Genomic DNA, 127,260 nt, shown 5'->3' with positions numbered 1-127,260 from the left:
TTTTAAAAAAAAAATTACTAATCATTTTGTTTTGGAAAAAAGTTTGCTCAATGACTCTTGGGATTGTTTGTGCCACAAAAGACACAACTGTTGTATCCCTTGTTTCGGCAGAAAGAAGGCTGCATTCGTAGGCCGCATTTCAAGGAGCTTTCAAAGTAAGACAGCCTAGACACGCTCGTATGACTCGTGGTCGACGAATGCAACCTTCAAAGGATGCAGCCCCTGAATTGAGACATAGCCATAGACTCTCACCTCTCATCTGCTTCATGCTACAGAATCAGGACACTTTTTGAAGCATCATAGTAACTTCTTTATCCATCTTTGTCAATCTTCAGCAAACTTGGTATACATAGTAGTTACCACCATCATCAGCACCAGATTTTAAATCAATATTTCAACTGTTCAAACATTTCATCCTGATTCTCAAAATCTTTGATAGTACGTCGTAACTTCTGGGTATTCGTAGTCTTAATAGCTTCACTAATGTTCAAAGTTCTTTAAACGATATTTGTAGTGACTACAGCTTGAAACTTGTTTGATCGGAGTCCATTTGATTAGAATCTGAACCCGAAGCAGCGTTTGTTGTGATTTTTATTCAAAGTTGAACAGTTCGATCATGTCTAGACAAGGATGCGGCTCCTTTCTTTCATTTCCGGGCTGGTTGCCAAGTCTGCACTTCATAAGCCATCCTGTTAGGAGACAAGCCGCATGAAACCGTTTCATTCCATTTTTGCACTTTTTTGGATTGTAGCCGATTGAAGCAGAACGGCACCGTTTGGAATACTAGGGGAGCTATGACCACTACCTTTGCACCCCCCCCCCCCCCCCAAGGACTAAACCAAACCAACTTTTTTAAGTTCCTTAGATGACCCCAAAACACAATCAGGATGTTCCCAAAAATAAAAATTGGCCTCAAGCCAGTTATCCAAGATGGCTGCCAAAATAGGGTTTTTCATTAAAACACCTTTAAACAACATATAAACAACTTAAATATCACAGAGATTCAATGATAAGGGTCTATTGGCAGCCATTTTGGGCGCTATTTTGAATCTTAAACCCATGAATGAATTTAGTTTAGGCACAAATGAGTTTGCTGTGACCTGCAATGGTCTTCCCTTTGAATCGCTGTGATATTTAAGTTGTTTATATGTTGTTTAAAGGTGTTTTAGTGGAAAAACCCTATTTTGGTGGCCATCTTGGACGCCATCTTGGATAATTGGCTTGAGGCCAGTTTTTATTTTTGGGAACATCCTGTTTGTGTTTTGGGGTCATCTAAGGAACCTAAAAAAGTTGGTTTGGTTTAGTCCTGGGGGGGGGGGGGGTGCAAAGGTAGTGAGTGTAGCTACCCTAGTAGAACAGCCTTTTACCACTTTAGGTGGTAGCAATGAGGTCAAAATTGGCTATGGACCCACAAACTAGTCTAGGTGAGGGGTTCCAGAGGTTAAAGTTTTGGTCTCGTGACCAGAAGATCCCTGTCAGACAAGAAAATCAGGAAGACATCCCTTGGGCTTCCAGTGTGCAGCATAACACTTTGTGTGCATGTGTGTGTGGATGTGAGGCATCATTGTAAAGCCCTTCATGCATCTACATCAGGTGGAAAAAGCACTTTATAAATGCAGTTTTAACACTGCTCCTTCTTTTAAGTTTTCTTGTTCACACACGACGTCTGGTTTCTTTCCAGAAATCTGGCAATGCCGGTTGCTGACTTATTTTCTTGCAGCGGTGATCTATCTCGCCTGACACCTGGGATAAGCCCATGTCGAATCAGAGGGCTCTGCTCCGTTGAATTTGGCACCAGTTTGTACTTGCTCAACTTGTTTACACTGAACATTTGCACTGAATTGGTGTCAGCTGGATTTATCCCTGATGGTGTGCCTAATCCCGGAAAAAAGAAAAAGGAACAAAAAAAAAAGAAAAGAAAGAAGTGGGGTTGCACACACATTAAAAGTGGCCAGATTGAGAAGTCAATCTGGATTTTCGGAGGTTTGGCGAAGCATTTTTGTGAACGAGGGACGTGATGACGTCGCGAGGGAATTGTTTTTGCCTTATTTGTGTACGCGTCATCCTTACGCAGATGTCAAAGGTGGATGGTTGTGGCTTTGTTTTGTCACAAAGTGAGCCGTGTGGGTTAGTCGATGTCAAACTCTTCGGTGCTCTATGTTCGCTCTGGCATCTGAAACAGCAGGACCAGCTGAATCTGACTCACCGGCATGTGCCAACCACGGGTGTGAGTCAGATTCATGCCGCTTCCATGTTGTCCACTGTGTGAAAAACGTCTCCTCTGGCCAGGCCTGTGTCACCGCACAGCCGCAAACACTCAAAACACACACCTCATCCCGACGACAGCGTCAGTTTTTCCGCCGTGAAGGCCGCAAAGGTCAAAGAAACACTGGCTGCGCTTCAAGCACCCCCACCGCCCCCATCACCACCACCACCGCCGCTGTACTCTTCAGCAGGCCGAACATTTACTATCAACAGGAAACATCTTTCGCAGCGAAAGGAAGTGTTACTCTCTAATTGGCCTGATGCGATTCAATGACCGGGCTGCTTACAGCCAATGGGACAGGGCTTATTTTAAGAGGAGGTATATAAGGGGAACTCAGGGCCTTTCTAGAAAGCTTAGACGGCACAACTTTCTCACAGTAAACACGCGCTGTTTTCTCAGCTCAACTTCTGCAAACTTGTCCCGACTGTGCACACTGCAAAGCACATCTGGCGCCATTGTTGTTGTTCCGTGGATCCCGTAACACATTCTGAAACCACAGTCTAAGCAAAAAAAAAAAAAAAAAAAGAAAAGAAAGATGATGGGAAACCCCAGACTGCAAAACTCTCCAGCGTTGGCACTCTTTGCACATTTTATGCACCGTGTCTTCGGTAGCTTGTAATATATCAGCCCGTAAATCACAAAAATGCAAAACAAGAACCTGGATTGGGAGTGAGGTATTCACATTTGTACCACTTCCTCGTGACAGAGAACTCACCCTACCTACCCCCCACCCGCACCCCCACTCCTCACCCCCTCCTCCCCAATCCCCACCGCTGCTGCTGATGCCACAACTTCATTTTTAGCCTGTGCATTCCACGGGCGATTGTTCCTGCCAACGTTGTCATTTTTGTGTGTGTGTGTTTCAGTCAACCGAGAGAAAGAGAGAGAAAGAGAGAGACACATGAACCAAAAATATCATTAAAACAGAAGCTGACAGGAGCGACGGGGGAGCGGTGACGGAGTTCCCTGATTAGTGAGTTACCACGCTGAGACAAAGGGGCTCTGAAATCACAGGAAACAGAACAATCAAAGAGCTCGCGCACATTCCAAGAAAAGCAGAAACACAACATGATCCAGGATGTTGCAGCGCCTGAACATCTGATGAAAGGTTCAGCTGAGCAAGTGCAATGAATAATTGGACAGAATGGCACATATGTGAAAACATAAATTACCAGAACACATACATTAGGAGTTATCTTTAATCCTTGATCTTCACGTTTTCCTGCGAGGAGAAGAGGGGCGGGAAAAAAAAATTCCAAAGAATACAGGGATCAGGGCTTTATTTGGATAAGAGCTGACCCTAATTATAAGCTCTACAATGTTTGAATCCGTCATTGAATCGTGCTGGGCAGGTATTTTCAGACTTATGCCGTTATGAAAACCCACTAAACGATTGCCGCCTTGACACCGCCGGACCCACACGGCTTCCCTGCGATCCTTTCGATCTCGGCTTGGAATCAGGAAATAACTGGCTCCTTCCCTTTCTCCAAAATGGCACCTCTGTTTCCGTAGCGTGGGTTTGCTGGATTAGAACAATCCCCCACCAGCCCATAATTTGTGGGATTCTTTAACACGCCACACCCTGCCAAACGGTTCCATTATAACCCCATGTCGTCCTCTGATGAGGATATTTCAGGATGACCTTTTCCACGGTGGCCGAAGGCCCCCCTCTGATATTTTTGGTGTTGCCTTCACAGATGAACGGCCTTTCAGTTTCCCCTCAGTTCTTCAACAGCAGGTAACTACAGGGTTTGGTGGAAAACCCTCAGTGTGGTCACACGACTTCGAGGTCAGGTACAGATGAGGGGAATCTATTTTTAGCAGAGGTGCTGTTTATCTTTGTGTTTAACCTCTTCCTCCACATGTCGGGCCAACTTCTCCAACTTGTGGTATATGTGGCTACCTGTGAGATGCAGCCACTAGATTATAATCTGTTGGAGATAACCAGCTAAGAAACTGGCAGTCATTGTCAAGTTAAATCCAGAATTAAAAGGGATTAAAAAGGACTCATGAGTTCTTCTATAAGATAAAAATGTTGACATCCTGCAAACAGTGATCTGTGGTTCTCAAAGTTTTTCAACTGTGTCGCCCTTTAGAAGTTAAGAAACAGCCAAGTCCCCTTTTCAAAGTCAAGTCAAGTCTGGGAGCATGCACTAGCATTCGCCACATCCATGACATGGAATCGCCTTAAATAGTCCGTCCCTGACCCCTCAAAAGTAACCATCTATCTGCTGCAGCCAGGTGGAGCTTCAGCATCTCCTTCTCCTTCTTCTGGTTTCCTCAACAAAGTGTGAGAAATCCGCCACATGACCAAAACATCGAGGCTGCCGCGTCCTTCCAATGCAAATAACACCCCTCACTGTTGACTTTGTGTTGAAATCTAGTTATTATTAATGAGCTGTCTATGTAAAAACCAGGCAGCAGCCTATGTACTAGGTGTCCACATGGCCCGACTCAGATTTTGATCAAATTTTCACCAATTACCCTTCAAATAGATTGATTAGACATGGTAAAGTTTGTTTTTCCATCAGGCAAAATTGCACTTGAGTTTTAGTCAATTCAAAATGTGATGTCAAAACAGCCTGAAGTGGTATTGTTCTAAAGCTAATGATAGTATCTCTTCAAACATTAATGATAGGATGATATTTAGACACTTCCTTGACTGTGAGATGTGGCGAAATGTTTGAAATAGATGAAAATATAGGAAAATGAGACAATGACCGTGCCATTTCTCAATGACCTTCACCTTGGATCACACAAACGACCCAATAAATGAACTCCCCAAACCCAAAAACAGACAAAATGAGTACCTCATTTGCTGAGATATGTCAAATACTGCTCATTTCATGAGCATTTTTCAATTTCCCCACTCCTCCAGAATTTGACCCTGGGAGGGCAACATATGATAATAACTGAATAAGTTCCTCCAGATGGACAATGAATCTTTGATATCTGGATGATGGTTGATGATTCCCCATAGCCAGTTTTACAAACCACAAGTTTCTAGATGGGCATCGTTGCCTCAAAGTTGAGCTTTTTATATATTTTAATGTAACAGGATTTCAGGCTGTTTCGACATCACATTTTGAAATGACCAAAACTCTAGTACAATTTTGCCTGATGGAAAAACAAACTTGACCATGCCTAATCCATCTATTTGAAGGGAAATTGGTGAAAAGTTGTTCAAAATCCAGGTCGGGTCATGTGGACCCCCCTACCTGATTTTTGCAAAGACAGCTCATTAAGTACCTTTTGTTTTTGTGATATATTGCAAAATTACAGCTAATTTATGGCGGGTAAACTTTACTCAAAAATATAAATGCAACACTTCCATTTTTGCTTCCATTTTTCATGAGTTGAGGTCAAAGATCGAAGGTTTTTTTTTTTTTTTACCACACAAAAGGATTATTTCTTCAAATTTTGCTCACAGATGTGTTAACTATGTTAATGAGTCGGGGTGGGAACTGATAAGATTTTATCTATTGATGACATAATTAGTTCTGCCTATTGGTCAGATTAGTCCCTTGTTGATTCCTAATTCTGGCAAACCTAGTAAAGTTGTGAGTGTTGTCTTATCTATGCAGCAGGTATCCAACAAAACGTTCATGTGAGATATGTCCACACAGGATGTCACCTGTGTTTATGAGCTGTGTTTGTTGCTGTCTTTCTACTTCATTTTTTGAAATTTGGCAACTTCAAACTCCCCTCACCCAACCCCGACTTGATCTATGATGTTGCGGCAGAAAGTCTGTCATGTCTTCTTGTTGATTAACCCCGTGTCTGAATCCAAAGCATTTCCTGTCCTTTGAACTTTTATGACAATTTGAAGATGCAGTAGTAGATTTATAACAATTTCACCCAACCAATTAATCACATTAAAATCTGGCCAGCGACAGGTCCGAGGGCACAGGTCTCTCTTGCAAATGAGGCGCTGAGTCATAAGGGACTGCCTGTATAAATAAAGGATAAATAAATTACGGGTCACCTGGGCGTCTGCGTATCGATGTTGTTATATCTTTTAGTTTCAAACCAATTTCTCATTCATATCAGTGAATTTTTACATCCCTCGTATCAAATTGTATGAATGTTCTGATCCAGGGTGATTTCTGCACCCTTTGCATTGGTTCTGTCACCCCTCATGGGTTTGCACCCCCCCCTACCCAGTTTGAGAGCTACTGACTTACAGAAAGTTATGAATCTTGTTTGCAATTTGTGTGGCTGCTGCAACACAATGGCACAATGGCAATATGAAAACAGATGAACAGAAATTTCAACAGTAACAAATTACGCTCGTCAGTCCCCTTGACTCTGTCTCACACACACACACACGCGTGCGATATATTCACAACTGGTGCGCATGTGTTTCTGTTAATCTCTGATTTGAAAGACAACATGAGCCAAGAATGTGGTATCTCTACAATGAGGCTGTGTGAGGTCCACGTTTGTCGACAAAGCACAACGGAGAGAAGCAGTGAGATCGAGGAGCTGTTTGAGCGAAGGTAGGAGAGTGTGTTAATGGGACTTAACCCAAAACCCATAGAAACCTGAGAGTCGTGCAGCAGAGCGCACACTGTTGTGGTCAGGATTTACACACATGTGAAGATGGACATAAATGTGTTACCAGGATTCAGTGATTTATTTGACCTGGACTTTTTCCGGAGCAGAACGATTAACGATTTACGTTTTTTAATAGAAATGGCTGAGAGGTTAGAGTGGTGGGCTTGTAACCAGACGATCCTCAGTTCAGTTCACTGTCTGGAAAGCAACTAAGTGGCATTGAGCAACATCCTTAAACCCCAAGTTGCTCTTAGCATGCAGTTGAGTGACATCTGTGTGCGTGAGTGAATACGTGAATGTGAGGCATCATTGTAGAACACCTTTCAGCATTGTTCTGTGTGCTTGCCAGTGTTCTCTCAATTTCATTTCATGTATCATCCATCCGTTCCTGCATTTCAGGCCTCCAACACACTCCAAAAAAGCTTGGAGCAGGCCCCTTTAATAAATTGAACTGTTAACTGGTGCCCCACCCCCACCCCACCCAGGCTTACTAAACTTTGCTCGGCCAGTTTCAGGTCATAATAACGAAGGCCAACACCTCAAACAAACTACAGGCGTTTGCATCACGTTCCGGGCAGCGACTCAACTCCTGTTTGAAAGTTTAACTGAAAATTCAGCTGCAGCGAACTCTAAAAGAGCCTGAGCGGCGGCTCTGCCGGCTGAGTGCAGAGAGGAACTGTGATTGTTCATTGCAAACGTGCCACTTCAGGAAACTATGGCCAAACTGTGAGAAGATTCACTGCTCGAAAAAACAGGAAGTGGTTACCAGTTGCGTTAAACCAGAACACACCTCTGCTGCAAAACGACAGCTGATACTGAGAGCGTGCAGCATACAAATTGTCAAGCAGATCTTGGAAGACTGTTCTGCCACCTCTTCATTTAAGCGTTTTTCTACGCTTCATTTGCATAAGTGTAAACGTGCACTGAAGCAGGTTCAGTGGAACGTAGTTCCTCATAGAAATGAGGCCTCATGGATATCAAAGAACACCCTCTAACAAAAGAATGCCAGACTATGCCAGCAAGGTTGTTTGTTACGCCTGGGGTTAAACACACCGCGTGTGTTTAAGCAGCTCGCGCGGAGCTTCGGGGCTTTCCTTCCAAATGAATGCGCTTACGGATGGCGTTTATTCCCCTGACCCACCGCAGGTTGAAATGTCTGAACCTGCTGCCAAATGCGACAGCTTAGATTAGCACAAAACACAAGAATCCACTCAGCCAAGAGTCATTATGCGAACAGTTCTAATGTCAGTCGCTGCGAGGACAACACGGGCAACAGGTCCCGTGACTGGAACAGGTTCTGACAGTTGAGCTGAGCCAGAAACAAGATGGGCCTGATAGGTGACCTGGGAGAGCTCCGGTGAGTCTTTAAGCGGTCAGTCAAGGTTGAGAGGGTCAGAGGGGGGAGGTCCTCCAGAAGCAGCCGTTTTGACCTTTGACCTGCAGGCTGCATTCTGAGATGTGGTGACAGGCTCAGATGTGTAGTGTGGTCATGCGGTATGTTTCGCTCCGCTCTGCTCGCTGTGACAGGAAAAAACCATCACAAATCTACTCAACAGCTGGAACCGGGTTCAAGGCTCTATCGTTCAGGGAAAAGAAAGAAAGAAAAAAGAAGCTGCTTCTTTTGTGGCTCCAGATGCAGTGACTCTTGTTCTGTTTTTGTGTACTTTGTGCAGATCTCCCACACAAAACATTATCTGCGGGATTTTATACTTTATGCTCCATGCCAGGTTTATGGTTGTGTTACTCTTAAGGAGCCGACGCCGCGGTCAGAGTTTCTCTTGGCTCGATCGTGACCAGAGAAGGATGAAGATGTCTATGTCTTGCATCATTCCGGTCCACCCAGCTATAAATGGGTGCCCACATTTGCTGAGAAGGTAACCTGTGTTGGACTGGCGTCCCATCACGGGGAGTCATAGACTTTCATCTGCTACATTCTACAGGATCTGGGAAAAAGCACCGGCACCAATGAGCCTGAGGGATTACTTCTTGTATGTTCTTGATTTTTGTGTCAAGTTATTGCCAACATACCAACATTCCCTGTTTTGCGTGACTACAACATGATTATTTAGTTTCTTTAAGGTCTACTAGTTCTACCATTAAGGCTCAGGAGACGAGAAACAGTTCAACAATTTTTCTGCAGCGATATTGCACATATTTCAACAATCTTTTGAGGTCTTGGTCTTGACTGTGAAGAGGTACGCTGATCTCAGATCCCACCAGAAGAAGGCGGGGGCAGAGCCTACAACTAGTGTCAGACAGAGACCAACTGATGGCAGGGGTGGAGGAGGTCAAATTGTGGCAGGCAACTGTAAACAGCAGAAAGCTGAGTTTGACCTGACATTTTTAAATAATGTTCATATTTCCTATTGGTTGAGAGCTGATGACTAAGATGAGGATTGGCTGCTTCCTATTAAAGATACAGCTGCTGCTGCTGCTGCTGCTGCTGATGATGATTAGGTGAATCTGAATGAAATCTTGAAAACTGAGTTTTCCTGGTAGAACTTACGCAACGCTACATTTCTGTGCTTGCATGGACTGAGTGTTGTGTAGGATTATAGAAACCAGTGGTTTCCACCAGCATTTGTCAACAAGGAAAGGTTTACTCACCTTGAGTTTGCAAATGATACCATGATTTTTGCTGAATAAATGGATGCCCTGATTGTAACGTTTGAGAAGCACCTTGAAGAGCTACAGTGTCTGGGTTTGTGATTGTCCTGTATCAATTCCTAGGACCCAATTCCTGGAGTGTCCTAAGATCCAGGTTTTCAATGGCTTTCTGGATTCAACCATCAGGTCTGTGTCAATCTGCTATCCCTACAGGACCTGTACACCTCCAGGGCCCTGATGCGAGCAAGGAAGATAGTGGCCAATCCCTCTCACCCAGGACACAAACATTTTGTTACCGTCTGTTCTGGCAGATGCCTGAGGTCCATCAGGACTAAAACCTCAAGACACAAAAACAGCTTCTTTCCAGCTGCAGCTAGAGTTATAAATAATGCCAGAAACCCCCACTCCCACAAAGTACATCCCAACTGTTCATCTGCACGCCTGCACCAGCTGCACCATTCCACTATATCTATTTGACAGTAAACTTAGCTTTGCCCATTTGTCTATTTGACTCCTTTACGTCTTACAGAAGTATTTTTCTTTTATTGTCGTTTATGCACCATTGACACCAGATCAAATTCCTTCTATGTAAGAACTTACTTGGCAATAAATTTGATTCTGATTCTGATGTGGTGAACTTGTAGAGAAGAAATAAGTCCCATATAGGCCCGGATGTCCACTGATGCCTGTGCTTATCTCCAGACTCCATCGTGTGAGGTGGATGAGAATCTACAGCTCCCCCTGGACAGGACACCAGGTTACTTCACCAGGCAAACCCTGTACCCATTTACAGCGGGTTGGATTGAGACAATGCAGATTGAGGCAATGCCTACACATTGGCAGGCCAGCTCCTTAACCACTCAGCTACCTGCTTGGGTCATCAGCTTTTGAGATGGAGTAATGCCTGAGAAGACCTTATGGAGTCGTGCGCGATGCTGATACCACAGCTGTAGAATGAAGGTTTGAGTCTTCTAGGTGAGTCTGGTCTGAGTTGTGAGACTTTAATGCTCACCAATGACATCAGGACACTAACCAATGATATAAGGAGATGACTTACACACACAGAGAGAGTGATGGATTAAAAATTCAGCCTGGGTTTGGGGTAGGTTAAGCCCCGCACCCAGTTCACACCTGGGGCCCAGTTTGCATCAGGCCAATGTCTCCTGTATCTCTTTGGTGCCAGTTTGCTTCAGAAGATGCTTGAGTACAGGTGGAATGACTTTGCGCCAAACAAAGGGTTACTTAAGGAGAATAAATGAAGAGCACCGCTTACAACATTTTGGCCAGATGGCACACGTTCCCTGGGCATGATCCAGCACACAGGTGCCTCTGTGCTGAAGATCCCACAAAGAGAAACAACCAGGGGATGCTGATGTTTCCTCTGGCTGCGGCAAATAGATAGTTACATTTGGGAGGTGTAAATGGATCGTGTGGTTCCCATCTCACACCCAAAGCATTGCACAGCACCATCGTCTGGTCTTAGACCTGACCAGCTCTGACCGGAGCGATCTCTTCAATCAAACTATTCTGCTGACATGTTACTGTAATACAGCAAAACGTCATTAAGGTTAAAAGGTCCAAACAGGAATTTCCAGTCATTTTCAAGAAACATGATGAATTGGAGCAAACGGTAACTTGGATTCTCTGAGTAATTCTCTGAGTAATCAGTAACCTGCTCACCAGCTTCTAGAAGAGTTACTGAGATGTTTGAGGAGTGATTTCCTTAGGGTTAGAGGTCAAAACAAGTATTTGTGATCATTTTCAGGGAAAATGTTCAAACTGATCAAATAGAAACTTGGATCGCCGAGTTGTTTAATGCCAAAATTTACTCTGTAACCTCGGTGACATGGGAGTAGTTGGTGAATTCTGTGTTTTTGGCTGCTACTATGGTAACACTTTAGTTTCTGACAGTGTTCTACTGGGATCTTTTGAAACATGTATCTTGTAAATAATCTGACGCCAAATGAAGCTGTATAGTTCTGTTTACATTATCATGGGAAAACATAAAAAACGTATTAGCAGTGAAATTTATTAGCATTACAACAAAATTTTCTTTACCCAAAACATCAAATCCAGGTTTGCATCTCAGATGTATTTTCAAATTGCAGCTGAACTTTTAGGTCTTCTTTTTAAGAAAATCCTCCTCTATACCACTCCATCATGAAGCTGTATAACTAGCGATATAAAATGCAAAATATGCCCTCTGCACAATTTCTACAATCACAGCCACAGAAGCCTATAACTTCTTCTGGGTGTCTTGGTGGCTTTCTTCACTCTTCTCCTTCTGCATCACTCTTTCACTCTTTTTGAGAACTGTCTTCTCCACACAGATTTACCATAAAGTGCCATACTGTTTGTGTTTCTTTATAATTGATGTAAATAAAGTCCAAAACATATTCAGTGACTTGGAAATGTTTATGTATCCATCCCCTGACTTGTCTGAAGAAAACTGGCAATAAAACTGATTACTTACAGCTGTTATACCAAAGGGGCTGATTGCTTATGCAACCCATCATCTTGGCTTTTATATTTTTAATTAATTTATATCAAGCTGTAGAGATTTGCTTTCACTTTAAGGAAGATAATTTTAGAAATTTTTATTTTTTATATTTTTGTATTTGTTGTATTTGAAATGGCAGAAATAAATTAAAATGTGTGAAATACCAAGTGTTCCAATATTTTGGAGGGCACAGTATCCTAACCTTATGATGAATGAAAAATGAGTGTAGAATTATTACTGTTTTAAGAATGATTAATTTTCACTGTTGCTGCACTTTGTGTGAAATCATAATCAGATCATATAGCATATCGATAGAGATATAATATTTGGATTCAATATTGAGATATAATAATTTGGCCATATTGTGTGGCCCTACTGTCAACTAGCGGAAATGTTTTATGGGTGAACACATTAAGTCCAACTTGCTCAGTGAACATAATAAAATTATGGAAAGTATTTCCACCCAAGTAAAATGTGTTAATGTAGCCAGAAACAATTTTGCTGAGTGACCTAAATGTAAATTTGTTGGGTCAACATGATGAATTTGTGTTACTGTTACTTAATTACCATGGCTCAGGCCAACTAGATTTGTAAAAGTAAATGTAACAAAAAAGTAAGTCCCTTTGGCTGCTCACTTGTTTGCACTTGGGGTCGCCACAGCAAATCCAAGGTGGATCTGCATAAATTGTGGTGATCCAACACAGCAAATTTAAGTTGACACGTAACTGTACTATTTTAAAAGTAGTTGTAACTACCCTAATAAATTAAGTAACTCATATCACATCATAGTAAACATGTTTGAATGGCCCAAGGAAATTAAATCAATGTGTTACATTTACCCTTACAGGGTAAACAGGTGGTGGCCAAGTGGTTAGTGCACTTGGTTTCAATGCAGAAGGTTCCCAGTTCAATCCCCACCCCTGCTACATGTAATGTGGAGTTGCATCAGGAAGGGCACCTGGCGATTGCACAAGTACTGAAATGGAACCTAATGCACAATGTACTATATGTTAGTGTAAAGCATACGCTGTCATTGTCTCTCGCTGATGAAGCAGGTAGCAACGGCTGCAGGAATGGATACACAGAAACATGGAGCATCCCTTTGTGGCAATCCCATGGTGCCAAGGGAAGATGGACTCTAAATCAACTTCTGTACAGGGATCGTGGACTTGGAGATGACTGAACGGACCCAGTCTTGATGCGCATTGTTTCTGACAGATGCTGCACGTGGTTGCTGCTGGAAGCTTCTGCCGGTCAGGATCTTGCTCTCTCTCCTTGCTTTTGCTTGTACAGTGTTTTTGGAAGCTCGGTCCCTCGCTTGTTTTTCTCAGGTCTTTCAGTCAGTGGAGCAGCTGTTGAGGTTGTGGTTCAGGAGGTCCTTGTAGCATTTCTTCGACACATATGCTGCTGAAGCATGCTGGAACGGATGCATGAATGCATAGAACATAGTGCACTATGTGCAAAGTATTGTGTGCTAGCGTAAAGCATACGCTGTGTTTGTCTCTTGCTAACTGTTAGCGCCTGTTCTTTTCGTCTTACTTGGATTAAATCATTTCAAGTATACTGCTAACACATGCTGCACACTCAATCACAACACACGGCACATCAGTCCTCACTTATTGCAGTCATAAAGAAACAGACTTGGCCTTTAAAAAACAAGTATGCAATTGACAACGCAACCAGCATCACTCTGATGTCACTGTGTGTCTCCTTCTGGCATTACAGCTACAAGTTTAATGCTCCTCAGAATGAACTATGATTACTAGGAGCACCCAGGCAGCCGCCATCTATTTTTGCCAAATAAATTACATCCTGATCATTGGCGGGCTCCATTCAGGAAGTGAGTGATAGCACACGAGATACAGGTTATTAAAGAGCAGCGGGAACAGAAGGGGGCAGTTTGAAGATAACGAGGCGGGTGAGGCCCCACAGCCATTACTGTAGGCTAATTATACGTTAGCTGAAGTGTTAAATAGACCAGCAACCAGCACTTTGGGGCTCTTTATTGGAGCCAGGTGTAGTAAATAAATCAATTAGCTACGCTGCTTTAGAAGATGTTTGAATCAGTTCACTGTTTAGGGGGATTTTCAGGTCTGTCCCGGGCGTTATATTGTGTGCGATGTGGGTATTTTCAGTTCTGCTATGGTAGTAAAAAAAAACAAAAAAAAACCCACCACATTTAAAGTACATGAAAATTCTCCAACTGTCAATGAGTTTGTGTCGATTTTAAACCAGGTTACATCAGTGGATTGCACACAGCCACAAAAGAAACTGCTGAAAGTCGGAGAGGAAACCCATGTGCGGCTCAGCAAACCACTCTCTCCGTTGAGGTAGCACACTTCACACATGATGAACTGAATATTTTGCATTGGAATGGAGTCATCCGTGCATCTCGGTACCACCTGATGAGTTGAGTAAACCACACCAGAAACATCAATTCCTGTCAGCGTGCTAAGAGTGAAAGAGGGACACATCAAATTCTGAACCGTTCGTGTGCCAAACGCTCGGTGCGCACCGGATCTCGTTTGTTTGTCAACCACAGGTTATTATCTACTGTTCATTTTTGCAACCGAACCCAAAAATCTAAATTACTCAGTTGCAGATACACCCACAGCACCTGAACACTCCCTGTAACTGCCCTAACTGCCCAAGCAGGGAAGAAATGCTTCTGTGCATGCTTCAGCCAGAAATCACTTAAACATCTCAGTTTCTCTGGAGGTGAAATTCACACTGGATCTCTGATTAAATCATATTATAAATGAAAGAAAAAACAGTTTTCATAAGGCACCACATCAGCCCCAAAAGCCATATTGTGCATCTGCATTTTAACCAGCCCTCCCCCACCTCAAACAACAGGAATGTTTTATGGCCGTTTTGACTCGGGGTTAATGTCTTGCGCTCCTGTGAGATAACATCTGCAATGTGCAGAGGAACCTGTCTGACCTCCAGTGATGACGGCTGATGCTCGGCAAGCTGCAGTGAAGCCTCACGATGCCTCCCGGCCTTGAGAAACAGGCCATGTAAATTGATCCTGCACGGACTGGTCTTACTATCATCTAGGAGTGCAACAAAAAACTGCCAAACTGAAGGAAAGAAAATGCTATATTTTATGTGTACCACTAAAAACCATGAGGTCTGCAACACTGACTATTAATTATATTGTCACATATTCAGATGTTTGCTACACAGTGTGTTGACATTCACACAGGGTGTTATAACTGCTCCCATCTGTGTATCTGTGTGTGACCAAAATAACTCAAAAGTGGCTGGATGGATTTTCACCAAACTTCGTGGAGATATTAGGTAAGTTACTGTCTCCAGAAGGTTAAAATTTGGAATAGATTGGTCAAAGGTCAAGGTCATGCAAACTAAAAAAACACATTTAGGCCCTGCGTCCATTTATTTATGGTGGAAAAACAATGAGAGAGCACCCATACACACTTCATCAGTTTTAGTATTTTAAGTGAGGAAAACAAAAAGCACTCCTCATGGGATTTGTTTCTATTACAATAATAAACAGCTAAGTAGCATCTAATGTATGGCAATAAAAAGTACTCACCCTCAGCAAAGAACCAAGCATCTGTCCATTCAGCAAAAAAAAAAAAAAAAAAAATCTCTCCTGTTGCTTGTGAAGCAGCAGGACCTTCGTGGCCGGAACGTCTTTTCAATTGGGACCCGGGACTTTCATCCTGCTACACATCTCCCCACCATTTTTGACTTTGTCCCGAAGTCACAGGTGCATGTTAGCATACTCTGTGACCCACATCCTGTTCATGATGCCAGATTGAAGCAGCAGGACCTTCGTGGCCAGGACGATGGTGGGGGATCGAACCCATGCGGCTCGCACCAAAAGACCGTTCCTCTACTAGGTCAGCCAAAGGGGAACTCCCCGTTAGCCAAGCTAGCGGGAACGTCTTTTCAATTGGGACCCGGGACTTTCATCCCGCTACACTTGTGAAGGTGCTGTAGTGACATCACAGAGTTTTCTGAAAAGTTCAACGATTTTCAACTTAAAAGTGCATGGGCTGGCCACAAAAAAAAGTGGTCTGCTCTGAAAAAAAAAAAAAAGAAATGCTGGGTATGCACTGTGATCTCATATGGAACAAATGAACAAAAGATGGCAAAAGAAAAAGAAGTCATATATGTTAAAAATAAAAATATTTACTCGGCTATGTGTGGTGCCTTGAACCTCACTGCATATATTGCTGACAATAAGAATTATGCTACACCTGAATGTACCGTTACTCATGTCCTCGAAACTGTGATTTGTAACTTTATACACCTTTACACACCTATTGCAATAATTGTCAATGACATCTTGAACGTTTGATTTTTTCAAAAGATCAAAAGTCGGCTTTAAATGTTGTGAAAAGCCGCCGTATGAGGGTGATTCTTTAACTACGGGCACTACTGGCCTTGTAAATGTAATTTCCACCACACCATTGCCAACCAGTCCCAGCAGAAGACTGCCCCTCCCTGAGCCTGGTTCTGCTGGAGGTTTCTTCCTGTTAAAAGGGAGTTTTTCCTTCCCACTGTTGCCAAGTGCTTGCTCACAGGGGGTCATTTTGACCGTTGGGGTTTTTCCGTAATTATTGTATGGCCTTGCCTTACAATATAAGGTGCCTTGGGGCAACTGTTTGTTGTGATTTGGCGCTATATAAATAAAATTGATTTGATCTGATTTGATTTACAATATAAAGCACCTTGGGGCAACTGTTTGTTGTGATTTGGCGCTATATACATGTGCTCTGATGTCACTGTTTATCTCCATAGAAACTACCAAAACAATCTTTCATACAAACTGTTTAAAGGGACATTACAGTGTTGTGGTGGAAATTACGGCAATAGTGTGGGACAACTACATTTTGTTTAAAAAAATCACAACAGTTGTATGACATTGAATACCCCAATTATGTTTTGATTACTTTACTGATATTTTATTCAGAGATATTTTAAAACATTAGAAAAAATGTTTTTTTACCATTCATTTTTATCATTGAAGATCAAAAGTCTGGGTGTGGGACAAGCACAAAACGGCAATATTTGCATATAATGATGCTGAAAAAAGGTGAAAAAGTCATCATAGACTACTGGAACAAATTTCTTAAAACACTTTCATTGTAAAGATAACTATAAAAGTGTGAAATTTCCCCTTTTTTTCTGTTTTTCATACAATATGATCAAAGGACATAATAAGTGCCCATAGTCTAAGAATCACCCATGAGTTTGTGACTGATGCCGGTCCATGATTCTGTCACGATGAGGGTTTTCTTTGCTTTTGACGTCGTATCATGATGCCAGTGACGGCTGCCTTCATCCTTTGGAGCTTTGATGGATGTGAAAGTGAAGCAAATCACATGCTGTCAAAATTCCAACAGTTATTCCCACCACTAAGAATGTGGGCGTGGAGGTGGGTGTGGGCGTGGTTCAACCCCGCACCCAAACACTTTGAATCAAATTCATTCATAGCTTCAGAAAACAGCTCACTTGATGTGCTGTGGCTGAGCGGTGGTGGTTTGTCCCCAGGTTCAAGTCTCAGGCGGGATATGTGAGTCCAGTTCTCCCTGTTTCCTCTCAGGATTCCTCTAAATCAGTTAAATACAGCACCCCCCCCCCCCCCCCCCCCCAAAAAAATGAAAAGATTCCTCAAAAAAACTGATTGAATGAACTGATTAAAAATGGTTCACAGTTTAGAAATAAACAAGAAAATCAACCACCTGATGACATCAGAAAATGAAATAATGTTTGGAGAGGGCTGAACAGTTAAATGAGCTCATTTCTTATTTCTTCAGAATATGATTCACTGCATCAAAACAAAGTACTCAATAAAGCAGTTGCTCGAGAAAATGACTCAATATTTCAAAATGCTTAAACACAATAACTGCGTATAAATCGCACCCTTTGTCTGCATTATTGACTCTGTAATTTGGGATTTTCTGCATTGTTGTAGGGTAATTTTTATTACTGGCATTTACGAGGGTAGGCTGAAAAGTTCTAAGGCTCCCCATGAAGGAGTAATGCATTAACTGCATTATAGTGAGCCTTAGAACTTTTCAGCCTACCCTCGTACACTCCCCGGCCACTTTATTAGGTACACCTGTTCAATTGTTAACACAAATAGGTAATCAGCCAATCACATGGCAGCAACTCAATGCATTTAGGCATCTAGATGTGGTGAAGACAGCTTACTGAAGTTCAAACTGAATGGAGAAGAAAGGGGATTGAAGTGACTTTGAGCATGGCATGGTTGTTGGTGCCACACAGGCTGGTCTGAGTATATCAGAAACTGCTGATATAGTGGGATTTTCATGCACAACCATCTCTAGAGTTTACAGAGAATGGTCTGAAAAAGAAAAGATATCCAGTGAGCAGCAGTTGTGTGGACGAAAATGCCTTGTTGATGTCAGAGTTGGTGGACGGTCTGGTTGAATGGCTGACTGCGTGATGCCGGACCAACATCTCTGAGGAATGTTTCCAACACCATGTTGAATCCATGCCATGAACGCTTAAGGTAGTTCTGAAGGCAAAAGGGGGTTCAACCTGATACAGCATGATATGAGGTGGCTGGTGAATGTATTCTTTTATTATTATTAGATTATATTTTGTTCCTGGAAAACCCCCATATAAATAGTAATTATAATAATTATTAATAACAAAAGTGTGACTTTTCAGTATATAAGGCCCACCAGAGTGTATGTCACAGGACCTCCCAAACTACTTAACCTCTTAAATCCTAGAGTACCCAAATTTGGGGACTTGCCCTGTTTTGGAACATTTGAACACTCATAACTAACCAATGCTGACACCAACATACACTTATTATACATCAAAATGACAAGCGAAGTCTCCTCTACAAAAGTATCCACTTCAATCACATATCAACTAACCACAGCTGAAATGTCAAGCAAATAAAGACATAAATCGGGATCCATTTTTTGGGAAAAAAAACTCATTTACTCTTACCAAGTATTATTTACTTTAATTTTTTTTTTTTGCATCCACAACATCCCCTAGGACCTGTCTTTTAGCTGATCCAAGCTTTTGCATTTTTGACCTTGTACAAGCTGAGAAATAAATCATAACGTATGGGTATGTGATTTTGGTGAAATAGGCTCTAGAGCTTAAGGGGTTCAAAAAGAATGCAACTTATACTAAGGAAAATACAGTAATAGAAACATTTCACTCAATGGAAATACTGGAGCGTTGACTTCTTAGATGATCCATGAGTACCTTTATCACACAGAAAGCCATATTACCTTATATATTTGAAATAAAAGGCTCTAAAAATACAAGAACAATGGAGCTCAAAAGTCTCTGCTAGTGGGTGTACCTGGCACACACTAGCTGTCACTCAGTGTGACCACTCTCCTAACTATTCATAACTTTATAACTGAAAACAACTTAAAGGTCTGAGTTATATAAAAAATACACTCCCTGTACAGTTGTTGTGACTGGGGAACCTAGCTATAGAGAACAAAGCTATTTTTTTAAAACCAGGCTGTAAACATTTTTATTTCTACTGCACAGTTGTACATTTTAACATGGGCATCTATGGGGAGTGGCTTAATTTTGGTGCCAGTGTCAAGTGGCCATTCAAGGAACCGCAGGTTTTCTTATTACTATTTTTCTTATATTATTACTACATCCCAGCTCAGCACAGTGCAACTCACCAGTAGGACGTCTCGGAGTTCACATGAAAAGTGCAAAACATGTCAGAGGGACAGCCTTCTGAGACTGAAGCCCTGATTTTGGTTGCAAAATATCTGTTGAGAGATACGTGATGCAGTTTGTAATTTGACAATAGCTGCATCATTCTTCTGTACTGATTCATCAACATGTGCAGTCGCTTCAGGAGAATTTGTGCCGGCTCTTGAAAACAAATCTTACGGCTTTTCTTCCCGCTGTCTGATGAAAAACGGCCTTTCAAGTTAAGGCGAGATTTTAGACCATCATCACTGAAGCTCCACAGGAGGGAATTTCTTTTGGAAGGAAGATGTACTTTCTTCCAGTAGAGTTCCAGACACTTGCAGAATTTATGCCAAGGAGCATTTAAAATTTTATCATTTTGTTCAGCATTGCCCAACCCTTATTAACACACGTAATGTTGGCCTTTTTTTCCATTTATTCATCACAATTTTTCCTTTGCATTTACAACTGTTACATTCTCATAATCACATGCTTTCTTCATACACAATGACCCTCACATTTCTCCTTCACCTCACAACTCCTACATCCTCATTTCCTAAATGCTTTGCTCATAAACACCTCAAAATCTGATCACGTAGCCCTCCGCTTTTTGGTTTTGTTTTCAGTGTCATTCGTTTAGCAAACATGATGCCAGTCACAACTGCAAGATCAATGTGCACGCTCTGAAAGAGTGCGGTTCTGTGAAAACAGACGAGCGCACTCAAGGTGTAGAGAAGGAAATACCTGGAACATTCCTTACTGCAGGAATGTTTTTATTAGCTTTTCACAAATGTCATCATTTTGAGGTGCACACACTATAAAGTGCGCTTGGCGGCAGGATCACTCAATCAAGCGGAGTGCGGCTTCAATGGGGAACCTGTGTCGAGGTCGGGGTTATACTATTTGAACAGCTGGCACAGTTTAGATCGGCATGTTCAAATGTGCAAGCGTCCCAAAAACAGCCATCGTTTGGCATTGAGCAAGAAGGACTCCGCGTTGTACAGTATCATCTTATGAGACATGCACAAAACAGTGCGCACGCATTACAATGAGAAAGCACGCAGTGCCGTTTCAATTATATGTAGATTCATAAGGAGTAGTGCTTTTCATCACCAGGTGTCTGAAAAACAGTTCTTAATATTAATTCATATATTTTTCATTCCATTTCATTTTTATAGTGCCAAATCACAGCAAAGCTGCCTCAAGGTGCTTCACACAGGTCTAACTTTACCAACACCTAGAGCAAGCACACATGCGACAGTGGTAAGGAAAAACTCCCTCTGATGATCTGAGGAAGAAACCTCAAGCAGACCAGACTCAGAGAGGTGACCCACTGCTTAGGCAATTCTAACAGTTATAAGGTTTTTACAAAGTTTGACAAAGGTGAAGAAAAAGAAAACAAGAAATCAAAACAGCATTGTCTCAAGGCAAAAATCTGGGGAAGGGTACAGAAACATTTCTGCTGCTTTGGAAGTCCCAATGAGCACAGTGACCTTCATCATCCATAAATGGAAGACGTTCAGATCCACCAGGACTCTTCCTAGAGCTGGCTGCATGTCTAAACTGAGCGATAGTGGGAAGTGACCAAGAACCCAATGGTCACTCTGTCAGAGCTCCAGCATTCCTCTGTGGAGAGAGGAGACCCTTCTAGAAGGACAACCAACTCTGCAGCAATACACCAATCAGGTCTGTATGGTAGAGTGACCAGACGGAAGCCACTCCTTAGTAAAAGGCACATGGCAGCCTGCCTGGAGTTTGCCAAAAGGCACCTGAAGGACTCTCAGACCATGAGAAACAAAATTCTCTGGTCTGATGAGACAAAGATGGAACTCTTTGGTGTGAATGCCAGGCGTCATGTTTGGAGGAAACTAGGCACCATCTCTACAGTGAAGCATGGTGGTGGCAGCATCATGCTGTGGGGATGTTTATCAGTGGCAGGAACTGGGAGACTAGTAAGGATTGAGGGAAAGATGAATGCAGCAATGTACAGATCGACCTCCTGGATGAAAACCTGCTCCAGAGCGCTCTTGAACTCAGACTGGGGCGACAGTTCATCTTTAGTACTTAGGGACAATAACCCTAAGTACACAACCAAGATATCAAAGGATTGTCTTCAGGACAACTCTGTGAATGTCCTTGTGTGGCCCAGCCAGAGCCCAGACCTGAATCTGATTGAACATCTCTGGAGAGATCTGAAAATGTCTTTGCACAAATGCTCCTCATCCAATCTGATGGAGAGGAATGGGGAAAAACTTCCCAAAGATAGGTGCACCAAGCTTGTAGCATCATATTCAAGAAGATTTCAGGTTGTAATTGAAAGATACATCAACAAAGTATTGAGAAATGGGTGTGAATACTTATGTACCTGCGATTTCTTAGTTTTTTACTTTTAATAAATCTGCAAAATAAAAAAAAAGCCTTTTTCATGGTGTCATTATTGTGTATTGTGAGTAGAATTTTCAGAGAAAAAAATTATTTCCTCCATTTTGAAATAAGGCTGTAACATATCTAGATGTGGAAAAACTGAAGCGGTGTGAATATTTTCCGGATGCACTGTACCTCCATAATGGTTGGTAAAAGATGTTTGTTGCACATTATAGCCTATTTAAAATAAAGGAATAAATAGGTTTTCCAATCAAACTTTAAAGAGGCAGTCAGCCTGGGCAGCGCTTTCCAAGGACCAGCCCAAAAATATGTTGCAGTGCTTCCAGAGTGGCCCACTTGAAGCCCCTGAGAGGCTGCCCATTCTCATTTATCAAATTAAAAGCACCTTTCTTCACACTTTGGGGAGAAAAAAAAACAACATTTTCACAGCCAGTGAAGTCATGTGTGTGCGGTGTGACGCGCAAGTCCAGTATGATTCCTGGTGTTAACAGCTAATAAATTGGGGCCCATCCCCCTGGTACTCTGCAGGCTCAATTATATCCACATGTAGCCATTAGTCTGCCATGGTAGCCAAAGTGAGCTGCATATTTTTAAAAGGTGGGTTTCCATAACACTTGCTCAACGCCATGTTGGTTGCTAAGGACGGTGAAAGCCAGACGCGGCTGTTTAAACACAGAACTCCTGTGGAGCACAACATCGGACGGTGTATGCCCAATTTGGGCAAAAGGTCACATCTTGTATAGAAATGATATGCAGGAATCTGCGTTGGATGGTATCGAAAGCAAAATTAAAACTTAATTTTTATGCCTTAAATACACTATATCTACACATTTTACAATGACGCTTCAAAGTGGAATCAATAGATAATTATTTTTTTTATTGTAATGACATTAAGCAGGCGTCAAAGTGAACACACTCTTTTCCCACCCTAATGTGCATGTAACCTCAAACCTAACCCTGTGTGTGTGTAAATTCTTTTTTCATCCCTCATGTGAAATAGCCTGGCTTAGAGTAACCAAGATCAAATTACCAGAAACCAGGCTTGCAAATCTCCCAAGGTAGATCCAGCGCACGATGAGTATCGCTCTCTAGAGGGGAGCTTGTTAATAGGTCATTTGCCTACTCGGTTGAATAAATCCCAGTCAGCTTGCGCTGCGAGAAGGGTTCTCTTTCAAGTTCAAGTATCTCAGTAAGAGGAGCGGATTGGCTCTTCAGTGAAGGGCCGGTGGGTTTGATCCCCAATTACTGCCGAGCATTCTTGGGTAACGCACTGATCCCCAAAATCAGTCACCTTTGAGGTAACGCAACCCCACACATACATGGGTTAAAGATGTTGAGAAACAAGAAGGACGTGAATGGCCACACAGTGGTTCAGTATGAAGTTTGGAACCACACAGAACAGAAAAGACAAAAGATGCGGGTTCAACAAAAAAAAAAAAAAAAAAAGAAAAAGAAAGTTAATAATCAAGACAATAGCACATACCAGTTCCTTCTAGCTCAGTGGCACATGCAGACCAAGCACTTCCAGTTGTGCTTTGCTGCATCCCAATGATGACGCCGTCTTATACCACACCATCCACACTCATATGGTTTCAAACTGGATGAATATTTTTACAGCATCTGGATTACCAAACAGTGATTGGGAGATGAACCTATAGCCTCTGTGTTTTTGCGGTGGAAAGAAATTTAAGCACCCAGACATGACATGCAAATTTCACAAAAAGAACTTATAGGGAGAGCCCAACCTACAGCCTTACCGAATCTAAAACTGACTCCATAATGCTAACACAGTATGACGCTAACAGCTAACTGAGTTGACAACTGGTACAAAAAAATAGGGAATGTTAAACAAATTGAATTAAAGCTAACTGAATAAAGCTAATGGAATATAAAGCTAAGTACATAAAAAAGCTCACCGAATTTAAAAGTGGCACAGTGGTTTCTAGTCAACTTGTATCACCCACCAACTCGTAGCATGCGGTGCTAAGAGTTAGCGGCTGTTGAAAAGTGGTACGATTTGACCGAGGTGTTACGAGTTGGTGTGCGATGAGCTGGTAGGTGATACGAGTTGACCTGATACCGGCAGAATATGGCTAACACAATATATAATATCCAGACCAACTCCCCCCCCCCAAAAAAAACCAAAAACATATACGAGGTCTATCAGAAAAGTATCCTACCTTTTTATTTTTTAAAAAAAACTATATGGATTTGAATGACGTGCGATTACACCAATCATGCTTGAACCCTCGTGCGCATGCGTGAGTTTTTTCACGCGTGTCGGTGACGTTATTTCCCTGTGGGCAGGCCTTGAGTGAGATGTGGTTCCAGGCGCCGTCGTCGGCCTGTTTCGAGCTGAAAACATCCTAATTTAAGGCTTAATTCACCCAGGACGTCGTGAGAGAACAGAGAAGATTCAGAAGAGGCCGGCATGAGGACTTTATGCGGACATTCCACTGTTTAAGGACATTTTGTAATGAAAGACGTGCGCGCAAATTCAAAATCTGTGTGCGCCGCGACAGGAAAAACACCTCCGTGTTGAAAACCATTTGTAAAATTCAGGCGGCTTTTTATGGCTTTCAACAAGTGAGTAACTGAGAAATTGTTTAACAGCTTGGGCATGTTCCAACTTGCCCATTAAGGTTTCCAACGGAGGTGTTTTTCCTGTCGCGACCCCCCGCGGTCGGGTCCGGCCCGACATGCGACTCTGCCCACACATTCTTTCATTACAAAATGTCCGTTAACAATGGAATGTCCGAAATAAACTCCTCATGCCGACTTGTTCTGAAAGTTCTCTGTTCTCTGACGACTTACTGGGTCAACAGAGCCTGAAATGTGGAAGTTTTCAACTTGAAACGGCGAGACGCTGCCGCCTTGAAACGCAGATCACCGTCAGGCACCGTGGGCCGTCCTTACGGCGACACTACCAGACCAAAATCTCTCATCAGCCGTTAAAATTTTTACCGAAAACCAGCTGAATTTATCGAATGGTGTCCACTCAGTTGTGCCTTACAGTTTTAAAAAAAATTTTATCAAACAAAGCAGCAGTCTCTGAGCCATTCCTAAACAATGAAAAAATCGACGAGAGGGTGGGCCACTCCTCACTCAAAGACTGCCCACAGGTGAATGACGTAACCGACAGGCATGAAAAAAACTCTCGCATGCCCACGAGGGTTCAAGTATGTCTGATGTAATCACACGTGATTCAAATCCATATGGTTTTTGAAAAAAATAATAAGGTCGGATACTTTTCTAATAGACCTCGTATTTAAAGTTTATTTGATGAAATAATCTAAAGTAAATATCAAATTAACTTCCTACATACACTTTGTAGTATCCATGTAAGTGTACTATTTCAGTTCTTCTTGAGACTAAACTGGCCCACTTTTTAGTTCATAAAAGTATACCTGTAAGTACATTTTAAATGTAAGAGTTAGCAAAGTATGACTACACTAGTTTTACTTTTACTTCAGTGAAAGTGACCTTACACATATTACTGTAGTTATATACTTATTGCCCACTTTTTAGTTTATAAGTATACTTACCCAATGGAATTTAATGACTTCCCAGTCTGATTGTAACCTTCTGGTCATAAGTCCATTTTTCCTAACTTATAGACCATAAAGTCCAGGATTACAGTATGTGATTTATGTGTTGCCTGGACACACTTGCATCTTGTACCTACCAGTATACTTGGCAGTATATGCCAAGGATACTTAAATTATTCTGTATTCTTGTTAGTATATGCCAAGTATGGAGATTGTTTGTATACTTGTGAGTATAAACAAAGTATACTTCAAGATATCTTGTAAGTATAAATCTGTAACAAGTAAACTGAAAGTATACTTTCTTATTTTTAGTTTTAAAAAGTTCTAAAACCATCTTTACATGTACTGAATATAAAGTAAACTAAAAAACTAAATAAAGTTACACACAGTATAGGTAACTGAATTTAAAGCTAACAGATCATAAATCTACTGAATATAAAGCTATCACAACACAAACTGAACATAAAGTTACCTGCACAAATAAACAGCATTAAATGGATACAAAGCCTTACATAATATAAAGCAAACTGAAGCATTAATTGGATATAAAGCTATGTAATCAGAAAACCATCTCAGTAAATGTTAACTGAACGTTTAAGTGAATTTAAGACCAGCTGAAAATAAAGCAAACTATCCCAACTATCATGATGGACACTGAATATAAAGTCAATTAAAAAGTTAAATAATTATAAAACTAACTTGGTACAATGATAAATGAACACAAAATTAACAAAATAGAAAGCTAACTGACCATAAAACTTCACTAGACATAAAGTTATCTGATTGTAAGACTATACTGACATGCTTTGAATATAGCTAGCCAAATAACTTAGTCACAAATGAATTAAAGTATTCAAACTGAGTTTTCGTCTCCAGTATCAACTGGTTCGGTTTTACTGCAGCTTGAATGTAATCGGGTAATGTCATGCAAAACAGTTTTCAGCAGGGCCTTTACGGTGTGGGGACTGTTACCCAACAGCGAAACTTCTTTAGCATTGCTAATTCACAGGAGAAACCATGTTTAATGCGTGTCCAGGGTTCCTCTTTTTTGTCAACAAATGTTTGAGAGTTCCTGAAACTGGAGCAGGACCGGAGCCAGTTCTTTGAACGTTGTGTCTTTGGCAAATGCCAACGTCTCACTCCCCCCCACCGGCTCCCCCTTTCCAGCAGGGGGATGGAGAGCCTCAATGCTATCATTCTTTGATTCTGTTTGAATGAGGCCGCGTGTGAGCAGGAAAAGGAGCCAAATGTGCTTCCTGAGTGGTCCGAGGGGGGAAACGCTGTAATAAGTGAGGGGTGGGCGGTTAAAAATAACTGGGCTATATAAGCTCAGAGCAGAGTCCCGCTCACTCTCAATCTCTCGCTGACTCCTGCTTCGTCAGGATGTTCGTTATGCTACCTCTGACACATTTTTCCATGGACTTTAGAGCACTATCATATGAGACAGAGGTGATGTGTGTGAATTCTCACTGCCGTGCCGGAAAGCTTACAGACGTGACGCATAACTGCATGAAATGTAAATGACATAAACCACGCGCTCATGGCGCAAGGTTTCATCACTTCCAGATGGATGATATGAGGCGTTCATCCCCATAATGACCATCCCCATCATTTTATTGCATTTGGTTACTGAAGAAGAAAAATAAATATATAATAAAGACATCTCAAAATGACTGCAGTTGAAATCTAGAAATGCTGGTCTGTAATGGCAACCTCAATACTGCAAAAACCTGCAGTTCTTTGACTGGCTACTTGAACGTGGCTCCAAGAGCAAGTCACTCCCCATAGAACCCCATGTTAAACAGCCAATTTTACAGCAGAAGTAAACATGTTTACAGCCTGGTACAAACCCCATTTTGGTATCTATAGCTTGTTTTCTCATTCATAACAAATGTAATTTCATATAACTCAGTTTAACTTATTTTACGTCTTAAAGTTATGAAGAATTAGAGGTGTGGTCATTTTGAGTGACAGCTAGAGTCAGATTGATGGCAGCACTAGCACAGGCTGCTAGCTGCTGTTTTAATGACTTTTTTGTCCTATATAAGCATTTTGTTATACATTTCTGAGATAATATGACTTGCTGTGTACTTAATTGTGCTAATGGATCATCTAAGAGGTCTGTGCTCTCTTATTTCCACTGAGTTAAATTTTATTATAATTTTATTTGTTTGTTAGCGTGATGGAGGTCCAGCAGGAGTTGCTGTGCTTATGATAGGCAATAGGCCTCACTCCCTCGACAGCCAAAGGCTACTCTGTCCACTCAAGCCAGAACACAGGTTTTTTGGCCAGAACGTCCACCTCCCATGCTGGAGATCGTATATTCACATCCCAAGAAGAGCAAGTGGAAGGAGTCAAAACACAAACGCAATGCAGAGAAAGCTGCACCATTGGTGCTGTTAGCAATAATTAACACGTAACGATAGTTTTGTGACTTTTGTTCCACTGATGGTGCCGTGCCTACTGTGGAAATATCTCAGTCATTGTTTTCAATACCCGTGCCCAAGCCACCCGTTACGAAAACCACTGCCGGTCCGCAAAAATATGGTGTACTCAATCACCTGAACTGAAGTTAGCCTGCTAGATTTACCGTTATGAAAACCACCGCCCAGTCTGCAAAAATATGCGGTAATCAATCACCTGAACTGAAGTTAGCCAGTTAGCTTTATCGCTATGAAACCACCGCACGGTCTGCCAAAATATTCGGTAATCAATCACCTGAATGGAAGTTACCCTGTTAGCTGTACCGTTACAAAAACCACTGCCCGGTCTGCAAAAATATGGTGTAATCAATCACCCGAACTAAAGTTACCCTGTTAGCTTTACCGTAATGAAAACCACCGCCCGGTCCGCAAAAATATTCTGTAATCAATCACCTGAACTGAAGTTAGCCTGTTTACTTTACCGTTACGAAAACCCCCGCCCGGTCTGCAAAACTATGTGGTAATCAATCACCTGAACTGAAGTTAGCCTGTTAGCTTTAACGCTATGAAACCACCGCACGGTCTGCCAAAATATGCGGTAATCAATCACCTGAACTGAAGTTAGCCTGTTAGCTTTACCGTTACGAAAACCCCCGCCCGGTCTGCAAAACTATGCGGTAATCAATCACCTGAACTGAAGTTAGCCTGTTAGCTTTAACGCTATGAAACCACCGCACGGTCTGCCAAAATATGCGGTAATCAATCACCTGAACTGAAGTTAGCCTGTTAGCTTTACCGTTACGAAAACCCCCGCCCGGTCTGCAAAAATATGCGGTAATCAATCAAGTGATCTGAAGTTAGCCTGTTAGCTTTATCGCTATGAAACCACCGCACGGTCTGTCAAAATATTCGGTAATCAATCACCTGAATGGAAGTTAGCCTGTTAGCTGTACCATTACAAAAACCACTGCCCGGTCTGCAAAAATATGGTGTAATCAATCACCCGAACTAAAGTTACCCTGTTAGCTTTACCGTAATGAAAACCACCGCCCGGTCCGCAAAAATATTCTGTAATCAATCACCTGAACTCAAGTTAGCCTGTTTACTTTACCGTTACGAAAACCCCCGCCCGGTCTGCAAAACTATGCGGTAATCAATCACCTGAACTGAAGTTAGCCTGTTAGCTTTAACGCTATGAAACCACCGCACGGTCTGCCAAAATATGCGGTAATCAATCACCTGAACTGAAGTTAGCCTGTTAGCTTTACCGTTACGAAAACCCCCGCCCGGTCTGCAAAAATATGCGGTAATCAATCAAGTGATCTGAAGTTAGCCTGTTAGCTTTATCGCTATGAAACCACCGCACGGTCTGTCAAAATATTCGGTAATCAATCACCTGAATGGAAGTTAGCCTGTTAGCTGTACCATTACAAAAACCACTGCCCGGTCTGCAAAAATATGGTGTAATCAATCACCCGAACTAAAGTTACCTTGTTAGCTTTACCGTAATGAAAACCACCGCCCGGTCTGCAAAAATATTCTGTAATCAATCACCTGAACTGAAGTTAGCCTGTTAGCTTTACCGTTACGAAACCACTGCACATTCTGCCAAAATATGCGGTAATCAATCACCTGAATGGAAGTTAGCTTGTTAGCTGTACCGTTATGAAAACCACTGCCCGGTCCAGAAAAATATGGTGTAATCAATCACCCGAACTAAAGTTACCTTGTTAGCTGTACCGTTATGAAAACCACTGCCCGGTCCGCAAAAATATGCGGTAATGAATCACCTGAATGGAAGTTAGCCTGTTAGCCTTAGCTTGTTGGTAACTATGAGATGAAGATGTGCTCAAGTTTGATTCGTTGTGCCCAGACTACGTTGGTCATGACCCATGGGCTCCACCTCTTTCTCTTTATGGGTTGGCTGAAAGTTAGGTGGAGTCCAGCACTGCCAATACGGCGACATCTAGAGCCGCCACGTTTGAGCATAAAACCCGCTGGTGATGTCACAGAGGGTTTGTCCCATATATATACAATCTATGTCAATGATTCCCAAAGTGTGGGTAGTGCAGGTGGGCCCTGAGGTGTCATTAAAATCAAACAAATAAAAACATGTTTGATTAACCTGTTGTGTTCACAGCTTTATGATGCATAAATCTGCAGCTGCAAGAATATAAGCTTTGCAATTCTGAAAAGACATTCACGTTGCACAGCAGTAAAATTATTGCACAAATCTGACTTCAGGGGTAACTATTTTGACAAACGTCTGTGGAAATATTACTCATACAAACAACGGCTGAATATTGGCACAGTAAGAAGGGTGCAGGTTCGAGCCCTTGCGCTAGACACGCATGCACTCTAGTGAAGCTGCCTGAGAAAAATAGCAAAGTCCAACCACTTCTGAAAGGCATATTTGACCTATGACCTCTGGGAATGTGAGAAGCCCTGCAGGGATCACTTAAATTCTCAAACTCCATTAAAGTTTTTATGAACGCTGACGTCAGAGCAATGTCACACCCATCCATCCTACTTACACTCTGCCGGGTTGCCCAAATGAAATTCTCTTGTTGGGTACGTACACTTCTCCTCAGGAAGTGACGGAACTCAGTGAAATACAAACCTGCCTCTTAAACGTCATGTGGATTAGTGAATTCTCCCTCCAGACAAACGCTAAACTGCCAAAAGCTTTTTTCTCAGCTTTTTTAACCCTTTGCACTGCATTCATTTCCTGTTTTCAGTTTCACCTAATTTCATGCTGCTTGCGACCAAATGTGTCATTTGAACCCACGAGGTCCTTCATATAAAGCTACACACATTCTGTCAGAAATCTGGAGTGGTTACAGCAGTAATTGATAAAGACTTACAAGCCTGTGTGGACTCTCAGTTATAGCAGATGGAAATACTATCCTACGTGATAATAGCTGTAGAGCCTTTGCATTTATTTGTAACACTTAGGTTTTCAGAGCTAATGTCAGTCATCCTTTGGTGGATCTGGTTCAAATTTGGAACGATGTTCCACTATATGCTGGGCCACTACATACTTTAATTTCCTCAAGATCAGATAATAAGCCTAAAAGTTATTGGGGTTCAGACTTTTCCCCAACTGGACTCAGCTTTTAGGAGTCTCATTTCCCTCTTGTTGATAGGTTCTCAAAATTTGGCCCACACTTTTATCTCCCTGACGGCTATTGCACACTTGTGTTTTATTAAAATCCAACCATAATCATAAACATTATTGGGATTTTTTTTTTTTTTTTTTTTTTTGATGTGCAATTTCTGGGTTTCCACAGATGATGGACAGCTGTGGCACAGTGGAAACTCCTCATGCACCATGACCTTTAAGATATACTTTAAGATAAACAGAGCATCCAGTACTCACAGCGCTTCACTTTTTCCACATTTTATGTTGCAGCTTTATTCAAAAATGGATGAATTTTTTTCCCTCAAAATTCCATACACAATACCCCATAATGACAATGTGACAAAAGTGTTTTTGAGATTTTTACAAATTTATTAAAAATCTAAATTTAAGAAATCGCATGTACATAAGTATTCACACCCTCTTCCATGAAGCTCAAATTGACCTCAGGTGCATCCTGTTCCCATTGATCATCCTTGAGATGTTTTGACAATTTAAGTGCACCTGGGGTGAATTCAGTTGATTGAACATGATTTAGAAAGGCACACACCTATCTACATATAAGGTCTCACAGTGCATGTCAGAGCACAAACCAAGCATGAAGTCAAAGGAACTGACTTTAGACCTCCAAGACAGGATTATCTTGAGGCACAAATCTGAAGAAGGGTACAGAAACATTTCTGCTGCTTTGAAGATCCCAGTGAACACATTGGTCTCCATCAGCTGCAAATGGAAGAAGTTCAGATCCACCAGGACTCTTCCTAGAACTGGATGCCCAGCTAAACTGAGTGATCGGAGGAGAAGGGCCTTAATCAGGGAGGTGACCAAGAACTTGATGGTCACTCTGTCAGAGAGATGAGAACCTTCCAGAAGGACAACCATCTCTGCAGCAATCCACCAATCAGGCCTGTATGGTAAAGTGGCCAGATTGAAGCCACTCCTTAGTAAAAGGCACATGGCAGCCTGCCTGGAGTTTGTCAAAAGGCACCTGAAGGACTCTCAGACCATGAAAAACAAAATTCTCTGGTCTGATGAGACAAAGATTGAACACTTTGGTGTGAATCCCAGGCGTCATGTTTGGAGAAAACCAGGCACTATCCCTACAGTGAAGCACGGTGGTGGCAGCATCATGCTGTAGGTATGTTTTTCAGAGGCAGGAACTGGGAGACTAGTCAAGATTGAGGGACAGATGAATGCAGCAATGTACAGAGACATCCTGGATGAAAACCTGCTCCAGAGCGCTCGTGACCTCAGACTGGGGAGACGGTTCATCTTTTACCAGGACAGTGACTCTAAACACACAGCCAAGATATCAAAGGAGTGGCTTCAGGACAACTCTGTGAATGTCTTTGAGTGGCCCAGCCAGAGTCCAGACCTGAATCTGATTGAACATCTCTGGAGAGATCCGAAAATGGCTGTGCACCGGCACTCCCCATCCAACCCGATGGAACTTGAGAAGTGCTGCAGAGAGGAATTGACGAAACTGCCCAAAGATAGGTGCACCAAGCTTGTGGCATTATATTCAAGAAGACTTGCAAATGTAATTGCTGCCAAAGGTGCATCAACAAAGTTTTAGTTATTATACTAAACTGGTATATAGAATTTACTGCAGAATTTTTCTCTAGTTGTAATTTAGTTTTCAGTTGTAGTGTTTTTGACCATTTTAGTGTAACACACACGTTGGGTCCCTCAGTTTTTCAGGGAATGACTCTGAGGAAATAATAATAATAATAATAATAAAAATCACCCCTGACATCGGGGTGATTGTGAGGCATTATTGTAAAGTGGTTTGATGCAGATGGAAAAGCACTATATAAATGCAGTAATTTATTGAGTAAAAGGTGTGAATACTTACGTACATGTGATTTCTTAGTTTTTTTTAATGTAGTCATTATGGGGTGTTGTGAGTAGAATTTTGAGGAAAAAAATGAATTTAATCCATTTTGGAATAAGGCTTTAATATACCAAAAAAGTGAAGCGACGTGAATACTTTCTGGATGCACCATATATATATATATCTTTGTGATGTCATAAGGTGGGTTATCCATTCATTTTCTACACTCACTTACTTCAATCAAGGGTCATGGGAGGCTGGAGCCTATCCCAGCACTCATAGGGTGACAGTACAGAACTCGTGTCTTATCACATGGCCACATATACACATTCATGCTCTCCCACACCAATTAATCTATGATAATTAATGGAAATTAATGGTAATTAATCTACGGGTCATGATACCATCATGAAAATGCACTTTACATGACGGGAGTACGAAATGTACGGTGATGCGGGTGTTATGGTTATGGTTAGGAAAAGGGCTCGGGTTAGAAGTAGTGAAATTAACAAAACATGTCACGAAAATATGACTCATTTCGTGATGGAAGCACGAAAGTAAAGTAGGCCTCTGGGCTGCACACACACGTATGGTCAATTTAAAATTTTCCAATCCACCTAACCTGCATGTCTTTGGAAGTGGGAGGAATCGGGCCACCCGAAGGGAACCCGGGTAAACACTGGGAGATACCAACTCCACACAGAAAGGACCAGATTGGAAGCGATTCAGTGACTTTCTTGTTGTGAGGTAACAGTGCTAACCACTAATCCACGGTGCCACCCTCATTCATATCAATCAATGACAAATATTGTGCTGATCAAAATATGTGTTTGATCATCCATCTAGGCTTCTTGATTGTTGAGTAGTAAGTCCCTTCGGCTGCTCCCTTGTTTGCACTCGGAGTCGCAACAGCAAATCCAAGGTCTGCATGTTGAATTGGCACAAGTTTTACGCCGGATGCCCTTCCTGACGCAACTCCACATTACATGGATAAATGTGGCAGGGGTGGGATTTGAACCCAGAGCCTTCTGAACTGAAACCAAGCGCATTAACCACTTGGCCACCAATCAAGGCTTCTTGATTGTTGAGATTAAAAAAAAAAAAAAATGCTTTTCGGACCAAGTTTTCCTTGATCTTGATCTTTGACCAAACTACTCCAAAATCTAATCACCTCAAGATATTTTCCAAGTAATATTGACACCAAGTTTGAAGTAAATCTGTCCAGCAATTTTTGAGTGATCTTGTCCACAGACACACACACACACAAACACCCTGCTTCACCAGCGTGCAGGCTAAAAAGCAATAAAGGCTGAGTAACAGAGGAAGTGAGAGCGTTCTTGCTTTCACTGGTAGTACAGAAGGGCCAAAGCGTGGGGCCAAGGTCACGGTCAGAAATCAGGAGTTCACACATCAGGACTTCCCTCACGGTCTTACTGGATCCTCGCCGAGTGACGCACTTTCCACTGAACAGTCAGATGAAAAGTCAGCTCAGTGCAGCGCTGGCACACTCACTGCTCATGGCAGACGTGTCAGCAGTGCAACAAGAGCTCAGGTTGTTACTGCAGTATTAAAGAAGAAAGACACCCGCATGAATAAAGAGATGTTTTACGAGCACACGACCAGTGTTGTCTCAAACGCTTCAGCTAATCCTCGTATTGAATATGACATGCAAGAAGATACATCTGGCTGACGCATTTCAGACGATTATCGAGAGTGTGTACTTTAGCTAAAGACTGCAGACCTGTTGTAGTGGAGCAGATAAGTATGACTTTTGGCCAGAATTGTTCACTTGGTCATACAAGCATCAGATTTGGCATGAATGTTCTTCATAAATCAGTATTTGAGAAAAAAGTGCTGGCCACTTGAAAATCTAATATGGTGGCCAGGTAGGGGTCAATGAAGAATTGCACAGGAGTCAAAATGTAAAAATGCTCCAATCATATTGAAAAGTATAACATATTATTTGTCTGATCATAACTATTCCAAAAAGGTATAGTTTGGACTATCTATGATTGAATGTTATGGAGTTATGAGGCAAAGACAGCTAGAATGGTGACAAAGGTCAGTTTCAGTTTGTACAGGGGTCAAAAGTTAAAGTTGCTCCAGTGTTTGTAAAATGTGATGCAAATTATTGGTTGAGTTAATAGGGGTTTAAAAAGGAATAGTTTGCACCATGTGTCATGCTTAGTTGTCACGTTACAGGGTAACATACATCATATGCCATAGAATCCATTGGACATCAACATTGTTTGACATTTACTCTGCAAACCAAGCATTCAACACAGTCAAAACTATTCCATTTATTAATCCTATTAGTTCAACCAATATTTTGCACCACTTTCTACCAAAACTGGAGCAACTTTAACTTTTGACTCCTGTGCAAACTGAAACTGACCTTTCTTACCATTCTTGCTGTTTTTACCCCATAACTCCATAACATTCAGTCATAGATAGTCCAAACTATACCTTTTTGGAATCTTTGTGATCACACACATAATTTGGTATAGATTTCAATATGATTGGAGCATTTTTAAATTTTGACCCTGTGTCATTCTTCATTGACCCCTACCTACCTGGCTGTCATACTGGATTTTCACATGGCCAGCACCTTTTTCTCAAACACTGATTTATGAAGAACCTTCATGCCAAATCTGGTGCTTGTATCGCCATGTGAAGGATTGTTTCAGTTATCTGCTGCACTATTGGTCTGTTCTTAAAATGTTTCATCTTGTATAAAAATGGGCTCTTTAAATCTAACTTTAGCGTTAAATGCAGGTAAGAGTTGATATCAGTGTGTGGTGGAGAAGAAGTGCGACTCAGCAGCACCGCAGGCTTCTCGTGCCGCTCACACACACACACACACACAACGGCCTGGACAGCAACAACAGCACACACACTGCCAAAGACGACAAACACACATGGTCACACAAAGAACGGTCTCGCGGGAGCGACCTGCCAGCCACGATGCGTGTTACGTCTGTTCGAATGTCAACTTAATTACAGTGTGAGGTTATTTTAAAATAATAATTCAGTTCAGTTTTTCTTCACTGTGTCAGATTTTTATAGGGTCACTGGTTTACACACACCAGTAGGAATGTGTCTTTAACCCTCAAACCTCCAAGCTATTTTAGCAACTACAACAACCGAATGGGTTCATTTATCACCCCGTTATTTTTTTATGTTTATGTGTGTATGTGTGTGTGTGTGTTTCTCACACCAATACTTGTTGGAATTAGTTGTAAAATTTCTGAGTGACAAACTGCCATAATTGGAACTTAATTGGGGCGACTTCTTAGCTGTATTTAAGGGTCGACCTGAAGAAGCAGAGACTTCTTGCATTTAAGAGTTCAGGTCAGGTCTGGAAGCACGGCATCCACCAAACTACAGAGCTACTTTGGGTCCTGGATGGCAACCATCTAGGCAGACATCCGGTTCATCCTCACCTTTTGAAAGTAAACCGTCTATCAGCCACAGCCAGGTGAAAGTTAGACAATGCCTTGGTCTTTTCCAGCTGCTGGGATACTCAAACTCTGAGGGACTTTGCATGCTGGTTAATGCCCATAGAAACATGTCACATCAATCAATCAATCAAAGTTTATTTATATAGCTTTTTCCACAGCCCAGAGGGTGGCCAAAGTACTTCACAGTCAGATAAAAAAAACACAGAGAATAACTTAAAACCATAAGACAATAAACAAATTTAAAACAGACACATCAATAAAATATACATCCAAAAATATTTGCAGATAAGAACTAAATAAAATGTCAGAGTGCTGCTGGTTGTGCAAAAGCCATTCTAAAAAGGAAGGTTTTTCATTTAGATTTAAATAGACCCAGGTCAGTGATGGTGCAGATCTCGCGTTCCAAAGTCTGGGTGCGGCCACAGAGAATGCCCGGTCTCCCCAGTGGCAGTGCCTGGACCTCAGAACCTCTAGTGCACACTGGTTAAATGATCTCAAAACTCTGGTTTGGTCTCGATGTGTCAGCAGCTCGGCTAAGTATGGTGGGGCCAAACCATTCAGAGCTTTAAAAACAAACATAAGATTTTGAAAATCAATTCTAGCCCGAACTGGAAGCCAGTGCAGAGCGTGGAGGACTGGGGTGATATGGCCACGTCTACACGTCACTTAATAGACGTGCTGCAGCATTTTGAACCAGTTGAAGTCGACTAAGGGAAGACTCAACTGGGTCTCCCTAAGTAACTTGCTTGTTTGATGCGAGGATCGCTTGAAGAGACCCAGTACCAGAAACATCCAGTGGTCACCTTGCCTCACTGGTTAGAATCCAAGTCTTGGTCTTTCATTCCCCAGCATCACTCATACAAATGTGTTAAAGCTCTTCTCTGGTGTCTCTCGACATCAAAAAGAGAGGACCCAGAGACATGAATGTCACTGCCGAGGTATGTGAATGTCTCCACAAACTCAACATTTTCAAGGCACACAAATACACTTTTGATGGTTGAGTCCAACTGGATCATAGTCTTGATCCAGGACAATCGCAAACCTAGATACTCCAGTTCCAATCAGTGAATCCATTGATTCCGCAAAGATCACAGCATTGTCCTTGAAGTCTACATCAGCAAACCTTTTTTCTCCATCAAAGGCACAAAAGCCGCTGGGTTTTGCAGCCCTGCCACATACCCAGTCCATGCAGCCAGTGATCAGATTCAGAGCTGGAAGACATTTCTAAGAAAGTCAGAGATTCTGCCTCCACTCTGCATTTAAGAACTGAAGAATACAAAAATCTAAAGGATTCTGATCCCAATACTGGATTCCTTCTTAGGAACATTGCAGATACATTCATGATCCTATAAACACCAGTATAATCTATTATATTAAAACATAAGAAGCTTGGGACTGTCACTGAGAAAGGAGGTCCAAGTTAACAGTCTCTAATAAACAACAGATCCGACAGAACCTCTGTATCACAACTAAGACACTCATGAAAGAGCTGGAGACACCTGACATCATCTACTTTACAGAGAGCGCTCCATCACCATGACATCAAAAGCCTGTTGACCAAGGATGAAGCCATTCATCCACAACTGACATGAAAGAAGAAGAACAATAACATGGCCACGATCAAAACTTTTGTCCAGGTTTTTGATTTTGGAATAATGGCTTCCCATCTGGTCGACATGGCTTTTAGGTCGTAGTGATGGAGCACTCCCTTAAAAGTGGACAATGTCAGTTTTCTGTTGAATTGATTGGTCTTTGATTCAAAACTGACATCTCAACAACAGGTCCGTGGAATCCAACCATACCATTTTTAGTTATGTTGTTACAAACAAATCAGGCCAAAAATATTACCTGTTTAATGAATTTAAAGTGACAGTATGTGGGATTTAGGTTTTTGTTCTGCAGGAATGCAATGCAGCATTCATAACATCTATTCAAAATGTAACATACAGGCCTGTAAATACGATGCGTTTTCTCTTTGTAATTCAATATGTTAAGTAATATGGGCATACATCTAATCTGGTTTAATTGGTAATAAATGCTTTTAAAAAAATCACTCAGTCAACATTTGAATATGTTACCCAATGTGTATATTGATAAAAGGTTAATCGTATTATCTCTGAAATACTAGCCTTTGACACAGGAAATAATAAGATGCTGGTATTCTTAGCTTTAGAGATATTGTGTCTGAAAGAATGTGAATTCACTCACTCACTCAGATGCATGAAATAATTACTTACTACAACAAATCAATGTGTTTTCATGATCATATTTTACAACACAGGCAGAAGACAGAAGAAAAAAAGGAATCAGTGGTTGCTCCCCCTTCACTAATTGCTCATGCAGGTTAACCCTCTGGGGTCCGAGGGCATTTTTTGGACAGTTCACTCGCCTGGCATAAATGTATTATTGCTGTTAAGAGCTCTCCCTGCATCCCACAATCAAGTTTTATGTCTCTTTTTTTTCAGGACAACCTGTGCTTTCAGAATATATATGTTTTTGTTGTGTTTTATAAGTGTTATAAAGGTTTACATTCAAAAATAGGCAAGGAAAAAATAAAGCGAAAAATAATTTTCCACACACATTTATTCAAAACACACAGCAAACTATAATAAACAACTGTTTTGACACTTTATAAAGGTAATTTGAGGTCTTGTGTGAAAGACTGTACAACAAAAAAGCAAATAACAAAACAAAAAACAAATGCACATTTTGAACAATATATACAAAATGGTCTATGCGTTTTGTTGTCCATTGATATGGTAAACAGTGCTTTACGCAGAGAAAGCAACAGAGTTATCCAGTAACATTCACATGCAAACTAGTGGAGAAATCCTGATAGTTACACACTCTTTGTTTGGGCACGTGAGATTGTCATCAGAGGCTCTCCGTGTGCTCCTGCTTTCATTGATTGCTGTGCGTAATGGCACAGGGCACATTGAGTATGTACTAATAGTATGTATGTACTCATTGGAGCACCCAGGGGGCTATTCAAACGGCCCAGCTAGTAACATATCACTCCTGAAAATGATCTTTGGCTTTTCACATGAGGTAAATCTGCCTTACGATTGGATTTTGTAAAACCATGTGACGGTGAACCAATTCCAATTGGACACTCACATTGCGCACGTCATCACACAGCTTCTATGAGGAGTACAAAGGTGGCCGATGGCTGGCTCAAAAGTCCGCAGTTAACTTTTCAGCAAAAAAAAAAAAAAACTGAGTTTCTATCTCATATCATTCAAAAGTTATTTATAATTTAGTAAAGCTTGGCCTTAGCCGTCATATACGACAGCGTCAGCCCCAGAGGGTTAACAATAGGGAGGGGTGTTATTTCAACAAATTTGGAAATCTATAAATGTTTTCATGGAATATGGAAATATACATGGAATAAACCATAACAGTATAATTTTTGGGTCATTTGATTCCAAAAACCCATATGGACGGAGCGCTTGAAAATTTCAAGTAACATGTATGTTGTATATGTGCTGTTGACGTAGAAAACCACTCTGTTGCTTATTAGTTCATTGTGGCCATGTCATTCTTTACATGTGATGATTATACTCAACTGATGTTCCTGAAATAAAAACTACATAGATTTTGTTTGTTACAATTGATCGTTAACATATGTACTGAAATTAGTTTTTTTGTCAATTACGCTTAAAAAACACCAGATAGGCTTATTGTTGCTATAGAAGTTGAATATAAACTTGGGGTCAAGCAACATTTGGAGCCAAATTTCAAGTCTCTAGATGCAGCAGTTCTCAAGATAGGACATTTTCATCGATATTTTTGGTGATTTTTGAACCCGATATCTTCACTGGCTCCATCCATATGGGAAAAAATGAATTTCATGCATTTTGGAATAAGGCTGTAACATAACAAAATTATGACCAGTGATCGTATAGTGCAATTTATAATCTCACCACTAGATGCCCCTACATCCTACACACTGTAGCTTTAAAACTTAAAGGATCATATATTATTATTCAGATGTAAAAATGTCCTTTATTTAAAAGAAAAAGCAAATGGTGCAACAGCACACACGTGTGAAAAAGATGGTATGTCAGAGTCTGTTCTTGAAGAATCCTTAATAGAGTTGCTTTATTTATTTATTTGTTAGTTTAACAGGCGCAGTTGGTCTGGTGAAGTGTGGAACCAGTGGATCCTGCTGGGAAAACCATTGTGCTCCTCTCAGGTCAGAAAGCAGCAGACAGAGTTGTGATGTAAATGTGTGCTGCTCGTTTACACCTCAATGACACGTTACCTTAAATGATGTTTACATCACGAGTGGGGGGGAGCGAGAGAGAGCGTGAAACCCGTTTCAGACGATCCTGGCGCCTGTTTGGACAATCCTGCTGCGCGAACCCCCCCCCCCCCCCCAAAAAAAAACACCGAGAGTCGCGCGCGGAACAGGTGACTTCATTCACCTGCAGGAACACAAAGATCAGAAATCTGTCAACTCGTGGTGGCGCTTTTGGCTCTGTGGACAAATGAATGAACGCAGAAGAGCTCGTACAAACCACACACACTTTTTTTTTAAGAATAACGTAAATAAAGTTTTAATTATATTTGGTGAAACAGATTTTACGTTTTGCACCATTTCACATACTTACAGAGCAGAATGCGGCTCTTTAACACACACACACACACACACACACACACACACACACACACACACACACACACACACACACACACACACACACACACACACACACACACACACGCAAAAAACATACGTCTACAGTACTTCAGGAAAGTATTCACATCACTTTTCCACATTTTGTTATGTTACAGCCTTATTCCAAAATGCATGAAATTCATTTTTTCCCTCAAAATTCTACACACAATACTCCATAAAGGCAATATGAAAAAAAAGGTTTTGTTTTGTTAGATTTATGCAAATTTATTAAAAATAAAATAAGAAATCACATGTACGTAAGTATTCACATCTTTTGCCATGATGCTCAAAATCGGGTGCATCCTGTTTCCACTGATCATCCTTGGGTACGTTCAGTTGATGGGACATGATTTAGAGAAGCACACACCTGTCTACATATACAGTGAGGGAAAATAAGTATTTGAACACCCTGCAATTTTGCAAGTTCTCCCACTTAGAAATCAAGGAGGGGTCTGAAATTTTCGTCTTAGGTGCATGTCCACTGTGAGAGACATAATCTAAAAAAAAAAAAAAAAAAAAATCCATAAACCACAATGTATGATTTTTAATAATTTATTTGTATGTTACTGCTGCAAATAAGTATTTGAACACCTGTGAAAATCAATGTTAATATTGGGTACAGTAGCCTTTGTTTGCAATTACAGAGGTCAAAAGTTTCCTGTAGTTCACCAGGTTTTCACACACTGCAGCAGGGATTTTGGTCCACTCCTCCATACAGATCTTCTCCAAATCTTTCAGGTTTGGCGTTTCAGCTCCCTCCAAAGATTTTCTATTGAGTTCAGGTCTGGAGACTGTCTAGGCCACTCCAGGACCTTGAAATGCTTCTTACAGAGCCCCTCCTTAGTTGCCCTGGCTGTGTGTTTGGGGTCATTGTCATGCTGGAAGACCCAGCCATGACCCATCTTCAAAGCTGAGAGAAGGAGGTTGTTTGCCAAAATCTCGCAATACATGACCCCATCCATCCTCCCTTCAATACGGTGCAGTCGTCCTGTCCCCTTTGCAGAAGAGCACCCCCAGAGTATGATGTTTCCACCCCCATGCACATGATAAGTGAAGTTGATTCCAAAAAGCTCTATTCTGGTCTCATCTGACCACATGACCTTCCTCATGCCTCCTCTGGATCATCCAGATGGTCACTGGTGAACTTCAAACGGGCCTGGACATGTGCTGGCATGAGCAGGGGGACCTTCCTGCCCTGCAGGATTTTAAACCATGACAGCATCATGTGTTACTAATGTAATCTTTGTGACTGTGGTCCCAGCTCTCTTCAGGTCATTGACCAGGTCCTTCTGTGTAGTTTGGAGCTTTCTCAGGATCATTCTTACCCCACAAAGTGAAATCTTGTATGGAATCCCAGACTGAGGGAGACTGACAGTCATCTTGTGTTTCTTCCACTTTCTAATAAATAATCATAACAGTTGTTGTCTTCTACCAAGCTGCTTGCCTGTTGTCCTGTAGTCCATCCCAGCCTTGTGCAGGTCTACAGTTTTGTCCCTGATGTCCTTAGACAGGTCTTTGGTCTTGGCTATGGTGGACAGGTTGGAGTGTGATTGATTGAGTGTGTGAACAGGTGTCTGTTATACAGGTAAAAAGTTTAAACGTGCAGTTAATACAGGTAAAGAGTGCAGAATAAGAGGGCTTCTTAAAGAAAAATTAACAGGTCTGTGTGAGCCAGAATTCTTGCTGGTTGGTAGGTGTTCAAATACTTAATTCTCCTCACTGTATAAGATCCCACAGTTGTCAGTGCATGTCAGAGCGCAAACCAAACATGAAGTCAAAGGAATTGTGTGTAGACCTCTGAGACAGGATTGTCTGTAGACCTCTGAGACAGGATTGTCTGGAGGCACAAATCTGTGGAAGGGTACAGAAACATTTCTGTTGCTTTGAAGGTCCCAATGAGCACAGTGGCCTCCACATTATCTGTAAATGGAAGACATTCAGATGCACCAGGACTCTTCCTAGAGCTGGCCACCCATCTAAACTGAGCGATCAGGGGAGAAGGTCCTTAGTCAGAGAGGTGACCAAGAACACGATGGTTGCTCTGTCAGAGCTCCAGCATTCCTGTGTGGAGAGAGGAGAACCTTCCAGAAGGACAACCATCTCTGCAGCAATCCACCGATCAGGCCTGTATGGTAGAGTGGCCAGATGTCAGCCACTCCTTAGTAAAAGGCACATGGTAGCCCACCTGGAGTTTACCAAAAGGCACCTGAAGGACTCTCAGACCATGAGAAACAAAATTCTCTGGTCTGATGAGACAAAGAATGAACTCTTTGATGTGAATGTCAGGCGTCATGTTTGGTGGAAACCAGGCACCATCCATACAGTGAAGCATGTTTGGTGGCAGCATCATGCTGTGGGGATGTTTTTCAGCGGCAGGAACTGGGAGACTAGTCAGGATTGAGGAAACGATGAATGCAGCAATGTACAGAGACATCCTGGATGAAAACCTGCTCCAGAGCGCTCTTGACCTCAGACTGGGGCATGTTTCAGCAGGACAATGACCCTAAGCACACAGCCAAGATATCAAAGGAGTGGCTTCAGGACAATTGAATTGAATTGAACTCTGTGAATGTCCTTGAGTGGCCCAGCCATAGCCCAGACCTGAATCCAATTGAACATCTCTGGAGAGATCTGAAAATGGCTGTGCACTGACGCTCCCCATCCAACCTGATGGAACCTGAGAGGTGCTGCAAAGAGGAAAAGGCAAAACTGCCCTAAGATAGGTGCACCAAGCTTGTGGCATCATATTCAAGATTTGAGGCTGCTGAAGATGCAACAAGGAAGTATTGAGCAAAGTGTGTGAATACGTATGTACACGTGACTTCTTAGTTATACCTTCCAGATGTGCTTTATATGTGTAGTACTGTGCAAATGCTTTAGGCACATTTAATGTATTATAAAAACATTAACAATGAGAAAAACCTTATAAATATTCATGAATAAATAAATGTGAAGAGAAGAACTTTTTTGATGATAACACGAAAATTAAGTTGCACCACACTATATGTCACAGGACCTCAAAACTATATGTTTACAATAACATAACTGAAAGTATAAGTAATTGTGTATTACAATCATTTTAATACTATGATCATTTGCAACTGTGTGTGGTATTCTACTGAAGAGAAAATCAAAATTATTATTATTATTATCACTGAATAAAAAAAATATATCTGACATATTCACTTTTGTTGGAACTGATTTTTTTTTTTGCTGACATGCCAATAAAAAGGGGTTAGGGATGAGAGGCATCAAACGCTACTTTTATTATTAATTATTATTATTATATACATAAATCAAATATATTTGCACATAAGCATGAGGGGAGATTCATTCCTTATTCTTTTTACATGATTAAAATATAAGTGAAACACATAAAAGTCACGCAAACAACATGAATCAACCTGTTAGAAAATACTTATTGCAGATTCAAATGTGTTGTAACTGGTCTTAATCAAGTGAACAGTGTCTTGTGACAAGTGTAGGGCGTGACATCATGCATTTTTTGGCATGAATAAAGTCTAAAACTAGCATTCCACTTAAGGACCGGTTCCACATTTGTCATTCCATCGGAATTGTATGCTTCTGATGTAAGTCCTCTTGTCAAAGCCTTTTGTGTTTTTTTTCTGACAGTTCTATAGTGCAATGACTCATGCAGCTTGACGTCAGATAAGTTGTCAAAATCTGCATCTAGCAACAAAGTAAACAGATGGAGTGATGCTGAAAACCTATGTAGACCTACATGTCCCTACAAAGCAAACTGACCAGGAATCGATAAAGAACCAGTCCAATCATCGCATTGATACTGAACCTTTAGTTATGCTGATGTTACGTAGCTACATTTAGTAACTCTATTAAAAAAACACTAGAATTTAACACAAATAAATGAACTGAAAAAAGTCTGTTGAATTTACATGATTTAAATATGTGCAATTGTTACACATGATCAGAATGTGTCCAAATAACATAACTTTCTGATCATGTGGAGCTGATATTCAAGTTGCATGTTTTTTTTTTGTTTTTTTTTCAGGATCTCCACAGCACATCTGGTATGGATCTGCAAATTAATTTGGCACAACTTTTACATCAGATGTCTTTCGTAGCCCAAATTCAGATATTCAGTGAGACTGGGGGACAGGTGGACCTTCATATCATGAAGCAGGAGCACTAAGCTACACATAATTATTGGATTGAAATTCTGCCCAGTAAGTATCGTGCCGCGCGTCCTCTTGACTGTTTGCAGTTGTTGGGCTCTTCAACAATGATACCTACATGTTGGATCACGCCCATAGAAACGCAGCACATGTCCAAAATGTTATAGCGGACACGTCCTCTCAAGGCACATGATCCAAGTCAAAGGATCTTCCGAACAGATAGAGTACCAAAGGCATCCTGTCATCACCTGATGAGCATCCAGGTCTCACAACTATACAGTAGGAAAAGAAGCACTAAGACTTGAACTTTAATTCTCCAGGAAAGATATCAGCATCGCCAAGCATCTGTGTCCCACAACCTCATGACCCCATAAGGTCTTCCCACATGTGTCTTGATCTAAATGACTGAGGACCCAGAGACATGAGAGATAAGTGAACGTCTTTAATCGTTGGACACTTTCACCTCCTACACCTAGACTTCTGAGGGCTGAGTCCAAGACAGCATTAAACACCTGGATCTTGTCCCAGGACAACTGAAAACCCAGCCTCTGTACAGGTGAAGGTGGAGAGGGTGTTTGTCTTGTTACCATCTGAAAATTTTAAAATCAAAAACCTAATTCAGGCTCAAGTAGTCTTATTCGGACATTTGTCCTCTATTCTATTTTCTTCTTAATATATGGTTATTTTATTTTTCCTTATGTACTGCTTTTCATGTCTACTTATGGCTTTGTTTATCTGTACAGTTGTAACATGAGCAGTTTCCTTTGCGATTAATAAAGTCTTGTGATTATGATTCAGCTTTTTCCTGCATTCTGAGGAAACATGACAAACTAAATACTGAGTCTCTCAAAGCACAATTTTCATTCTAAACACTAAAAATATTCTAATTCTGCACACAGCAGCATCCATCAGTCATCCCAGTGACTTGGGGGGGAATCCGAATGGAGCGTGGGGTACCCCCCCACCCCTCGGCGCCCCCAACCTCCACCCCAGATCCGCCTTTAAAAAAATCCTTTACACACTTTGTGTTTTTCTTCTAGATCAGATGCAGTGCATTTAATTCTTTTCAATACTGTTTATGATTTAACAAAAACAGAACTTTTTGGTTTTATGACGATTGACTGACAGCTTGTTGGAGCCCTTTGTGCTCATGACGTAACGACGGACGGTTGCTATGTCACCCAGTGTGTTTGTCCCGATGCTTCGCCTGCACCAGCCCGACAACCCTGCACCTTTTTTCCAAAACTTGCAGCTCAGGTGGGCCGGTCTGTTGACTTTTGTCGTCACTGCCGAGGGGAAGGTCCTGCGCTTTAAAGGCTCCTTTGCGCTGCGCCGCTTCGGCTCAGAGCGCAGAGGACTGACTGCACGGAGCCGCTTTATAAAGAGCTAAATTTACCAAACTTTACGTTGTTTCCTGAACTCTCACAATTGGCCAGACGCTGCGGGCTCTCTGAGTTATAAGGTTTGTAAGGACATCCTACCGCTCCAAGTCGTTCATGCCTCTGGAGAGGAGAGAGTGAAACAGGCGCACTAACAGGCGCTCAACAGCAAAACTTTGACAAGAGATAGTTATTATTTCACAATTTAAAAAAGGAAGGGTAACAGAGAACAACACATGGCTTTATCTGGAGTGATGCTGCCGTCGTTTTCGACATTCTCAAATCAAAGAGAAAAAACTTGGGAAAACGTAAGTTGGTGGGGAACCACAAATGAACCTGTTAGAATGTTGCGGAGTTGCAGGGAACAAAAAGAAAAGATGTTTGCATGCTTTCACACACTAACTGAATGTGCTGGGTGTTGTGTTTTGCAGAGGTGGAAAGGAGAGATGGACAAGCTGATGTCGTCCAGCTGCTCCGTGCTCGAAATGGTACAGAACCTGGACAAAAAGGACGACGAGGATCTGAGTAACTTTCTTGATCTGGATTTTATTCTCGCTAACACAACTGGCTCAGAAAGCGCCGCGGAATACGTTGACCCCAACCTGTACCCGGCGGAGAGCTCGGTGCCATCCTACCCAGCGGAGGACCACCGCTCCCCTCCTCCGCCGTACGGCGCCAGCCTCATGACGGAGCTGCTGCGCACCGATGCAACCAGCACGTACGGCGTTACGCGCACCGCCAGCAACAGTAACGGCGGCGGCGTCCAGGGGAGGTTTTTCAACACAGCTCATTTCCCCCGGCAGGACATTGGCAGTAACATTAAAGTCGAGCCGCCCATGGACAGTTACGGCCCCGTTTTGGGCATGGTGCTCCAAAGCTGCAGCAAAATCAAGCAAGAAGGGAACGTTTCGTGCATGATGCCCTTCGAGCAGCCCCGGGTGGCGATCTCCCCGCGCGCTTCCAGCAGCATGACACCGCCTCTCAGCCCCGACGATCAGGGCACGTCGGACTACCAGGCACCGATGTGTCAGACCATCAACTTCCCGCATAAGTATCACGCCGCGGCTGCTTTCCCGCACCACGCACCGGCGCCTCCTCAGATGCAGATGCCCTTCCACGCTCCGCACCCTCCGTTTGGAATGTACGAGGACGCACTCGGCATGCAGCCGGGTGCGCAGAGGGTGATGCTCACGCCGCCTTCATCTCCCCTCGAGCTGCTGGAGTCCAAACCGAAGAGAGGACGGCGAACGTGGCCGCGGAAGCGCACGGCGACGCACACCTGCACATTCGCCGGCTGCGGCAAAACCTACACGAAAAGCTCGCACCTGAAGGCACATCTCCGCACTCACACTGGTAAGTTCTCACTCACACCATGAGCCTTGATCTAGTTTTGTGTAATTACCCCCAGAGCCACGCTCCACTCGGATCCCTGTGCACAATTAGGCGCAGGGAACCAACTTTACGCGGCGCTGTGCGTAATTACGCACCAGTTTAACTTTCCTGGACAGCTCACTAACATTTTTTTCCCCCTGTTCTGTCTTTCCTTGCAGGTGAGAAGCCCTACCACTGCAGCTGGGAAGGCTGCGGATGGAAATTCGCCCGCTCCGACGAGCTGACGCGTCATTTCCGCAAACACACCGGCCACAGGCCTTTCCAGTGCCACCTGTGCGAGCGCGCCTTCTCCAGGTCTGACCACTTGGCTCTCCACATGAAGAGACACATGTGAAGAAGCGCACGGAAGGACTTGTGTTGATTACTTAATTTAAAATCCCCTCCACATGACCAAAACCTGTTTTATTTTTTTCCCTTGTATACTGAATTCAAATTTTGTGTTATTTTCTAAAATAACGTAGCTGGTACTACTTTGGTTATGTAAAAGCTTTAGACAAGCTTGACCAGGAAGGGGCTGGCCCTGTATATACTACTCTCTCCTCTGACAGAACTGGAATGATGTTTGACACAAAAGTGCCTTTCTATGACTGTGCTACTGCAAAACTCTTTGTGACACAACTACATGGCCACGGAACCGTATACATGTTCTTGTCGACAGGAGTAAAGTGCACATACACTTGCCCAACATGTGCAAAGACAATGTTTTATTTAAACTGCCTATTTGAATGGCCTGTTTATTCTATTGCATATTTTTACATTTTTTTTTGCCTCCTTTTGTGTGAAAACTCGATCCAGCAGCCGCTCTGTACACCATCGGGGCTTGATGCCCTGTGATTTATTTTGTACTTAAATTTATATAAATATGTACATGATTTTATACTGTAAATGTGTATTTATTGTAAATATTAAAAAAGGATGAAATGAAACATTTGGGAGTCCTTACTTCAGTGACTTGCTTTGCACTTGGATTCAGTGGCTCTGCAGGCCATTAGATCAGTTACACTCAAGTTTTACATGTCATCGCACGACCGCTTAAATTTTAAAACATGAGCACTTGATTTGCACTGTGATGTTTTGCAGCTGCACGACAGAAGGGCAGCCATTTGTGGGTTTAGCCTATAAATACAAACACACCATTTCCATAATTACAGAGTGAGCAGGGAGCCGTCTGGACAGAGGGGCACAGCAAACCCTCATCAGGGAGCCCATAGACTCCCTTTCTGATGGGTGGAAATTATAGTAGGACATCAAAGGGCCTTAATACTGCAATTACACAGAGTCACTCTACAGTTTCAAAGTATCCGAGCCCTGCACACAATGCCTGTGTGGTGTCAGCAACCACCCCGCATCAAAGGAAGCATTAACTGATGGGATTTAAAACAAAAAATAAAGCAACTTCTTTAAGTATGGTCACCCTGATTTTGTAGTTTTAAAACTCAAATTTTTTTTTCATCAAAAGCTGTAGATTCAGCCACAATATGAATTCTATAAACATTCCACAATTGACCACATATTTAAAAGAAGAAAAGAGGAAGTGAGCACCGAGCTCAAAAATAGCTTTGGTGGTAAAACGCAAATGCATCACTCTCATTTCACTTATTTCAATATTAAAAGGTAGATTCTCAGGACAAGAGTTCAGAAATCGTGAAATTATTTTGGCAAAATGTAACAAGCCGAGAAGGACAGTGCTTGAAATCATTCTGTCATTTCCTCTCCAAAGGCAGGCACTCACAGAACATCTGAAAGACTAGGCTCACTCAAGTCATGTTTTAAAAATATATATTTTATTCAATATTAAAATCAAGACAGATGTGACAGAGCCTGGCCTTCTAATCCCAAACTGCTATGTTTACGCTGATCATAAGGTGATGTCACTCTGTCCAAAAGTTCTGGAATATGCATTATGTTAAAGAACTAGTAAAGTGGTAAGATTCATTAAAAAAAAATATCAAGGCTTTTAAAAACAATTCCTTCTGCCCTAGTCAGATTGTTTTGAGTGATGAGTGAAGGAAATTAAATGTAACAGTGAGTTCACATAGAACATTTCAGAGGGTTTAGAATGGGAGTGGCCATGGCTTCAAAGATACAAAGCAGCTGATGAGATGAGCAACAGAAAACTAGTACAACAGCGCCCCCAGTGGACTCAACCGTTATTGCTACCTTCAAGTTTTTGATAAAGGAGCTCATATTGGTGTAGCAGATAACAGAATACTTAGAGGAATCCTTCAAATGGTGACGGAAGCACCAAATCCAGCACAAACACTCCTTTAGACATTACTCTTTAGAAAAGAAAAAAAACGATTGGCCACTTGAATTTTCAACAGACAGCCAGGTAGGGGTCAAATGAAGAATTACACAGGGGACAAAAATTAAAAAATGTTGCAATCATATTGAAAACTATACCACATTATGTGTCTATTACAAAGATTCCAAAAAGGTATAGTTTGGGCTATCTGTGACTGAATGTTATGGAGTTACGGGGTAAAAACAGCAAGAATGGTGACAAAGGTCAATTTCAGTTTGTACAGGGGTCAAAAGTTAAACTTGCTTCAATTTTGGTAAAAAGTGATGCAAAGTATTGGAATTAACAGGGTTTTAAAGAGGAATGGTTTGCATCATGTGTCATGCTTAATTATGTTACGGGGTAACGTCACATGTCATAGAATCCAATGGATATCGACATTGTTTTGACTTTTACTTTGGGGACCAAACATTCAACAGTCAAAACTATTCCATTTATTAATCCTATTAACCAATAATTTACACCACTTTTTAGCAAGTTTAACTTTTGAGCCCTGTACAAACTGAAATAGACCATTCTTGCCATTTTTACACTAAACATTCAGTCACAGATAGTCCAAACTATACCTTTTTGGAGTCTTTATGTTCAGACAAATAATGTGGTATAGTTTTATATAAGTTTTTTTAATAAATCTTGACCCCTGTGTAATTCTTCAATTGAGCCCTACCTGGCCGCCTATTGAAAATTCAAGTAGCCAGTCAGTTTTTTCAAAAGTGTGCCAAATTTGGTGCTTGAATCACCATTTGAAGGATTATTTCAGTTATCCACTGCACTATATGGAGATCAAGAAGTGAAAACAACATGCATATCTCATGCACTCTCTCTCTCTCTCTCATTTCCATTTATATTTGAAAATCACTGCATTTTGGACAGTGACTGGAGTTCAGCCACTTAAAAAAAAAAAAAAAAAAAAAAAAAAACAATCCATTGTGGCATGTTTTTAGAATTTAAACCCACCAAAAGACATTTACTCAGATGTGGCCGATCACTGATTTTGCTTTCGCACAGAAACATAATATGCACATCTTAAACGGATTAATTTTGTCTATTCGGTTAAAGATGTCACATTGTAAAGTATCCCAAAAAAATATTTTGCACCTTTGCAGCTCAGTGCACAATTACACATAGGCACTAACGACCAATGTGGCTTGTACCAAATTAATCAATTTTTCTTTGAAAACTGCTGATCTTCTCTGACATTATGCTGCATTGAAGGTTTCAAATGTTTATCAAACTTTAAAGTAAGTAATTCAATATTTAAAAAAAAACAAAAAAACTAAGGCATTGGTAGATAAAGTTGGTCCATACGTATTTGGGCAGTGATTTTTTTTTTTTTTTTTTTTTTGACACTCTATGCCACAACAGTTTAAACTGAACAATTTTCCCTTTACTTTAGACCTTTAGCTTTAAGTCAAGGGCTTTAAATTATCACATTTTTTATACAAATTCCCTCCATTTTCAGAGGCAATAAGTAATCTGACAAACTAAGTATGAGACTGACTTCAAGTCACCACATATACAAGCCAGTTTATTTTAGACTCGCCAGGATTTGGACATAAACATTTCAAAGTCACTGAATAGGTTTAAATTTCATTTACATCAACCACTAAGAACCAAGAAGTGTGGTGCTGTGAGGTAAAACTACGCTGAGGAACCGGCTCTCAAAAACTGAAAGAGTGGACAAATCCGTGAGTGAGGGAAGCCATCCATCTAGACAAGTCCAAATTTATTATAAACATCTGTGGCTATGATCACAAAAACTGAGGATGGTGCACCATTTGCATCACCACATATTCAGCTTCATGGTAGATAGGCACCAAAAAGAATATTCTTAAAGATGCGAAATTCCAGATAAGTCTGTCAGAAGGAATATGGGACACACAGACCTGGATCTGACCAATGTTCTTGAATGAAGATTCTTCAGTTTCTTCTGACCATGTAGCAACAGACAAAAGTTGCACTGCTGCCAGTTTGTCCAATCATATCCAGACACCCAAAACTTCTTCAGAGTCATCTGGGTGTCTCAGTGGCTTCCCTCACTAGTCTCCTTCTTGCGTGGTCACTCCAGTTTGTGAGAACTTCTTACTGCAGACCAGTTTACTATACAGTACCATGCTGTTTGCCTTTCTTAATCGATGTAAGTGAAGTCCAAGACAGAGTCTCTGACGTGGAAATGTTCATGTATTTAATAGAGTTGTATCAAAAATAACTTCTAAGTTGTCCAATTTGGATAAATTATGGGTTCTGAAAATAGGGGGACTATATATTCAAGTAGTGGTAATTCCTAAATTTTTGTTAAACCTACTGAATTAAAGGTGAAAGTCTGGACTGCAGGGACATCGACTGTTTCAGTTAAATGCCACCGAAACAGTGCACACAGGCAAAAAGCCAAAACCGCAGCACTGTCCAAATACTTACAGACACAACTGTGAATTCTATTAGTTTAAGGTCCATAAATGATACACAGTCATAAATGAATTAATCATTAGGTGCTCGTGCAGCCATGAGATAGTTTGTTGGGTAAAGAGATCACTCACTCACTCATCTTCAACCGTTTACTCCATTTAAAGCTCACAGGGGGGCTGGACCAATCCCAGCGGTCACAGGGTGTGTGTGTGTGTGTGGGGGGGGGGGGGGGGGGGGCACACCTTGGACAGGACGCCAGTCTGTCGCAGGGAGTTAAAGAGATGTAAAGTAAAAAACAGTATTTTTACGGTACATGAAGACCTTTGTTAAAAACAAAGTAACGATCTCGCATGTTTCTGTCAAAATGATTCTGTAAAGTTAAAGAATAAAAAATAATTTTTTTTTACAGTGCATTTACACAAGTTCTGTATAAGCCACAGAGTAAATGCATTTGTATATAAATAAGAGTAAAATATCCTTAAAATGTTCTGGAGTGGGATGACGGAAAAGAGCGCCAAAAAACGGAACGGGATCCATGACGATATCAAGTACCTCATCTGACCGGGGTTGCATCAAATCATCATGTGGAAGATAAAGCAAGACTTCAATCGAGCAGCTCGCTGCCCCCGACCTGTCGCTGGGGAGCGTTTAACCTTTAACAAGTAGTTAACTGTGGAGTGAGTTGATTAGTCCGCTGATTATTTGTAACACATTTTGTAACAGAGCCACTGAACTAGTGTGGGTGAGGTTGTGGTGAGCCTGTGGAGAACTGCAAGCTGGGCTGTAGATTAGCAAAGGCGCGGTCAGGTGTTGGACATGTCGGCCCTGCTGAGAGCGATGGCCAGCTCCAGGTCTTCCTGCTCCTGGAGCCGCAGCCTCTTCAACCTCTCCTCCTCCTCGCGTTCACTCTCCCGCTTGGCCCACTCCAGCTGCTGGCTCTCACTTCCAAACTACAACAGATCAACAAGCAGCACATAAAACACAGTCGAAGCAGGTGACAAGAAGTAAAAACACGCACAAAGAGACAAATCTTTGCACACACCCAAGAGTTCAAAAACACGAAGTCTCCCCCTCTGTCAAAAACAACACTACATTACTATTTCATATTTTCAGATGCAAGATGAGAAATATAGATGAGCAAATCACATTTTGCTCATTTGTCATAAAAAGCAGAAAAAGCAACAAGATGTACAGTCAAGTTTGGACAGTGACACTTTTGGAATTTTACCTCTGCTCGTCACCACAACGGAGTTTGAATGAAAGTTGATTCTGTATTGTACAATTTTAGCTTTAACTCAAACATACAAAAATATCACTGTATGCATTCAGAATTACAGTCCCTCCATTTAGAGCCCATAAGTATTTGGACAAACATTCTTCTGGGAAATTATCAATTTTACAGGCAGGTTTCTTGAGATCTCTTGGGGTTGGATACATGAACTTTCCGATGGAGTTACAGGCTTCTTTGGATGTGATTTGGGAAACTGGGATAGTACAAAGCTCTATTTGCTGCATCACCAGTTATAGCTTCATGGTGGAGTGGATCTGCAGGATTATTTGAAAAAAATTTTAATGTGAAATTTCAGCTCCAGTTTGCCAGAAGGCACATGGGACATTCAAGCCTTGAACTGATCAGCTTTCATGAATGAAAATTCTTCTCTCTTCCACTCCACTGAAGCTGCGACTGGTGGCACAACAGGCAGAAGTTGTATTACACAGTTTCTCTAATTATAGCCACACAACCCTATAGCGATACTTTCTGTGATGTCATGAATCTGGTCACGTGGGATTGTTGACTAGCCAGTTTGGCTTCATTGTAGGTTAGCTTACAGAAATACCTTGAGGCTGCCGAATCGCTTCCTGAACTCGAAGACGACACGCATTCTTGCCAACCACGTCAATGTGCATGCGTGTGACGTCAATGTTTGTAAACAATAAGTATTGCTATAATGCTTTCAGAATTGTCTGGCTGTCTTGGTGGCTTCCCTCACTTGTCTCCTCCTTGCACATTCCATTTTTTGAGAATTCCATACTCCAAACAGGGTACCATACAGTATTGTTTGTATTTTGTTACAAACTAAGCTGAAGACCTGTTTATTGACTTGGGAATGTTTATGTATCCAACCCCAACATCTGTAAATAAAACTGGCTGTAAAAATGTGTTGTATTAAAAGTACTCCTTAAAATTAGTTTGTCTAGTTACTTATGGCCTCTGGAAATGGAGGAAAGATGTACTCAAATGGCCCTAATTATAGATATAGAATCACCTGCAGTCTTCGCTCTTGCCACATTTTCCTCTCAACACTACACAGTCATTTATGATCACCTTATCCATCAATTCCAATGTTAACATGAATAATCATACAAATTTTCTCATCCGATAAGCTTTTGGTCCATCCATCATTCAGGATTGTTAAAAGAGAACCACTTCAAACACTGTGGACTCTGTACATTATATTATTTTTGAACAATCTCCATCACCTCTGTCCCACAGATTTCAAAATTTATCTGCATAATCACATACTAAGTTTTCTAACCATATGAACTTTTGGCCATTATTCTGTCTGTGCGTTCTTTTCTAGATTATGAGTGCTACTTACTGTATACACAAATGCTTCGGTTTCACCCAGTGCGGGATGCTCAGCCATGAGTGGCTTTTGTTCCTAAATGGTAAATGCAATTTTTTTTGGGGGGGGGGGGGGGGGGGGGATACGGGCCAATAGGCCGCTAACCCTACGTCATGGCACGACATCTGTCGTAGTCACTGGCGTCGTCTGTTTATTGCTATATCAGGCGTAATATGGGTCATTGACATTGTTCCCATCTAAAATCATATTCATTTGGAAATGGCGGCCATGTTTATGCAGAAAAAACATTTTGAGCACTTAAAGGCAAATTTCTCAAAAACAGTTTGATAACTTTTTTTCTAATTTGTCAAGGGCGTAATATGGGTCGTTGACATATTTCACATCAAACATAGTCATAGATTCATTTGTTTGGAAATGGTGGCCATTTTTATGCTGAAAACAGCCCATTTGGGTACTTGGACCCAATTTTAATCAAAAACTGTCCGATAACCTGTCTTTAAATTTAACAAGCGCACAATATTGGTCATTTGACATTGTTCCCGTCCCAAAATGATTTGCGTAGATTCCTTCATTTGGAAATGCCGGCCATTTTGCCTTGAGCTTTAACTGAGCTGGTAACCCACAGGGCCCTTGGTATTCTAATTCTTCAAGCACTTGAGTTAAATCTACCAGTTTACGCTAGAAGCACGCATTTATTGTTCCATTTCAACTCTGCTGTGTTGTACACAAGCAAAACTACAAAAAATTTGTCACTGTCCAAGATACTTAGGGACTTGACTGTAATAAAGAGCATTCGACACGCTTTGTAAATTTTTCTTGTACATTCAGTGCTTTGATCGACATTACTAAAGAGCTTTATTGGTGCTCATGATTCTATGTACTGTGATGATTCAGTGCAGACAGGTTTTTCCACATGCAGATTGGAGCTAACCACCGCACGCTTACACATGCTTACCTTCACATTTGGGGATTCTGCAGACAAAATTACAATACAATGTTCCATAAATTTAAAGTAAATAAATAGTAACACAAATTGTTTTCACATCAGTCAAGCTGACAAGAAAAGTCAAAGTAATTGTCATGTTAAACAACACAAACGAGGAAAAAAAAAGCTGCCATGCACCATAAGAGAGCACAGAGTCCTTATACTGTACATGACAGCAAAAAAGCAGAAGACCTCAGACAATAAAGTGCTGTTTACTGTGTTGTACTCAGTTTCAAGCCACATCATGCTTGGACAACAAACGACTGATCTGCTGTGGTGACCCCTAACGGGAGCAGCCGAAAGAAGAAGAAGCTGATGCTCGGACAACAAATAAGACTTGAGACCATAATTTAAGGAACAACAAATAAAAAAAGCTCCAGAGCAGGAAGGTTAAAGTTGGTTAATACCCCCGTCACACTCAACTACATTTCCACAACATCTGCAAAAAAAACCCCAAAACAAACAACAACGGAGGATTCAGAAAGAAACTGTACAAAGTATTAGAAAGACAGCAGAAACTGTTAAGGGGATGGTGTATTTTCCATAGGCTTAGAGGATGTGATCAAAATTTGGACATGCTTAAAAAAGGCAGTGAAACGTATTCAAATCAGGACAGCAAGAATTATACAAGGATATATTGACAACTGCACTGATGCATTAATGTCTTAATTATTCCTAGTAGTGCCTTCACTGATGTAGTATAAGTGTGGTGCAGACTTCTCCTAGCAGCAGTCTGTGAACTGCTTTGAGAATGAAATGTGTTTTATTCTATCCATAGCTCTGAAACACATGATTAAATATCTCCCCCACCTCCTCAAATTGAGGTTTGCTTCAGAGCACGCACACTCTTGAGGCATATTTGAGTGTATTTTTTAACAGAGACTACACATTGGTAGGAGAGTGGCTTTTCATTGCTGAACATCAATGTGGACATAAGAAAACTTGCAGAATGAATGAAAAACAAAGTGCCTTGTGAGTGCATTTATAATAGACACTGACCATTGGTAGGACAGTCATTTTTCATTGCTGAATGTCAATGTGGACACAAGAATACTTGCAGAATGAAAAGCATAGCGCCTGGTGAAGTACTACTAATAAGGACAGGACGAATGCAGCAAGTATGTGGTACACGTGTGTGCAATGTGTTTGTTTGTATTAAGAATGAATTGCACATGGTACAGTAGTGTTCAGAATAATAATAGTGCTATGTGACCAAAAAGATTAATCCAGGTTTTGAGTATATTTCTTATTGTTACATGGGAAACAAGGTACCAGTAGATTCAATAGATTCTTACAAATCCAACAAGACCAAGCATTCATGATATGCACACTCTTAAGGCTATGAAATTGGGCTATTAGTAAAAAAAAAAAAAGTAGAAAAGGGGGTGTTCACAATAATAGTAGCATCTGCTGTTGACGCTACAAACTCAGAACTATTATGTTCAAACTGCTTTTTTTTTTAGCAATCCTGTGAATCACTAAACTAGCATTTAGTTGTATAACCACAGTTTTTCATGATTTCTTCACATCTGCGAGGCATTAATTTTGTTGGTTTGGAACCAAGATTTTGCTCGTTTACTAGTGTGCTTGGGGTCAATGTCTTGTTGAAACACCCATTTCAAGGGCATGTCCTCTTCAGCATAAGGCAACATGACCTCTTCAAGTATTTTGACATATCCAAACTGATCCATGATACCTGGTATGCGATACATAGGCCCAACACCATAGTAGGAGAAACATGCCCATATCATGATGCTTGCACCACCATGCTTCAGTATCTTCACTGTGAACTGTGGCTTGAATTCAGAGTTTGGGGGTCGTCTCACAAACTGTCTGCGGCCCTTGGACCCAAAAAGAACAATTTTACTCTCATCAGTCCACAAAATATTCCTCCATTTCTCTTTAGGCCAGTTGATGTATTCTTTGGCAAATTGTAACCTCTTCTGCACGTCTTTTATTTAACAGAGGGACTTTGCGGGGGATTCTTGTAAATAAATTAGCTTCACATAGGTGTCTTCTAACTGTCACAGCACTTACAGGTAACTCCAGACTGTCTTTGATCATCCTGGAGCTGATCAATGGGTGAGCCTTTGCCATTCTGGTTATTCTTCTATCCATTTTGATGGTTGTTTTCTGTTTTCTTCCACGCGTCTGTTTTTTTGTCCATTTTAAAGCATTGGAGATCATTGTAGATGAACAGCCTATAATGTTTTGCACCTGCGTATAAGTTTTCCCCTCTCCAATCAACTTTTTAATCAAACTACGCTGTTCTTCTGAACAATGTCTTGAACATCCCATTTTCCTCAGGCTTTCAAAGAGAAAAGCATGTTCAACAGGTGCTGGCTTCATCCTTAAATAAGTGACACCTGATTCACACCTGTTTGTTCCACAAAATTAACGAACTCACTGACTGAATGCCACACTACTATTATTGTGAACACCTCCTTTTCTACTTTTTTTTTTTACTAATAGCCCAATTTCATAGCCTTAAGAGTGTGCATATCATGAATGCTTGGTCTTGTTGGATTTGTGAGAATCTACTGAATCTACTGGTACCTTGTTTCCCATGTAACAATAAGAAATATACTCAAAACCTGGATTAATCTTTTTAGTCACATAGCACTACTATTATTCTGAACACTACTGTACATGCATGGCCATGTGCATGGTAAGAAATTGGTGGGAATGCGTTAGGCACAGGTTATGTCCTCGTGGTCTTTAGAGCAGTGGTGTTCAAAGACATTCCAGAAAGAGCCAAGAGGGTGCAGGCTTTCTGGGCAGCCCCTAACTCTAGTAGGTGATTTCACTGACAAACTCATCCCATCTGCTCAAATTGATGCTAATCAGTCAAATCACCTGCTTGAGTCAGTGGCTGCACAGAAAACCTGCACCCTCTTGGCCCTTTCTGGAATGTCTTTGGACACCACTGTCTTAGAGTGTGACGGGGCCCTAGGAGTTTATCAAAGGTGAGAAGTCAGACACGGCAGCACACATGCACGCCCCTTTGGCAGGCCTGATGGGGGCATCAACTAACCTCACATGGTATATGCAAGAAATCTGCCCAAATCAGTCATGCAAACACCCAATGTTACACATTTCTACACCTTAAAACAACTCTCGCATCTTCTGTCAGTTGTTAGTCAACAGCCAGTAAATGTTGCGACTGTGCGCAGTTTTCCTGAAGCCTAACAGGCCACTGAGTCAGTGAGACTGAACGAGGCCCAGTCAGCCTATACAGCTGCTCTAAAAGCAACACAAGATGAGTAGTTTATGCAGACAGGCAAACAGGAATCAACCGAAAACTGTAAGTCAGCTACACTTACAGTGGGAAAACCCACAGGGTAGACTTTGGAGGCTTTACTCGATTGTGTCGCTACAAAAGGATCTTTATGGTCTGACGTGGAGCAAACGCTGTGGAACGGGTCAGACAGATTCAAAGCGAACAAACCTGGCAGAGAAGAAGACATCATCAACAGCAGATCCACATGGCATGATGCAGTTTAATAGCTCTACTTCAGGCGCTAGTCGGCTGCTGTTTACGGAAAATAAACTAAGACTTTAAATAGCAAAGGCGTAATATTACACAACATTCGTACAGGAAGCCCAAAGCTTCAGCCTCACGGCACATTTTCTCAGGAGGGAACTAATACCAAAAAAAAAAGGTGTTAAATAGACTTGTCACTGAAGCATTGAGGCTTACCAGACACAACAATACCTTTCTGAATAATGTTTTGTGACGTACACTAGAAATCATTTTGTAGATTTACAGTATTTTAAGTTAAGCCAGTTTGACTAATTAAATCCGTGTACAAACCAGACCCTCCAAAAATGAGTGATGCCAGGATTTTACCAATGAATTAAACAAGAAACAATATATCACCTCATTCATGCACTTAGACTTTCATCACCCAGATTTAATGTAATTTTCCCGTGAGCAAATCAACAAGAACGACCAACATTTAGGCCACAACTGCTGCACTTAACGACAAGTTCAATTATTTCACCATCTTTGGCTGATTACAGTATTCAACACCATGATACAATTAAGAATCCTGGTGTGATTTTTGATCAGTCTTTCTTATAATGCGCATATTAGCGGTGACTAGTGTCGCACTTTTTCACCTGCGAAACAGTGCAACGACGAAAACAATTCTTTTACAGCTGATGCTTCGATTCCTGCATTTGTCATCCAGAACTGCTTACTGTCATGCTTTGTTTGTGAGCTAGCCACTTAAAAGCATGAGTAGTGCTCAGATGATTCAGAGTGTGCTTGTTTGAGTTTTGGTTGGAGCTCAGAAATTTCATCATATTACTCCAATGTTGGCTTCTCTTCATTGGCTGCCTGCACAGTCTTATCTGACTGAGTTGGTTTGGCCGAATGTACCAGCAGGTGTCCTGTGATCACAGGAGGGTGGCTGCTGTGTGTCACTGAGGTTAGGAAGAACTGCTGGTAGACATTTTCATTTTGTGTGCTTGTATTGGAACAAATGGCTAATTGAGAATGGAAAGTCACACTGAGTTCAATTTTTGAGTATACACTTGATCCATTTGTTCTAAGCAGCCTGTAATAGTTGACTGTGGGGAAATTTTCATTGCAATGTAATTTTTTTTGTAAAATAATTGTGTTCAACCAAAGTGCAGCGAGTGCTATGCAGAGTCTCAAACATTGTCTCAGTGAAATCTGATGCTCTCAAGGCTGTGTTCTGGGTCCTACACTGTTCAATTCTTGCATGGACTGGATGCAGAGTTGTGGAAACACGTGACATAGTTGGGTTTGTCAGCGAGGAAAGGCTCACCAAGTTTGACTTTGTGGATGATGCAATGATAATGGTAGAATCGATGGCTGTCCAGAAGGCAGCACATTTAGAAGTTGAGTGCGGCATTTGAGTGCCTTTGTGATTTACCTGGATCAACATGAAGATTGAAACTTTCAATGATGTCATGGACTCAGCCATCAGAAGTGTATCTGTATGTAGGAAAAGTACGTATGTAGGAAAAGTACTGAACACAAGAGCAGGGGTCTTCAACTCAAGTCTTTGAGGGCCGGTGTCCTGCACCTTTTTTTGTGTCCCTGGTCCAACACACCTGAATTAAATGGCTGAATTACCTCCTCAGTATGCAGTCACGTTCTCCAGAGTGCTGCTAATGACCTCAATAATTGACTCAGGTGTGTTGAAGCAGTGATACATCTAAAAGTTGCAGGACACTGGCCCTCGAGGACTGGAGTTGAAGAACCCTGTTCTAGAGACATTCATTTATCTTTGCAGTCAGATTCATGTCTGTGGGACATCTGCTTTTGAGACTGAGAGGCACCTGGGAAGAGTTTATGGTGTCATGACATCAGGGTGCTTCTTGTCTTACTATAAGGTTGTGAAAACAATGACCTAAAGTGAAGACTGGATGCCTTTAGTACTACGTCTCTGAGGATCCTTGGGTATTGTTGGAATGAATCTGTGGCAAATGAATGGTTACTTAGGGAGACACAAATGAGGAGTATATCTTGAATTCTGAGGCAATTTCAACTACAACATTTTTGGACACATGGTACATTTCTGTGGGCATGATTCAGCACACAGATGCCTCAATGTTGAGCAGCTCAGTGACTGGACAAGGCCAAGGAGATGTCCATGCTGCGCCTCTCCCGGTTGTCTGCTTAGGTGGTTGACATCCAGTACTCCAGATTGTTCTGTAATGCCGTGGATATGGAGAAGCATGACACCAGCATATGCCCCCAGACCTGAACTTAATTTGTTTTACCACTGGCATTTCAGTGCCTTGATTACATTTCATTATGTGAAGCACTTTGTGTGTATGTATGGTTTAAAGTGCTATATAAATATATATTTAATAATTAGCACATCTCATAACTTTCTATTCAGCAACACAGTTGCAGGCAGTAAGTTGAATTACATGTGTGCAATTTCTGCCTTGCATATTGGGTTTTGCTTTTTCCCGCATCATGTCTGAGAAACATCTCCATCTCGCTGTAACGTGTGAATACTCGCCTCACCAACGTCGGCTGCCAAACAAACTCAAACAGCTACTTTCTCACACTACTGACTTCTGCTAAAAGAGCAACTGCAAGGTCACACACACAGCAGCAAGTCATACAGTATGCTGGGCACATCCTGTTGGCAATGCACCTTAAGATACACACCAAGAAGTGAAACTGTCAAAAAATAAACTGGTGGCTCACATTCCCACCACACACACACACACACGCTTAAATGTACATGGCAATAGTTAATTAAACTATTAATGACCAGCTTAAATGCCAGTAGTGTGGATCTGTGCACCTAAAACTGCAGCTGCATTTCTACCAACAGCTTTCCTGTTTACAACTTTAAAAAGAAGTGTTTGATTCTCTGAGCTCCTAGAGCTCGAGGGGGGAAGTGCTTTTCATCTGCATGTCATAAAAATATAGAAAGTCATTCTTGAATGATGCAACTCAACAGTGAGTGCACCACCGTGCCCCCCACCACTAAAAAAAAAAGCTCTAACTGTCATAGTTCTGTAAGTCAGCCATTTAAACTGGTAAACTGCACATTAAAATGTGATAATTTATTCTTGATTATACCTGTAGTACATAATTATGAACTCATTGACACATTACTCAGCATGCACAGTCATGCTCGAGCACAGACATAAAATCAGGCCTTACCGTACGGAGGTGGTGCAGGGCGGCTTGGCACGTTTTTCTTTGATGGGAGCACAGTGTTCTCAGACTTCTGAACATTTAAAAAAAATAAAAAAAAAAGACTTGGCATCAAACAACAGATACTTGAATGTGTCAAACTGGTAGAAATGTAAGAAATCTCTCATTATGTGCACAAAATAAGTCAAAGTGGAAAAATCTGGTTTATGGTGCAACTGTTTCATAACTCCCACAGTCCATGGAGCTTACCTTTGTCAGTGGATTAAAGCCGCCAAATGCGCCCTTGCTTCCAAAGGGGTCCACTGTCCCAAACACATTGATGGAAACATTTGAGTACGTTTATGGAAAGATCAAGAAAGCACGATGTTCAGTTCCAGCCGCATGTTCGAGTTATTTCTGCATCTTGCTTATTTCTGAAAGGGCCTGCTTGATATTTTCAGCCAAGACTATGTGGCAAGACCGTTTGGTTTTCCAAGACATTAGACAAATCTTGGAAAGCAAAGATTACGCGTGGAACTGACGTACAAATTAGATCAACTAATTAATGGCATGAGTTGGATTACTGCAAACCAGCATGGTGATATACCTCTTAATGAAGAACTTCAGAAAAATGAAAACTGTCATGGAATCTGTTTGTTATGAATGTGCAATCACAAAGACTTCATTCATGCACACAGCGCAGCGTTCTCATTTACGCACAGTAAGTCATGTCAGCTTACAGTTGCTTCAGTGTTCTTCTGATGGCTTACAGCACGAGCCACCCAACTAAAAACAACTTCCTCACTGAAGAAATCAGAGCACTTCAATAGCAGTAAAGACTGGACAGAGGCTGGAGTGAACTGGTAAAAGTCGTGCCGCTGTATTTTGCTGGAGCAGGACAAGCAGCCACAGAGTTTCTGTTATGCTTGGCTCCAGTAAACCTCCTGTTTTTCCAGGGTAAGGGGGAGTATTTTTAGTTGGCCTGAAGTTAAATGCGTAGGTACGAGACTAAAAATAGCCTTAAACCACAGGAAAATTTGAAGCCGCAGCGAGTAAAAATTGTTTGCCCCCAGTGCCCCCAAAATAAAAGCTAAATCCAACACGTCACCCAGAATGGAATAGGATGACTGCCTCTTTGAGTGCTGTTGCGGAATTTTAACGGCCCGCCATGCTGAGGTGTCCGTTAATACGGGAAATGTCATACTGAAAAATCTCAACATATTTAGTCGCCAATAGCTTTGTGTTTACACTCAAATTAAAAGATATAGAAAAGAACGTAACACAAAGTATTACATCTTATCTTTAAATAAGCAGCACTAAGATACAGGCGGGGGGGGGGGTCATTCAGGCATTTCAAAAATCACAGGAAAGTACAGGCAGCTTTGGTCTTTCATGGAAATGTATACGAGAAATGTACTCGTAAGAGTTAAACTAATCAGATGTGCAGTGGTAGTTAGTTAACAATACAACCAAAAACAATTCAGTTAAAAATCAATTAAACCTTATGTCATGTTTTCCCTTTCATACATTTTAAAATTTATTCCATGAAAAAAAATCTGATTAGTGTTGTAATTACCTGAATCCTTTGGCTTTGGACTGTTTGTTGTGAAGAGGTCGGCACTGCTTAAAGAACTTGGCTGGAAACAATAAAGAGACCAGGAACAAGTTAATCAAAAGGTTCAAAATACAGATGCATCATTGGAGTGAATTTCTTTCCCAGTAATCTACATACTGTTAAAAAAAAAAAAAAAAAAAAAAAAAAAACTGTATTAACTGGTAACCCTCAAATTAATTTAAATTGTCCAAATTAAGTTACAAACTTGGCATAAATACTGCTTTGTTAATTTGGATCAACCCAATTGGTTTGTGGAATAAATGCATACACTGATTGCAGAAATTAAGGAGCAGAGTGGGGAACTGGCATGCCAGGGTTTGCGATTGTCCTGGATCAATTGAGATTGTGGCTTTCAATGACTTCCAGGACTCACCCATTAGAAGTGGTTACTTAGGGAGACTCAGATGAGAAGTATCACTTGCATTGTAAGGGAATGTCAGTTATGACATTTTGGCCAAGTGGCAAGTTTCTCAATGTATGATTCAGCACGTATCTCAGCAGCAGGATGAGATAAAGGGGACACCTACGCCTCAGCTGGCTGTGATGGATGGATGGTTACTTTTGAGGGGTGGAGACGGATTGGATGTCTGCCTGACTGGTTGCTATCCAGGACCCCAGGTGGTTCTGTGGTGTGGTGTGGCAACATGCAAATCTCAAGCATGCTCCAAGTCTTGACTTGATTCATTTGAGTGTTACCAATTCACACACTTTATCAGGTTGGTCCAACAATTCTTATTTAGTGTGCAAAGTTCAAGACTTTTGCTTCTAGGTACAATGACAGCTCTAATGTGCATTTAATAAATAAAAAATACTGCAATTCATCACTAAACTGAACCTGCAAGTTCCTACAAGTTCTCGACAACAGTGTGAAGTAGTACATCCAACAAGCTTCAGTTCAGAGCAATTTACCTTAACTGGTGGTGTCGGTTTTCTGCTGAAGGGGTCTGAGGATCCAAACAGATCTGACTTGTCTGATCTCTTAAAAAAATCTTCAGATGTGGTGCCTTTGAAGGGATCACTTTCCTTGAAGGGATCTCCAAATGGATCTAGAAAATGGACAAGCAGTGGTGAGAAAGGAATCCATTGGTGTTCCTCTATCCGGACATCAATCATCTTTAACCGCCAACAAGTAATAAGCAGAAGTGCCCAAAGTGTCAATTTCAAAACATCAAAGATGTTGATTTCATTTTGACACAAACATTATTTATAGTATATACACTTGAGGCAATTTATAGCAATGTCTTCCACAGAGACATACAGGGTGGGCCAATAAAATGTTACCACTTTTTGATCGTACACAAGTTTTTGAAATGAGAACTTATTCAAAAATTTTATTTACAGACTTGTAACAGAAGCATCACATTAACATCTGATACCAAAGGTTTCCCACTTTGTCTCTTGTTTTCCGCACAGTTCAATTATTGATGACATGCTCAATCCACGCTCTTCTTTGGATTACAGCTGCAACACGCACATTGAAGTTTGTGGTGACACTGCCACACATCTCAAGAGGGATTCTCTGAATTTCTTTTTCATTTTCAGGAATTGATATTCCTGAAAATGAAAAAGAAATCTTTGTTATTTTGGAAATTGTATGAATTAAAAAAGTGGTAACATTTTATTGGCCCACCCTGTAAAATTAGTGCCACTGGAGTTTCATGACAAGAAAATAGCAACAGAAAAGAGAATTAGCCCTACTAAAGTGATTACTTCAAAGTAGGTTTGAATAAAAGCGTCACATAAATGAATGTAGCATAATGTAAAAACACAAAGCTATAAGAGTTTTCAAACCGTTAAAGACATCCGATTTGAAGGGGTCCTCTGTCTGGAAGGGGTCTGCTGGCACAGCCTTAGTACTGTTGTTGAACATGGCAATCCTCGACTTGAAAGAGTCGTCCTGGTGAATGAACATATATTAGTAACACCACCACCCTACACTTATGCATGAAAAGCAAAGATTACAAGTCTAGTCATTGTGACTGACATGCACAAAAATAATTCCTGCAGATCTTCAGCTTTGGGGTATTTCTGGTCAAAATGAGTGGAAAGTACACACAAAGACCCTCAATTTTAGGAGAAGAAAAAAATAATTGGACAAAGTAAAATGGTACAAATTCTCTGCGGTTCATTACTTCCCAAGTCAACATTCCACTTCTTTGCCTTCCAAAAGTCTTGGTATTGGTTCACTATTCATCTGAACAATAAAAGTACTGGTCGACATGATTGTGCACTAAATCATCAGCATTTTCCTCAAGCAAAATCTTCACGGACTGATGACAAAGAAATGCTGTGTGGTGTTCTCAATTTGGGGTTCTACTTCACTATGGAAACAATGCCTGAGTTCACCTTGTTCTTTTATTTTCAGAATGACCAAACTTCATGTTTTTGCAATTTCTCTCATGGACTTTTATTTTTTTTATTTTTTAAATGTAATAATGTCTTGCTTTGTTCACAGCGGCATACTTGTCAACAACAAACACTAAATGTAAACGTCAAAGATTTTGTCTGCTTTAATTAATTGCAGAGCATGCAGCTCAGTGGATAAGCATTTGAAATACTACTTTAAGCTACCTGTCTGTCCTTGGACAAGATAATCTGCATCATCTCAGTCCACCAAGCTGTAAAAATGGTTACCAGTCTTGGCTTGGGAAGTCAATGTGAGGGATCGCTGTAAAATACTTTAAGAATCTGCTAGGAGAAGCACTCTAGGAATAAAGTCCTCCTCCTTTTTTCTTATTGTAAATGACATAACGTAAGTGTCTGTGTATAACAATGGCTGTAATTCCTATGTGTTTCATATTGTAAAATGCCCTCAGCCAAAAATCTCAATTTATACCACATCTTTAGCATTATATTTTAAATCCACAGACCTATAATGAAACTGCAGTTATTTTCCATTGACCTAAGTACTAGAGAGATGAAGCTGTAGAGGCAAATTAATAAAACACTTTTTAGGACACTTCTTCAGTGTGCTGGAGTAAAATAAAGTAAATCATAACATGATCTATACACATTTTCTCCCTTTTTGTTTTACTGTGTTATGTTTGAGAAGGCAGGCATTAAAATCTTGATCAAGTTGTTCAGATTTTTTTTTTTTTTAAGAGTGTTCCTGGAGTAAAAATCATTAAATAAATTCCTCACCACACTTCTGAAACCGCCGTTCTCTTTCTCAGCAAACCCTTCGCTAATGTCTGGAAGGTTGGTGAAGTTTCCTCCATTAATATCTTTCAAAGCACTGTTGTACTCCTCGATGGTCTTTGTCAACTCCTTTTGACTGTCCTGGATCAGTGACAGTTTACTGCGAGCCTAAAACAAACAAACAAACAAACCTCTTGAACTATTTCTTTGCATACAGTTTTCCATTTTCCCCCCCATGAACGGATATCACTTGAAGCCACATTTTCAAATTTCAGAGATCATTCCTCGAAGAGAAAGTATAGTTTTCCACCTACTGTATCTTTCCTGAAGTAGTTGATAGTATGTAAATGCATCACAAAGTTTCACTTTGTGTGTTAATTTGACTGTGTGCTTCAGAGCACACTCCTTTTACAAAAATTATTACCAGCAAGATAAAAAAAAAAAAAAAATGTAAAAACTTAAACTTTCTATTGCAACATAGAAATCAGTTTTTGAGTGGACTGCCATAATTCGGTTTACCTTAATCACCAGTATAAACTGTCATGGTGCAATGGTAAGTCGATCAGAATCAAGCTGGTAAATGTATCAGAACACACTGATGTTACCTCACATCCACCCATGTGCACTGACCTGGCTGATCTCTTCCTGGGTGGTTTTGAGTGACTTAATGATACTGTCCAGCTGGACTCGACCAGATAGCAGACTCTGCTCCAACTGGGCCTCCTCGTCCTGCAGACGGCTTAGGTCTGCTTTGGTACGGCTCATTTCATCTTCCTGGCTCTGGAGATCAGCCTCCTGAGAACGGATCTGGTTCTGAAGGGATGAGATCTGGAGAGAAAAAGCAGAGAGAAGGAAATTGATGTGATATGTGTTGGATCATCCTTTATATAATTACAGCAAATAAAAAATTATATCAAATTTAGGTCAGTTTTAAGTTAGGGCAGGATGATTTTTGGCCTCACCTGTGCTCCCAATTTTGAAACTGAGGAAATAAGGTGCAATATTATAGTAAAAATTTGTATTACCTACTATTTTATATCCACTTACATACAATTGTAATAGATTACCGAATCCACTACACACTTTGAAAATAAAATAAACTGCATGCATGGGCAAAATAAAAAGACTCTCCATGCGAAGCAAAAGTTATCATGGGTCCCTCGGTACATTTACAAAACTCAAAGACTAGCGCACACTGATGACATGGTAGCAATGAGAAAAAGCTTGCAAAAACTCATTTTTGTTTTTTTAAATCATGTTTTGGGTCACAAAATTAATTTAATTTAGGATGGGCATTTAACCAACTTATTAAAAAAAACAAAAAAAGCAAGTTGGCAGATGCTTGAGGGGAGGCAATCTGATGCGCAGATACGGCCTTGATTAACACCCCAGAGTACGTACAATTCCCGTTACACAATTGGTTTTGCGCAAGCGTAAAACGTTACTTCTGCATTTCTCCCAAACCTTTACCCAAGAAGCTAAAACATCTGTTAAAATCTCAAACCAAAAAGAGCACAACATGCTTTGCAAGAGTTTTATGTTATGGCGGAGGGTCAAGAGGCTTCTGCTCAGAGAAAGGTAGGTTCCAATTACTGCATATGGTACCCTATTGCCCTCTTTCACCTACGTTTACACAAGATTACCCCAATTTGCACCAATTAAAATCAGATTATTCACCTTAAACAAACAAAAAAAGAATAATCATTTATCACATCGTCACAAACCTTTTATCCAGACATAACTTTCACAATGTTCTACTGCACTAGTTTTATCACAGATTCGACCCAATTTTAGGACCTGACTGGGTATCGGTTGTTTATTCCCTCCACCAAAAATGTACACAATTGGATATCACAAATCTGCAATTGGGGCTGCCATTACTCTGCCAAAGAATGAATTGAAAAGGCAAAGTTTGACATTGTTAGCACTGCAGATGAAGAAGCATCCATAGACTATGATGTTTGCAGATGATTTTATGATCTGTAGTGTCATGTGGGAACAGGCTGAGAGGAATCTGGAGAGGTAGTGATACACTCTGGAGACAAGGGGAATCAAAGTCAGTCAAAACTAGACTGAGCTGAGCACATGTGTGTGAATGAGAGGGAGCCCAGTGGAAAGAGCTATAAGGAGTAGAGGTGGTGAAGATAGAGGAGTAATATTCGGTATTGACTGTTCAAAGTAAAGGAGATGTGGCAGACAGGGTGGAGAAGAGTGTGTGGTTTATGACTGAAGGCTATCTGCAAGAATGAGATAGAAAGTTTACAAGAATATAGTGAGAAACAGCTACGTTGTGTGGCTTATTGGCAATGGTGCTGGCAAAGAGAGGAGTCCATCCTCATCGGGATTAGAACTGAGCACATCAAAGGGGCAGAAAGGGTGAGAGAGGTGACACTGAGATGGTTTGGGCACATGCAGGGTAGAGATGCAGGGCATATCAGGAGAAGGACGTTGAGGTTGAAGCCACCAGCCAGTAGTAGAAGAAGAAGGTCAAAGAGGAGGGTTATGGATGTGGTGAGGGTGGATATGATGAATCTGTTCTGGCTACCCATAATGGCAGCAGTCTGAAGACAAAGAAAACCCAGACCTGGTTAGTCAACAGACAGACGTTGGCACTTTATACTGAAATAGCCACAGATGAATTAGTAACTCCTCACTTCCAAACCTAAATTCTTTCAAAATATTTTGAATGCGCAAGTTGTTAAAGGGAAACAACCAGTGGTACTTTCAAAGATACAGACAGGATCTTAATACAAAGTAGAAATGCATTCATTGTTTGAGTAAGTTACAGTAAGTTTCCAACCATTTGGGATTCTTCCTGGCACTTCTGTTTTACGTCATTGAGCATTCCCTCCAGCTTGGAGCGCTGCTGGTCCATCTCCTCAAGACGCTCCTGGGCATCTTGTTTCTGAGACTCCAGGTCCTGCAGGTTGCTGCTCTCCCTGTCTAAATCATTCTGCATGTCCTGAGGGACAAAGACACAGCTTTTAAATATACACTTTAATATATTTTAGAATTCTGCTAATATTTTGCCTCCAATCTTTCAATGTTCCTCAAAGTAATACAATATATATATATTAAAAACAGCAGTGTACATTAATAACGGGGCTTTATTTAGATTTAAGTATCAATATTTATATGAAAGTGCTCTTAGAATACTACAAAATAATACATTCCGGTTCAGACAAGGTGTGTTAAAACTATACCTGCAACTCAAGACTGTTTTTAATTCAGTTTCCTCTGTGGACTATTTTATTTATTTAGTCGTCTTCTACTCTAGTTTGGCAACAGTAAAAAAAATAAAATAAAATAAAAAAAATCCCAATCACAACTTCCCAGGGAAACAGGTGATGGATTTCATTTGACCAACTGTCCAAAACTCCAACAGCCACATGAACAGTGATGAGTAGCAAAGCAAAAGCAAAATATTTTGTGAGCTAGAATCAAAGTTTTATAAATAGCTGCAAATTGAGGAGGTGAGTGACACAAAGTTCCTCTCAAGTGCTGCAATCAGGGCCATTATTTCCACAAAGAACACAGTATTGTCCATAAATTGAATGTCAGTGAATATTTCCACTCAAAGTTGACAGAATCAGTGATTTTACCAAACACTCAGTCCATGCACAGTGAGAGACAAAGCACAACACCCACAATCAACAGAATTCACTGGAAAGAGGTCAAAGAGTTTGGCAGCACTCTGCACAGCACTCACAAAGCCAGCTATGATGTCCAGAAACTTGTTGGGGATTCCACAAATTCCCAGGATGCTCCAAAAAAAAACAAAAAAAAACTGCTCGATCAACCAAATCAAACACCTCGTGGAAACCTCAGACTACAAATCTATGCTTGCACTCAATGAGCTGTGATAAAGCTAGGATGCATCACTAGTTGCCTTATTGGGCATGAAACCAGACAGATAACCCCTGCAGTAATCCACACAATCAGCCTTTCATTCCCAGAAAGGACCAAGTCTTTTCTTCCAGTCTGTTGCAACCCCAGGAGAAGAGCTTCCCCACTCACCTGAAAATGTTCAACCCCAATTCCACAGATCCCATCAGTTTCACTCACGCTCAGCTGTTTCACCACTGTTACAATAATCTCACTTAGATTCTGTGGTTCACAGCTGACTGGCGGTGCAGCCACCCTGGCACTGGAGATGCCCAACATCCTGGCACAGTGGCTTAGTGGTTCGCCTACATATTCTTCATGTGTTTGTGTAGGCTCCCTCCAGGTACTCTCACTTCCTTCACCTCCAAAGACATGTAGGTTAGGTGAACTGGTGACTCCCACCAACCATGAGTGACAGTGCAAATGTGTCCATCTATATAGAGACACCCCCCGCCCCCCCCGACCACCACCACCACCACAGTTGTACAATATCCCATTTAGAAACACTACAACATAGCAACAAAGAAGATTATGATGAATAACAACAAGAACATATATTTGATTCTTATGTCAGTACACCGAAGGTCACTACACCACAAATGGTGTGTTTCCAGTTCACAAATTCCTTTAACAAATGCCTCTTTGTCCATCTTCAGTGGCATCACAGTCCACATTATCGGCTCTTAATACACCCCTGAATTTCCAAGGAACCATGAACTATAAAGAAATGAGCCAATGTCACCATGACCAGATCAAGCAGATCCATGGGGACCAATACAGTCTTTGCACCCAGCCCTGCCACTGAGTGTGGTTGCACTGAAATCACCACCGCAGCAGCAGGAGTTTCATTAAGGAAGGAAGTAGAAGTTGGACTGAAGAAGTAACAGATGCACACTTCTTTCTGTGTTCACAGGGGAGAGCACAGGAGGGGATGGGAGGTGTTAGCAGCCTATCCTAAGAAAACTTTGAATTTCTGTGTCTCAATAGCTTCTGGCACCTTTTCAGAACCAAAATAAGAGTCACTATGCTATTATATTTCACTTATAAATTACAATAATAATATTCTGTTATTATTACCAAGACTATCAGGCTGTAACTTTTACTGTTCTACATTTAGATTATTTCAATGCCCTCCCCCTTATCAAACGTTTCTAGTGCCGCCTCTGGAAACCTGCATTCATGTTATGACAATTTATGGAATGTGAAACGTTGAAAACACAGGAGATTCATTAATGCTTTAATTAACTCAGAAAAGACACATTAAATAAATCTGATGGAGGAATCAAAACAACATGGCATGCTGTGGTATTTCATCAGCAAATTTCTGTCTGAAATACTTAAAAACATGCTGGTCAATAACTGAACAGCTTTAAAGTTAAGCTACTGTTTTATTTTGTGAAGGAGCCTGATTATGGCGACATCCAATGGTAGCCACAGAAAACACTGAGCAGTTATCAATTACCAAGTGAAGACGCAAATAAAATTGCTCTTTCAATGAGATTATCACTCATTGTAATCAGCACTTACACTGAGACCAGACACCCAAAACATGCTTAGTCTGATTATACAGAAGTAGACGGGGGTGATGTGTGACACCATCAGAAGGAGCCAGCCCATTACAGAAACTGTCTGCCCAAGGAGACCTGGGCACTTTCAGTTCTGCAGACCTAAGAGAGCAGTGCTGCACAGCTCTATCAGAGTTCCCACAACAGCAGCGGTGGCAGCAGATGGTCATCTTTACAGTGAGAAAAGATGTTCCAAGTGAACATACAGGGATGAGGAACCAAATCACTTTCCCCCAATGTAACAAGTACAGTCTTCTGAGGGAAGGCAGTGTCAGACTTACTCCCACAGAGTAAAGCTTTTTGCAGAAACAAATGATCTTTTCCTATGTTGTGCACTGTGTGGCATTTTATCAAGTGACAACCCCCAAAATACAGTAGTTCCAAAGCAGGCGTCGCCAACCATGTTCCTGGAGGGCACCTGCCCTGCATGTTTTCTGACTCTCTCTGTTCCACTCCCAGGTAATTAACTCTATCAGGGGTGCTCAGCTAATCAAGAGCTGGAAAACGTCAAAAATCAGGTGCGACTTGAGTAGGTAGAAGTGGAAAAAATGCAGGATAGGTACTCTCCAAGAACAAGGTTGGTGACCCCTGTTCCATGAGTACTGTCGGTCCAGGTGAGCTAAAAAAAAATGGAGATATTGGCAGGCCAGAGGACAAAGTACAGTAACAGATGCAGTTTTATGACATGCCCAGGACTGTAACAACACTGATTTCATAAATTCACTGTACGAGACACTGGGTGACGTGTCCAGTAAATGCAGCTGTAATATGCATGATTTTGAGTTAATTGAGTGTTAGGCTATATAATGACATTCAACGAAAGTCAAGGAAAATCATGGAAGTAGAAGTCTCCTTTAATGGAGGAGTGCAGGGGATAATTACCATGTTACTTCAAGACAGTACTGCTTACCTGAACATCACTGTTTTGCTGTCTGATGGTATCCTCCTTCTCCCTGATTTCATGTTCCAAGATAAATTTTTCTCTAAAAGTGAAAAACATGCAAGGAGAGCAAAAGAAAACTAAGAAATCTCCGAATATCAATGCAGGCAAAACAAAGTGCTTAAAAAGACTGATCTGTATCAAAGCACATTTGGAAGTAATTCATGCTGTTTGTTTTATCCTGCTTGGAAATCCAGATTGGTCGTCATCTCCACGGAACAAAAATCTCACAAAAGCAATGATTCAAATCAGATATAAATCATCCCTTATTTTGTAGTCTGATGAATAAAAACATCTTCCAAATTAATGCATCAATAATGAATGATAAGCTAGCGTGTTGCCCATGGGGATCAACGGGCTCTAGATTGGGTAGTGTTTATGAAATAGATAGCTAACATCTTTCAAGAGTGGTAATAAATTTTGCAAACGTTTTCCTAATAAGTTGGAATGGCGTGTGATTCCAGAATGTTTTTAGAACCTTCAACCTCAACAGTTTTTTGAAGAACTCAACCCTTTTGTTTCCTCTTAATTACATAATTTTAAATGTTAATTTACTATTTTAATGTATTTATAAATTAGGTTTAGGTTCTTGCTATCATATACACACTATTATTATTATTATTATCATCATCATTATTATAATCAGCATTCTTATTATTTTTACTTCTATTTTGTCATTTGATTTTTAAATGGACCACAACAGAAATAAGTGTTTTCACTTTCTTGTGTCATCCATATATTTTTAACATATTTACAATTATATTATGTACTTACATTGAACTTACTAAATAAAATCACAAAAGCCCACACATATTTAATATATAAATGATTTACTTCCCCCTGCTGGAACGGCGTGTAATTCCAGAATGTCAATGTCCATTTTTCAGTATAGTTACACAAAATATGTAGCTCCTCTAAAAATATTAACCGTATCAACGTTCAGTTTTGGCACCGTACATCCTTGAACCTAAATACATAGGCATACCAAACAGCAAATGTCAGCTCTCCACAGTTTACGCATGAGCAAAATTGCATGCACAGCTTTTTGTCTTTCTGCAATCTGACAAACCGAGACAGTGGCAGAAGACATTAAAAGCACTACACATTTCACTCATGGTACCAACATGACACTTAAGTCACTCATGGTAACAGCGATATAACACTTAACTAAAGTGACTAAACCAACTGAACTACAAAAACACAATAAATCAGTAACACTAACAACACTGTTAAACTAACATGAACCATAATAAAATTTAAAACCTCAAAATCCTGAACTCCCATGGTGGATTGCAACACAATGTCCATTGTTTACTGGTTAGTTAAAATTGGTAATTTCTCCAAAAATATTTGCCCTATCAACTTCCTGTTTTTGCAGTTTTCATCCTTGACCCAAAATACATAAGCATGCCAAACAGCAAATGTCTCCCCAGTTTTTGTGTGATTGGAGCCACACACACAGGCCACTTGGCTATTATAATATAGACTGTGGATTGGCTTTATGTGTGAAATATGTTTACAGTAACAGTATTAATATCATGGGCTTTACAACAACTAGACTCAAAAATAATGAAAGAATATTTTACATATCTGTTTGTCCATTTCATGTCAAGTTAAAATAATTATGACACTTCAGGTCTAAAATTATAATGCCCCCCCCCACTGTTTCAACTTCCAAAGATTGTAAAATAATGTGATTACTGAATTTACATAGATGCAATAATTTACATAAGCTTTTGTCTGAGTTAATGGAGAGTAATTTGCATAAGAATTTTTTGCAGACCTCAAAATTACTTGCAAATCTATTTTTTCCCTACAACTGGCTTTCCCAGTGATAAAAGTGAGGTATGGAGGAAAACAAAAACAAACCCTGAACTTTTTTTTTTTTTTTTTTTTTTTTTTTTTTTTTTTTTTAAATGGCACATAGGTGGAATTGGTGGGACAGCTGCAAACTGGCTGCATGCAAAGGTCAACAGCCAAAAGCACTAAAGACCGGATATAGGGGACTTCCCCAGGAAAATTTTTCAATTCTACAATCAGTGAGGCACATTCTAGTGCACTCCACTAGTCAATACATTTATTGTAGATTTATTTATGTGAAGTTCCTAATGGAAAAATATAATTATTTTTGAATGTGAATGGCGCAAACATGCACCAAACAGTACAGTCCCAACAAAATTGGGCACTATAGTCTCATTTGAGGACGAGCGATAAAGGGGTTAAATGTAAGAGCATAGGACGCAAAAATTGTACTTCCGGGACAGCCCCATTATCATTATTCACATTAAATCTCGCTAAAATGGAACGACACAATCTCTCCCCTTTAACCTGTCTTCCCTCCTCCACTGGGAACTGAAAAAAAAAAAATGCATTTTTCGCAACTACTTCGGTGACTGCAGCTGAAAACAAAACAGTAAACCATCTTTCTGTGTGAAGTGATGCTGTGTTATCCCGCGATGTCACGCAGGGCTCAAGTAAGACTGCGCTGCTCCACTTCCTGTTGATTTAGCTAAATTTCTTGTCAGGCTGTCGGTTCCTCGGTCAAACAAGCCAAACAAAATAATAAAAATAAAAAATAAAAGCCGCAGCCTTATCCATTTTCCAGAAAATTCTATCAGTTCATCTGAAAAACTGGATATCTGTGAATATCAGAAAAACCTTCATAGTCTTCCACTCATTTCTCAAAGAAGGTACAAAGAAGTCCATCCTGCTGCTACTAGAGGGTCTGGAACTCACCTCTGCAACTGAGCTATTTCCTTGCTCAAGTCATCCAGCTCTTTAATGCCGGTCAGATCCATCGAACCGGTGCTATCCTGAAATGAGACAAAAGATGGACAGAAGACAAGTACGGAAAAAACAGTGGAAGAGTAGAAGGAAACAAAAGACACACAAAAAATGAGAAAAACACTACAAATAAAACAACAGAAGAACAAAGACAGAAGGAGAGAACAGGCAATGCACATGAGAAAGAGGAGGTCCCTATGTTATGTCTAAGAAGACACAAGACATAAGATGAGGAAAAGGAAACATGTCACACAGGAGGGAGCATAACACCAGGACAGCTCGTGACTTTGGCACAATGCTGTAAATGTGTAACTTTTCCTTCTGCGACCACATTACAGTGAATACCTACAAACAGACTTGTATTTCGGTGACAAGCACAGAAAAAAAAAAAAAAAAAAAACCTCAGATGTCAAAATCCAAAAAGGTAGTGTGTGGCATCACTCTTAAGAATACTTTTCCTTAAAAATAACTGTGTAAAAATTCTATTCATCTGTTGAGATTGATAAGGTGTAGTTTTTTTTAACAATAATAAATGCTTAATTTTTTTGATGCATTTGTGATGTCAATCACTTCATACTACTAGATGTCATTCTGTTTGTAGTTAAGTTTAAGCCACATTTGATAGTCAAAAAAGTCATTTACATTCCATACATACATTTATGTTAGTACAAAAAGTTTAAAAACAAATATGCTTAAAATCTATTATCATAATTACCACAAACCTGTTTTTATTATTTCTATTAGACTTTTGTGTGGACAAAAAGGCAGGAGTGAAATCATTTCCAAAGAACACGGTATATAACAGAGCAACAGCATCACCCAGTGGCATAACGCTCAAGTACTCACTCTGCGCGTATTATTTAGGGCAGCAAGCTCAGGTCTCATAGTTGACATAAGCCCCACAAAGCTCTGTTAGACAGGATAGAAAAGAACTCAAAAAAGCAAAGACACCATGTCACACCTTTGTATACCAAGAACACAAAGCCCCAAAGCAGAATTCACCATTTAAAAAAAAAAAAAAAACACAGCAACAGCATACGCAGACATTTGAAGTAAAGAAGCATGCCAGTGTGTTTCCAGCTTAAAAATATGCATCAATCATCAGGGTTTTTTTTTGGGAGAATGGGGGTGGTATTATGTGGTAAACTCAACTAAACCTCTTTAGTGAATAAGGAACTTGGATTTGCAGCAGTTGTGGCTAAAAATCAAGACTCACAAGGTCAGCGGTGGACGACGAAGACCTTTCTGAGGGTGGTATCATGTCCGGAGTAAGACTAGAAGGAGGGTCCAGGCCTTTATTAATCTTCTGGTTGATCAGATGCATGGCCAGCGAGAACTGCTCAATGTTCAGTTTGCCCATCTGTTTAGTGTCAGCCAGTCCCCTATGGAAAGGATCAGAGGCTTTACAGGTAAATCCCTAAATATTTGGATTTAAAAAAAAAAAAAAAAAAAAAATTGACTTTTTCTTTCAGCATTTTGTAATTAAAAATAAACATGAGACTGCACTGCAGCAGTAATAAGAGTATTTATAACCATAATCAGTTAAACAGCAGAAATTAGAACACTTTGTGTATGTGGATTAATGACAAATTACTGGTAAAAAGATTAAAAAAAAATAAAGACTTGTGTTAGTGATACTCTACCAGGCTTCGACTGCAGCCTTCTTCTGTTCATTCTTGGATTATTATTTTAAGTTTGTTATTGTGAATGAAATTAAAGGTTACTTGCATGTCCACTGCAGAACATTATACTTATTTTCATTAAAATACTGCACTGATTTTGCAATATAGTTCAGTTCACTTGACCAGCTGTGATGCAATTGGAGTTGTTGGTTGAGTTCATCCTGCTGCTTTTGCAAGCAGTAACATCATCAATAAACACTGAGCTACACACACGCACACACACACAACACCTCCAGCACTTGTCATAGATCTGACTATATTCTTCATATAAAATCAGTCCCTTCCCTTCTCCATAATCCTCTCTCCAAATCATTCTGGTACAATCTATGTCTGAATGTTAGTCTCTTCTGTTCACAGTATGATGTTCCAGAATTCTGCAGAAAACTGTATTTGCTTCTATGTTTTAAAATTGCATATATATATAGTTGTAGTACTTTTAATGGATAATTATGAGTGCATTATGCAAAGTTAAAGCACAGAGGAAACAAATAATTTGAAGACAGTAATGTTGATTTACTGTTTAAAAAAAACTGACAGGAATGCATGCTGACTGGTGCGCGCGCGCACACACACACACACACACACACACACACACACACACACACACACACACACACACGCACACGCACGCACACGCACGCACTCCAACCATCCCTCAGAAAAAAGTGAGTACGGCAGCTGTGGTTAAAAGCGTGTTTCAGGCATAATTACTTCAACATCTGTAAAGAATTAGTTCTAAACTGAGCTGTGGTCTCACCATATTTGCGCCAACATGGTCTGTGAGAGAGTGGACTGCATGAAGATCTCAATAACTTCTGAGCCACTGACAAAGCCGTCATTGTCAGTGTCGGTTGTGTGGAAGAGTTCTTTATATTGTTCCCTGTCAGCTACTGGGACCACCCAGTTCACCGGAGGCTGGAGGAAACATACACAAATGTAATTAGACACAAGGGACACAAAACCTACAGCAACCTTACAATTCCTCACATGCAAGACGCGACAGATTGAGGAAAAAAAAGTAACAGATGGTTTCTGATGTTCAAATGACTAAAACTCTTCTCACTATATGTAATTTAGAAGGGCATTCAGACTCCATACCTCTGTCCAAAGGTGTCACAGATCACACAACATGTTTTGGATCAGACCACAGTTTTTAAGTGATTTGGAACAGCTACAGTAGTGTTCAGAATAATAGTAGTGCTATGTGACTAAAGATTAATCCAGGTTTTGAGTATATTTCTTATTGTTACATGGGAAACAAGGTACCAGTAGATTCTCACAAATCCAACAAGACCAAGCATTCATGATATGCACACTTCACTCTCATCAGTCCACAAAATATTCCTCCATTTCTCTTTAGGCCGGTTGATGTGTTCTTTGGCAAATTGTAACCTCTTCTGCACATGTCTTTTATTTAACAGAGGGACTTTGCAGAGGATTCTTGCAAATAAATTAGCTTCACACAGGCGTCTAACTGTCACAGCACTTAGAGGTCACTCCAGACTGTCTTTGATCATCCTGTAGCTGATCAATGGCTGAGCCTTTGCCATTCTGGTTATTCTTCTATCCATTTTGATGGTTGTTTTCCATTTTCTTCCATGCGTCTCTGGGTCTTTTTTGCCCATTTTAAAGCAATGGAGATCATTGTGGATGAACAGCCTATAATTTTTTGTACCTGCGTATAAGTTTTCCCCTCTCCAATCAACTTTTTAATAAAACTATGCTGTCCTTTTGAACAAAGTCTTGAACATCCTATTTTCCTCAGGCTTTCAAAGAGAAAATCATGTTCAACAGGTGCTGGCTTCATCCTTAAATAGGGGACACCTGATTCACACCTGTTTGTTCCACAAAACTGACAAACTCACTGACTGAATGCCACACTACTATTATTGTGAACACCCCCTTTTCTACTTTTTTTTTAACTAACAGCCCAATTTCATAGCCTTAAGAGTGTGCATATCATGAATGCTTGGTCTTGTTGGATTTGTGAGAATCTACTGAATCTATTGGTACCCTGTTTCCCATGTAACAATAAGAAATATACTCAAAACCTAGATTAATCTTTTTAGTCACATAGCACTACTATTATTCTGAACACTACTGTATTTAAACACACACATTTATACGAGGTGCCTTCAATAAGTTTTGAGACTTTTTTTGTAGGGACACTTTTTTTCCCCTCGGACAAGCACGAAACTCTAGTCCCCTTCAAAGTACTCCCCTCCAGATGCAATGCACTTGTTGTAGCATTCCAACAACATCTGGAAGGTCCCCTGGAAGTCCTCTGGTGTGAACGTGTCCACGACCCTTGTCACAGCCTCTTTCATCTCAATGGTTTCAAAACGACTGCCTCTAAGGTTTTCCTTGAGCTTGGGGAACAACCAAAAGTCAGAGGGAGCAAGGTCTGGACTGTAGGGAGGGTGAGGAACTGTCTTGATGCCCATCTCGGTCAAACAGTTGGAAACACGGATGGAGTTATGGACTGGTGCATTGTCCTGAACTTCGCACAAGTCTTCCGCATGTTCAGTTCATCATGAATAATCATGTGCACAGTTCCTACACTGACTTCAAACTCTACACTTATTGTCTCTATTGACACTCGACGGTCCTCATCCATAAAAGTACGAATTTTCCCCACCAGCTCCGGTGTTCTGACTTCCCTCCCCCTCCCACACCTCTCATTGTCTCTCACAGACTCTATGCCACCCTTAAACTTTTTGTGCCAACGAAACACCGGTGCTCTGCCCATGCAATTTAATCCATAAGCAGTCTGAAGCAGTTCATAAGACTGCATAGCATTCTTTCCGAGCTTAACACAAAATTTTATAGCATATCGCTCTTCCAAAGTGTCCTCCCGTCCCAACTGCATTTTGCAAAAAAAGTCAGCTGTGAAGAGCGCGATTTAGTAGGGTCCACTTAAAGTCCACATACAGCCGTCTCTTTCAATCTTGATTAACAAAAATTGGTAGATTATCTCCTTAGACATATGGTAATGACATATCAAAATTACAAGAGTGTGGGATGATTATAACTGCCCCTACGAAAAAAGTCTCAAAACTTATTGAAGGCACTTCATATACAGTAGAGTTCAGAATAATAGTAGTGCTATGTGACTAAAAAGATTAATCCAGGTTGTGAGTATACAACCCCTGGCAAAACTTATGGAATCACCGGCCTCAGAGGATGTTCATTCAGTTGTTTAATTTTGTAGAAAAAAAGCAGATCACAGACATGACACAAAACTAAAGTCATTTCAGGTGGCAACTTTCTGGCTTTAAGAAACACTATAAGAAATCAGGAAAAAAAATTGTGGCAGTCAGTAACGGTTACTTTTTTAGACCAAGCAGAGGGAGAAAAATATGGAACCACTCAATTCTGAGGAAAAAATTATGGAATCATGAAAAACAAAAGAACGCTCCAACACATCACTATTATTTTGTTGCACCACCTCTGGCTTTTATAACAGCTTGCTGTCTCTGAGGCATGGACTTAATGAGTGACAAACAGTACTCTTCAACAATCTGGCTCCAGCTTTCTCTGATTGCTGTTGCCAGATCAGCTTTGCAGGTTGGAGCCTTGTCATGGACCATTTTCTTTGACTTCCACCAAAGATTTTCAATTGGATTAAGATCCGGACCATTTGCAGGCCATGACATTGACCCTATGTGTCTTTCTGCAAGGAATCTTTTCACAGTTTTTGCTCTATGGCAAGACGCATTATCATCTTGAAAAATGATTTCATCATCCCCAAACATCCTTTCAATTGATGGGATAAGAAAAGTGTCGAAAATATCAATGTAAACTTGTGCATTTATTGATGATGTAATGACAGCCATCTCCCCAGTGCCTTTACCTGACATGCAGCCCCATATCATCAGTGACTGTGGAAATTTACATGTTCTCTTCAGGCAGTCATCTTTATAAATCTCATTGGAACGGCACCAAACAAAAGTTCGAGCATCACCAACTTGCCCAATGCAGATTCGAGATTCATCACTGAATATGACTTTCATCCAGTCATCCACAGTCCACGATTGCTTTTCCTTAGCCCATTGTAACCTTGTTTTTTTCCTGTTTAGGTGTTAATGATGGCTTTCATTTAGCTTTTCTGTATGTAAATCCCATTTCCTTTAGGCGGTTTCTTACAGTTTGGTCAGAGTTGACTCCAGTTTCCTCCCATTCATTCCTCATTTGTTTTGTTGTGCATTTTTCGATTTTTGAGACATATTGCTTTAAGTTTTCTGTCTTGACGCTTTGATGTCTTCCTTGGTCTACCAGTATGTTTGCCTTTAACAACCTTCCCATGTTTGTATTTGGTCCAGAGTTTAGACATAGCTGACTGTGAACAACCAACACTTTTGCAACATTGCGTGATGATTTACCCTCTTTTAAGAGTTTGATAATCCTCTCCTTTGTTTCAATTGACATCTCTTGTGTTGGAGCCATGATTCATGTCAGTCCACTTGGTGCAACAGCTCTCCAAGGTGTGATCACTCCTTTTTAGATGCAGACTAACGAGCAGATCTGATTTGATGCAGGTGTTAGTTTTGGGGATGAAAATTTACAGGGTGATTCCATAATTTATTCCTCAGAATTGAGTGAGTCCATATTTTTTTCCCTCTGCTTGGTCTAAAAAAGTAACCATTACTGACTGCCACAATTTTTTTTCTTGATTTCTTATAGTGTTTCTTAAAGCCAGAAAGTTGCCATTTGAAATGACTTTAGTTTTGTGTCATGTCTGTGATCTGCTTTTTTTCTACAAAATTAAACAACTGAATGAACATCCTCCGAGGCCGGTGATTCCATAATTTTTGCCAGGGGTTGTATTAGCACAAACCAGCTTTAGTAATGCACCTGTTCACAAATGAAATACAAATTGAAACAATAATCCTTTCTCTGTTAACTGACCACACAGGAGAGATAAAAAGGTACTACATGTCACTGTCCACCTATTTGGTGAAAACAAGCAGTCAGGGGGAGTGGTGTTTGGTTCCAATTTTCTTCGATGCCACTCAACAACTTATGGAGTACCTCTATTTGTTTCATGAAAAGAGGTAATAGATTTAAATAGTTCAACGTTTTAACATTGCTTAACACTAAGAACACTTTAGACATTTCTGCTGTGCTATTGCATCAGAACTACAACAATATTTGCATAATCTGGAACATTATATACCTCAGTGAAGAATTCTGGTGTTTTTGCCTTACGAAAAATGGTGATTATAAGGTATGCCTATTTGTTGTATGAAAACCGCTAGTGCATCCCAAAATGTTCAATGTTAACATTTAATTTCATTAATGGGACACTCTAGGGCACAGATTTGGAGTAGTCCCTGTGTAGGCTGGTCTATGATGGCGTATGGTTGCGTTTTTAGTCTTGCTTACAGTTGCGGATTGTTGCTTAATGTATGCTTATTGCCACGTATGTAGCCCCGGCCTCTATTTTTCTGCCTCTCACAGTCCACTCCAGCCTAGTTTTTGGGGATTTTTTTTTGTTGGCATTGTGGAAATGCACTCCATTCTCAAAACAGTACATGAAAGTAAACGACACTCATGTTTCCAGAAGTACAGTGGAACACACTACTATCTCGCAACATCAGGTCACAAAGTTCAGAGTCTGTTGTGTCCCCCCTCCCCAAAAAAAAACTAAAGAAAAAATAGAAAATATTGGCATTGTCATACTTAAACATCCTGTTTCTTGTTTTAGCACTCCTACCACCTTTATCCTCCCACTTCAGCCTGCCTGCACTCTTTTCTTCACCTCTCTACCACACTCTCCATTACTTTGGACAGCTGACCCCAAATATTTAAACTCATCTACTTTCACCACTTCCACTCCTTGTAACCTCACTATTCCACTGGGCTCCCTCTCATTCAGACACATGTACTCACTCTTGCTCCTACTGACTTTCATTCCCCTTCTCTCCAGAGCATATCTCCACATTTTCAGGCTTGACTCAACCTGCTCTCTAGCCTCACTACAGATCACAATGTCATCTGCAAACATCAAAGTCCACGGAAACTCCTCTCTGAGCTCATCTGTCAATCTGTCCATCACCATTGTGAACAAGAAAGGACTCAGAGCTGATCCTTGGTGTAATCCCACCTCCACCCTGAATGAGTCTGACATTCCTACAGCGTATCTTATTGCTGTCACACTATCCTTGTACATGTTCTGCACTACCCTCGCATACTTCTCTGCCACTCCAGACTTCCTCATACAATACCACAACTCTTCTCTTGGCACCCTGTTATAAGCTTTCTCTAAATCCACAAACACAAATTATAACTCCCTCTGGCCTTCTCTACACTTCTCCATCAGTATTGTCAGAGCAAACATTGCATCTGTAGTGCTCTTTCTCAGCATGAAACCATATTGCTGCTCAGATCTTCACCTGTTTTCTAAGCCTAGCTTCTACTACTCTTTCCCATAACTTCTTGCTGTGGCTGATCAACTTTATGCCTCTGTAGTTACTGCAGCTTTGCACATCACCTTTGTTCTTAAAAATTGAACGGATTTTCAAAAACTGCCAAACAAGATCAAATTTCTTTCATATTTGAGAGTGTTATGCAGGATGGTATCCTTTATTGACTGACAAAGTGATCCAGATCTGTGTTCCAGAAGTCATTGGAACACTGAGCACCAGATATCAAATTGGTTGATCAAGGAAAATAACAGCGGCTGATGACAGTCGCTGACTAAGGAAAAAAAAATTGTCTTGTCAAATTCTTGGTTTTATTTCAAACTCAAATATCTAAATATCTTCAAGATTAGATTATTGATATGCAAGTGCTGTCAAAAATAAAGTAAAAGAGCTCCCACAAATTTAGGACAGCCTGGAAATCTGTCTTGATTAAAAGGCAGAAAAACAAAAGATGGAGCCACAGAAAACATAACAGTCTTGACAGATGATCATGGTACAGATACTAGCTTCTCTTCTCTGTCAAGGAAACCTGCTTCTTGAAAATGACGCTGGTGAAAGGATCAACATGGTACAGAGCAACACACTCGTCTCTCAGCAATGTGGCCAAACAAGTCCACCCAATACCAACAGAAAATAATCATTACAAAACCAGGTTCAACCTTTGTGACACTTATTTAAAAGAAGAGGTAGAAAAAAAACCTAATGGATACTTATCCAGGATTTTTTAATGACTTTCCACTTTACTTTTTTTTTTTTTTTTAATTCAACACTTTCAAGAGCTATTTCTGACTGATGAAAAGTAAGGACATTGGGAAGACTACATTCCAATAAGTAGAAGGCACCCAGAGAGTCCATACTACAACCTCCAAGACCATATATTCCTCACCACGAAAATACCCACTTTCACTTGAATTTAGCATCAAGTCTCATTATCTATGTGTTCAAATTGCTCATAAAATTTCATCAAGATCCATTCCCATCTTTTTGAGTTCAACATTGATATATCACTAACATTCTTCTGGGTCCAGAATATATCCTAGGTTGCCCTTAAAAATTGCATACATTACTTCCTAATACATTATTCATCTGCTCACAAAATGTTATTGAAGTTCATTATTATAATACATGTGTGAATTAAATGTTCCTGAACACTGAAAATGTCTTCCAGGTCCAGGACCCAAAATATGTTCTGGATCAATTTAAAAACAAAACCCCTCATTTTCTAGGACATTATCCATTTGTTCACCAAATTTAAAGCAGCAGCCTCTCACAGCTTTTTCAGTTATATGTTGCTATGTACCAAATGTTCTGGATCTCAGTTCCAGAATATATTCCAGACCACCTCCCAAATGGAATCACTGATTTCCCAGAACATCACCTTTAGGTTCATTAAGTAAAATCTGTTCAATACCTTTAGAGTTATCCTGCTAACTGGCAAACAAACAGAGGTGAAAACATTACCACCTTAACGGAGGCAATTAATATTATTGTAGACTATATGCAACTGCATATAAGAACACTGTATTGCCCATTTAAGACAAATTCCAGCTGGTATGGCAGCTACCGTGAAATTACTTAAATAGCAGACATACAATCACAACCCCCCCCCTACATGTAGAATGCAGAAAGCAACTACCATAAGCTCATAAATAACTAGTAAAAGATGCAGCTCCATTTATGACATAAAAGAATTTGGCACCACAGGTGAGGTGACATACCTGTGAGCTGGACTTAAAGGAGTGTTTTGGAGAGAGACTGCTAGGACCAGCACTCAGAGGAGTTGGGCTGCTCAAAGAGGGAACAGATCGCAAAGAGTCTTTGAGAGAGCCAGAGCCAGACGTTAGCCCGGACAGAGCAGGCAGGACAGCCACAGCACCCGGCAGTGCACCTGCAGTCTTTTTCTTTTTGGAAGGAGGGATGAGGGAAAGGGGTAAGGTAGTGGGGACAGGTTCCTTTTCCATGGCCCGATACACCAGATGCATGGCCTAGAAAAATAAAATAAAAATATACCTTTTTATTTATAGTAGCAAAAAACCTCAAATACTACAACCCCTGGCAAAAATTATGGAGTCACCGGCCTCAGAGGATGTTCATTCAGTTGTTTAATTTTGTAGAAAAAAAGCAGATCACAGACATGACACAAAACTAAAGTCATTTCAAATGGCAACTTTCTGGCTTTAAGAAACACTATAAGAAATCAAGAAAAAAAAACTGTGGCAGTCAGTAACGGTTACTTTTTTAGACCAAGCAGAGGGAAAAAAAAAATATGGAATCACTCAATTCTGAGGAATAAATTATGGAATCACCCTGTACATTTTCATTCCCAAAACTAACACCTGCATCAAATCAGATCTGCTCGTTAGTCTGCATCTAAAAAGGAGTGATCACACCTTGGAGAGCTGTTGCACCAAGTGGACTGACATGAATCATGGCTCCAACACGAGAGATGTCAATTGAAACAAAGGAGAGGATTATCAAACTCTTAAAAGAGGGTAAATCATCACGCAATGTTGCAAAAGATGTTGAGTCAGCTATGTCTAAACTCTGGACCAAATACAAACAACATGGGAAGGTTGTTAAAGGCAAACATACTGGTAGACCAAGGAAGACATCAAAGCGTCAAGACAGAAAACTTAAAGCAATATGTCTCAAAAATCGAAAATGCACAACAAAACAAATGAGGAATGAATGGGAGGAAACTGGAGTCAGCGTCTGTGACTGAACTGTAAGAAACCGCCTAAAGGAAATGGGATTTATATACAGAAAAGCTAAACGAAAGCCGTCATTAACACCTAAACAGAAAAAAACAAGGTTACAATGGGCTAAGGAAAAGCAATCGTGGACTGTGGACGACTGGATGAAAGTCATATTCAGTGATGAATCTCGTATCTGCATTCGGCAAGGTGATGATGCTGGAACTTTTGTTTGGTGCCGTTCCAATGAGATTTATAAAGATGACTGCCTGAAGAGAACATGTAAATTTCCACAGTCACTGATGATATGGGGCTGCATGTCAGGTAAAGGCACTGGGGAGATGGCTGTCATTACATCATCAATAAATGCACAAGTTTACATTGATATTTTGGACACTTTTCTTATCCCATCAATTGAAAGGATGTTTGGGGATGACAAAATCATTTTTCAAGATGATAATGCATCTTGCCATAGAGCAAAAACTGTGAAAACATTCCTTGAAAAAAGACACATAGGGTCAATGTCATGGCCTGCAAATAGTCCGGATCTTAATCCAATTGAAAAACTTTGGTGGAAGTTGAAGAAAATGGTCCATGACAAGGCTCCAACCTGCAAAGCTGATCTGGCAACAGCAATCAGAGAAAGTTGGAGCCAGACTGATGAAGAGTACTGTTTGTCACTCATTAAGTCCATGCCTCAGAGACTGCAAGCTGTTATAAAAGCCAGAGGTGGTGCAACAAAATACTAGTGATGTGTTGGAGCATTCTTTTGTTTTTCATGATTCCATAATTTTTCCTCAGAATAGAGTGATTCCATATTTTTTTCCCTCTGCTTGGTCTAAAAAAGTAACTGTTACTGACTGCCACAATTTTTTATAGTGTTTCTTAAAGCCAAAAGTTGCCATTTGAAATGACTTTAGTTTTGTGTCATGTCTGTGATCTGCTTTTTTTTCTACAAAATTAAACAACTGAATGAACATCCTCCGAGGCCGGTGATTCCATAATTTTTGCCAGGGGTTGTATATATATGAAATTTTCATCTTAGGTGCATGCCCACTGTGAAAGACAATCTAAAAAAAAAAAAAATCTGGAAATCACAATGTATGATTTTTTTTTTAATTTATTTGTATGTTACTACTGCAAATAAGTACTTGAACACCTGTGAAAATCAATGTTAATATTTGGTACAGTAGCCTTTGTTTGCAATTACAGAGGTCAAATGTTTCCTGTAGTTTTTCACCAGGTCTGCGCACACTGCAGCAGGGATTTTGGTCCACTCCTCCATACAGATCTTCTCCAAATCTTTCAGGTTTGGAGTTTCGGCTCCCTCCAAAGATTTTCTATTGAGTTCAGGTCTGGAGACTGTCTAGGCCACTCCAGGACCTTGAAATGCTTCTTACGGAGCCCCTCCTTAGTTGCCCTGGCTGTGTGTTTGGGGTCATTATCATGCTGGAAGACCCAGCCATGACCCATCTTCAATGCTCTTACTGAGGGAAGGAGGTTGTTTGCCAAAATCTCGCAATACATGACCCCATCCATCCTCCCTTCAATACGGTGCAGTCATCCTGTCCCCTTTGCAGAAGAGCACCCCCAGAGTATAATGTTTCCACCCGCATGCTTCACGGTTGGGATGGTTTTCTTGGGGTTGTTCTCATCCTCTAAACATGGTAAGTGAGTTGATTCCAAAAAGCTCTATTCTGGTCTCATCTGACCACATGACCTTCTCCCATGCCTCCTCTGGATCATCCAGATGGTCACTGGTGAACTTCAAACGGGCCTGGACATGTGTTGGCTTGAGCAGGGAGACCCTGCTGCCATGCAGGATTTTAAACCATGACAGCATCATGTGTTACTAATGTAATCTTTGTGACTGTGGTCCCAGCTCTCTTCAGGTCATTGACCAAGGCCTCCTGTGTAGTTCTGAGCTTTCTCAGAATCATCCTTACCCCACAAAGTGAGATCTTCCATGGAATCCCAGACCGAGGGAGACTGACAGTCATCTTGTGTTTCTTCCACTTTCTAATAAATAATCATAACAGTTGTTGTCTTCTACCAAGCTGCTTGCCTGTTGTCCTGTAGTCCATCCCAGCCTTGTGCAGGTCTACAGTTTTGTCCCTGGTGTCCTTAGACAGCTCTTTGGTCTTGGCTATGGTGGACAGGTTGGAGTGTGATTGATTGAGTGTGTGAACATGTGTCTTTTATACAGGTAACAAGTTCAAACAGGTGCAATTAATACAGGTAAAGAGTGCAGAATAAGAGGACTTCTTAAAGAAGAATTAACAGGTCTGTGTGAGCCAGAATTCTTGCTGGTTGGTAGGTGTTGAAATACTTATTTGGAGCAGTAACATACAAATAAATTATTAAAAAAAAAAAAATCATACATTGTGATTTCCAGATTTTTTTTTTTTTTTTTTTTTTTTTTTTAGATTATGTCTCTCACAGTGGACATGCACCTAAGATGAAAATTTCAGACCCCTCCATGATTTCTAAGTGGGAGAACTTGCAAAATTGCAGGGTGTTCAAATACTTATTTTCCTCACTGTGTGTGTGTGTGTGTGTGTGTATATGTATATATATATATATATACATATATATATATATACATATACACACACACACACACACACACACACACACACACACACACACACACACACACACACACACACACACACACACACACACACACACACACACACACACACACACACACACACACACACACAATTCATTAAAAAGAATGACTAGATTCATTGTAAGAGCATTTTCAAGTAAATGATTAACAGCTGCTCACCACTGTGAATTCATCTTTGTCCAAGTGTCCATCTTTGTCTACGTCACTTAGGTCCCAAATCTACAGAAATATGAATAACAACTTTGAAAAGGTAAGAGTCACAGCAGTAAAGACTGTGCACCACTATTTTGTATGACAGTGTAATATGTAACATCACCTTTCCTAAGACATCCAGAGGAAGCTTCGAGTTTATGAGCACCGGCTTGACTTTATCGCCAGAAAGAAGACCGTTTACAGGGGAAAGACTCTCAAAAATGCACTCAAATTTCCCCTTTTCATCAGCCTGGAAAAGAAACCCGAATAAGTTCAATGCAGAGATTGAATCTGTTCACACTGTCAATTTACTGACAGTGATCAACTCACCCTTACTGCCCACTGCGTGTCTGTCAATGATGTAGAAATAGTTAATAATGGGCTGCTTGTGTCTCTCTAAAAAAAACACAATAAAATGTGCATGAGACACCAATGAGGTGACATAAAAGCACAACAGACAAAATCAGAGAACCAATTGGATTCAGCAGGTGAAAAGTTTGATTCCCCCCCCCCCCCCCCCCCCCATCATTATTATGGAAGATTTACTTTTTTTTTTTTTTTTTTTTTTTTTTTTTTTTTAGGCAAAAAAAAAATAATAATAATAATAAGCTACTTTATTTCCGAGGACTTCAGTCACTTTGCAATCTGGCTATATTAACGACCATTTTTGTGGTGGCTGTGGTGCTAATGAATTCTTAAGTGCTGCATTTGTGTGATTTATTTTCCTGAATTCACTGCATTTTACAATCAAGAATCAATAAGCAGGTTTTTCTCCTTTGTTACAAAAACAATAAATAATGGAAGCTGAGAACACAGAACCAAGACTAGTTACATCCTACATCTAGTTCAGCAATATCCTAAGAACAAAGCGTCTGCTCAAGGAGTAATGGTGACCTTCCTAAGGCCTTCTTTGCTTGTAATGACTCTTTAAAATTATGATAATGAAGAGCACAAAATATTTTTAATAGTATCAGGGTTTCTAGGAAGTTCTGAAACATCATTTGGTAATGATAAAATTTCTTTAACTCTCATGCAGTAACCCAGTGACAATGTTAACTGGTCATAAAGATGCCTGTCTAGCAGGACCAAGAAGTCATCTTGTTCTTCTCCACATTCAGAAACAGAAAATTAGAAACCCTTCAGCTTTTCACTGCAGTCAGACATACTTCCAGTTTTGTGACACATTAAGTAAACCTGCATGACACCAGCAAAACAATGAAAGTCAATCCCATGGCTATGTAAAATATGACAAAGAGGTGCTACATAAAAAGTGGACCTCGAGCAAAAACTTGAGGTACCCCGCATGTTACTCCAGAAAATTCTATCATTTATAATTGCTATAAATAATGCACTGCAACCGAGCTGACAAGTAAGACTTCTGGTCAGGTGTTATAAAAGCACCTGACCAGAGACGCCAAAACACTCTCAGTTCTCTCTAAAGAAATGCAAGGATTAATTGTACCAAAGACCACACCTAGATCTAATAACAATATAGGCTACATCCATAGCCAGCAAAAAAAGTTCAATGCTTTAGTAAGTGCATGCTCTGTGGAATGATGTGCCTAAAGTGTATTTGATATGTAATATGTTCTCATGACTTTCACATATTTGGATCAAAATTGCATTTTTTTACTGAAATACATGTAATGTAAATGTTGATGTATATTGGGATTACAAATACGATGATTATAATGGATATAAGCCTGTGAAGAAAATTACCAGTAATGGTCCTAGAGAAGAATACAAGATTTCTAATTTTCACAATGAGTCCTTCTCTTCAGCATTTGAAGTATTGAAATACTACAGTATATTCATAACATCACATTATAGGTTTCCAGAAATTCAATGCAAGGTTATGCAAAAAATATTAAGATCACTGAGTGCATGTAATGCTGGTGTAACAAACATCAACATGCAGGCATACAGGCATCAACGGTGCTTGTCAACCTGCAGAACTTATCAGAAAGCATGTAATGCTGGTAGGAACAATCATGACTGTATGACACAACACAGGCAGACAGATGTCAACCTTTGTTTGTGCAGTGTTGATGGAAAATCAAGGAATCTTTGAAGAATAATGCACCCCCCCCACCCCCCAAAAAAGTATGCATTTACAGTGGAATTATATTCTGAGCTTGTTGCAGCTCCAAAGATGTGAAGTAGCACTGCAGAGTGTTAAACTGAAATACAAGCTGAAAGTAAACATATGACCATTTAAGTGATCTGTATGAATATCTAAACAATCTCAATGACTAAACTTGAACTCTCCTTTCGTTAGAAGCAATAGTTTTGTCACATAAAAGTTGAACTGCTGACCTAAAGAACGGCGTTTAATTACAGGCATTTCCACTTGAGGCTACAAGTCTACATCCATAGACAATACATTTTATCTGCATTGTCCCAGACCACCCACCTGTACATGGGGACCAGTATTGGCTGGGGAATAACCTGTGACTAAATGTCCTTCATGCTACATAGACTAGAGATAAGCACCAGCCCAATGGGCTGTAGGGTATGCAAAGGATTGACTTTGTTCTTCTAATGACTGTTTGAGGTTTTTATATACAGTAATTTCTCCCATTTTCCACTGAGATGCATACTGTCAGTAGAGATACAAAGACCAAACACAAATGAACTCATCATTTGTAAAATCATGTGAATTCCTCATCACAACAATAGATTATACACTAGTCAGCAGAGTGAATTCAAAACTCACAAATTTGGGTGCAGGTAATGTTTGGTTGAGGTTGTTAAGGCTAATATCATTTCCACCCTGTGCTGAAGCCACCAGTCTCAAAGCTATGAAGAATCCCTAAAAAAGAAAGATAGAAAGGCAAATCTGCTGTTTACACTCAGATCAGCATCACAAGTTACAGTAAACTGACAGTTGAAATTCAGCTTTACCCGCTTATCCAAATAGCCTTTTCTGTCTGAATCCGCCAAATCCCAAATCTAAATAGACAAAAAAAAAAAAAAAAGAAAAAAAAAAGATTATTGTACAACTGAACATGAGGGATGTGACCTATTGTACAGTTCATGATGTACCAGTAGAATTCCTCCCCATGATAAGAATATCATTATGCAATATTTAATGATGTGTTCACACATCAGCCACATGTGTGCAGCTCATATAACAACAACAAACTTGCCAGAAGGTTGAGCTCAAACTGTAGGCAAAGCATTAATTGTCAAGAGAGAAGACTTCTCCATAGTAATGAATTGGTTTGGTTCATCTGTATTATGTGAAGTGTTTGTTTTGCTTTTTTATAATAAAGGGTGAAATCACTAATTTTTTTCCACCAGCTAAGGCAAAAACACAGACCTGAGTGAGAGAAAAGACAAAAGTTGCACAAAGAGAAACCATCATCATGTCAGCAAACTCTTATGACTTACGACCCCAATTCCAATGAAGTTGGGACATTGTGTGAAATGTAAATAAAAACAAAATACAATGATTTGAAAATCTTCTTCAACCTATATTCAATTGAATACACCACAAAGACAAGATATTTAATGTTCAAACTGTTAGACTTTTTGTTTTTCGCTCATTTCGAAATGGATGCCTGCAACGCATTTCAAAAGACTGGGAGAGTTGATGAATGCTCAAAGAACACCTGTTTGGAACATTGCATGGGTGAATATGTTAATTGGAAACAGGTGAGTGTCATGATTGGGTATAAAAGGAGCATCCTTAAAAGGCTCAGCCGTTCACAAGCAAAGATGGAGCGAGGATCACCACTTTGTGAACAACTGTGTGAAAAAAAAAAATAGTCCAACAGTTTAAGAACAATGTTTCTCAATGTTCAACTGCAAGGAATTTAGGGATTCCAACATCTACAGTCCATAATATAATCAGAAGATTCAGAGAATCTGGAGAACCTGAGCCCACGCGGTAAAGGATCTTACCGTGTGGGCTCAGGAACACTCAGAAAACCATTGTCAGTTAACACAGTTTGACACTACATCTATTAGTGTCTTCAGTTCCCAAATGCTTATCGAGTGTTGTCAGAAGGAAAGGTGATCTAACACAGTGGTAAACATACCACTGTCCCAGCTTTTTTGAAACGTGTTGCAGGCATCCATTTCAAAATGAGCAAATATTTGTACAAAAACAATAAAGTTTAACAGTTTGAACATTAAATATCTTGTCTTTGTGGTGTATTCGATTGAATATAGGTTGAAGAGGATTTGCAAATCATTGTCTTCTGTTTTTATTTATATTTTACACAACGTTCCAACTTCACTGGAATTGGGGTTGTAGAGGAGTCTGTCAGTGTGTCTGCTAGTTCCATTACTTATGACAAATAAATTAAACACTGGAAGAAACAGCATTTGCAAGTATTGGCATTTATATTTTCTTTTTGAAATTTTAACTGTAAACATTCCTCATATTCTATAATTTAACCTGCCTAATTAATATAGCTTAGAACTCGATGATTCAGCTTTTGTTTCCTTTCTTTGTTTTAAATCAGTGTCTGTGTTTGGTTAACAAACACCATAAAATAATTTTACGTCTATGTCACCCATCTCCGCTGAACACTTGCAAAGGTTTGCCTTTGTATGCGTGTTTACTTTATTATGTGTGAAGGGACAGTGCAAATTCATGTACATCACCATACAGTGAAGTAAAGAAGCCTGATTGTAGCCATCAGCTAATTTCCATCTTTTGTCCTTGGTAGATGTTCCACAGCATGTTTTTTTAGTTGTGGGAGGAAGCTAGAGTGCCCGGAGGAAACCCACACAGACACGGGCACAATATGCAAACTCCACACAGGAAGTGATCCCACAACCTTCTTGCTGTGAGGCATCACTGCTAACCACTAAGCCACTGTGTTTGTATCCTACCTTCCCCAATGTACTGTCCGAGAGCCCCGATTTCTTCAGGAACTGTGCTGCATCGCCTGCTGATATTTTGCCTGTGTTTGCAGGATCCAACTATGAAGAATCAAGGTGACAAATAAATTAAATACAGCAGACATGGTGTCTAGTCTTAATGAAGTTTCTTTGCTAGAACAGAACATACTGTTAGATCAATACGTAGTTGGATAGTGACCATTCCTGTAATGTCACCTCTTTACACCAACACAGTGGAGCTGAAATTAAACCATCAAGTGCAGACTTTCAGCTTTCATTCAAGTGGTGTAAAGAAAAATATCACCACCCATAAGTATGCACAGCTAGTTCCTCTATTCCAGGCAGACACCCAGGCCATTCTCAGCTCTTGAAAGCAGCCATCCATCTGCCACAACCAGGTGAAGTTTGGGCAACACTCTGTCCTTCTGGTCACTGAGATCCTCAACACTGCTGGATCACACACAGAGAAACACGCACGCCACATGGCCAAAATATGGTAGCCAAAATTCCCTCATGATGCAAATAATACCCCTCATCAGTCTCCCTAAGCAACTATTCCTTTGAGATAAAGTCATTCCATTGGTACCCAAGGATCCCCCCATGAGGCTTGGAACCAAATACACCCAATCATAGCCTTTGGTTACTGGTTAGCAGCCAAGTCTCACAAACATACCAGTAAGCACCAGGAGCCTAAAGACATGGACTTTATCACTGCATAAGCTCTCTCGATGCCAAAGGTCAAGGACCCAGAGAAATGAATGCCACTGCCAAGACAAGTATAGTGGGGCCAAAACGTATTTACTCAGCCTCTGATTGTTCAAGTTCTCCTACTTAGAAAGACGAGAGAGGTCTGTAATTTTCATCATAGCTACACTTCAGTTATGAGAGACAAACTGAGGAAAAAAATCCAGGAAATCACATTGTAGGATTTTTAAAGAATTTATTTGTAAATTATGGTGGAAAAAAGTAGTATTTGGTCACCCACAAACAAGCAAGATTTCTGGCTCTCACAGACCTGTAACTACTTCTTTAAGAAGCTCTTCTGTCCTCCACCTGTTACCTGTATTAATGGCACCTGTTTGAACGCATTATCTGTATAAAAGACACCTGCCCACAGCCTCAAACAGTCAGACTCCATACTCAACCATGGCCAAGACCAAAGAGCTGTCGAAGGACACCAGGAAGAAAATTGTAGATGTAGATTCACTCTTCCCAGCCTGGTGCACATTAGTCAAGCAGGTAACAGAAAACAATTGTAGCCATGTCATTGTAAATTTCATAGCACTTTAGTTAAGGTGTAGCAAGTTGCACTGCATTGTGTGTAAGTTGTCATCATTCATTTTCATAGAGCAATTTCAGACATTCATGAGGCTGAAATGAATGATGATAAAAAGGTGATAGCATGCCATATCACTGCAATGCTCTGGCAGCCGTACATAGCAGGTACATTTTAATTGAAAAAAATGCATGCGGTGCGCGCTGGCCTGTGTGGATTGTAAAAGTGCACCCTAGCCAGCCACTACTACGTTGTAAGTAAAGCGTGATGCTTACTACCTGAAGCCCCGGTCACACAGCACTAACGAAGAACACTGAAGTCAAAACGAAACAAGAAATCTGGACTTATGTTGACTTTCAGAGACATCATTTAACCATCGTCCAGCTTCGTTTCTGTAGCTGGCGCTTTGTCAGAATTTTTCAAACTGTTGAAAAATGTGAACGAATCCTGACGACACCCTCCATTTGTCTGTTTTCCGTTTTGCTTTCTGTCTTGACTGTTCCTCATTGTTTGCGTAGTTCCCGTACAGTCAGCATTCAGTTTGATTGTCATCCAACCTCCAGCCTCTCTCTCTCTCTCCAGCCTTTCAACGTCTCTGGCTGTGACGTGCATCTGTGCGCATATGTTGTCAAGACAACACAGTTGCAGATGGCTGTGAGCAGCACAGACTCGCTGCAGAAATCACACATTAGTGCTTCGTTTTGATTTTGTTTCAAAGCATCAAGGTCGCCATTTACTTCGTTTTTCTTTTGTTAGTTTCAGTTCCGGTCGTTTATGCGCTCTGCACTCACAGGCTTGTCGGTGATGGTAGACGTCCAGGCTCATTCGTCCACTTTTTCTCGCCGATTAGTGACTCTGGGACTTTTTTCCCCTTCTTTCAGCTAATGCCGTGTGCCATGTGACCGGGCCTTGACCCAAGTAGCACATGAACTGCGAAAATAAGGACTCCAGTGAACGGGTTGTGATTGTAATTAAAGTGGACGTATGTACGCACGCTTTAACTCGCACACGGTGCACGTTGGCCTGTTCAGATTGTAATTAAGGTGCACCCTAGCCAGCCGCTACGCTTGCTACCTGACCTGAGTACCATGTGAACTATGAAAATAAGTGCTCCAGTGAGCGGGTTGTGATCTGACATATAAGGCTGACCATGTGCGTGTCTTCATGCGCGTACACTTTCAACCTAAGGGCCCCAGTGACCTCGCCCTTCGTGCCCTCAGTCACCAAAGCACGTTTGGTGTCAATTGCTTAATTACTGTGACTGTGCATAGCCAACATGCACACACATGGTCAGCCTTATATATTAGAAGGCTGACTACATGTGTGTGTATGTGTCTGTTTTCGTGCACATACGCTTTCAACTCAAGGACCCCAGTGACCTCCCCCTTGGTGGGCCCATTCATCATAGCAAGTTTGGTTTGGACCTCTTAATTACTGTGGCTGAGCATGGCAAACATACACACATGGTTAGCCTTACGTATTGGATAAATTCTGATCTTATCTCTATGAAAAACTAAAAGTTTGTTCTATACCGAGTTCACACTTTCTACGTACAGACCAAAATTAATTTTCCAGGCGGGTTATTTTTCTCCATAAACTGAAACCAGCTCTCAGTCCTTTCCGCACACAAAGGGCAAAAACCATTTCCACAGATCCCCCTTTTTGCGCATGCACAGATAGTGAATATACAAATCTTATATAGTCTGTGACACCCTAACCCTAACCAGGCTACGCTACATACTACATACGAACAGAATTTGGAATTGGCTACGTACGAATAGCCACTTCTTTCTGAAAATGGAGGCACTATGCCTAAAAAATTTTAACTGGTTAATGGGTTTTCGGTAAACCCTTTGAATTAAAGCTGAAAATCTACACTACAAGCACATCGTTATTGTTCCATTGACACTCGATCGTGGAGAGGTTTAGTACAGAGGGAAAAATTACAAAAACTGGGTGCTGATGGACCTGAGTCGATTTTTACCTGTCTGTAGTAGCTGTCATAGGCTACATTTCCACTTGATAGCTGTAGAAGTATACAAAACATGACCATCAGCTAACAGATATGTCTATCAATTTTAGACAGTTACTATCTGCTATAACGCTAGCAGGCAGCACTAGATAGGTTTTCGGTAATTTAGTATTACTCGCTAGCATTAGCCATACAATTAAAAATAAAAAGAAATTACGGGGTCATTTGCCAAGCTGTAGTAGTTTTCTACGTTGTTGAAATTCGGGACACTGTTGTTACTACTTCTTTAACATTAGCAATATTAGCTTCGTTACTGTTCCAGTGCTAACAAGTCAACTTATTTCGCAACGAAATGCTCCTAAATGGTTAACAATCATCACATCTTATCAAGTAATCGTTTGGTCAGACTACAAAACGACTGTCACACCCCGACTTGACGAAGATTATCGTTAAAATTGCGATACTTTTGGTGAAATACTGGAAGTTGTTACCTGACTTAAAGTCATAAGCGCCGCCATATTTCCTGGTGTATCTGGCATGCGCACACACCCCTTTAAAACAGACGGGCACGCGCAGAGGCGGAGAAGCGTTTCGGTGGGTGAACCGCCTCACAACACCAGGGGACGACCAAACAACGCAGCCAACCAGTGAATCCTTAAGAAAATAATATGCACTGACAGCATTCCTGTTTGGCCACGTTTCATTATTTACACCGCAGGTACCACACCCCCAAAACAGATGTGCAGATCGCTTGGAAAATATATTTGAATGCTTTACACATTGCTTTTTGAGCAGGGCTGGATGCTGTGCAATTAAGAATTGACGTTTAATGCCAAGTAGGATCCTAATTTACATTACGCCAGGAGCCATAATTGATTTGATGAGACTTCACATTAATGTACACGTGTTGCATGAATTAAGTGCTGAATATACTTTTTTTTTTGCCACTCACGAAGTTTTTCCTTCCATACAGTAATACAGTCCTACATTGTGTACAGTAATTTTCAACCTTACCCAGACATTTTATGTATATCTTAGTTATTATACAAGAGCTTTAAGCTTGTTTACCATTGTCCCACACTGTGAACACATACTTCAGTAAGTGACCTTACACAAAAATATGAAGTCAGAGAGGTCGTAAATTTAATAAAAACTTTGGTATCAATAACATTCTGTCCAATAAAAATGACGTGAAGGGATTTTAACTGTCAAACAATGGGCTAAACATCCGCTTTCCCGCTCTACGGATACAATGCAGGTCCCACAACATTAAAGGCTGAGCTCAAGAGAATGCCAAAATAAAATTTCACTATCTACAGACAGCTATATCCACAGGCAGGTATAAACAGACATTAAGGGCAAAAAGTCCCCTTACAAATGTAGGGGAGAGGAAAAAAAAAAATACTCAGTGCTACAATGTAACTGAAGTTACGTTACAATCAAGATTTGATGCCAGATGAGGTTATATGAGCATTCATTGTTACATTTTATTGTGGCTCACTTGACTTAACCAAAAAAAAAAAAGGCGTGGGCACCAAAATTTTTAATGGATCATTTCAAGGTTGTCGCCCTTCCCAAAATTTAGCTCCAAGTGAAGTGTGCAAGGAAAAAGAACCCCAAAACAGATGTTAAGATACCAAACATGTCAAGAAAGACCTTAGGTGGAAAAACTTAGGATTCATTCAGACATGAGTGTGAAAAAACTATTAGTCACCAACTTCCCTTCACACCCCAAGTAAACATGTGTCCAAATCTCAGGGAGGGGATGCACAGCAGCCACAACATCCCTGGAAATTACAGGACAGTTTATTGAGCACAAACAGATGTTTTTAAAGCTCATCTTTAGGTTTAACATCATCTTCTGTCGGCCCTTCATCCTCCTCCTCTTTCTTTGATTCTTCCTCCTCCTCCTCCTCGTCGTCATCATCTTCATCACCCTCCGTGTCTTGGTCTTTGCTTTTCTCCTCTTCCTCTTTTCGTTTCAGGTCATCTTGCTCTTGTTTCATTTTCTTCTCTGGGTCCTGCAGGGAAATTATGTTCTTTACTCTGCTGTACAACTCACATTTGGCATCATTTGATTTGTACAAATATAAATGAGTAACTGCACGAGCATACCTTTGTGACACCCCATGTCTCATTTCCAACATCTTCTGCTTCCTTTACATCATCTGTGATCAGGAAGTTGTCAAAGATTGTGCCAGACTTCACCTGAAATAAGAAAAACCATAAACATGAGCGCATCCCAACAGGAGTACCATGAAAATTCCAGAAATTTTGGCTCACCTGCCACAGATCCAATCCCAAAACACTGATTTTGTTAAACTTATAAATGTTAGAGTCAGGACTGTATTCGGAATTGTCGATTTCAGGATGTACCCAGACCCCTTTGTAGTTGGGGTTGTCAATCTGCTTGGGTTTCCACTCTCCCTGAACAAGACAGACTTATTAATCTATGAAGACATCACCCCATATATATAAAAAACAGGCACAGTATGGCAATCTCTGAGCCTACCTTGTACTCTGGGTTTGTGATCATGGGTGGCTCCCACTCTCCATCCATATCCTCATCCCAGTCACTGGGTATTTTAGCATCAGGGTCTGGAATGTTCTCTGGTTTGTCCCAATCCTACATTGAGGAGAAATGATTTGGGGGGGGTCCATTTTGTGGATTGTTCCTAAGGTCTAAGGTATCATGAGACTAATGCAATAATCAGCACAATGTTTAGTCGAATCTCAATCACACTAGAAATGGCAGGTTAAAGCAAACAGTCCAGTACAGGATGGATGTACTAAAAGTTGACTAGCAATACTGGCTAACTGGTCAGTTCAGCGGTCAGATGGGAATTTGAACAAGTTTAACATTTTATATTTGAGGATATTTTCTTAAAAAAAGCTAATGGAAGAAAGATTTGTTAAGTTAATCAACCTCAGGTTTAGTGTCATCAGGATCATCAATCTTGGCACGGTCATCCCAGTCTTCTGGCTTTTTCGCTTCTGGATCCTTGATTTTCTTGGGAGGAAGGAAGTCCCAGTCTTCCTCCAGGCTGCCTGATTCTACCTTCTCATTGTCAATCTTCACTTCATAAGTCTGATCTGGATTCAGGATCAGTGTGTACAGGTGTGTCAGCTCATCGTCCTTATGAACAAAGAAATGTTGATTAAGACAAAACCCTCTGCAGTTGTTAGCCCCCGAATCCCCCCGGGGGGGGCCTTAACATGTAAAAATGGCATTTACCTTGCACTTTATCTCTTTCTTGATTAGGTGATTCTTGTCCTTGTAATTGAAGATGACATGGACTTTCTTTGTGCTGTAGCCACAAATATCAGGGCCTACATAAAATGAAAAAACGCAGTTACTAACACGCAAATACCCCAATGATGTTTAGTAACGGTGTTGACAGACAAATCATCTCATGTTCAGTCTGTCACATCTATGTGACAGACTGAACATGAATGACTGCCAAAACAGTACAAACAAACTTGTTCTTCAACAACACTTTCCATTAACTGACCTTTTGCGAGAATAGAACATTAAAAGTTATACATGTAATAGTTAGCCTGAGTATCATTTAATGGAATTTTAGAAGACTTAAAGTCACTTGTGGTAGCGTGAATATGAACAACATGCCAGTGAAACAAAGGCTGATATATTAACCCCTCAGCTGTAACACAGTTACCAGAACCATCACTTACCAAACATGATGTAGTATGATGAGTCTCCATGCATGTCAGCTTGATCCAAGTCAGCCGGGAACACTTTCACATAACCGCCGCCACAGTCGATCTTTTGCTCATGTTTGACTGTAAATTGTATGACTAAAGTTTTGCCCTCATTGCTGAAAGGCTCAAAACGAGCAGAGATGGCATAGAATCGAGCATCCTGGCTTGTCTGCAGGCCTGCAAAACAAATATACGCAGAGTGAGAAACAGAAAGTGAAAGTAAGAAGTAGAGAAACTTTGATACTGTTGATTTGTTAAAAATGAACTTTACTAATGTTGTAACTAATTCGTTAAATACAACAATTACAGCATTATAATTTTTTCCCCATCAGCAAGGTTACATTTTCAGTCATCTTTCTTTCTGCAACTAATGGTACAAAAATCTATTTTACAATTCTGAACCAACAAAAGAGAAAACCCTCCTCTGTGCCAACCTCAACATGAAGAAATACCAGCATGTATGTGCTTTATCAGATTTATTTAGTAGCAAGACAGGTTTCTGCTTGATTGAAATACTTTTGTGCATGTGCAAGTTCAGAAAATTAAAAGGTAGGTACTTGAATTTTGGAAAAGCATGCCTGTTGGGGACTGCAGCCTCCAAGGTACACAGAGCTATGATTGATATATTTTTAAACTTTGGTAAACAAGTTTGTCTGCATTATGCTCCCATTTGCTTAATTATTACTCCAAGTGCAAATAAAGAGAATTGTGACAAATGCCAGTAAACCTGGTTTTATTCCAAACCCAAACTGACTGAAAGTGATTTGGGGAAGGAAAAAAAAGAAAAAAAAAAAGCAAGGTGGTCCCCCCATCTTATTTGCAGAGTTCCAGATTAATTTTTTAAATAACCTTTTAGATTAGTGGTTTAATGAGTCCTAGAATGCCACAAATTACCACCACTAGACTTCAATAGGTGTTTCATTTTATATTACAGCGAGTACAGAGTTTAGTGCAATTCGCTGTTTCTGAGCATTCACAATAAAAACGCATCATCTCAATCCTTTCGTGAACCAGTTTCAAACCATTGATGTAGGTACTTAATGAGTAGTTGAACAAGATATCTGTAAGCAAGCTCACAAAATGATGACACCAACCAACTCTGCCATCATAGTTACATGCATATACATACACACACATACTGAAGGGGAGGGAACAACAACAAAAAACATCTGCTAAAATACCTATATTAGTCAGCCTCTACTAAAGAGTCCAACAGGTCTGGATACAACATTTTTATTAGTAGTATTTTTAAGTCTCCCTTTAAAAAAGACAACAGCCCAAAATAATTTCCCTTCATGCATGTTTGCATAGTGTGCTCCAACTGTGTAAAGTTTTATTGAAATTCACTTAATATTGTAAGAATACTTGCACTCTGAAGACTCAAAGAAAGACAGAAGGACTGTCATTCACCCCAAATGTTCGTTTGCAAACCAGGAGTTAAATAATTGATCTGTACAAGTATGCACACTGAAAACATAAAATTCCAGAAGTCAACTGGATGACAGAAGTCCACTGTTGCTCAAGACTTCTGGAATTGCCCAATTAACTAAGTATTATTCAAACTAAGACTAAGGAAGTAAATTCAAATAGTTACCACAGCACATTTAAGAGGAAGTGGTTTACAAGGTCTTTTGGCAGCTATTAGTTTAAGCATCTCATTCCAATTCCAGAAGTGATCAGTGTTGCAAGGACAAAGCTCAGATGTGGTAACCGTCCCCTACTGTGTAGAGAACATTCTACAGGATTCATACTGATTCAACCTATTTTTACTTTCCAATAACAGCAAGTCAGAAGTATGTTGAAGAAATTAACAGCTGATCAGGAGGGGAAGACCAGAATCACTGTTCTGGTTAATTAATTCATTCATTTATATTAGCTCTTTCTAATTACTACAGATATAAAAAGAGCTAAAGACAGACTTCATCATCCATGTTTACCCTGGTCTTTCTCAGCATCCCCGTAGAAGTTTCCAGCTGTCAGTTTCCACTCTCCATAGTCAGACTTGTGTTTGGAGTTCACCCATCGACTTCTCCATTCACCTGGACACAAAACGGACACTGAGCCACACTTACATATGTGCCTTCAGAAAGCCAGCACGGGCACTATAGCAACTAGCCAATTCATAGTCTTATATTCTATAAAAGCACCAGACAAATGCCAACTTTAGGTAAGCTAATGCTAGCTGTCAACAGCTTAACATAATTTGGCATTGTGTCTCGACTAGATAAAGCTGGCGTTTTTTTGTTTTTTTTTGCATAGTTATAAATAGCAACACACTCACAACCTTCACTTCCTAAAATTAAGAGGCCCCCTTGCAGACATTAAAACAGTTTATGAACTCTGCCAAAAGAGGCAGTTAGCACGTAAGCTAACGTGTAGAAGATTACCGCAAACTTACCCCCGTCCACGAACTCTTCACGAAAGTAAATGTTTGCATGGACGCAATACACTGTGAGAACTACTGCGAATATACCCAGCACTTGCATTTTTTAACCCCAAATTTAGCAGTTAACTATCACTACAACTGCTGACTACCGAGTACCGTGAAGAAGGAAGAGCGAAGGGATTTTCTTTTTTTTTTTAGAGTCGCTACAGCGAACAGATGTCTACCTTCTATTGGACAACAAGATGGCCTGTCTGGACCAATCAGAGTCGACCACGAAGCATGTGTCTTTTTTTTAATCCTGATCTGGAATCAGTGGGTAGTTTAATCACCTCAGCTGTGGCGTTAGAGCGACGCACCGATAGAGGGGGCCAAAATCAAAATATAATAAGTGCTAAAAGTCGTGCCTGAGATACTAAAATTAAAGGACAACCACTTTTTTTTTTTTTTTTTTTTTTTTTTTACAATTTTAACAAAAATATTGTCAACAATATTCGTTTCTTTCGGCTTCTCCTGTTGGGGGTCCCCACAGCAGATCAACAGTTTCCATCTCACCCTGTCCTCTTTATCTTCTGTCACAACAACCCCCCCGTCATGGCCTCCTTCAGCGCATTCATAAACCTCCGCTTTGGAATTAATGTTCTCCAGCCTAGTGGCTCCATCCCCTGTCCAAATCATCTCAATCTGGCCTCTGACTTTGTCTGCAGACTATCCTGCCTCAATCCACACCACACTGCCTGCAGTCTCTTCTTCATCTCTCCACCACACTCTCCTTTAATGTGGATTGTTGACACCAAGTATTTGATCTCACCTACCTTAACCACCTCTACTCCTTGTAACTGCACTTTCCACTGGGTCCCCTCTCATTCACACATATGTACTCAGTCTTGCTCCTACTGACTTTCATTCCCCTTCTCTCCAGAGTGTATCTACACCAAGCGGTAAGCTTCAATTCGCTGTTTCGCAGTTGTGAATCTTGCTCCATCTCATGGCCCATGACTCACCTGAGAGATCGGTTCCAGCAGAGTTCTGGTTTAGGGCACAATGTAAACACACCTCGTGAAGTATGGACAATAAGCCAACATCAGGGCATGGTAGAACTTCATCACAGGTGCCACACCTCCTCTAGATAACCCTCACAACTTGGGTGAACATATCATCATCGTAATCACCTGTGAACTCGCTGAATCAGTGCCAGAACACTGCTGGCGCCACATTGGATTCTGGGAAGCATAGGGGATTATGGGGAATGTTAAAGTACCGAATGATGTCAAATGAAGCCCTACCAGAAAAAGAAAAAGGGGCGGATTCAGGCTTCTTTCTTCATATACTGAGCCACGCACGCTCCATGGCTTTATGCATTAATGCGTTTATTGTGACGTAGCCAGAATAAATGGTGGCGCTGCTGCAAACATGTCAACGGCCAAATATGAGCTGTTCCAGGTCTCTATAGAAAACATATGAAACTTTGTTCAGTATATATATATATATAGTGTATGATCTCCATCTCTATAGGATCATCTCAACCTGCTCTCTACTCTGACTACAGATCACAATGTCATCTGCAAATATCATAGTCCATGGAGACTCCTGTCTGAGCTCGTCCATCAACCTGTCCATCACCATTGCAAACAAGAAAGGGCTCAGAGTCAATCCTTGATGTAATTCCGCCTTCATGTTAAATGTATCTTTCATTCCTACTGTGCATCTCACCAATGTCACACTGTCCTTGTAAATATTCTGCAACACCTTCACATACTTCTCTGCCACTCCAGACTTTTTCATGCAGTATCACTGTTGTTGTGAATCAGGTCCCATCTTATCTTAGGGACCTCGTAGTACCATATCACCCCAATAGAGCGCTTCGCTCTCAGACTGCAGGCTTACTTGTAGTTCCTAGGGTTTGTAAGAGTAGAATGGGAGGCAGAGCCTTCAGCTTTCAGGCTCCTCTCCTGTGGAACCAGCTCCCAATTCAGATCAGGGAGACAGACACCCTCTCTACTTTTAAGATTAGGCTTAAAACTTTCCTTTTTGCTAAAGCTTATAGTTAGGGCTGGATCAGGTGACCCTGAACCATCCCTTAGATATGCTGCTATAGACGTAGACTGCTGGGGGGTTCCCATGATGCACTGTTTCTTTCTCTTTTTGCTCTGTATGCACCACTCTGCATTTAATCATTAGTGATCGATCTCTGCTCCCCTCCACAGCATGTCTTTTTTCCTGGTTCTCTCCCTCAGTCCCAACCAGTCCCAGCAGAAGACTGCCCCTCCCTGAGCCTGGTTCTGCTGGAGGTTTCTTCCTGTTAAAAGGGAGTTTTTCCTTCCCACTGTAGCCAAGTGCTTGCTCACAGGGGGTCGTTTTGACCGTTGGGGTTTTACATAATTATTGTATGGCCTTGCCTTACAATATAAAGCGCCTTGGGGCAACTGTTTGTTGTGATTTGGCGCTATATAAAAAAAATAATTGATTGATTGAATTGATTGTGTTGGCACCCTGTTAAAATTTTTCTCTAAATGTACGAACACACAATGCAAGTCCTTCTGGCCGTCTCTGTACATTCTCAAAAATATTGTCAACAATCAAGCCCCTCATTTGACATTAATTAGAAAAAGAAGCGATCACAATTTACTTTAAAGATTACCACAAAATACTTAACAGGAAATACGTACATGACGGTCAAATGGGCAGCTGCAGTGAAGCTCTAAATAACAAAAGTTTTTATTCTGAACCTTAAAATGGCTTAATGTAGTTCTTAACATGTTTTTGCATGTATTATTGATTATATTCGTACAGTGAATTTTTCTTTGATCCTGTTGTTTTTGTTGTTGCCTCATATCCATCTGCAGAAATATGTTTACAACCAAGGCCTCCACTAGATGGCAGTATTCTTTGTTTCACAGGAAAGTTTGCTTTATCATGTGCTTTATAGTGCAGCAGATAAGTGAAACAATCATGCAAAAATACTCCTTAGACACTCCTCTTTTGAAAAAAAAAAACAATTGGCCACTTGACTTTTCAATCAGTGGTCAGGTAGGGGTCAATTAAAGAATTACACAGAGGTCAAAATTATAAGATGTTCCAATCTTATTGAAAAATATTCCACATTATTTGCCTTATCATAAAGATTCCAAAAAGGTATAGTTTTGACTATCTGTGACTGAATTCTATGGAGTTACAGGATAAAAACAGCAAAAAATAGTGACAAAGGTCAGTGTAATTTTGTACAGGGGTCAAAAGTTAAAGTTGCTCCAATTTTGGTAAAAAGTGATGCAAATTATTTGTTGAGCTAACATGATTAATAAATGGAATAGTGCTGACAGTGTTGAATGCTTGGTCTCCAAAGTAAAGGTCAAAAAAGGTCTACGTCTATTGGATTCTATGATGTGACATATGTTACCCCGTAACGTGATAAGTAAGGATGATACATGGTCCAAACTATTCCTTTTTTGAACCACGTTAACTCAACTAGTAATTTGCATCACGTTTTACCAAAACTGGAGTAACTTTAACTTTTGACCCCCTGTCAAAATGAAACTGACCTTTGTCACCATTCATGCTGTTTTTATCCTGTAACTCCAAAGAATTCAGGCACAGATAGTCGAAACTATACCTTTTTGGAATCCTTATGATCAGGGAAATAATGTGGAATATTTTTCAATATGATTGGAGTATCTTTTAATTTTGACCTCTGTGTAATTCTTCAATTGACCCCTACCTGACCACCGATTGAAAAGTCAAATGGCCAATCGTTTTTTTCAAAAGAGGATTGTCTGAGGAGTATTTCTGCTGAATTTGATGCTTTTATCACCATTTGCAGGATTCTCCTCTAAACATTCTCTTATCCGTTGCACTATTGCATTCAGTTCTTTTCATTTTCAGTGCTACATTTTGGGACCTTCCCAAGGCTAACACAAACCTGTATTGTAGATTCTTATATACACACTCAAAAATAACTTGCTTAGCGAATATAATAAAATTATGTAAGGTATATCCACCCAAGTAAAATGCATTAATTTAGCCAGAAACAATTTTGCTGAGTGACCTAAGTGTAAATTTGTTGGGGCAACATGATGAATTTGAATTACTGTTACCTAATTACCATGGTTCAGGCCAACTGGATTTGTAAAAGTAAATGTAGACCTAAATGTAAATTTGTTGCATCAACATGATGAATTTGCGTTACTCTTACTCAATTACCATGGTTCAAGCCAGTTAGATTTGTAAGGGTATAAAATGTAACAGAAATAAGAAGCAGGTCTCTTCAGCTGCTCCCTTTTTTGCACTCAGGGATGCAGCAAATCTGAGGTGTATCTGCATGTTAAATTAGAGTAATTACATTTTACATTAGATGTCCTTCAACTCCACATAACATGGAGAAAGGTGGCAGGGGTGGGGTTTTGAACAGGGAACCTTCCAAATTGAAACCAAGTGCACTACCCACTTGGTTGGCACCCCTGCCCTTAAGGGGAAATGTAACACACTGATGTAATTTCCTTGGGCCATTCAAACTTGTTTGATATGAGGGGTGGTAGCCAAGTGGTTAATGTGCTTGGTTTCAGTGCAGAAGGTTCCGGGTTCAAATCCCACCCCTGCCACATTTCTCCATGTAATGTGGAGTTGCGTCAGTAAGGGGATCCGGCGTAAAACCTGTGCCAATTCAACATGCAGATCCACCTTGGATTTGCTGTGGTGACCCCAAGCGCAAACAAGTGAGCAGCCAAAGAGATTTTTTTGTTACATTTACGCTTACAACTCTAGCTGGCCTGAACCAATGTAATTAAGTAACAGTAACGCAAATTCATCATGTTGACCCAGCAAATTTACATTTAGGTCACTCAGCATATTTGTTTCTGGCTACATTAAGCTGCTGCCCCCGCAACCCGACTCTGGATAAAGCGGAAGAAAATGGATGCATGGATGGATACTTTCCATAATTTTATTATGTTCATTGAGCAAGTTAGATCTTAAGTTGTTTCATGTTATGTTAAACTACATGATTTGAATGTGTTCACCCATAAAACTTGATTTTATATTGTAGAAGCTACATGTTAGACTTAGGTTCATGTAAACCAACAACATCCATGTTGGGTTTTGTTGAGTGCAGCCCATAGACACTGGGTAACAGGTTTGGGAGTGATGAGCCATTCTCCTACAAGTGCAACAGCGGCTGAAATTTGCCATAATTTTTCTTCACTGCATATTAACAAAGTTGTCTTTTTAGCTGCTACCACAGCATATTAGAGTTGAGTACAAATAATAAATTTAGTCTCAAGGTGCAGACTTTGAGTTTTAAATTCTAATCCAATTACATTTTTTTCCGCAAATTGGATTGGTTAATGGTGTGAGATTTCAGACCATAAAATATTGCGTGGAAGGTGGCAATATATTAAAACCGTTTCACATTTGATGTGTTACTTTGCTCCCTGACCACGTTGCTGTGCAGGTGTCACTAATGGCACTGTCAGCTGAGAACGACGGAAAATAGTGCAGGGACGATGATACTGAAATGTGTGGATTTAACTCAATGCAGCTGACGAGATGGAGAAATCTGTGGGTCTGCTCACAGAATTTCCAGTTTGGCATGAACACGCTGCTACGTAAGCTTTAACGAGCCAACCACACCCTTTCACAACGATTCGCTGACCGAATTACTTACAGAAAAATAAACCATGCAAATGATGGAATTGGATTAGAATGGGAATAACCCTGTTGTGTCTGATGATTTGTGGCTGTACATGCTGGATTTTACTCAATTTGCAACCGTAAAATCCAGCATGAACTTCCGACACAACAGGGTTATTCCCTAATTTTTGTAAGTTAATCAAGGCAGGTGGTTCTGCAGGGTAAGTGTTGGACTCCCAATATATAGATTGGTGTTCAATTCCAGTTCTGTGCTTTACGTTACACTTCATCTCCATTGTTCCAGTCTGCCCAGCTGTAAATGGGTTTTTGTGGAAGTAGCTTGCAATCAATTAGTGTCCCACTCATTGCAAATTGTATACTCTGACCTGCTTCACACTACAATATTGAGGGATAAGCATAGGCCTGATGGGACCCAGAGGACCTACTACCCATTCACCAATTTAGCTCTAGGGTGAGGTAAAAAATTAAATGAAGTATAAAAGATCAACAAATGTTTCAATGTGTGAACAAATGTGTTTATGTGTGTGTGGCCGAGGATTGTGATGGGTTGGGTTAGTGGTTGACTGAAATGTCCTTTCTCTCAAAGTGAACACAAAGGCGAAGACGAGCAACTGGCGCCAGCCATCAAATCCCCTGCTCCCTCTGAGTGATCCCCAATTACATCAAGAGGGGAAAACGGCATCCTTTTGAAAAGTATTCTTAATCAAACCCAATTAATTCCGCTCCTTACCCTTATTATTTCCACCGTGGACCATGTCCTTTTAGTCAGCCTGTTAACTGGAGCCCAGGCCCCAGCTAAGGTCACGCTTGGCCAAGCAAAGTAACATAATTATATGTGCAATTAATTATTAGTGCTTTGCTACTGAATTTAGGGTGTTGTGGCAGATGATGAAGTCTTTTTGACAAAAGTGTGCTGGAGGAGCAGAAGTGTTGTGGGATATTACTAAATATAGCACAGCCTAAACCTTAACACACATGCACACACACACACACACACACACACACATAGATATATATATATATATATATATATATATATATATATATATATATATATATATATATATATATATATATGCACCCTATCGATAATAAATTGTGCAAAGTTTCCATAATGAGTTGGAATGAATGGTGTGTGAATCCAGAATGTCTTTTTATAACCTTAGATCTCAACAGGTTTTAGAAGAACTCAATGCCCAATGGCAGCGTGTCTCCCTGTAACATGCTTCTAGATAATGTAAATAAGGACAACAATACATCATCATAAAAATTTCCTGATGAACACGAATGTGGTATTGCATGAATAATGATTTATTAAATCATCGAACAGCATATTATGTTCATAAAATATGTAGTTTCTCAAGTATATGTGGTTTTAAGATGAATGCGTAAGGTAACTGGTGGTCCGATCAATCAGCTTCTCTCTTTACTTGGCGATAATCTTATGACATGAGTTAACAAGGTAATTTAGAAGTGGGAGATGCAATTTTCAATTTTCAATTTATTTTCATTTATATAGCGCCAAATCACAACAGAGTTGCCTCAAGGCGCTTCACACAGGTAAGGTCTAACCTTACCAACCCCCAGAGCAACAGTGGTAAGGAAAAACTCCCTCTGAGGAAGAAACCTCAAGCAGACCAGACTCAAAGGGGTGACCCTCTTCCATGCTACAAACATAAGTTACAGAACAATTCACAGAACAATTCACGGACAAATATACAAGAAATGCTATTGGTGCACAGGACAGGAGGGTCACCAACACAAATACAACTCCCATCTCTGGATGGAGCTGCACCTTAAACAGAAAGAAAAAAACAGAATCAGGCATCAGAAAGACAAGAAATACTGTATAATTTGCCAGCATTAAACAACAAGAAAACTGAGAAATACTAAGGTGATCGCCGGCCACAAGCCCTAAGCTTCACTAAAAGACCCAGAATTTAGGTAAAGTTGAGGCCGCAGCCTGCTCCGTTTGCTGATAAAATGAATTAATAGAGTAAAAAGCACAGAACTATACTATACCAGTATGTTAGCCATATGAAAGGGAAAATAAGTGCGTCTTAAGTCTGGACTTGAAAGTCTCCACAGAATCTGACTGTTTTATTGATGCAGGTAGATCATTCCACAGAACAGGGGCACGATAAGAGAAAGCTCTGTGACCCGCAGACTTCTTATTCACCTTAGGGACACAAAGTAGTCCTGCACCCTGAGAACGTAAGGCACGGGCCGGTACGTAAGGTTTAATTAGGTCAGCTAGATAGGGAGGTGCCAGTCCATGAATATTTTTTTAGGTTAGTAGCAGAACCTTAAAATCTGATCTCACTGGGACAGGAAGCCAGTGAAGGGATGCCAAAATGGGTGTAATGTGGTCGAACTTTCTGCTTCGTGTCAAAAATCTGGCTGCAGCATTTTGAACCAGTTGAAGAGCCCTAATGCTGGACTGCGGTAAACCAGAAAATAGAACATTGCAGTAGTCCAATCTCGAAGAGATAAACGCATAGATCAGGGTCTCAGCATCAGCCATAGACAGGATGGGACAAATCTTTGCTATATTTCGCAGGTGGAAGAAAGCAGTCCTAGTAATATTTCCAATGTGGAGGCCAAAGAACAACGAAGGATTAAAAATTACCCCAAGGTTCCTCACTTTGTCAGTGTAATGTATGACACATGAGCCTAGGCTGAGCATTAACTGGTCAAATTGATGCCAATGTCTCACTGGACCAAGAACCATCATTTCAGTCTTATCAGAGTTTAAAAGTAGGAAGTTTCTAGACATCCAACTTCTCACTGCTGCAAGGCAATCTTCTAAGGATTTTATGTTAACGAGATTACCAGCAGTTATCGGCATGTATAACTGAGTATCATCTGCATAGCAGTGAAAGGTAATCCCAAAATGCCGCAATATGTGCCCAAGGGGTGCTATATAAAGGGAGAAAAGCAGGGGGCCTAAGACAGACCCCTGTGGAACCCCAAATTTCATGTCACTAAGGTTAGTGGTAGTGTTACTGTACAAAACGCAGTGAGAACGACTGGTCAAGTATGACGTCAGCCATGCAAGGCCATTCCCAGTAATCCCAAAATGATTTTTCAGCCTATCAAGTAGAATATGATGATCCACTGTATCAAATGCAGTACTGAGATCTAACAGCAACAGAACCGTAGTGGTGTCCGAATCCATTGTAAGCAGAAGATCATTCGCCACTTTAGTGAGAGCTGTCTCTTTGGAATGATATTTTCTAAAAGCAGACCGCAGTGGCTCAAAGATATTCTCAGTAAGATAGTCTATGAGCTGCCGTGACACCACTTTTTCCAAAATTTTAGAGCAAAATGAACGTTGCAAATTTCCTCAGCAATTATAAAGCACCAAGGCCCATAAAGAAGTTGGTTTAACTTAACATTTAAAAACAAGTGCGCTAAAACTAGTCAAATTGTTTTGTTTGTTTTTTTTCAGTTTATTTTCATTTATATAGCACCAAATCACAGCAAAGTTGCCTCAAGGAGCATCACACAAGTAAGGTCTAACCTTACCAACCACTAGAGCAAGCACGCAGGCCACAGTGGTAAAGAAATTGGACTGCATTTATATAGTGCTTTTCCATCTCCATCAGATGCTCAAAGCGCTTTAGAAGTAATGCCTCACATTCACCCTGATGTGAGGGTGCTGCCATACAAGGTACTTACTGCACACCGGGAGCAACTAGGGGATTAAGGACCTTGCCCGAGGATCCTCTGGTCTCGAGCCCATCGCTTTAACCACTAGATCATCAGCACCCAAAAATCCCTCTGATGATTTGAGGAAGAAACTTCAAGCAGACCAGACTCATAATCAGACATAATCTGAGATTACAGATCATGAAGGCCACTGTGCTCATTGGACCTTCAAAGCAGCAAAGCAGAAAGGTAATTATTTGTCATGTTTACATTGTCATGGCTTGGTAAAAGAGTTGTGTGTTCTTTAGCTGTTAAAGTATGCTACATGGCGCGATCTAATCGCCAATACGATGTGCAGCTCATCAAGTGGAGTAAAGAAGAAGTGAACAAGAAGTTAAATCTTTTATAAACATACTTTACATAAATTTGCAAAAATCTCAAATGAACTTTTTTCACATTGTCATATGGGGTGTTGTGTGTAGAATTTTGAGGAAAAAAAAATTAATTTCATCCATTTTGTAATAAGGCTGTAACATAACAAAATGTGGAAAAAGTGCAGCACTGTGAATACTTTACAGATGTACACATTCAAACATCTAAGAACAGGGTGTGGCTACACTGTACAGGCTACTGGAAGGCAATTAGAGCCTGAGCCCTTTAAGCGGGGCTTCCTGACAACCCTGGTCGAGCCTGATGGAGTGGAGTCTCATCTGCCTAACGGCCTGGCAACACTGCATGGGCCTGGACCAACACAACAGGCCTCTATCAGACCAGCTCTTTCTGTCACAGCTTACAGGGTTTATTGTAGCCGTGCTCATTAACAGCACTAAGTCATCTTGGCGGCTCGTTAAACTTTGTGTTGAAAGCAAGGAAAGGAAAGGAAGTCCATCGGTAGTGGCAGCACAGTACGTTTTTATTCTGTAGTTTATACATGGAAAATGAAAGACACTTTCAAAGACTTTGAAATGATTCTCAAGAAATTCGTTTTTATTATTATTGAAAATGCACAAAAAACTGTACACATTTTGAAGGGGATCTTTGATTAAAAAACAAACAAAAAAAATCTTTTTAATTGTTTGGCTTTTAGCTCACTCTTTTCAACTGTGATTGTAACAAAAGTAACAAAAAAATGTATACATTTTAAATGTGAATGCTACCATTTTTAAAAACCATGACATATGGCACTGAGGCGCTGTAGAAGATTAACTAACACGTCATCACCGTATCCACATTGGATTCCTTCAAACATATGACACATTTGCCTCAAAGTATTGCCAGCGTCCTTGGCATTACAATAGATAAGTTTATGTACACTAAGACAGTTACACATTATTTCTGACAACACATGAAAAAACTGGGTTTCAGTTCAGTTGCTGCTCCCTTTTATAATGTTGGAAATTAAAAGTATATATATATATACGAGGTCTATTAGAAAAGTATCCGACCTTATTATTTTTTCAAAAACCATATGGATTTGAATCACGTGTGATTACATCAGACATGCTTGAACCCTCGTGGGCATGCCAAGAGTTTTTTTCACGCCTGTCGGTTACGTCATTCGCCTGTGGGCAGTCTTTGAGTGAGGAGTCGTCCACCCGCTCGTCAATTTTTTTCATTGTTTAGGAATGGCTCAGAGACTGTTGCTTTGTTTGATAAAAAATTTTTCAAAACTGTAAGGCACAACTGAGTGGACACCATTCAATAAATTCAGCTGGTTTTCGGTAAAAATTTTAACGGCTGATGAGAGATTTTGGTCTGGTAGTGTCGCTTTAAGGACGGTCCACGGCGCCTGACAGCGATCTGCGCTTCGAGGCGGCAGCGTCTCGCCGTTTCAAGTTGAAAACTTCCACATTTCAGGCTCTGTTGACGCAGTAAGTCGTCAGAGAACAGAGAACTTTCAGAAGAAGTCGGCATGAGGAGTTTATTTGGACATTCCATTGTTAACGGTCATTTTGTAATGAAAGAACGTGCGGGCAGAGTCGCATGTCGGGCTGGACCCGACCGCGGGGGGTCGCGGCAGGAAAAACACCTCCGTTGGAAATCTTAACGGGCAAGTTGGAACATACCCAAGCTGTTAAACAATTTCTCAGTTACTCACTTGTTGAAAGCCATTAAAAGCCGCCTGAATTCTACAAATGGTTTTCAACACGGAGGTGTTTTTCCTGTCGCGGCGCACACAGATTTGCCGAGTCGTCACGGGAAACGACTCGGCGAATTTGCGCGTACGTCTTTCATTAAAAAAATGTCCTTAAACAGTGGAATGTCCGCATAAATTCCTCATGCCGGCCCTCTTCTGAATCTTCTCTGTTCTCTCACGATGTCCTGGGTGAATTAAGCCTTAAATTAGGATATTTTCAGCTCGAAACAGGCCGACGACAGTGCCTGGAAGCGCTGCAGGACGTCCCGCTCCGTGGGAAGTCCTTACACCGACAGAAACACCCCATAATCTCTCATCAGCCGTTAAACTTTTCACAGAAAACCAGCTTAATTTCTCGAATAGTGTCCACTCGGATATTCCTCACAGGTCCAGAAAAAATTTTGATAAAGCAACGCGCGCCGTCTCGAGCAGCGTGTGAAACAAAGGAATTCAGCCGAGAGGGCGGGACCACATCTCACTCAAGGCCTGCCCACAGGGAAATGACGTCACCGACACGCGTGAAAAAACTCACGCATGCGCACGAGGGTTTCAAGCATGATTGGTGTAATCACATGTCATTCAAATCCATATAGTTAAAAAAAAAAAGGGTTGGTTTATTATCTAAGAGACCTCGTACATATACACGTATAGTAAGTAAAGTAAGTCCCTTCGGCTGCTCCCTTGTTTGCACTTGGGGTCACCACAGCAAATCCAAGGTGGATCTGCATGTTGAATTGGCACAGGTTTTACGCCGGATGCCCTTCCTGACGCAACTCCACATTACATGGAGAAATGTGGCAGGGGTGGGATTTGAAACCGGAACCTTCTGAACTGAAACCAAGCGCATTAACCACTTGGCCACCACCCCTGCATATATATATATATATATATATATATATATATATATATATATATATATATATATATATATATATATATATATATATATATATATATATATATATATAAAATGCAACACTTACACAATATCACCATTTCCCTCAAATATTGTTCACAAACCAGTCTAAATCTGTGATAGTGAGCACTTCTCCTTTGCTGAGATAATCCATCCCACCTCACAGGTGTGCCATATCAAGATGCTGATTAGACACCATGATTAGTGCACAGGTGTGCCTTAGACTGTCCACAATAAAAGGCCACTCTGTGGGTTTGAGGGGAGGGGTGAAGTTAATCAGGTCTTGAAAAAGGTTTTTCTCAGGCATCTGAGGCCATTCTGTGGATGGTTGAGAGCCCGAGGTTAATCGCTTTAAATGCAGTAATTAGGTGTTAAGAGATATGCTTGTCTAAATTAGACTCCAAACCAGATTACGTTCTGTGACTTCCGATAACCTCCCCGTCAGGTCTCCGCGCCCTCCAAAGGCCTGTTTTAACAAGTTAAATTAAAAACCAGACATAGTACCGTCACACTCAAATCAAAACGAATGTGGGACAAGCGTGCCAACTCAACTTTTGTGGATGCAAAGTCTGCCTCAGAACACAGCTTTTATAGGATTTCAAGGGAGCAGCAAATTTAGCACCCAGGTACAGAGATATGATGATTATGATGATCATAAAGTATCTGAATTGCAACAATTAAGAAAACAAAATTGTAAAAATGTAAGTTTGTTCTTCAACTAAAAGCTCGGCATTCAGAAAGTGTCATACCCACTATGGCTCTATTAAACTTTTCTAATGCAGTTTGTCAATACTGTCACCTTGAATGCATCATAATATGCAAAATTAGTGATGATGCCAAATTCTGTCAGTCAAAATATTATCATAGATGATTTCCTCATACATATTCAAAATAACCTACTCCCAAAGAGTGCTGCAAGCAAAGTACGCTAAACTAAAGTCAGTGCGTTTTATGGAGGTCAGGCAGAGATCATCTAAGTTTCGGTAAGAAGAAGATCTGTGTAGGCCCCGAGGCCCATAAGTGCTTATCCCCTGGTATCGTAGTGTGAAGCAAATCAGAGTCTACGACTCCCCCTGGATGGGACGCCAGTCCATCATAGGTCACTTCCCCAGAGAAGGCTGGTACTCATTTATAGTTGGGTGGACTGGGACAATGCAGATGAAGTGTCTCGTCTCGTCCAAGGACATGACCTGGAACACCTTAAAACTTAATTTCCAAGTTGTTTATCAGTCAGTCAGTCAGTCAGTCAGTCAAAAAAAAAAAATCAGATTCTTAACTCATTTGGTGCCATGATTCCTATAACAAATCCAATTGTCGAAAAACAGTTTGGAATGGTGAACCTTCTAGGGTCAGCCCAGACTGTCTTCACATGTGTTGCCATGTTTTATCCATCGACTGAATGTGCTCTTTGGCTTTCATCCTGAGTGCTGCGATGCTGGAATTCCTGTCGTCCTCCATGGGGTATTTGTCGGTGAAGCTCGGCATACACTGGTAAGGAGGGGGTCCCATGGTCTGCATTCCTTGGACCATACCAGGGGGCGTGTTGAGAAAGCTGTGACTTGGATAAGCTGGCTGCAAACTCTGCGGTGAGCCCATGAATCCTGGAATGGTATGCATGGGTGTGACATTAGAGATGGGGGAGGTGAGCCATGGATCCAGAGGCATCGGGCTGGGTACCGGACCTACAGTGGGGGACATATGGGGACGATTGAAGGACAGCATAGGAGAGTCGTGGAGCTTCATGGTACTGGTGTCCATCTTTTCTTGTCGTCTCCACTTGGCCCTCCGGTTCTGGAACCACACCTGAAGAAAAAAGTTACACTGAGACACATTGATATAAAACTCACAGGGCCTGTTTTATTTAGATCCCAGACAACAAGTACAACCCCAATTCCAATGAAGTTGGGACATTGTGTGAAATGTAAATAAAAACAATACAATGATTTTCAAATCCTCTTCAACCTATATTCAATTGAATACAGCACAAAGACAAGATATTTAATGTTCAAACTGATATAATGTTTGTTTTTATGCAAATATTTGCTCATTTTGAAATGGATGCCTGCAACACGTTTCAAAAAAGCTGGGACAGTGGTATGTTTACCGCTGTGTTACATCACCTTTCCTTCCAACAACACTCAATAAGCGTTTGGGAACTGAGGACACTAATTGTGAGTGTCATGATTGGATATAAAAGGTGCATCCCCAAAAGGCTCAGCCATTCACAAGCAAAGATGGGGCGAGGATCACCACTTTGTGAACAACTGTGTGAAAAAATAGTCCAACAATTTAAGAACAATGTTTCTCAACATTCAGTTGCAAGGAATTTAGGGATTCCATCATCTAGAGTCCATAATATAATCATAAGATTCAGAGAATCTGGAGAACTTTCTACATCTAAGCGGCAAGGCCGAAAACCAACACTGAATGCCCGTGACCTTTGACCCCTCAGGTGGCACTGCATTAAAAACCGACATCATTGTGTAAAGTCATTTGCACATATGTCCCTTCCCAGATGGCAAAATATCCCATATGGGCTCATGCTTAAAAAAATATAATCTTGGAAAGAGTGACATACAAATTTCAGACAAAAACACAGCATACCTCTTTTTATTAAATACAACAGATCAGACAGTCACATTACCTCTGTTTGATACCATATGGTTCTGTGTACCTTTGACATTTGACCATTTCTGTCCACAGCTGAACCGGTTTATCCTTGATTAACACACAACTGTTCCCCCCATGTCATAAGTGTTTCAGTTTAACCGTTATGACCTTGAGTTTGACCCTTCAAGGTCACACAAAGTCAGTGACCAAGAGAAAGGTGACATATCACTTAATATTTGTGTACAACAGGAACCATCGGTGTATTTTAACCAGTTCCAGAATACAGTCATTCTTGATAGAAAATGCAGAAGGAGCTGTGGAGGTGATGGTCTAGTGGTTAAGGTGTTGGGCTTGAGTGCAGAAGATCATGGTCTAAGATCAGAAGATCATGGGTTCAAATCCCCGCCTGACTGGAAAATCACTAAGGGTCCTTGGGCAAGGCCTTTAATCCCCTATTGCTCCCGGTGTGTAGTGAGTGCCTTGTATGGCAGCACCCTGACATCGGGGTGAATGTGAGGCATAATTGTAAAGCGCTTTGAGCGTCGCTTTGAGCGTCTGATGCAGATGGAAAAGCACTATATAAATGCAGTCCATTTACCATTTACCATTGACAGCAAATGCAGAAGGAGCTGGCGGAGAGAAATGTTTTCAGGTGTGTCCAACTTTGAATTGCTACTGAGATGGTGCAAAAGCTGAGCGCAAAGATGGGCACCGAGTGTAAAGGGGTTGGATCTACTGTGTTCATTCGGCATGGGACTGAGTGTTGGGTTCTTTAAATGAGGTAAACATACGGCTCGACTTTAGACCTGATTTTTGGCGGTATAAGGCAGAAACAATTTCACGTGACGTATGATATGAACGCAATCCCCACAACAAGGGATAAGTGCAATATGCATGAACCATTTTTCAATTTCAATTTATTTTCATTTATATAGCGCCAAATCACAACAGAGTTGCCTCAAGGTGCTTCACACAAGTAAAAATAAGGGCCTTGCAATGAAAAAAGTGAAACACTGCACTTCATTCAAAGTACTTATTTACATTGGTCTAATGGAAAATTGTGGTTTCCAGTTTAAATCTGATGGAATCACTTTACAAAATCATAAATACGAGGTCTATTAGAAAAGTATCCGACCTTATTATTTTTTGCAAAAACCATATGGATTTGAATCACGTGTGATTACGTCAGCCAAGCTTGAACCTTCGTGCGCATGCGTGAGTTTTTTCACGCCTGTCGGTTGCATCATTCGCCTGTGAGCAGGCTTTGAGTGAGGAGTGGTCCACCCCTCTCGTCGTTTTTTTCATTGTTTAGGAATGGCTCAAAGACTGCCGCTTTGCTTGATTAAAATTTTTCAGAAACTGTGAGGGACATCAAAGTGGACACCATTCGAGAAATTCAGATGGTTTTTGGTGAAAATTTTATGGGCTTCAAAGAGATTACGGAGTGTTACTGTCGCTTTAAGGACGGCCCAGAGCAACTGGTGGTGCACCGCGCTCCGAAGCCGCCATCGACAGGCTGAGCGACCATTTCATTTCTAAACGGATGGCTGTATGGACCCGTGACCATCGTGTGCAATTTCTCTGGTTATCACAAGAGCTGGACATCAACCATTTTCTGGCAGATTTCACTTTTAAGAAGAGATTTTGTCATGGAAAGCCGAGCAGAGGCTTCGCGCGTCACGATGGATTCGCTACTGGAGCGAGACAAAATCACCTCCGTTTTGGTCTCACAGGACAACTTTGAGATGGCGTTCAGACAGCTGTCGGTGGTTTTCCCATCGAGTGATTATCTGAGAAATTGTGGATGTGCCTGGACATGCCAGAACATGTCCCGTGAGGCTTCATCATGGCGTTGCTTTGCACCATGCGACACCGCCGCGACGCGCGGAATTCCTCCGCACGTCTGTCTCAATGTGCCGAAAAAGTGCTGATGTCCACGTCTTTTCACAATTCCTGTGCTAGCCAGATGACATCCCGGATAAAACACAGTGTCCAGTTTGGAAATGAACGGCACATTCCACTGTTACAGGAGTTTTTGTCATGGAAAGAGGAGCGGAGGCTTCGCGCGTCGCGGCGGTGATCGTCGGCCACTGGCCCTAAGCTTCACTAAAAGACCCAGAATTTAGGTAAAGTTGAGGCCGCAGCACGCTCCATTTCCTAATAAAATGAATTAAAAGAGTAAAAAGCGTAAAACTATACTATACCAGTATGCTAGCCATACGAAAGGGAAAATAAGTGCATCTTAAGTCTGGACTTGAAAGTCTCCACAGAATCTGACTGTTTTATTGATGCAGGGAGATCATTCCACAGAACAGGGGCACAATAAGAGAAAGCTCTATGACCCGCAGACTTCTTATTCACCTTAGGGACACAAAGTAGTCCTGCACCCTGAGAACGCAAAGCCCTGGCCCGTACGTAAGGTTTAATTAGGTCAGCTAAGTAGGGAGGTGCCAGTCTGTGAACAATTTTAGAGACTAGTAGCAGAACCTTAAAAGGTAAATCGATAACCCTTTAAATATGCCTAATTAAATGAACCATCTGTGTGAGACTGCTGTGCTAAAGGGTTATGTGCAATATTGTTGTGTGTATTAAGTTATTTGTAATATGCATGCGTTATGTAATTATGCCTTGGCAGCTTTATCTGTGCAGCTCTTGGAGTCCAAGACAAATTTCCCAGAAGGGACAATAAAGTGTATCGTATCGTATTGCATCGTATCGTAACAACATCCAACATGAGCACAACTGTTATCGTGATTTAGAGGATTTGGGAACTGGGCATAAAAATGACATCTGCATCAGGTGGAAGCTAGCAAGTTTGATTTTTTTTTAAGGTCACCCAAAGTGAATGCCATGTGACCAGTAGAAAGCTGATATGGGTTCATATTAGTGTTTTAATAGTGTATAGTGTAATCTATAATTCTTCTGAACAGACATTCTAAGTACTACCTATTACCTACCTACAGTACAACCTAGTACTGTAATGTGCAATTACAACCAGGCGCTGCAGCACGTTTGCACTTAGCACTTGTCACTTTAATACAGTATTTTTGTACCTCAACACCCATCATGAAACTCTTTTGGTCCTCCACCTGTCGGCTACTTATCATCTATCAATTATTGTTACTTTGAATTGTAAATATCCGTATGTGTATTTTGTTTTAATTGTTTTTGCGTCATGATTAATTTACTTTGCTGTGTTGTGTCGTCTTAGTCTGTTTTTATGTTACTGAGACTACGGATGGAAATTAGCATCTTGCTGTAATATTATTACTATAATATTATTTACATGTATCTATGTCCATTAATATGCACTGTCCCATTTCAAATAAACATATATCCCTAATGTACAAGCATGGGACCCAAATTTTGATCTTGATTCTTATATCTCAGACTGTCTAACTGCTATGGCGCCATTAGCATACAATATAGCCCATACCTGAACTCGAACCTCTGGTAAGTTGACCTTCATTGCCAGTTCCTCGCGACTGTAGACATCTGGGTAGTGGGACTTCTCAAAGGCTCGCTCCAGTTCGTGGAGTTGGTAGGTGGTGAACGTGGTACGATTCCTTCTGTGTTTCTTTTTAATATGCTCTTGTTCCTTAACTGTCTCTGGAGAACCCTCATCAGTGTCCTCCTCGTTCTGCAGCCTGCTTATCTCCCCATCACACTTATCACTGGAGAAAAGGCCTGAATCTGAAGTCAAGGACAAAATATGGCATGTATTAATAAAAAAAAAAAGAAAAAAAAAAGAAGTAAAATCACATTTTAGGCTGGTCATACTGACTGTATTTTAAACATCATGTACTGAATTATTGTAAATGCATAATGTATTTTCTGACTGGTCAGAAAATAGAGATTTTGGGCCCCATAATAGACTATAATCTTGCCCCCTCCCCAAACCTGGACACTCACAGTGCAGTCGGAGACCTAAAACCAGCTTCACATGCTGCTGTCAGATTTGTGTCATTGTGTTTCTTATCATTCTCACTCAGAGGTCCAAAGAGTCCTCTGTGCCAGTGGCAGATGGAGGGTGCTGTTTCACCAACTATTTCACCAAATGTCTAAATACCACAGAAATCATCAGAGACTTTGCATAAAAGTTAATAACGATAATTTTAAAAACATTCTACCTCCAACTGCCATAAATTACATTAGGGTATATAAGTATATGGTGAGTGAATACATTTTTACTTTTTAATTTGTAAATTAAATTAAATTAATGGGATAGGCTCCAGCTCCCCACCCCCAATCCGTGACCCTTAATTGGACTAAACGGTTGAAGATGAGTGTGAGTAAATTAAATTAAATTTGTACACCACCACGATGGAGTTGAAATAAAACACTCAAGAAAATCAAATCTAGGCTTAAGTTTCCTATGTCTCTTCTGTTAAACTGCAGCTGATGTTTCACATCTTTAATTTGCACCATTCAACTGTATAACAAAGCACAGTTTGTTCAGCCTGTAACTCCTTTAGACTTGTCATGGGTATCTTGGTGGCTTCCCTCACTAGTCTCTTTGTTGGACAGTCATTCGGTTATTGAGAATTACATGTACCCAACAGATTTAGCATACAGTACAATACATTTTGGATTTCTTAATGACTGATGCAAACAAAGATGAAGATGTGGAAATGTTTATGTATCCATCCCGATTTGCTTAAAGAAACGTGGCTGTAAAAGTGATGACTTGCACTGAATATAGTCTATGTATAATGTTTGTGCAAATTACTATATATATATATATATATATATATATATATATATACTCAACAAAAATATAAACGCAACACTTTTGGTTTTGCTCCCATTTTGTATGAGATGAACTCAAAGATCTAAAACTTTTTCCACATACACAATATCACCATTTCTCTCAAATATTGTTCACAAACCAGTCTAAATCTGTGATAGTGAGCACTTCTCCTTTGCTGTTACTCAAAATTGATCAACTGGTGCACACCTGTGATTCTAAGAGTCATCTTTGTGTCAAGCTTGCTCAGCCTGTAGTTATAAAAATATATTTAATTGGGCTTGTTTTTCACTATTCATTAAAACTGTCCTTCAGTATTTAATTTTCTCAAATTGTGCACTATTATGCATTTCTAAAATCTGAGTTTTTCATGATCATGAATTCTGTTATCTTCACCTTTAATGTAACAAACCAGATTATATTCTGTGATGGGCCAATGAAATGCAAAATTTTCAAAGTATCTGTAATGACTACATATATGGTATACTTTGTTCAATAACAGTGTTTATTCAGGTATTTACTTGCCTTGAAGAAACAAATGGATGAAATGAAAATTCTTCAACGTAAGAAAACTTCTCACCTGTGATACATTTTTTTAAAGAATGTCTGTGTTTGGTTTTACACACACACACACACACACACACACACACACACACACACACACACACACACACACACACACACACACACACACACACACACACACACACACACACACATAATAATAATTATTATTATTTTATCCATCATGGGATTAACTTGATTTTTTTATATTTACACATCTACACAACAAATGATGGAAAATCAAAGTATTAAACAATACTGAGAAATACAATGATATACACCCCTTATTTGACTTATTACAATTCTGTTGTGGATTAATGAATACATCATAACAAGAAATTGGAAACTGATGTAAATAATGGCATGATATTGGCTAAGTTTCATTTACTTATGGCAGTAAGGAAGCATTTTGGTACTGCAATACCAAAATGAAACAGAATAATTTTTCTTGCTTTGTGGTTACACTTGGTTTTGACGAGTCAAAATAATGTGGGGTTAGAAAGGGATATTAGAAGGAAATGTGTAAAATAATACATTTAGCATAGCATATTTTTATTCAGTGGAAGTGTTATGTTGGTTCAGGAAAATTTTATTTTGAACATTATCCTCCCCCAGCGTGCTAAGCTTTAGCAAATTAAGGGTATCATCAAGACGCCATGCTGTACAAAACTATTTTCTGTACATTTTATACTGAAATGTAATTGGAATTTTGTTATTCCCTAAAGTTCTAGAGTCTTTGCATTTAGAAATCTTCCTGCTACAAGCAACAGGCCTGAAAGCACTTGGTTTAGACTTTGTGACATATGTCACAGAACTTTAGACTGTGACCTGTGTAATAAGACCCCTTTAAGGTAAAATCTAGATTAAATGGATTAATTGAAATCACAGTGCCATTTTGCTTATTCTGTATTATTATTATTATTAGTGTTAGTGGGCAGTACAGTGGCGCAGTGGTTAGCACTGTTGCCTAGTAGCAAGAAGGTCATGGGATCGATTCCCACCTGTGGCTTTTCTGTGTAGAGTTTGCATGTTCCCTCTGGGTGTTCCGGCTTTCCCCTACATCCAAAGACATCCAGGTTAGGTGAAGTGGAAACTTTAAAAATTGTCCGTAGGTGTGGAAGCGGGTATGAGTGTGTTTGGCTGTCTGTATGTGGCCATGTGATAGACTGGCATCATGTCCAGGATTTACCCTGTCTCACATCCTATGACTGCTGGGATAGGCTGCAGCCACAACCACCACATGACCCTTAATTGTAGTAAGTGGGTATAGAACATAGATGGATGTTGTATTGTCTGTGATATGAGAACTACAATGCAGTTGTATTAAAGTATATTTTTCTTTATCACATATTACAACAAAAATCTGCCCTATACTCATAAACCAACCCTCCAGAGATACATGAAAAAATAGGGCTGATAAATCATACACTTGTCCTATCAAATTGTGGCAATAAAATCAGAGCGATACAAATCTTAAAACAGGGCGATACAAAAAAAGACACTGAAAATACGAGGCTTTCTATCGCCCTGCTTTTCATCCAATCAGGAGCTCCTATTTCTCAGCTCCACCAATGACACTCCCCATTTTGTGTTACCCTGGTGACAAGTGCAGGATCCTGATAAAGCATTCCAGATCATTTCATTCAACCAAGATGTCTGATCAAGGTGAGAGAGTTTTAGCCTCCCGAGCAGAGAGAATTCTACAACTTGAGTCTCATACTGAAGTTGTGAGACACCAAGAAGTTAGTGACGAGGACACTCATGACTTTATAGAGAGACATAAGAACATTTCATACTTTACATATCTACATGATTTACCTGCGTTTTTTGTGCTACATGATTCATGTGTATGATTATTCTTTAACTATTTTTATGACTATATAGATCAGACCTACTGTGTTATGCTATTTATTGTTAGCACAAGTGCTGAATGAATGTTGTTGGTGTAGTGAGTAAATGAGTTGTTATTAAATGGAGTTGATGATAATTATATGGGTCTTGTAATTTATTTTTGTTGTAATATGTGATCACTGTTAAACCAAACACTCCATTTTAACGCAATAATTAAGTTAATGTGACCCAAACTTTGAAAACAATTATAGTCACTGATTTCCATTAATTCATCAGTTCCTTTAAGTGCATTTAAAGTTTTGGGGCATTTATGGGTTGGTGATGTATTTCCAGTGCATTCCATTCACTCATTTTAATTGAGTTTATACCATTATGAAAAATTGCAAGTTCTGTTCATGGGCTACCATTTAGCGTTTTTCATTCTGTTGTAGTCCTTTTCGATTTTTTTTTTTATT

At 40.4% G+C, this 127,260-nt stretch overlaps 4 protein-coding genes across 7 annotated transcripts in view; 1 reads left to right on the top strand and 3 right to left on the bottom strand.

The window, feature by feature from the left end:
- The first annotated feature begins 32,827 nt into the window (after positions 1-32,827).
- Positions 32,828-48,933, top strand: klf2b (Kruppel-like factor 2b). Its single transcript, XM_034183041.1, has 4 exons — positions 32,828-32,849; positions 46,831-46,928; positions 47,052-47,973; positions 48,171-48,933. Exons 2-4 carry the CDS (start codon positions 46,857-46,859, stop codon positions 48,344-48,346), a joined length of 1,170 nt encoding a protein of 389 aa, XP_034038932.1. The 5' UTR covers positions 32,828-32,849; positions 46,831-46,856; the 3' UTR covers positions 48,347-48,933.
- A 2,886-nt stretch (positions 48,934-51,819) lies between these two features.
- On the bottom strand, positions 51,820-99,155 carry LOC117521697 (epidermal growth factor receptor substrate 15-like 1). 4 transcript variants are annotated; one of them, XM_034183032.1, is made up of 25 exons: positions 99,075-99,130; positions 98,596-98,637; positions 95,327-95,416; positions 93,386-93,433; positions 93,198-93,293; positions 90,812-90,877; positions 90,606-90,731; positions 90,449-90,508; positions 86,680-86,946; positions 79,294-79,451; positions 78,071-78,236; positions 77,701-77,763; positions 76,807-76,883; positions 74,041-74,113; positions 70,481-70,642; positions 68,311-68,508; positions 67,684-67,848; positions 66,334-66,439; positions 65,452-65,588; positions 64,504-64,564; positions 63,198-63,250; positions 62,955-63,021; positions 59,617-59,741; positions 56,264-56,280; positions 53,541-53,670 (listed from the first exon to the last, which is right to left on the bottom strand). In XM_034183032.1, the coding sequence occupies exons 1-24, from the start codon at positions 99,120-99,122 to the stop codon at positions 56,266-56,268; spliced, it is 2,469 nt and encodes an 822-aa protein (XP_034038923.1). In that variant the 5' UTR covers positions 99,123-99,130; the 3' UTR covers positions 53,541-53,670; positions 56,264-56,265. The 4 variants fall into 4 exon arrangements, with proteins under 4 accessions (XP_034038926.1, XP_034038922.1, XP_034038924.1 ...); XM_034183035.1 differs by lacking the exon at positions 56,264-56,280 and having other exon boundaries at positions 51,820-53,670; positions 99,075-99,155; XM_034183031.1 differs by lacking the exons at positions 56,264-56,280; positions 77,701-77,763 and having other exon boundaries at positions 51,820-53,670.
- A 559-nt stretch (positions 99,156-99,714) lies between these two features.
- calr3b (calreticulin 3b) lies at positions 99,715-104,866 on the bottom strand. Its single transcript, XM_034183200.1, has 9 exons — positions 104,702-104,866; positions 104,241-104,342; positions 102,277-102,480; positions 101,819-101,913; positions 101,510-101,719; positions 101,096-101,209; positions 100,867-101,010; positions 100,699-100,791; positions 99,715-100,604 (listed from the first exon to the last, which is right to left on the bottom strand). The coding sequence occupies exons 1-9, from the start codon at positions 104,787-104,789 to the stop codon at positions 100,413-100,415; spliced, it is 1,242 nt and encodes a 413-aa protein (XP_034039091.1). The 5' UTR covers positions 104,790-104,866; the 3' UTR covers positions 99,715-100,412.
- A 13,145-nt stretch (positions 104,867-118,011) lies between these two features.
- The window catches only part of rx2 (retinal homeobox gene 2), a 12,256-nt gene continuing 3,007 nt past the window's right edge, over positions 118,012-127,260 (bottom strand). The window contains exons 3-4 of the mRNA XM_034183229.1: positions 123,080-123,336; positions 118,012-118,836 (exon numbers count right to left, since the gene is read on the bottom strand). Coding sequence (XP_034039120.1) covers positions 118,399-118,836; positions 123,080-123,336 — 695 coding nt within the window. The 3' untranslated portion in view covers positions 118,012-118,398. The remainder of the gene's footprint in view (positions 118,837-123,079; positions 123,337-127,260) is intronic.

Source organism: Thalassophryne amazonica, chromosome 12 (genome assembly GCF_902500255.1).
Source record: "Thalassophryne amazonica chromosome 12, fThaAma1.1, whole genome shotgun sequence".
Classification (NCBI taxonomy): Eukaryota; Metazoa; Chordata; class Actinopteri; order Batrachoidiformes; family Batrachoididae; genus Thalassophryne; species Thalassophryne amazonica.
Note: the sequence above shows the minus strand (reverse complement) of the source record. Positions and strands in the feature narration are given on the sequence as shown.

Coding starts and splice junctions, on each gene's coding strand:
- klf2b (XM_034183041.1), top strand. CDS start 46,857: ATGGCTTTATCTGGAGTGATGCTGCCGTCGTTTTCGACATTCTCAAAT. Junction 46,929..47,051: donor GAGAAAAAACTTGGGAAAAC/GTAAGTTGGTGG, acceptor TGTGTTTTGCAG/AGGTGGAAAGGAGAGATGGA. Junction 47,974..48,170: donor ACATCTCCGCACTCACACTG/GTAAGTTCTCAC, acceptor CTTTCCTTGCAG/GTGAGAAGCCCTACCACTGC.
- LOC117521697 (XM_034183035.1), bottom strand. CDS start 99,122: ATGCCAGATACACCAGGAAATATGGCGGCGCTTATGACTTTAAGTCAG. Junction 90,509..90,605: donor CTCTGGATGTCTTAGGAAAG/GTGATGTTACAT, acceptor ATATTTCTGTAG/ATTTGGGACCTAAGTGACGT. Junction 74,114..76,806: donor GAAATAGCTCAGTTGCAGAG/GTGAGTTCCAGA, acceptor TTTCACTTTTAG/AGAAAAATTTATCTTGGAAC.
- calr3b (XM_034183200.1), bottom strand. CDS start 104,789: ATGCAAGTGCTGGGTATATTCGCAGTAGTTCTCACAGTGTATTGCGTC. Junction 101,210..101,509: donor CTGATGACACTAAACCTGAG/GTTGATTAACTT, acceptor TCCTCAATGTAG/GATTGGGACAAACCAGAGAA. Junction 100,792..100,866: donor TGGGATTGGATCTGTGGCAG/GTGAGCCAAAAT, acceptor TTCTTATTTCAG/GTGAAGTCTGGCACAATCTT.